The 131,038-nt window shown below is 43.4% G+C and overlaps 2 protein-coding genes across 7 annotated transcripts; one reads left to right on the top strand and one right to left on the bottom strand.

Moving 5' to 3' along the window:
- Positions 1-4,425: 4,425 nt before the first annotated feature.
- Positions 4,426-31,979, bottom strand: MICOS10 (mitochondrial contact site and cristae organizing system subunit 10). Of its 3 annotated transcripts, none has more exons than XM_029579198.1 (5): positions 31,696-31,979; positions 10,226-10,273; positions 7,842-7,951; positions 6,403-6,578; positions 4,426-4,696 (listed from the first exon to the last, which is right to left on the bottom strand). In XM_029579198.1, exons 1-4 carry the CDS (start codon positions 31,787-31,789, stop codon positions 6,528-6,530), a joined length of 303 nt encoding a protein of 100 aa, XP_029435058.1. In that variant the 5' UTR covers positions 31,790-31,979; the 3' UTR covers positions 4,426-4,696; positions 6,403-6,527. The 3 variants fall into 3 exon arrangements, with proteins under 3 accessions (XP_029435058.1, XP_029435057.1, XP_029435059.1); XM_029579197.1 differs by lacking the exon at positions 31,696-31,979 and adding an exon at positions 20,808-20,994; XM_029579199.1 differs by lacking the exons at positions 6,403-6,578; positions 31,696-31,979 and adding an exon at positions 20,808-20,961.
- Positions 31,980-44,857: 12,878 nt separating this feature from the next.
- CAPZB (capping actin protein of muscle Z-line subunit beta) lies at positions 44,858-123,898 on the top strand. 4 transcript variants are annotated; one of them, XM_029579192.1, is made up of 10 exons: positions 44,858-45,012; positions 73,337-73,426; positions 86,418-86,539; positions 91,562-91,675; positions 102,177-102,318; positions 102,824-102,940; positions 112,050-112,115; positions 113,554-113,630; positions 118,346-118,458; positions 123,642-123,898. In XM_029579192.1, the coding sequence occupies exons 1-9, from the start codon at positions 45,010-45,012 to the stop codon at positions 118,446-118,448; spliced, it is 834 nt and encodes a 277-aa protein (XP_029435052.1). In that variant the 5' UTR covers positions 44,858-45,009; the 3' UTR covers positions 118,449-118,458; positions 123,642-123,898. The 4 variants fall into 4 exon arrangements, with proteins under 4 accessions (XP_029435052.1, XP_029435054.1, XP_029435056.1 ...); XM_029579196.1 differs by lacking the exon at positions 44,858-45,012 and adding an exon at positions 45,451-45,513; XM_029579195.1 differs by lacking the exon at positions 44,858-45,012 and adding an exon at positions 45,568-45,590.
- The last annotated feature ends 7,140 nt before the right edge of the window (positions 123,899-131,038 follow it).

Below are 131,038 nucleotides of genomic sequence, written 5' to 3'. Positions count from 1 at the left end.
TGTGTAATTATAGCATGGGTTATTTTTCCGTATATGCATCACCTTGCACTTATCCACATTAAATTTCATCTGCCAGTTGGATGCCCAATTTTCCAGTCTCACAAGGTCTTCCTGCAATTTATCACAATCTGCTTGTGATTTAACTACTCTGAACAATTTTGTGTCATCTGCAAATTTGATTATCTCACTCGTCGTATTTCTTTCCAGATCATTTATAAATATATTGAAAAGTAAGGGTCCCAATACAGATCCCTGAGGCACTCCACTGTCCACTCCCTTCCACTGAGAAAATTGTCCATTTAATCCTACTCTCTGTTTCCTGTCTTTTAGCCAGTTTGCAATCCATGAAAGGACATCGCCACCTATCCCATGACTTTTTACTTTTCCTAGAAGCCTCTCATGAGGAACTTTGTCAAACGCCTTCTGAAAATCCAAGTATACTATATCTACCAGTTCACCTTTATCCACATGTTTATTAACTCCTTCAAAAAAGTGAAGCAGATTTGTGAGTCAAGACTTGCCCTGGGTAAAGCCATGCTGACTTTGTTCCATTAAACCATGTCTTTCTATATGTTCTGTGATTTTGATGTTTAGAACACTTTCCACTATTTTTCCTGGCACTGAAGTCAGGCTAAATGGTCTGTAGTTTCCCGGATCGCCCCTGGAGCCCTTTTTAAATATTGGGTTACATTTGCTATCCTCCAGTCTTCAGGTACAATGGATGATTTTAATGATAGGTTACAAATTTTTACCAATAGATCTGAAATTTCATGTTTTAGTTCCTTCAGAACTCTGGGGTGTATACCATCCGGTCCAGGTGATTTACTACTCTTCAGTTTGTCAATCAGGCCTACCACATCTTTTAGGTTCACCGTGATTTGATTCAGACCATCTGAATCATTACCCATGAAAACCTTCACCCATTACGGGTACCTCCCCAACATCCTCTTCAGTAAACACCGAAGCAAAGAAATCATTTAATCTTTCTGCAATGGCCTTATCTTCTAAGTGCCCCTTTAACCCCTCGATCATCTAACGGTCCAACTGACTCCCTCACAGGCTTTCTGCTTCGGATATATTTAAAAACATTTTTACTGTGAATTTTTGTCTCTACAGCCAACTTCTTTTCAAATTCCCTCCTAGCCTGTCTTATCAATGTCTTACATTTAACTTGCCAACGTTTATGCTTTATCCTATTTTCTTCTGATGGATACTTCTTCCAATTTTTGAATGAAGATCTTTTGACTAAAATAGCTTCTTTCACCTCCCCTTTTAACCATGCCGGTAATCGTTTTGCCTTCTTTCCACCTTTCTTAATGTGTGGAATACATCTGGACTGTGCTTCTAGAATGGTATTTTTTTAACAATGACAACGCCTCTTGGACATTTTTTACTTTTGTAGCTGCTCCTTTCAGTTTTTTTCTAACAATTTTTCTCATTTTATCAAAGTTTCCCTTTTGAAAGTTTAGCACAAGAGCCTTGGATTTGCACTGTTCTTCTTCCAGTTATTAAATCAAATTTGATCATATTATGATCACTATTGCCAACCGGCCCCACCACCGTTACCTCTCTCACCAAGTCCTGTCCTCCACTGAGAATTAGATCTAAAATTGATCCCCCTCTCGTCGGTTCCTAACTTAACCCATTGATTTCTCAAAAATTCACTGTATCATAGAGAAAGAGACTGTGTTCTGTGGAAAGCGCACCATGCCAGAGCATGAATATGGCTTCCTATTTCTTTCCCATCCATTGTACATACACAGCGAGCCAATGAGGATTGGCCATTGAAGTAGAAATCCAAAGGCAGCGGGTTCAATGCAGTTAAAGGAGGCAATTCAAATGAGAATGCTGTCCAGATGTAGCATGTTAAAATATAGCAATTCTGTGTCTTCTAAAAGGAGCAAGATTTTGGTATCTTTTCCCATCCCGAGCTGTGCTGCTATTGTAACAGCTGCCCACTAGGATCCATAGGGGCACTAGGCGGCTACCAGGTACCTGGCATTCAACACAATACCCCATTGGAGGAGAAATCCTTTATTATTGCTGCTGAGAATGGATATTTTGGTGTCATGACCACTCCCCTAAAATCCCATTTTAACTGTTCATATTATCTTCTAGAACCCAAACATTAAAAATATGTGGCAAGCAATTTAGGGATGTACCAGCTTGTCTAGTGTTCTCAGCCTCGCTGCCATATTCCTTTCATTGGCTGAAGAACCTGGTCGTTGCTTCTGCTGGGCTGCCCTTAGAACTACCCATGGTATGTTTTCTGCTTGAGTGCCCAATGGCCTAGCAGCTGGATCTACGGTATTTTGGCTCAGAATATCTAGCTGAATGTTCTCCTGACCTACAACGTGCGGCCTGAATCATGCACACTCTTCTACAGAAAAGAAACCCTCTCAGTCATTGGCATCACAGTGGCCCAGTGGTTAACCTAAAGCTGCCACGCAGGAGATGGAAATGGGAGGGCTCCTGAGTCCTAAGCTAGGACTTAAAGGGGACATGAAGAAAAGTCTCTCAAACTGCTTTAAAGATTGTGAGGGACACAAATATAAAAGTAAGAGAAACTCACGATCAAGGGGGTCATCCTCCAAAGGAACATGAGAAAATACTTTTACACTGAGAGGATAGTGGACATCTGGTGCAGACTTCCGAGGCGAGACACAACCGTGGCAGAATTCAAGCATGGCCGGGGAGTTACAAAGAGGGAGTAGTAGCAGAGGAAGGGAGCCGACCCCTGCTTAAGATCTGTGACAACACAAAAGGGCAGAGCGGGTGGGCCAAGGGGTCCTTTTCTGCTGCTCTCCACGGTGTTTGGACAGTGGCCTCGGCTCTGCTCTCTGTTTAGCATCACAGAAACAGGGCTTGATTTTGTTTCTCTACTGCACATTTCCCATCAGAGGAGAAAGAATGAAAACTAAAACACTGCTGTTTCACCAGGCCATCCCAGACATCGCTTACACTAGGGGGTTTGCATCTTCCACTCTTCCATACAATTTTAAGTGTCTTTTGATTGTAGTTCTGGTCGGAGAACTGCCAACAGCTTTGAACCTAATCCTTTCACTTCGTTCAGGAGAGAGGAACCTGCAAATCTGATTACAGATGACAAGTATGGGCCCATCAAGAGCACGACTGAAGCCTGCTTGATGGAAACTGCTAGACCCCTCCTGTTTTCAGGCTTGGAAGGGTGCAGTGTTTCTCACTGCATGTACAGGAGGGAATGCAAGAAAAGCAGGGATAATATTAGGGATGATTAAAACCATCAGAAAGCAGTAGAATCTTGTGATCCATATCCAATCAGATATTGATCACAAGACCCAGCCACTTAGGTCCATTTCCTTTCCTGTGGCAACGTCGTAGACCTCACTCAATCTCCAGCTTTAAAATTAGCTTTCTTATAATCAACAGTAAAAACAAACAGATACCTTGCAGAAGAGGATACACAGAAGGGAGGGGAAACCCCCTCCAAACAGGCGAGGAATTTTCAGAACCCTTATGACCCAAAACAGCAGCAGCAGTACAACACAGTCAGCTTTCTGAGAGGGCTGGGACCAGAATTAAAACCCAAACTCCACAGCAAGTTTTTTGGGGTTTTTTTTTCTTTATAAGAGCCTCATTAAGCTTGGTAGCTAAGGCGATTATTACAAAGGTTGGTAGAAAGTCATAGGAGGAGGTTTGGGTGTTGGCTTATGTACTGGTCTTGTAAGAATCAAAGTTGAAAAGGGTAAGGCCTACTAGCAGAGGTGGTGGTGGTGGTGACTCAAGATCTGTTTGGACATTTCAAATTAGTTTGCCTGGGACAAGAAACAGTGGGCTCGAGAAGGGTTGGGAGCTCAGGTAAAAGACATGGGGGGAGGGGGTTTGATGTTGTGCATATAAATTCCCATACTCAGCCCATCTACCAAAAGTAGTCTCAATTGCCCAGCCTGAAGGGACCATGTTGGTCTCAATCTCCTGTCATGTATTTTTACTGTATTAATCCCAAGCAATATTCCCAAACTCAACACAGTATCTTTGCAAGCCATAACTACCTTCTACAAGAGAGACGCAAGGGTAGGTGTAACCCCACATCTCAAATATATTTTTGTGCAACAGCTGGCTTGTTTACAGAAAAAAAAAACCCATGCTGGGTTTTAATGGCGCTTTGTTGCACAGCCAGGCTCCCCACCTCGCAAAGATTAAGCCCGGTCTCCAGCAACAGCATCACAACGCAGTGAGCTTTGTGCTGCCAGATGTGACAAGAGTCCCATACACTCAGCATTTCGGCTGAGTGCAGATGAATACAACGCAGCTGCTGTGACAGTTACGGTCCCAGGGCTTCCAAGCAGGTGGTTCCGGCTGCTGGATGTTCACATTTGCCTCCTTCCCTTGAGTGTTTTCCATCTCATACAATAACCCCCCCCCCCAAGAAATAAAACACACGGAGCAAATGCATGTCTCCTGTTTATTACTCTTTCGGTTTTTTGAGAACCCCCTTCCAAACACACACAAAGAAGAGGAAACAAATCCTGCCTTCTAACTTTAGGCCAGCTTGTTATGGTAGAAAGAATTCCTGATAACGTATCAATGGACAGGAATGTGAGCTCACTCCTTAGGCAGCTCAGTATTTAAGAGCAATAAATACAAAAATCCCAATTAATCTTCTCCACCGAGAAAGAAAGTGGGCAGGTGGTGTCTCGTCAGAAGATCATGGGTCCTGAAAGATAGGAATATTCATTGTCAGTATGGGAGAGGAGTGTGACTAACAAATTCATACCAGCCACCCTGAACTATATCTTCCCCTAAAAACCGGTCATTGCCATAGGTTGATTGCACTTCACTTGAACAAATATGCTAAAAAAATAAAATAATTTATATTGCTTGAGAGAACAAGGCTTGCAAAAATTAGGCCACATAAAATAACACCCCAAGAGCACTACTCAACTAATCCACAGAAATGTGCATTCATTCACAAAAACACTTATGATCTTATACTCTTTTTAAGATGCATGGTTTCTCTTGCTCACATTGGTGCATATAAAGCTGATAGATTGTAGGCACCGAAATGGTGAAATGTAGTCTTACCTGTTATTTTCCTTTCCTTGAGTCCTAGCCGACCAGTCTGTACTCATGGGATTCCCTCTTTCACTAGCAGGGGATGGCAGAGAATTTTTTGTTGTCGTCACTATATTATCCTGGGATAGCAGGATCTCTATCTGTAGCCTACTGCCCTAGCCAGAAATAACCTACTTATACACATTTTAGGAGACAAAGCTCCTCCCCCTAGAGTCTCTCTCATGGCTGCGTTTCCATGCTCTCGCCCTCCAGACCCCCTGTCCCTACCGGGGTAGCCTCCCTTGGCAGGTCTGAGTCACACTATTGGAAGAAACAGTCCACTCTGCTGCTCTGGTTGCTGCGGCCGCATTAGGAGCCATTATAAAGACCCGCTCACTCCAGGCTGGAGCCTAGCACCCCCTCGGCATCCCCTTCTAACAAATTGCCCCAACTGAGCTCCCCAGCGCTTTGTGGGGGGAAAGGAAAACCTTGCACCAAGGGCATCGGCACCTGCTCTCTCCTTTTCTCCTGGTTTTGAGGTTTGTTTGTTTGGTTTTTTTTCCGTAATTCTCACTATCCCAGCCGGAGGCAGAGAACCTCTGCCAGAGTCCTGGCTATCCCAGCTTATATAGTGAGGAAAATGAAAAGTTCTCTGCCTGTGAAAGAGAATCCCAGGAGTAGAGACTGAGCTGCAGGACTGCTCCTGTTTTACCTCATGAGTTACAGTCCATCACCCCCTGCAGAGAAATCACCACTAGAACCCCCCCTTTTAAATGTGCCCTTCGGCCAAGATGCGCCCAACAATTCCCTATGGGGCTGTCCCTATGCTTGGAACTCTTCCTCCAGCCATAAGAGAACCAAGGGCCAAGCTTTAGGACCAGCCTTTCGAGATTGGGTTTTGTGTTTCTGTAATTAACATTTTTATTAGGAATAAATTGTACCGTACACACAAACTGTTGGAACATAAGCAAGATGTACAGCATCCCATCTCTCCCCCGGCTCCCACACCGACAGACAAAATAGCACTGAGAGAACAGAGAGCACCGTTTCCCTATGGACCATTACACAGCATGGAAGAAATATGCCAGAAGTATTCAATAAGGAAAAGATGTAAGGATCCCAAATAGAATGAGACGCATTGGGTTTGTGAGGGTTTGATGTGGATCGTTTGTTCATTCTGCAACTTGTGAGCTATTTGTTTTACTTAATCTTTCCATAAACTTCAGGTTATCATCATCTTTATTTTCTCCCTGTATTGCACCTGGAACAACTTGTTTTGAATCAAGTGGACTAGAAGACATTTTAAACAAGCCCCTTCCACTAGCTCTCCCCCATGAAAATGCATTTTAAGAAGGGGGAAAGAAATACCTAGGGGCTCTGGCCTGCACCCAAGCAGGTTCTGGCACTTTGTTCTCGATTTTATAGGGAGGCACATGCAGCAGTTACAATATTCTGATCTACGCAACGGCAAAACAGTCTTCCAGTACGTGGACCTAATCCTGTGCCGTAACGCCTGACCGGCATTTCCGTTTTCCAGGCTCCACCTTTGAAATGTAATACAGAGAGAGAGAGAATTTGTGGAGGCTCAGGGCTTGTTTGGACATTTCTAACTTAGTGTGCCCAGGACAAGAAAAAATATAAATCATAAATGGAGAGGATACGGGGTGAGCTGCTTTCTTTAATAAGCAAGACAGCAAACGGCAAAATGCAAAAATGCACAAGTTAAAAAAAAAAAAAACCCAACCCAAACACTTCCTTCCAATTGATTCCCGCGTTGAACAAAAAAGTGTCTGTGTGAGCTGGCAGTGTCCATAGTGCTTCCTGCCAGACATCAAATAAATAGATTGATAACAAGTCCAGAGTTAAAGCATTTCAACACATTTGGATGCAATTCTGATATTAACCATTCAAATGCTCCACCATACTACTACTGTCCTCATTCATTCCCGTCTCCAGTACTTGTTTTTTTTAGAAATAGGATGGCAGAGAGAGAGAGAGACCATATGGCCCATCTAGTCTGCCCATCCGTCTAATTTATCCAGCCCTAACAATTCCCACCACTCCCTCCGAGATCCCCAGAATTTATACCATGTGTTCTTCAATTCCAATACTGTAAGATTACTGGAAGCCAATGCTGCCCATTCACACTGGTTCACCCAAGAGTTTAGAGGTGAAATGGTCTTCATCCAATCCAGTCAAAATAATTGGCACTGTATTTCAGTATGTTGCTCTGAAAGGTTTCCTCTGCACTTTTTTTTTTTTTTTATATATATGGACAGGGGGCACTTTGCCAAAACCAGCTCTATCCTAAATATCCTAATGCTCGATAATGTATCCCAGCTATCAGACCAAGGCACACATCTAAGGTATCAAGGAAATCACCTCAGGAATTCTCAACTGGGGGAGGGAGCATTTGCTATCAACACAGGAGAGCAGGGCTTTCTTTTATTCAATTTTAAATTCTCCTTCCAAAAATCGGAAGCAATCCCCATAGGGAGATGCACGTCCACCATCTGCTGGAGACGGAGAATACTGGGAGGCTAGGGTCACTGCAGGAGTATATAATCCTGTGATGATGTCAGCTTGCTCCGACTCCATCTGCTGGCAGTAGAGCATAACCCACTGCTCCTGAGTCCATTTGTTCACATGCTAGGAAAATTAGTTTTTAATCCCTGCATTGGGCCTTTGCAAAGCAAGAATGGTGTTTAAACCTGACAAAGGGACTGGATGCCTCTATGCTCTTTATAAATAGTAGATATTCATCACACACACAAATGCTTCTGTGGGAACAAGAGTCCGATGCTTACTTTAACAAATTTTCCATGAAGAATGTAAGGAGACTTGAAATCATTCTGACAGTTGGAATATGCCATGCCCAAGCCCATTCCAGAGGCAAGAGTGATGGGCCATGTCCTCCCTAGGGATAGAAGGGAAAGACAAGCTCACTGTACATGTTTTGGTTCAAGCTATGTAAACAATTCGCCAATAAACCTCTGAACGGCTAATACATACACATCCTCAATATTTACACTCAACAAATTTGGCCTCCGAAGGTAATTTAAGACAGTCAGATGTTTTGCAATGTTTATTCCTGGGGGGGAATTCTGTGCAACTGCACAAGGCAGAATTTGCACAGAATTCCACCTGTGTGCGCGCGCGCAGAATTTGCTCTGCGAGCCAGTGAGAGAAGGAAGTGCCAGAGTTGGCCGCTCATGAAAGGAGAAGCAGCTGCTGCCATCGGTTCTTGCAGGATTGAGATCTTAATGTGAGAAGTGCGAGTCTGAGAACAGCACGGGAGTGAGGGCATCACGCCTCGCTCAAAGCAGCAGAGTGCAGGAGGACAGCGATGCCAGGTCACTGATGGAGGCCGACAGGAACTGCAGGGATGGGGGTCAATGTGAGAGACTGGGGGAGGGGATGAGGAGAGGGAGAGAAGGTTCAGAGGAAATGTGGTCTACTGCCTTACGATTAGGGCGCCTGGATGTCAGGGATTTTCCTTTGGCCATCAATGAAGCCCAAGAGGAGCTGCAGGCAGTGCAAGTCTTTCAACTGCTGCCATTTGTAGCTATAAGTACAATTGTGAAGGAGTGAAAGGTAAGTTAAGGTGATAAGGATGCAACAAAAGGGCAGAGTAAGGAAGCAGAGTCTCGTTCTACTGTTTTGCTGCAAAAGGTTCGCTGTAAGGAAAAAGTCTGCTGGGCATGTACTGATATGGAGATGGCTTAGATTTGTTTGCATTATTTTGGATTGTGATCTTAGCCTGCACGTTGCCTAGTGCTACCGCTTAGGCAATTAATACATTTTAATAAAGATAAGGCCCTGCTTGCAGCTCCAAGCGTCCCTCAGACTGAGGATTACTAATCGGAAGCCCTCTATATGGTGCAGTATTACTGCCCTCCTGGGAGAATTCGGCATCAAAAACTTAACAATTGTGCATATTTGAGCAAGAACCTGGTTCTATTTTGAAGTTTAAACTAATTTACTACTCAAAAGATAGCGACCTCATTTCAATAAATATGAAACATTTAAAAATACTGTATATAGAATTTTAATGTTTTTTACACGGATTTTTTAAATTTTATACGCACAATCTCCCCAGGACTAAATGTTGTAAGGAGACAAAATGCAAGACACATAAGCATGCTGTCTGCATGAACACAATCAGTTGGACATCCCTAGGCTGGCTTCATAGGCTACTAAGCAGTAATATGATAGGAAAGAAATCCTACAGTAAAAGCTGTTACTATACCTTGCAAATCTGACACCATAAACCAGATTTCCTTGTAACTGTTCACCTTCCAACCTAAATAAAGCTCCAGGATGATTGGGACATTTTACACAAATAAACTACACGAGTCTCAAGAAAGAGAAAGTTTTCTTTGAAGCTTGCAATCCACAGGCAAGCAGCTTTTGAAATGCAGTCAGAATGGGGCCCGAGCTCTCTCGCAGTCACTATCACAGGGACTGGTCCGAGCTCTCTCACAACCATGATGTACCGGGAGCAAGCCTGCACCTTTCTCAAGCTCAGCGCACGCCAGAAGAAAGGTTCAGGTCCCTGCTTCCGTGTTATTCGTGCACTGCAAGAGAGTCCCGCTAGTACTGTAACATCCTAAAGCAGTGAAGAAAAGCCCCACTGCCAAGAGAATGGGCTGGTGTTAGGCCGGGGTGGAAATTATCTAAATGACGCGATACATTTATTGGACAGACGTTCTACATTTCTTGACAGAGATTACATTAGAATGGTGGTTTGAATGGGAAGAGGAAGAGAGGGTTGTGATGGGAAGATTTTGAATCCCACCTCCTCACCATTGGGAATCACATATTATATTCCTTGTATGTTCAGGTAATGTCATCGTTCACTTTGACCTAAGGAAGGGAGAGTCAGCACCCAGGGGCAAGTCAAGAAATGTATTAAGTTAGCTCAATAAAAATACCTTATATACATTTTTTGTTGTTGTTGTTGCTGTTGCTTGACCTCCGTGTTCAAGCAATTACAAGGACAAACACAGCAACCACTGCTTTATCCTAGTTGGATCTGGAAAAAAGACCCAAGACCCCAGATGTGCTCAAGAGGCACAGAATGAACCGCTCTCAAAATAAAGTAATCTGATTAAACTAGTAAGGGCAAAGTAACATGCTGAGCATATAACATGGACGATTTCAGAGCTCACGCACCTTGTGCTGTACTTACGTTTAAAGAAAAAAACCGAAAAAACTATTCCCAAGCCAAGCCCGGCACCTGAAAGCAGAGAAAACGAGGAGAATGTTAGAGCACTTTTGGGTCACACATGAAAGCACGACGTCATGCAGAAGCCACAGCTGCCGTACGGGGCACAGAATGAACTTTACCAGAGGAGAAGAGCGCAAGGCTTCACACCTCAGAAAGCACAGGGATGAGCCCACCCGTGAGCGGGAAAGCCATCCGAGCAACTTTCAGGGGAACGCTCCCGGATAAAAGCAGGATGATAGCTTTAGGGTTCCCACACTCTAGAACTGCTAAACTGGGAGTGGATGAGTGGGGGAGGGAAGACCATTACATCTTGGGATTTGTGGCCATCACCTGGTCAAAGCCTTCTGAATATTTACCAGGGTTGCAGAGGCAGGCAAGAAATGCCCCAAATGCTGCTGTTCCCCCTTCTCCCAGAGACCACCGAGTACAGAGCTCATAACCACTGCCCCCCCATTTTCTACAATGGCTCAAGGGTAGATTCTGCGGCAGAACTGCAAATTAAATAAGGTAAAGCTGGATTTTCTAACATTTCTTGTGTGCCTAGTTATTTTATTCTTTTTTGGGAGGCTGGGAAGAGAGAAAGCTGATACAGAATAGGAAAGAAGGGAGGAGGGACATGGAGGCAGGGAAGAGGACTCCCCCCAGATCTACCTCTTTATGCCAGACATTTCACTACCGTATGAATCCAATTCCAACCTTTCGCCTGCTTATCCTACCACCTTAACATGGCCAAGACAAGACTTCACCCCCCCACCCCTTTTTTCTGTCTCTTCCTAGCTCCCTCAGCCCATAATCTTGGGGTCACCTTCGCTTCTTCTCTATGCACATTCAAACCATTGCTAACGCGTGTCGTTTCTTTCCCTAAGACTGCTAAAATCCATGCCTGCCTTCCCGAGCACAGTAGCACTCCTCACCTACCGCTTAGACTATTGCAGTTTGCGTTCATCCTACTGACCCATCTTTCTCTAGTGCACGACGTCTCTTCCTTCAGTGTCCCTATGACCACACAAGTCCTCTTCATGAGTCACTACACTGGCTACTGTACACAGGTCAAGCTTCTCTTACCAGTCTATAAATACATTCTCCCTATTACATTACCTATTACCTTCTCTTCCCCACGAACTCCATTCATCAAGCAAGTGCCTCTTCCTTCCACCACGACTCTGCTCTTTCCACTCAACTACACCACATGCATGGATCCAACTTCCTGAGATGGGGGTATCCTGCTCCCTCACTGGCCGCTATCAAACGCAATCTAAAACTGCACCTTTTTAACCCTAACCATTTCTCTACAATAACACTTCCCATAGGCTTGCTATCATGTATGTTTGCCTTGGCGAGACTAATCTCCAAGGAGGACTATCTTGTGTACCTGCACAGTGCAAGGTGTCTAGCATTGTAGAAGGATTACACGGGGAGAGAGGATGGTTGAGAGGAAGGAGCACAAAAGTCATGAAGGGAGGATAGGGAAAGAGGATTCACTCCCACGCACCCCTTCAACACGGATCCCTTCTCTCACTCACACCTCTGCACATCCCCTCTGATGCCCTCAGTAACTCACATGCCTGTCAAAGCCCTTCCTATCCCCTCTCTGATCCATGTCACCAATGTGGACTTGGTGTTAGGAGGAGAATAAAGTTGGTGCCTCAAGCTGCCTCGTCATGCCCTAGGGTCAGGGCCGAAACGATGCAGTTTGAGTCACGGGGAATACTGTAGTGTCACGCAGCTGCACCAGGTAGGGAGGGGAGAGATGCACAAACTGCCGCCACGTTTTGGGGAGGGAAACGGCAGCCCTTTTGTCAGAGCTTCAAGGGAGACCGGGGCCCTGCTCTTAGTTAAGAACATAAGAACATGCCATACTGGGTCAGACCAAGGGTCCATCAAGCCCAGCATCCTGTTTTCAACAGTGGCCAATCCAGGCCATAAGAACCTGGCAAGTACCCAAAAACTAGCAGTGGTGGAAGCAGAAGTGCTTTCTACCTTTAGGCCTTCTTGTCCAGCTTGCACTGCAGCATTCCCCATGCAAGGGGAGGGAAGACAGAGCCAAAGGGGGGGGGGGGGGGGGGGGGGGGGGAGTACAAAGAAGGATAAGAGAGTGCGCCAAGGGCAAAAGGAGGAAGCGAAAGGGAAGAAAGGAGCCAGGCCCTTCCCACTAAGACTGGGGGCTCACCACAAGGTAGAAAGAAGAGCAGAAGCAGAGCTAAAGCAAGGAAGAGAAAGAAAAATCTAGAAGAGAAGCAGGTTATTCCTCATTTCCTGGAACATATGGCAATGCCAGAAGTGGAGGGATTTTCTGTCCATTGTGAAGACGGAATAGCTTAGTGGCTAAAGAACACAACTGTGAAGTCTGCAGGGAGGATCGAATTTTACCCCGTGTGTATCGCACCAATTTTTCTAAAGTACACTTGGCACTTAGTGACACTTAAATCTAAAATCTCATGCCCCGATTTAACTGCACTAGCCAATATACAGTTTTACACTCTCATTTGCAGCGTATGTGAGGGGGGAGGAGGAAAAGGAGGATTCAATCGGTCTTGTCTGGAAAACATTTGGTTTTATTAACAATATATTTTCACTTATGCCTAGGCACTAAGCAACATATACATAATATTAAAACATACATCATATAACAGACGAGTTGCAATTATACTAAGGAGTGCATGCAAGGCCTCTATCATCTTTAGGGACACTAGCCTTATCTTTTGTTGTCGAGCAAAGATATTAATCAGGATCCCAATGTGTAATGTTTCCGATTGTGCTTTTCTGCTGATGCGCCTCACATATTGGTAGGTAACCACCCAGCAAGGCAAGGCGAAGGGAAACGAGGGGAGACCAATCTCCGTGGCATTATCTGTCTGCACACAAGGCACATCAGCACAAAAACTGCATTATCTCAAGCTGGGCTCAAAATCCTACAGTTGTGCATTTCACTAGAGTTACTGAAACATAACAGGCAAAGCAAACTTGGCACTTGATGTGCATGCAAGCTCACATTTACTATAAAGAGTCTAGGAATCCAGTGAAACCATATTTTTTTGCTTTTTTCTGCATGATTTCACCTCTTTAGCAACAAAGTTATTCCAGGGGAACATTCGAGAGGTAAAAAAAAAACAACCACCTTGTCCAATCCAAGCCAAGCAGTCATTCTACAACTTCCCATGGGTCATCTAACTCTTCAGCATCAGGTCAAGGGTCTGACCTCAAGTCACGGCTTACATCACTAAAGAGAGAGTTCTCCATGAACCGTGTTAAAGCTTTTCTAGACCTTAGTGTGTCTGCGTGTGGGTGTAAAGCGGGCAGGGAAAGAGGAGAGGCTGCAACTACGATGAGGTTCAAACAATGTCAAATAACTGTTGGGGATAAACTTCTCTGAATAATGATGTAGCGTTTCTGCCCATTCAGTGTCCTCCTGTTCTCTCTCAATAGCACATCTCAGTGGAAAGTTTATGCTATCAGGGATAATTGCTATCTGTGAGATTTCATCAAACGGACAAATTGCCTGACCTCTGAACCAGAATTCATTCCAACTTGACTTTCTGCCATGTGCGGCAGGACTGCTTTGTCATTTTGTTTTGATTTGCTCCACTATAAAAACCTGAGCTGCAGTCGATCACTTTAGCAGCAAGCCCGACAGGCCTGGGAGCCTCCAAGGAGTCGCAGACTCTTTGCTGCCAAACCGATGTTAACTCATTCACCTCTTCGGATCAGGTTTGGGTTTTAACGGATGATGTGTCGGAGGGGGGAACTCAGGAGTCTCAGTCAGAGAAGTCCCTTGATGAGAAAGGGGTACTATTGATTTATAATAAACAGTCAACCCAGGGCTGGACTGACCAGTCTGGCAACAGGGCAGTGCCCGAGGGCCCACACTCTCCTTGCCTGGGATGGGTGGTTAAAGACCAATGACCCTTATTGCCCGGATGCTCAGATCATCGTCAAAGTGCCCCTGGATCAAACCTTCACCACTACCAAAAACACATAATCAAATGAAAAATCCTTTGGGGGACGTTTTGAAAAACGTGATCCTAATTTTAAGAGTACACATCTTTTACTCCATTTCTGGAGGGGAAAAAAAAAAAAAAAAGACATTATGCTAAAAAAAAAAGTTCATAACTCGAAAAACAGTTTGCTGCTTGAAAAAAAAAAAAAAATTCACATCCTTAGATTGAGATCTCTTTCAAAAGACCTCAGAGGTCAAATACATTTTTATCATCACACTCAAATCTAAAATTCAGAACTATACAAGAAAAAATAAAAACCCCATCTTGACCAGGTGCATCTCTTCTGCAGACTCACAAATCCCTCTGGAGGGCTATTTCCGACACGTTTACCCCGACAAAGGATCACAGCACACACTGCTCTAATGCTTACACGTTGTACAAGCGCCAACACAACAGATACTGAAATAAGAGCATCCAAAGCAAAACCAGATGGTTTGGAAAGCACTGTACCTTTACATTTCTCAACGAGTGGACCAAGCAGAATATAGCACGCGATGTAAATGTCAAAAGACTACGGCAAAACTTTAAAATAGAAGAAAAAAAAAAAAAAAAGGGTTCCAAGATACCCCTCCCACATGGACAGCAAACAAAGGAACAAAACTAGAGATTAATTTCGCATGTCAATTTTGATCATGGAGTGTGGTTGCTGTTTTTGTCCACTTGAATGCATGGAAACAAAGAAAAAGCAAACAGAACGCGATACCTTTTTCCTGGACTAATATAACAGATTTCAAAGAAAAAAAAAAAAAAAAAAAAGGGCTTTGACCCGATGAAGGGCATTTAACTCCCTAAAGATAATCAAACAATGAATTAAGTTAGAAAGCGATAGCTGTGTTATTGGACCATTTTTTAAACTTCTCCTTTCATTTCATGATCGAATATACAGAAGTTAATAACTAGACCAGCCCAATCTGCAAAACCCCAGGAAAAGTTACAGACTGGGGATGCAAAACATTGTGTTCTGCGCATCTATTCAGCAGACCCGTACCTCAATCCCGACCGGAAGGGACTGTGGTCCGAGGAGGAAAGATATTTAGGGAGCTTAGGCCCCAGTCAGAAGTGCTTAGGCACCAGGGAGATTTCTGTCTCTCTCTCTCTTTTTTTTTTTTGTAATTGCTATTCTGCTTAGCTTTAATATATCTTTTGCCTTTATTTTATGCTTTTCTGACTTTTAGGCAGCCAGAGGCCACGGCTTACTAATTTGTATTTCTGGTTTTCCTTTCCAATGGCTGCGCAACGTGAACTATGACAATTTAGCAAACGTTATTAGTGGCTGTGGTGTGCAAACAGTTTCTCTAGATGCCTTAGCCCTGCAGCATCCTTGTAGGAAGCCTGCCATGTCCTTTTCACAAAAGCAACAAACTCTGCTTCACATATCTAAGATTTTCCCATAAAAAAGAGATAAGGAGCACTCAGTAGGCCGATGGCTTTTCCAGGTTCAAGTTCTCGCATGCTTAAATTTCTTTAAGAGCTAACATGCAGCCTCCCAGGGCCTGCCACTTGATCAGGGCACACTAACCCCCACAGCTGTTTTCACTAAAAGCCGGCACCTCCAGGCCAGGCTTTTACTTTACAAACAATAAAACATGAAAGGTTTATCTTACAACAAAAATAAACCAACATGAAAAAGTAAGAGAGCTTGCTCGGCACTGGATGAGCAAGGCGGGGGGGGGGTGCACATGAAAGAGTTCAAAGCATTTTTCACCTTGCCCGTGACAGCTTTAAGCGTTTAAAGTGGAGAAACAGCCTCTCCGGCGCGTCCTCTATCATTCCGGCTTTAACCGGCCGATTCCCACCATCCTGCATGGCAACTTGACGGTGCCGGAGATCTTACGCAATCCTAACGCCCCCTCCATTGGAAAGTGGGGGCAACAACGGAGGGCGGAAGACTTCAGGGACCCATCCCAGGATTTGGGAATAAACCGAAAAGGAGGAACATCTGTCTAAAGAACGGATTAAGTGAAAACCGCTGAATATCTAATAGGGCCTCCGAACTGACAGATGATGTTCACATTGTACAGAAAGTTAGCAGAGGACAGAGCTTTGCTAAACTCCCCATCTCCCCCCGTGACTGTCCGTGAGCCATTTAAATCCAGGCATTTGATTTTACAATCTAGCAAAATTAAGCAATTTTCCCCCAAGGGCAGCATTTTTGGACCTGGAGAATACAAATCATCTCGCTATTTATTTGCATTGGCGTGTTCAGCTTTTTTTTGTCTTGACAGTCTGAGCAGCATTTGGGGCACTCATCTCCTTTAAGCATTTCACGATCTCCATTCAAAGTGGCGCTCCTTAATATTCCCGCAGTACAGAATTACAGCACGTGATTGTTGTAAGGTTTGAGCAGGTAACATTTTATATTCGAGGAGAAACATTCAGGACTGGGATGCCAGGCGTTCGCTCTTTCACCCGTGCATTACCAGAGCTCCTCTTTTCTCAGTGCATGCGGCCACAATGGACAGCAAACTGGGAACATTTCTCTGATCTTCATCCTGGGCTTTCACCAGACTTCTCCTTCAATGCTCTGGCAGGGGTGTGCAAGTACTGCCCTGCAGAGCAGAACTGAGAGAAAGATTATACAGAGGGTGGGATTGTGAGCAGACATTCTCAGTCCCCCAAGACCCCACCCTCAGTGGATTTCCTTCTTATTAGTTTGAATTGCCCCAACAGCTACAAGCCCTATGTTTTCCATGCTAGGAAGAACGCAGTCAGTCAAAGAGCAGCTTCCAGAGCTCAGACAGCTGTTTCAGTGAGAGAGAGTAATACTCACACACAGAATACACGTGAAATGTAGATAAGATCAGGAAACACATATGTAAAGGCCAAAAGCAATCTTACAATAAACTAGTTTTACAGGACCTGGGCTTCTAAAAGCAGCATGGAAAATCCAAAGTCTTACAGCTTAAGAGAGTTTATTCTGCTGTTGAGCAATTAATATTAATTGATCACTTCCAAACAGAAAACAGGTGAACCCAGCATATTACACAGAGAAGGCACAAGAGAGATAGAGAGCGGGAAGGCATGATGTGTTTTGTTTTTTTTATTGGTCTTTGTACAAAGCAAGGATTTTCAGCAGTAACATTGTAGGACTAGAGGACTGACCTAGTGATTACAGCAATGGGCTAAGAAAGATGGAAACCAGGGCCCCAAACCCACTACTACTCCTTATGACCTTGGGCAAGGTCACATCACCTTCCATTGCTCAGGTGCAAACATACTGTAAGCCCTCTGGGGACAGAGAAACACCTGCAGAATATAACTCACTGTGAGCCAAATATAAATATATTAAAAATGATGGCAGATCAAAACGGCCAATACAGTCTGCCCCGTTGAGACCTATCCACTTTCGGGAGATGTGGATATAAATTCTCATATGCAAACACTAATGCCCCCATCTTGTCTAAGCAGACTGCTCAGCCCTTTTTTCACCATTGCCCTCCACACATGCCCACAATCTGTCATTGTGTAGCCTTCACTACTTCCACTAGTAGGCCATTTCAGGCCTTGCCATCTCCAAATGTGCTGCTTACAAGACCAATACTTATAGCGACATTAATGCCTCTTATGTCCGATTATTCAGTTTACTGAGGCTGGTAGAGGGGGGGGCTACATCCAGCCGCTCCATACTCATTGAAGTTTGCATTTTAACCATGATCTATGTAAGAGAGAGAGGTCTGATTTCCGAGTCTAGGAATTGGATCTTCAGCACAGCAGCCCCTAGTTTATGGAACAAACGCCCTGAGATGCTGAGAACAGAGAGTGATATGCTCTTCTTCAGGAATAGTCTTAAAACTTTTTATTTTGGCCTTCCCTAAAGCTTAGCTCTAGTTTATGGCCTTTATCTTGATTAACTGGGTTCCTTATCTACAAAATGCAGGATGTACTTAGAGTGTAAGTAAGTAGTTTTATGTTGTCAGCGAAATGTGTTTTGATATTATGTATATTTTGTAATCCACTGAGAATGGTGGCTCAGCGGAATATACATTGTTGAAATAAATAGGCAGGGTGCGCCATCATTGGAAGCCCAATGCTGTTACCATTGAATTTAGGGTTGGAACTGCTGCTCTGTGAAGACTAGGCCAGTACTGCAATACCATCCTCCTGCTACTAGGAATCCTTTGTAGCTTAACAAAACATGTGCCCGCAAGATGGTAGCTGCAGGGAATCCACAAATGAGATGCTCTTCCATAACTACCAGGAGTTGCAGCTGATTGACAAGAATCAAGGTGTCACGGTTTGGCAGGCTAGAATTAGGGAGCACCCCAGCAGAAGCAACACAGGACTGGAGATTGTCTTCTGCCTAACCAGCCCCCTCAGGTTCTGGGGGCCAGCAGGACTTTCCTCCTGGACCGAGGCACAGACAGTGGGGGCTGATACTGGCAGGGCTTGGGAAACAGACAAGGGACAGGACTAGGCAAGACAAGGACAGGCCTAGGACACATAACAGTAAGCCAGAAAGCTCAACAGGGCACGAGAGAGCTAGGTAACCCTAACAGGCTCGAAGGACCAGAGCAAGGCAGGGGGCCCAGGTAGGCCACAGGACAACGTATAGCAAGACAAGGCTGGCCAGATCAAGGAGCTGAGGCGACTCCATGAAGAGGCACTACGGGAATGGACGGGCTGGAACGGAGGTGTCATGTGATCAGCAAGGAGGTAGTTTGGGCAGCTGTGAGCGAGGTTTGCTGAGGAACCCTGGTGGAGGAGAGGCTGCATAGCCAGCGGAACTGTAATTCAAGGAAATGCTGATATCAGTTGCAGTGGTAGCAATTTTCTTCTCGTTGGAGCACAGCAGCAGCTCTCTGCTGTGGTCGTTAACTCAATGCCAGCAAAAAAAAAAAAATGGATTGGAAGAACCTCTGCAGGATGAGGCAGAAGAGGAAGTGCTATGATGCAACTTCTGGTTTGAAGCCACCTATTTTAATTCACACTTCTCAAGCAGTAGTACCCAGGTCATGACTACTGGGGAGTGTAAGAAAGTGCAGTCACACCTCAGTCTTTTCCGTTACTGAACATGCCTTTCTTCTTGTCATCTCATGTCTCTACTCGATGAGACATTTGAGACTGGGTAGATATATCCTAAAACACGCATTCCAACAGGATACCAACTAATGCCTTCCCAAAACAGCCGCTGGGACAGTGCCTGGCGAGAATGTACAGTCCCCCCAAACATTCCATGCTTGGGAGGGATATTCCAAGCCCTGCTCACAAGAAAATCATTTCACATGTCAAGCAGAACACACAGGAATGTTAATGGGGCTGGACCTTTTAAAGAGAGCTTAAGATGTGCCTGAAGACAAGGCTGTCTCCTTAGCAATTCTGCAAAGACAGAAGCAGCGGTTTGGGGAAAAAAAAAAAGTGGGCATGGAAGTCTTAAAAAAAAAATAAAAAAACATGCCATACAACATGGCGGGGGGGAAAGAGGCAGGCACATAGGCTGTATTCTTGTTTGATAGGGGTTAACTAGTTACTAAAGAACATGGCTGCCACACCAAACAATCCACTGATGGAGAAACATGAGTCTAGCAGATTAAGCACAATAAAAATACAATTTTAAAAAGCTTGGCTAAAATTAGCTTTTAACATTTGAAATCTTACCTCCTCTTCTCTCCTTTTTCCAACCGTTTCATTATTTAAAGCAGTAGTGCTTCATTCTACCATGAATATGGGAATTTAATAGATTTCTAAGGATTTTTTTTTATAAATATAAAACAATTAGTAAAATTACAAAAGAAGTTTGCAATTGGAGGTCTTTATTCTTCAAAAGCAGCTTCTGTTCTCATATCCCTTATTTGTCAAACACCACATGACAGCTGGCTCAGATGCTAACTGATGGCCCTGATTCAGACCAGGGATTGAGGAAGTGAGAGATGTGGCCTAGCACTGTATAAGACATTCACTCATTGAGAGTTGACAGGGAAAACATAATTTGTTTCCTAGCCCCCTACCCATGACAAAATTAATCATCCAAACAAGGTTTGTATTCTTAGGAGATAAAGCTTACAGTGAGCAGAGTTTATGAAATAGCCAAGTGCACCCTCAACACTATTTACGGTAAGGCAAACTAAAATGAATCCAACAGGTGTTAGTGTACGAACACTACAAACAAGGCTAATGAACTCTACAGAAACACACAAACATTTCTAGAGGTAAGAGCTTATTTACAAGTTTAAAAACGAGCAAATCCAGAAGTCTGTGGCATACATGTTAAAAATGCAGAAAAGTCAAAACATAAAATAGAAGAGTAAAATATAACAAAAACTAGTGTGTAAGCAATAAACACAAAATAACTAGTACATAAAACAAAGCATCAGCATTACTGAGAATTATGCAGCTCTTTCTCGATTTCCAACAAAAAACCAATATGTACATGCCTGGTTCCTTAATATTTACCGTGCACGCCACCAATCTCGGCACAACTAACAAGCCATGGCCCGGACTCTCCATTTACCAAATGTACTCTGTTCCTGCAGCGAATTAGGGCTTCCAAATCTAAACTTTTGTAATACTCTGAGGTCCACACAGCACAAGCCTAAGACCTACACTACCTTTCCTCGTGCAGGTGATTTTAGGGTTGGTGTGGAGCCGGGTGTCCTGAGCCCAGGCATCTCCACTTTTCTGCAGGTCACAGCGGGGTCTGCAGAAAGCCTCTAACATCCAGGCCTTTCCGCTCTCTGACACGCCTTTGCCTTTCCCTCCCTTCTGAATACCTTGCTCCTTTTTTTTCCTCTTCCAGAATGAGCTGCTTTAACAGTTCCCACTAATTTTAAGAAATATTATCCTTGGTTTATCTCAAGTTCAAAATGTCAATATTTGACTTCAAACAGCAGAATGTTGGCTGCCTTTGCCAGCGTGATTAGAAGAGCAGAACTAACCGGTACTTCAGTCTGAAAATGTTCTGTGCATTGGATGCGACTTCTGCTTTCTGAGCCAATAAGTAGAGAAAGAATTCGGCAGTAAAAAAGGAATTAAAGCGGCTGAGCTCTCCCTCCTCTGCGATGGTAAATACCAAGGGAGAATTATTTCCCAAAGCAGCAACTAACAGCACGCCATCAGCTTTTTCAAAAAGTATTTTAATCATCTAACTGTACCACAACCTACACTTTTATTGCTTTGCAAGTCTGCTTCAATATTATGGCGCCTGGCAAAGACGCAGAAAGCTGACAGCTGAAGAGGAGTCTTTCAAACACAAGAGAAACCATCGACGCTCATCGGAGACTTCATGGTTTAACAGGCACAAAATAGCAACCTGATCTTACGACAACCAGCGACGCCAGAGCAACAGCAAAGAAGAGGGGTCAGGAAGGACATCCTGGCGAGCGCCTCTAAGAGAAAGAGGAGGGATAGCCAACCATTCAGGCAACTCGAGATTTGTCATAGAAACTGTAATTGTGATTACAAAAAACTCACCCCAAATACATAGGCAGCAAAAGTTGCTGCCATGCCTGGCTGCTGCTCTCCGGGCCACCTGGGAGGGTGGTGGAGGCAATGTTCACGGCCATCGCTCGAGGGCGACACCAAGTGGCCGTGTTTAGGGTGCATGTATACCAGATTTCGGAGGGAGCAGTACTTTAAGGTGCCTGGTGGAGAGATGCGGCAATGCTTGGGCCGAGTTGGGAGGGGGATTCCAGATAGTTGCAAACGGAGGCTCTTGGTGCCGATTCTGATTGAGACAAAAGTCCAAAACAGCAATAGGAAACTGCTGGGAATGCCCTCCCCCACCACCACCACCAGAATTGCATATCTGGAGTTGTGCGATGGGAGACAGTTTGGACCATGTTAGACGCTCATAAAACAATTCCATTATCTGGATTAGACATAAGGAATATTCTCTTCAGGGTCAAACAAGCATTCAGAGAATATTTCCTGATCGATATTGATCAGCAACTGAAGGCGAAAGCTTTCACAAAGATCGGGATTTTTATTCTTCTTGGAATTCACAAGGGCTGCAAAATAAATAAGCTTTTGGTAGGGTTTTGCCAACAACCTCCTAGAGAGCGTGAGGTATTTGAGAAAGGATTTATAATACTTTGCTGGAAGCAAATTTGTAGCAGAAGCTTGGGTTGGTTAAGGAATTAACAGCTTTATAAAACCTCTTTGAAGCTGAAAGGTGCCTTCAGTACTTAACCCACCCAAATCTGTGGGGGAGGAATCTATTTAACTAGAGCCACAATTTTTTTTCCCTTTGACTAATTTGCTGCACTATTTTTAAATTTCTTTTGTTTCGTTCCCTTTATTTTTGGTTTGTTTTCCTCACTGCCCCCTCCAACCCACCCCCGTCCTCCAGGCTCTCACCTACATGGTCTAACAGTAGGACCCGCTATAACTTGGCATCCACTTCACTCTCCCTGGCCACTGTTTGTTCTTCCTGGGCTGGACCCCACTGGTTTCTCTTCCATTGGGTGCTGGAGCCCAAGTTTTAGGTTCTCAGATGCTTGGGAATTCTCCAGTTCTGCGTACAATCAGAGAGAAGATATTTCTTGTCCTGACCTGTCAAAAATAGCTAATGAGGATGGTCAGTGTGTAACAGCTTTCGCCTTATGTCTGTGCATTTTTACAATGGCACGTTATGATTTTGGAATCTCTGTGCTTGTCTCCCAGGATTGTACGCAAGAGGTCAGCTGAAGCGGGAAGTTATGCTTTAACATGCCTTTATATCTAGCAGTCACAACACAATCTAAGGTGATAGACACAGAAGACAGAAAGGACATAGGCCACAGATTAAGGCCAATTTAGAAAATAGGCTAAAATTCAAAACACTTACATTGAGTGCAGAAAAGAAAACACATTTTTAATGCCTGAAACTTCAGAAAGACTGGGATGAAGATTTGAAAGTATTAAAAATTCTCCTTGACAAATGACGGCTGCATAGAAGGTCCCGCTTCAGGCAGGAGTAAAAATGGGCTCATCCTTGGGAATAAGTGCAAATGGCACAAATACCTGGGAGACCTGCTCAGATTAGGAGAGAGGCTGTTAATACAGTGCATGTGCTAGCTCAGCCTCTTACACAGCACACATTAATGGCTGTTGAAATTTGGGCACACACACACACACACACATTAGCTGGCCTTCACTTTTTCGGGAAATTTGGGACCCTCAAAAGCTTTCTTGCGGAGACAGTCATTGACCACAGCAAAGAAGCATTCAAATCCTGGTGTTTAAAAAACAAAACAAGATAATGCACAGAACCCTTGATCCGTGCATCTCAGCAAAATGAAATAAAGTACTGGTAACCTGCAACAGGGGCTTATCAGCAGCATTACAATATGCATGATCTTCCTCATCCCTTTTTGGATACTAAGTCTTTCCCTTGATGTCACCAACACCGGGACATGAGCAGAGCAAGCCATGGGAGCAGGTTTCTGCCACCACGGCAGCTCAAACTAAGGGCAGTAAGCCAAAACGTCTGCCCACACTTCAGTCACCATAATCCATCGTTTAAACATGCTGCAAGCCAATTTTATTTGATTCACTGAGGATAAAGTCAAATTACAAGAAATACAGAAATCAACCATTTCTCACCAATGTGTTGTCAGTCAGGAAGAAATGAAAGGCAATGCTTTACAAGGAGTTAGGGAAAGGATGCTGAAGTCAGAAAAAAAGGATCTCTTCCACCGTCAGCAGCAATGCACAGCAAAAAGGACCATTTCCCTCACCTGCTTCTGCTTTACATATTCTCCATGCTACCCTTCCTAAGATAGCATCCACTCATATCTGTATTTATTTATTCTCATACTCTGCTCTTCCAAAAGTTGAATAGCATCTATTTTCCTCTGCTTTCATGTACTCAACAAAATTGATCATTAAAGAATAACTAACTCTGTCATGCACTTGTACATCGCACACAAATCTACCTCCCAGATGGAGTCGGTAGGAAATTCATATTTACAGCACTTAGCTGAAATCTGTCATAACTGTCAAAAGTGCAAGGCCCCCTTAAAATCCTCTCCAGTGCCTCCCTTGTATACATATCAGTTTTTTTGTTGCTTGACTGAGCATTAAGATAGCAGCAACTAGGATCCTTAGTCATACTGTGACCTAATGCCAAATCTGACCCCCCCCAATTCCCCTACACACACATTTTAAACTGATGGTCTGGAGGCCACTATCTGAATTCATGTCCAGGAAGACTGGATAATCTCTCTGCCTACATCCAAGAACTTTTCCTTGGAATATTATGGCCAGTATCCCATCTAGGCATGCACATACTGACCATCTTTGAAGAGAGAAGCTTCAGTAAGACATAATTAAGGGACTGATTTTACTCTCATGACCTGAGTTTATTTTTCAGACTGCTATAATTATGCTGCTGGTGCAGGAGACCAGTCAGGGCACCCTGCATTTTTATATCCATAAAGTTACATTGCTTTGCATCTTTCATTACCTGAAAGACATTGTGGCTCAGAATAAATGGACTGAAAGTGACAAAATGCCGTCTACGTTTTAAGTACTCTTTTGAAGGTTACTTGGCTTCCAACATATTTCCCTTTTCAATCAAGCCAAATGTTATGGCTCTAGTTATCATATATACTCAACCTGCTTCGATGTTTGACCGCTGAATGCTGCAATAGCCATTTCTGCAGTTTCCATAAAGCACTCCAAAACCTGGCAAGAGAGGCCACTGCTGAAGTCTAAATATAAAAACGTACTTTTCTAGTTACAGAGGAATTCCGCAAAAGGATCCCCCTTCTATAGCAGTGGTCAGAGCAACTACCATCAGATATTCTATACCCTAGAGAAAAGTACACAAAGTAAAAAGATGCTGGGACTGATAGTTACTTTATCAGACAGAGTCAAAAGCTGACTGAAAGCCAGGGAACCCCAGAAAGTACAAAAATAGATGGCAGGGTTAAAATAATAAATACAGGTTTTCAATTACTTTAAGACCAACATTCTTTCTTCTATCAGACTGGGCTAAGACATTTAATATCTATAACCTGTCAGTGAGCAAAAAAATAAATTAAAAATGTTACTTATAAAAAGACCATAAGACTTCCTATACTGGGTCAGACAAAGGGTCCATCAAGACCAGTATCCTGTTTCCAACGGTGGCCAATCCAGGTTACAAGCTCCTGGCAGGATCCCAAATATTACAGATCTCAAACTACTATTCCTTATTAATAGCAGTTCATGAATTTTTCCTCTGGGAACTTATCCAAACCTTTTTTATACCCAGTTCACTAACTGCCGTAACCACATCCTCTGGCAATGAATCCCAGAGATCTACTTTCAATGCAGGGTAAGAGCTACAAGTTATTGTCAAAAGGTGAGGACCAAACATGACCAATATAGATGGAAAGAGTCACTGGCAATATTAGACATGTGGTAAAATGTAATATAGAATATGTCAGCAGACAACCAGATGCAAAAACTGGACCTCCATTCACACAAAACAAGCCAGGTTTTTGTTTTTAATTATTATTACAGGGTTGGAAGTGTCCTAAAAATTGGTGCCTGGCACTGGCTTAGTTAACCTTGTAGTTGGAGGCTGCTCCCTGAGCACACAGAAGGCTGTGGGGGAAAAGGATACACACAGGTACAAAACCAAATTTAAAAAATAAATAAAACCCCAAAGTGAACAAGTTTTGCCTTAGCTCCTAAAAATGGATGGGGCCCCCCCTGTTTTCTAACTATTTCTCCGCTTCTTTATTATGCCAAGGCGAGAACACATACAACAGGGCATCATTTGGCCACTCCTGAACGAGAGAATCTATGCCCATCATTTTGGGTCCCACCTGCGACTGAAGGCGCGTGGAACTTTCGCGTTGTTGAAATTTGCCAACAAGTCTAGATCCGGTAGGACCCATCAGGAGCTGAAAAGCCTTGTCCAACTCCCATTCTCCTGGGTCCAAGCTTCGCCTGCTGAGGAAATCGGCTCTGATATTGTCCTTTCCGGCAACGTGAGATGCGGATATGCTTAGGAGATGCTGCTTTGTCCATACCATGAGCGCCTCTATCTCCTCCGACACCTGTCAACTCTTGGTTCCACCCCGATGATTAATATAAGCCACTGTTGTCGCACATTAGCCTGACCGCCCAAGCCTACAGTTGCTCGGTGAACTGCAGGCATGCCAACCGAACTGCTCCTACCTCCAGTCTGTTTATGCTCCACTGCATTCCAGCACCCCAGCCCCGAAGGCTTGCATATATCATGAGTAACAACCAATCTAGCGTCATCCGGGAAATTTCCTTCCTGAGATGATCCACAAGTAACCACTGGTCCAACTAGAATTTCACCTCTAACGAAAGGAGCAGCCTCACCACAAGGTTCTGCAAGCGTGGACTCCGTCAGGAGAGCTGGGCGCACTGAAGAGGGTGCATATGTGCCCTTGCCCAGAGAACCACTTCCAAGGTGGCAACCATCAACCTCAGAGACCACACAGTCGGACAGAGTTCCACAGGAATCGGACTAAACATTGAGTGGATCCAAAACTCTGGCATATGAACTCTGCCTTGCCACATATCGAATCAAACCCTGAGATACTCCAAGGTCTAAGACGGCTGCAAATTTGCTCCTTGCCAGATTCACCGCCCAGCCTAGTTCCTGTAGCAAGGAAACCACCCTGCAGGAAACGCGAAGACTCTCTTCCAATGTCTTGGCTCAAGTCAACAAGTCGTCAAGATAGCGATGAACTAGAATGCCCTCCTTGCGAAAGCCACTGCTACCACTACCATGACCATGGAAAAGGTCCTGGGCACTGTGGCTAACTTGAAAGGCAAGGCCTGAAACTTGTAATGATGATCCTGCTGGATGGCAATATGCAGATATGAGACCCAGAGACTTAAGGTATTCTCCTGCATGAACCACCAATATGATAGAGCACACCATTTCCATCCTGAAATGCATGACTTGTAAATGTTGAATGACATTCTTGAGTTCCAGTATGGGCCAAAATGACCCTTCCTTCTTGGGCACAAGAAAATAAAAGGAATATCGGTTTGTATTTCACTGCAATTTGGGAATGGGGATCACTGATTTCAGAATCAGCGGTTGTACTGTCGCTTCCATTTCTACCTTCTTCTGAGGGGAGTTGCATGGAGAGACCGTGAAGGCATCTGGAGGAACGCAAAGAAGTTCTAGGGCATAGTAGTTCTGAACCATTTCAAGCACCCATTGATCCAAAGTAATCTGGGCCCACTTGTGGTAAAACCAGAATAGACTATCACTTACCTCCTGCACCACCAGGTGAGGGGGAGGCCACCTCCACAGAGCCCGTATCCTTTTGAGGGCATCTGGGATTAAAGGACAGAGCTGTAGAAGGGACGTGATCTCTGGGAAGAACCTATAAGGCCAAAAACACCAGTAGTCTCGAGAGCGACCACTCACCCGAGAATCCCGGGAAATGCTTCTTATCCTCCGGCAAATGCAGGACCTGGGCCTCTCCCCATTTACTTGCCATTTTTGCCCATTCACTGCCAAACAAAAGCAAACCTTTGAAAGGCAGCTCAGTCACATTGGACTTTGAAATATCTGCGGACCAGTTGCGCAGCCACAGCCCACATCAGCCAAGGTGGCGGCACCCAATTCTACCATAGGCCCTATATCGGACCCAACAGCACCGGACTCTTGACAAAGCTGCAAGGGAGCCTGAGCTACCAAGGCACAACAAGAAGCAATTTGCAAGTTCACTCTCACTGCCTCAAAGGCTTGATTCAGGATAGCCTCAATCCTGCTACCCTGAGCATCTTCAAGCCACAACGCCCTCTACCAGGATGGTGGTACATTTTGTGACAGACACACCAGGATATCCACCTTAGGGAAATGCAACTGCTCTCTGGCCTGCGGATCCAAGGGGTATAAACCCTTTAATGAACGCTTCTGGCCATTCCATTTCAGATCGATCAACTCCTGGATTGCATCCAAGAGAAGAAAGAAACTAGAAGCCTTGTGCAGTGTGACTAAACTAGGATCCTTCTTCTGTGTCCCCAAGGAGTCAGGCCCAGCCACTACAAGGGTCTTCAGGGTCTGAGATATCAGACCCAGGCCCAGCCACTACAAGGGTCTTCAGGGTCTGAGATATCAGACCCAGCAACTCATCTCTCTGAAAGAAACAAGGAAGAGTTCTATATGGCTCCAAATCCAGGGGAATGCCCCCTTCCTCACCAGGAGAGCCCCCATCATCATTGGTGGTATCATGATCCACCTGCATTACTGCTCTGTCCGACCGCACTGTGCTACAGCGCTTGCCTGTGGAGACAGGAGGAGGAACACTGAGTGCCTGGACCTACCTTAGTAAAAAATCCAGCTTCAGCAGACCGGCTCTGTAAAATTTTCACCCAGGAAAAGGAGGTCAGGTCCATTCCAGGCCCCATAGGTCCTAACCTGTCGTCCTGCGAGCCAGTGTCCCCTGAAGATTCGAGCAGTGGACCAATCAGAGGAAGATACACCCATGAAGTGTCTCCCTCAGTCCCACTCCCCTTGGACTGAGGAGATGAACCTCGGCAAAATCGGAAGGAGTCAAATCTCCCCAACCATCCAGTTAGCATTGATACAGGTTTAAAGAAAGCTCCAGTTGAATGGCTAATGTGGCAGGCATTACAGATAGATGCTTGGGTTTCTTTGCTATGGGCGCCATGCTATAAGTGCACAGCCCAAAGAAGGCTCACACCTAGCTTTCCCATATACATAAGTGCGCCTAATATGGATGCACAAAAAATGTGAATCCAAGTCCACGTGCCTAGGCGCTCGTCGCACTGGACACTCAAACTGGACACCCAGGACCGATGCCTAAACTGGGTGCCCAAGATGTGCATCCGGAAGAACGCCCAAATGCTCACAGACGGCCTGCAGCAAAAAAACACATGAAAGTAATCTACGGCCTAGCGCGCACCAAACAGGAGCAGTCTGGAAGTGGGGCCTAGCCAAACAGCTTCTCAATCCATCCTGCCTGCATGCTCTCCTTACAGAACTCCCCAGATGTGAGCGTGAAGGCTGAATGCTGAGGAAACAGACCCTTCATCTGCTCTCTGTTGCTAACTTTTTAACTAAAAAAAAAACAAACACAAAACTTTTACTTAAGCTCAGTCCTCCCTGGCTGAGAGCAGGAGCAGGTTCTGGCTGCGGGGGAAGAGGGCTAAAGCCTTCACTGTCAAGCCTCTCTCTGACTGCAACCTCTAATTGTAATTTAAGGCCACCCAGAAGGCTACCAGACCAAAGCACTCAGAGGGACAGCACAGTATCACCCCAGGAGGCAAGTGGTGGTATATAGTCAAAAGTTTATGGCAATGAATTATTTTTTTTTTTTTAATTGAAAGAGCTTCTCAAACTCCCCCCCCCCCCCCCCCCCAGAGGCAATCCCCCAAAGGGAATGCATGTCCACCATCTGCTGGAGACAGAGAATGCTTTTCTTGGGTACTATTATTGTTTTCTGTCTTATGGGTGTGATTACATTTACCTCCTCTTTCCTTAGTGTTCAAGCAGGTCAGTTCCACCAAGTGGGTTATGCACCTCTGCCAGCAGATGGAGAAAGAGCAAAAGCTGGCATCACGCTATATAGTCCTGCTGAGACATCAGCCTGCCAGTATTCTCTGTCTCTAGCAGATGGTGGACCTGCATTCCCTTTGGGGGATTGCCTCTGAGGAGGGGGGGGGGGGGGGAGTCTAAGAAGCTCTTTCAATTTAAAAAAAAATTAATTGCTATAAACTTTTGAAGTAGTACTTTATTTTTTATTTTATGATTTTTCAATTTTTTTTTCTGATTCACTGTATTTAAAGTTCAAGGTTCTTATTGAAAATATTGTTTTTTACGTTACGTTATGCTTTACACTCCTTGTTATTTGTAAACCGGGTTGATGTGATGCCTATCATGAAACTCGGTATAACAAAAACAATAAATAAATAAATAAACAATCTTGCCATATGTAATATTATGAAAACATATATAAAGGTAATACATACAATCACCTTTTTTTTAGTAACTGAATAATCTCTCATATGCAAGTCTTTTACCAAAACCGAAGATAAATCTAAATAACCACAATACAGAGCGATTTATATTTAATATACAGAAATCATTTATAACAAAATGTACAATTTACTCCTACTTTACTATCTAACTGGAGTTAATCTACAAGAAAACCCTTAAGATGGTCAGGATCAGTAAAGAGATATTTTTCCCTTTTTAATCTATGGCACACCTGCATGAGTATTTAAATAAGTAGTACTTCAACCGAGATTTATTTATTTGGGAAAATTTATAAAATCACCTTACAGATATGTCTCCCAAAGCAGTGTACATCTCAAAAAACACTAGACATTGAATTAATAGAACTGAACAAAAGTTTGAAAAAAAAAAAGGAACAAGGAAAATAAATATACAAAGCAGATGATTTCTGAGTTGTTCAAGTGCGTTTTAAGCATATGGGGCTAATTTGAACTGTTTAAATTGCCAATATGCTGCCACACATTTTGAATTTATATGCTAATTGGATTGCATTTCAGTAAAATAAAAAAAAAAGTGCATTCACTCCTTCACCATCACATATAGCTTATGAAACTCATTAAGAAAACAAAGGAGAGAACCATGTTCCCCTGCCAAAAAAAGCAGTTAAAAGAAAACTAAAACAGTTCGGTAACAATGAGTGATCCTGCATACGCTTGCCTGCTCATAGGAGCCGAGAAACAAATCAAAGTGACTTCCCTTACAGCTACAGATGTTTTTTTATGCAGTAGTATTTAGATGGTATGTATTCTGGCAGTGATAACTCCCTTACCCCCCAAACCTACCAATAATTTTGTTAATTTTCCAACTTTGTTTTTACTGAATAAAAATGGGGCAGGAGGCACCAATGTTTGAATTAACACTGCTTACGTACAATATATAACTAAAAATTATTTTAAGAACTCAGTCACAGTCTTACAAAAGTTAAAAAAAAAAAAGTGTGTAAGGCATGAGGTAATGAAAATATGGGATTGAAATCGGATGTCTTCATTATCCCATGGCTAAAGCGGCTTAGAGACCGATAATAACGCGACCGAGCTTTTTAGCTCTAGGCCACCGGCTCAAATTCTAGTTAGGGTGTCCGCTGAGAAACTAACACCAACCTACCAAGAAATCTCGCCAGAAATATGGGACGAATGCTCGCCAGGCTTTACAAGCCTATGGCTGCCACATCCCCCAAGTCAATCGGACAGGCCGATCCAGTCCTGGCTTTGCCCCACTGCATGCACAGAGCTTTAGTTTCGATTGTTTCCCATTGACCTCCTAAGACTCCATGCAAGCAAGGGGTGGGGGTGCAAGACCAAGACTGGATCAGTCCGTTCAGGTAACAAAGACGGAGGTGGCTACCTTAGGCCAGGGCCGTGTCACCTTCCTGGAGGCCACTTGCTCCAGAGGTTATTCCGCCTTCCGCAGGGGGCTTCTTCCTCCTCCCTCCCGCGAGAAGACGTGACGGCCGCTAGTCGTCTCCCCCCCACCTTGGAAGAACGCCCAATTACCTAATTTTATGGTCGCATCGGCCATACACCGGTCCCATTTCTTTCCGTGCTCGTTCTCCGACATCTTGCTTTCGCGCACCGACTCCCACCACATCTCGCGAGAGTTCCTGTCGCAAGCTTAGAAAACTTGGTGGTGGGAGGGTGGGGGAACTCACAAGTATCGCGAGAACAGGGGAAGCCGAGCGGGCGTTTCCTGCTCGTAGTCAAGGTAACGTTGAGACCATGTGGTGCCGAGCTTGGCTCTGGTACTTGCTGTTTGCGAGGCTGTAAAATTATGCGTTAGCTTACATGCTTAATACCTGGCACGAGGAGGTCATTATTTTTATGCCAAGTATGTTAAAGATAATAACTTTGCCCACGTGAAATAAGGTCAGGTGACGTCGTCGACGGGACCAGACGTACCCACTTTCTCCCAGGTCAACCGGATATGTAGAGCCAGCCCCAGTCTTCCCTCCGTTGCGTACAAGATTATGTAGTTCTGATTGCTTACGGAAGTTACGGGAAATTCAGCCCCACGCGCAACAGGACAAAACCAGGTCGGGATCAACTTGTTCAGTTGATGCGGGGTAAAGTGGCGGCCCTATTTGTACATCTGCTGTGTTATGAGTAGTTTGCATCCCCCCCAAAAAGCATATTCAGCGGCTAAGAATCCTTCTAATATTGATTCCCAAGCCCTTCGGCTCATGTTTTCAAAAAATAATTGCAATTAGCAAACTCTGCTGCCATAGAAACATAGCAGAAACAACCACGTGCACCACCTAGCCTGCTCATTTGTGCCAGTTTAAGATGCTGTCACAGTGATTTAATGGGGGGGGAGGGGGAGGGGCAGAGAGCAGTCACCCAGAGCCAAAGGCTAGAGGGGGCGGGGTCCACACAGGCTTAGGTTAGACCAGTGGTTCTCAACAGGTATGTCAGGTCACAGAAGTAGTGTCGCAGACCCAGCAGAAGGCTGCTCTTTCCTCATCAGGCTGGACAGGAGTTGGCGGATTTCTCCTTTATTGAGTATGACAGGAAGCTGCTAGTGCTTTCTTTTCTTCCTGGCCTAGTGAGAGGTAGTTCCCTCCTCCACCCAGATCAGAGTGAGATACCACCCACTCCTGTTCATATGGGCCTAGCAGGACACCAATTTTATCTTCCTCTGCCCGGCAGGGAGGCTGCTGATGCTCCCTTTACCCCAGAGGGCTAGTAGTGAAAGCAGGAGCATAAGTGAGAGAGGTGCATGCTCTGTGGATCCACTGCTGACTTCTGCTGCTGCCTCATCTTCCTCTCCTCAATGCTTCTTGCCCTCATCTGCTGCTGGTAAAACTGGAGGGAGTCTCTGGATTGAACGGAAGCTTATGCTGGCAGGGAGCCAGGAGGAGGGGGAAATGTGCTGGGCAGGAAGGCCTTGGGAGGTAGGGAGGCCTTGGGAGGTAGGGAGTCAAGAGTCTGCTGGTTAGGAAGGGGTGGGGGAAAGGAGGTTGAGGTTGCTGGGGAGGGAGAGGTGGAGAAGGGAGGGGCTGCAGGAAGGAAAGATGGAAATGGAGAGAGAGAGATGGAGATGGAGGTGGGGCTGCTGGGTTGGGGGAGAGGGGAGGTCAGGGGATGCTGAGCAAGAAGGGGTGGGAAAGAGGTGGTCAGAGGTATGCTAGGGAGGGAAGGGGAGAGAGAATGCAGGGAGAGTTGAGCAGGGGAGAGAGGGAGCACAGGAAAGAATATGTAGGGATGGGGAGTCACGAATATTGGAGGGGGATATGAGCATAAGAAAGGACAATTGAGTGGTTGGGAGAAGCAATGGCATGGAGGGGATTACAAGCGTCATACTATGCCAGTTTTGAGAATATTCATTTCTTCTCTTTTTGAACTTTGCTTAGTGTAGGAGGAAATATATTTCTCTTTCTAGTTCTCCAGTTTTGTACTGCATGCAGAAGGTCTTGGTGTTTCCATTCCAGTTCGTGTTTCTCATTTGTAATTTGTGGTATTTTATTCTATATTAGGTGAAGGTAGGTCTGTATGTGTTAGACTGAGATGTAGCATGTAGGGATTTGTATCAGTCTTATTTGTATTTTCTCAATATGATTGTGCACTGGTGGTGAACTGCTGCCTTTTCATGGGTAGGGCTATTGCTGTTGTATTTCTTGGAGTTAGTACTGCTTCAGAATGGCAGGTTTGATAAACATGTACAGAGTGGGGCTTGTTTCTTTTGTCCAGGTTTTGTATTATTTTACAGTGCAGCTGGTATTAGAGGGAGTGTGTAATGCTGTTATTGAGATGATACCAGAATCAGAATATCTTTTTTGTATGGTGAGTTGTACAGGAAAATGTCTTAGTTCTGCTCTGCACTCCTTGTTAGGAAGCAGGAAGAGTAAAAGGGTAACTAGAGGGGCAAGGGACAAGGATACCACCTAAGACCATAAATGTCATGCTGGGTCAGACCAACGGCCAGCGAGCCCAGCATTCTATCTCCAACAGGGACCAATTCTGGTCACCTATTGCCCTTAATCTATTCCTGTGAGCTGTCCCAGGTCTCATTTTCTCCACCTTTATGCTATGTATACTTGAATTCTGCTATTGTTCTGACTAGTGTCTTCAGCTAGCCATCACCCTTTCAGGGGAAAAATAGTATCTCACAGCTCTTTTGAGATTTCCTCCCTTCAGCATTCTATAATGACCCCTGATCTTTTTATGGAATGAAAAATGCTACCTTCTAGTACTTTAGGAAAGTGTTTTGTATCTCCCCCTTTCCTTTTTTTTCCCCCCTGAGTATAGTTTTATCTCCTTCAGTCTCAGGCAATGCCCCATTCTCGTGAACCTCCAGTTTTATTTTTAATTACATTTCCTAGCTGAGTATCTGAAATTAAGGATTTTTCTCAGAATTCACTTGTAAGTCTTATTGGATACATTAATAGGTCCAAATCTACAATGTGGGCGTTACTAATTTAATACAGTTATAGATAACCTTAGTTTCTCAATGAGCTACATATAAGAGTGAGTCAAATCTTAGAATTTTAACCATTTTTACTTTAGATCTTCCAGATGCAGTCTGGGTCTTCTCCAGCCTCCCCATCACCTTAATTTTGATTGCAAGATAAGTTTCTCTGTGGGGTAATTAAGGTACAGTTTAAAAGAAGGATTTGTCTGAACATTGCCGTACATGTAGATCTCATTCCAAACATTTTGTCGCCTTTATATCCCTTCTACAACATGCTGTTGCTCAGGGAGCAGGAGGAAGGAGAGCTAGCAAAAGGGGAGCAGAAAGGATGAAGCTCTGCCAGCAGCAGTAGAAGAGGGATACGACAACTACCTTGGCTTCCACTATTTGATGTAGACATGAAAAGAATCCTTAACAATGACTTGTTACACGATAGTGAAGGAGTAGTGAAAGTGAATGGATGGCTTAAACTATAAAAGTAAGTGTGGTTGTGGGTGTTGTAGCAAGGGGCTCTTACTGAGTTGGGTCGTGCGGAGGGGTATATGTGCAAGCTTCATTTAGTGCAGAGTAGTGTAAAGTTAAGAGCAGGAATGGCTAATAGGGATTTGCTGAAGGAGGAAAGATAATGGTATGCAAGTAAGGACAAAGGTAGCCATAAATCCAGCTCTGAAGGACTCTAGAAGTTGGACATAGAAAGTTAAGGTAAAATGGAAGTCATCATGTGACCATTGACTGATCATAGCTGGGGTGTAGTTAAACTATAGATCAAATTAAATGTACTGTGATTCAAAATATTCTGCTTTAGTTCACTCAGAGAGATCATTTATTTATAGATCCCCCTTTTTGAAAATGTATCCTTTTTATCCCCCCCCTGTTGAAATATGTAAACCGTTGTGATGGCATTACCGAGTGACGGTATATAAAACTCAAATAAATAAATCATTCTTTAATGATCGTGGATGCAGGGCACAGGCTACCTGTGGAAGTGGTGGAGATAAGGCCAGAACTGGAATTCAAGAAAACATAGGACAAGTGCAGAGCATATCTGAGGGAGAGGAAGGGACTATAAAGCTGAATGGGAGATGCAGATGGGCCACATGGACTTTAGCTGCCATCATGTTCTACGTTTCAAATAACAAAGGGGAAGAGAGAGAGAGAGAACAGAGGAGGAGAATCTGGGTTGCTTCAGGAAGGAAAAGTTTGGGTCTGGTGCAAAGGAAGAGGAGCATAAGAAGACCATAAGCAGGCATGAGAAGCTACAGTGGGGAAGGAGAAAGGAGAGGGAGAACAAGACAGGAGAAAAATCTAGGAAAGAAAGGGCATTAAGCATGCCAGAAATCATCAGAGACCAGTCTGGTTCATAAGAGATAAAAACTGACCCACAATAACTAGCAGTCTCCCCTCTAGGAACAAAGATTAACACTACAAATTTAAAGCTGATTCTTCACCCAACAGGGAGCCAGCATAAATCCTCCAAGACCAGAGTAATCCGGTCATGACAGCCATGCCTAGAAATGACCTGAACTATTGCATTCTGAATAATCTGTAAAACACAAAACAGGGAACTAGGCAGATCCAAATATAGTGCGTTATAGCAGTCCACCTCAGACAAGACCGATCTAAGATCTGTAAGCTCAAAAAATGGCTTAAATCTAAGCATTAATTATAGCTTATAAAAAGCAGCTATGATTGGAGATTTGAAAGGCAATTCCTCACTTCTTGTGATATTGGGATAGTAACATCTTCCATAAGCAAATAATCCAGAGGCCCAGCCTTCCTAGAATGATGATTAGTCCATCTTCTTGCACTTCAGGGATAATTTATTGTGAGACAGCCACTCATCCACTACCCACGGACACTTAGACAAAACAACGCTTCAGCAAAATTAGGCTGTATCAGTAAAAATAATTCAGTGTCATCTGCATAGATCCTAAAACCAACACAAAACTCCCTTATCACCCAGCCTAAAGGATGCAAATACACATTAAACAAAATTGGAGAGAGAGGGAAGATCCCTGTGGAACCTCCAAATTCAACTGCCTCCACCTGAAAAGCATAATTCACCATAAAGGACTCAAATGAACTAAGTTCTCCCCTCAATCCTAAATCCTTCAACCATGATAACAGGATCTTATGACTCAGAATAGCAAAGGCCCCTGAAATATGCAGCAGCATTCCCCTCCATCCCATCCCCGTCCATTCAGCCTCCGATGAATGTCATCTAGCATGAAGACAACTAGTTTTGATGCCATGGCCTGGAAACTCTACTGGAAAGGATGTAGGATTTTATTGTCCTCAAGGAAATTCTGAAACTGGGAGCCTACTGCCTGCTCAATCATCTTTCCCAAGAAAGATTAAGTTGGAGATCGGTCTAACTATTGACCAACAAAACATCCAGCGAAGGCTTTTTAAGCTACGGCATGCTGTTGCCTTCTTAAGGGGATTGGGAAATATCCCCTCCTCTAAAGAAGAGCTAAAAATAGCAACCAAAGCTAAGCAGACAAGTTGGGCAGGGATCATCACAAAAGAAGTGGATTTGATCTGCCCTAATATTTGAACTACAAGTCACAGTCCACCCCATCAAAAGATTTCCCAAAAAAACAACAGACAAAACTTCTGGCACTTTCTAAGGAATAACAGTCCATGTAAAAGAGGCACAGATAGCCATAACCCTATCTACAAAATGAGAGACTGAGTCACAATCCAAAACAGGACAACCATGCACCTTAGATTTTTTACTACGGTAAATAATTCACATGGCTTATTCAAAGATTCTTGAATCCAATGGAAAACACAGGATTTCCTGGCCTGATAAACCACTGACTTAACTACTCAGCTGCAACAAATACAGATTTTTGTCAATAGATATCTTAGATTTCCCTCCATCTTTGTTCTGACCTCCCCAACACCCACTCAGCCTGAATGATCTGTGAATACCAGGGCACAGATTTTGCAGTTGACCTAGGTCTTTCTTTCAAAAGGGCCACGAAATCCGTCACCTTACTATCACAAAGTCTATTCTCTGTTTTTCTTGTCTGCTCCATACGAGACAAATTTTACAATGACAGGGTGGCTAAGGAAACAGATGTAGTTTTCTACAATGCAGCTCAATCTGGCCACTGGATGCAACTCTGACTCCGGCACTTGACTGAGCATTCCATACCATGACTAACTAAGCGAAACCTTATGTTCCGACTGTCGCTGCCCGACGTCTCCACTCCACCCTCCTTACCTCTCTGGTGACTCCTCCCACGGTTGATGGATGTTTGGCTGCAGCGGCATCTGCCATCCGTCCTTTCCGGCGTCCCCAGTCCGGCTTGGGCGCTGCCGCCCGCCATGCTGTCCAGCTGCCTTAGGGCGCGCGCGGCCCGGCCCTGCTTCAAATACTTTCTTTGGCGCGAACCTCGGGGGCGTCCCCCTGTGATGACGTCACGCTTCCCGGATACAAAAGGCCTACACTACTGCTAGCTAATTGAGTTAGTAACAGGTATTCATACTGGTGAACTCCTTACGGATGGGATTCGCTCTCCGTACCTAGCTACTCTGCTTCTCCATTATTGGACTTACTCTATTGGGGTACCCGCTCCTCGGGGGCCTCTCTTCTTTCAGGTCGCTGTCTGGAACCGGTACTCGCTCAAGGGCCCATGTTCCCGGACTTGCTGCCTGGACGATAACTCACTGATGGTGTAAGCAGCGGTACTATCTACTTCTCTCTCAGAGCTGTTCCCTGGAACCAGGTACTCGCTCCTCAAGGGCCTGCCTCTATTCTAGCTCCTGTGATTCCTACCGAGAGAAGCTGCTGTGTGAGTACTCAACCAACGAGGCTCTATTCCAGAACCCTGAATATACTTCATTGTACTCACTATCTCAGTTTCTCTTCACTACAGCACAGCCATTGTGGGATCGCTGTTCCAGAGCCCTGAGGGACTACAAGCCCAGCCGGGCTTCATCTCTGCTCACTACTGCCACCTCTGGTGGCTCCTCAATACTATTAATAAAAGATCTATGTGTTGTGTGTCCTAAAGCTGAGCCTGACCTGTGGCCCCTCACGGGACTTCTCCCCGTGGGCGTGGTCAGCAGCCAGTGTCCAAGGGTCCACCCAAAACCTTACAAACAATAACACCTTAGAAACACTCTCAACCATGGCCAGCCGTGAAAGCAGAAACTTTGAGAATCAAACCCAAGTGTTCTACCTGGCAATTCAAAGCACTAGCTCATTAGGTTGGCCTATGATTTAATTTTACAGATAATTTCCTTTTAACATACTTCTTATTAGCGTAATGGGGTTAAAAATGTGGAACATTCTCCCTAATGAGGGACAGTTAAATTTGCATCTCTCTTTTTTTTTTAATTTACAATTAAGTTCTGTTCCATTGACTCCTATCCTAGTAGAAACAATTGTTGAGAATGGAAGGATAAGAACTTTTTTTTTCTCTGCTGGATATATTCCTAAACCAAAGCAAACTACAAAACATTTCTATAAATTTCACAATTCAATTCACCATTTATATTTAGTTTATCAGCTCTATCCAGGAATATTTCTACATCAGTCAACATCAGAATCTTCTTTTCCTTTTCTTTCAATCCTAGTACCCTCTTTGCTAATTTATGCAACTGAAGAATTTGCTGTATTTAACAGCCTCACATGTATATAATCCTTTCCTCCCTGACCCTCCCTCTATTTCTCCATCAAATTAAGTTTATTCCTCCCCACTAATCTCTTCCTACAGTTTTCCTCGTTCCTATATTAAGTTGTACTATTATAGCTAATCCCTGTTTTTATTATCTATATAATCTTTTCTGTTACTGCATTTAACTGTTTTAATGTATCCTTTTTTCTTTTGTTAACATACTGTTTTATGTACAACGCAATTGCGTATTTTTCGTTCTCTGTACACAGACGTGATTTCTCTGATGAGCGGCAGTATACATCAAGAAAGCTGGGTGATTTGTCAGCCACATACATTTCCAAATGAATTTGTAAAAAATAGAATTGGTGGAAAGTGATCAAAATCAGCTGGCTTGAGGTGATCTGACACATAACATGAACAGATGTTTTCTGATATTCTGTCAGAATTGAATTATGTTGGTAAGCAGCCACCGATCATAATGTTTTTTAAATAAACAACCTTCCTAAATGTTGATGTAAAAAGTTATTTGGAGATGCTTCATCCGTATGAAGCAGGCACCGATGTGATCAGAATAGTTTTCTGTACAGCATAAAACAGTTGTTTATTCTTGTACAAATCAGTAACATTTGCTTTTTGCTACAAAATAATAACATCCTGTTGTCTTATAGCACTAAATATAAAATGAAAATGTATTTTGACTTACTTTAGTGTCATGCTTGAGCTGTGTTGATACACTGTGAATGGTATTAGCTATCGATACCATTTATTATATAATGGGCTATAGCCTTCTCCTAGTGAGAGTGGGGTGGTTTGGGTCTCAATGCTAGATTTTTACTGTATTGTTTCACTAAGATGTTGTATTTGAAATGGGTGTTTATGTATTATTTTGTATAATGAATTTGTATTTATGAATTGTGTGTATTGAATTGTTGTATTACTTTGCTTTTGTATTTTTAATCCATTTTGTAACATGTATTGAGAATGAGTTTTTCCATTAAAAGGCAAGCCCAAACTGAAAGTAGATTAGACTAGTTACTGAAAAAGCGAGGCATTTATTTGCTCTGAGTTTTTGCTATGAAACTATTCATTCTTAAAGTTAAAGCTGTTGGAGCTTAGTCAGGATTGTTGATCTATTTAGAGTTAGGCCTTAAGGCCCAGTTTAATTTTGTAGAATTATAGTGTGATTTTTTTGTACTCAAAACTGTTTACACCTTTATGTGAAGCTACAAATGACCTGGTTTTATTAGCTAAATTTCTAATTTGCTCTAACTCGCTTTGAGAGAATCTCGTATTCAAAAGGGCAGGAAATAAATCCAAGTAATAAATAAATAAAGTCTCTCTCCATTGAGCATTGGCATGCCTTCCTGCATCATGAGCACTGCACGGGACCCCCTTCAGTTTTTGTTTTTCCTAGGAACCCAGTGGTTGTTGCTCCTCTCTCTCTAAAGATAATTTTTCCAAATTTCATGAGTCTTGTTGCTGTTTAGCTTTATTTTATCCTTCTTAGGTTCCCTAAGTAGATTCTTGGTCATTTTTTAAGTTTTCTTATTTTTTCTCATGTGACTTTTTTTTATTTAGACTTGAGTTGTTTGATTTTGTCTTGCTTATGTTTTGGCTGATATCCCCCAAAAAAAAAGGCCCACTGGCTTCAACAACTACCCTTGGTGCAGTCACATCCTATCACAAATCCCCATAATAGATGTGTGCTCTGCCTGGGCCATGACATCTTGGAATGTTCTACATGTAGGAAAATGATTCCCGGAGAACAGTGTTCCACACTTAGAAATGATGGAAACGCTTTTCGAGAAAAGCAAGTCTGACCCATCAGCACTGGAGGCTAGTGGCATCGAAGCGCCCAGGTACTGCACCAGAGGCTGGTAATGCATCAACATCAAGAAAGCACCAGTCTCTCTCGATATTGTGTTCCCATAGAGGCCAGGGAAACAGACCTTTAACATACCGAGCATTGGACTAAGGCTGATGCATTAGCTTCGGTCCCTGTTGGTGCATGATGTCAGCAGTAGGGAGATTCTTGCCACATCCATAAATCCTCCTGGCTATTCTTCCATTTAAAGGAAGCTTCTACTCACTCAAAGGTATTTCTAGATCAACGGGAAGTATCTCAGATTTGTAACAGGGAAGCACCATCTCCATATTGCATACTGCTGTTTGGCCTAGCATCAGCACTATATATACGCATCAAATGCCTTGCACGCATTTCCCTATCTGGGCAATTTTCTGGTCAAGAGCACATTTCAGGGAGATGCAATAGAATCAATGAGGAAAACCACCTGGGTGTTGGAATTGCTAGAGTTTGTCAAATGTTCCCAAAACCTTATTTGAGCCCATCATCTCAACTGGAGTTCATAGGAGCTCTGCTAGATAATGCTCAGTTGAAAGCCTTGCTTCTGTTGGAAAGTACCATCCACTGATGTCCATAGTGGAAGAAATCAGTCAACAGGTATCAGCATGAGACACGTTGAAGCTGTTGGGCTTCATTATATCAACACCTCGCATCTCTCCCTTGGAGCATCAAGAGCGAGCCCATTGCATCTTATGATTACAGTGGATCTTCGAGACAGCATCCAAATCACCCAGAAGTTAAAGGACTCTGTCCTGGTGGCTGAGTCAATGAAATCTGGCCTGAGGAATCTCCTTCCAAATTTCTCCATCTCCAATGGATCTGTCCAACCGGGGGGAAGGGGGGAGGACTTCACACCCAGGGCCTTTGGTCTATTCAGGAAAAACTCAATTACATAAATTTCCTAGAGCTAAACGTGATACCAAGCATTCCAGAAATCAGTTGGCCAACAAATTGTCCTCATTCAGACAAAAAAATCAGGTAGCAATATTTTGCATGAATAAGCAGGGAGAACAGGCATATGCCTCCTGTGTCAGGAAGCCAGGAGGCTGTTCAGATGTGGGCCCACACCATTTCTCAAGGAATGGTCTTAAGGGCCACATACCTGGCAGACTAGGAGAATGTTCAAGCTGACAGAGTCAAATCCTAGAACCATATAAATGGTCCCAAAAGAGGGGACTAACAAATCAGATATTCCACAAGGAACTCTTGTATATTTCTTTCCATCTCCTCTTTCTGTTAAGGTCCTAAGCTTTTGCTTCAGAAGAGGGACTTGAGACTAACTAGACACTTCTGCCTAGATTAGGGAGAGGGTCTTCTGTATGCTTCTCCAATTCTTCTAGAGGCAAAACCCTTGCTAAAACTCAGAAGAGACCTCAGAAGAGCCCGTATTCGCGAAGACAGATTTGGTTTCCGCTCCTGTAGTTGTCTATCAGGGAACCAGTAAGGTTGGGGAACTCCTCAATTCTCATCACTCAGAACCAGGAAATACTGTGTCATCCCAACATCAGATCCCTAGTACTCAAAGCCTGGATGTTCAGAGGATAGCATTGAATTTCCCTCATATGGTTTTAAATGGAGGAGGGTTGTCTTCTGGTGTGAGGGAAAGGCCCTAGATCCTTTCTCCTGTTGTGCACAAAAGCTGCTTGAATACCTTGTGTATCATTCACTCTAGTCTGAAGACTTAACACCATTAGGGTTCATCTCAGTGCAAATGGTGTTTCTCATCACCATGTAGAAGGTACATCTATCTCTATACAGCCTTTAGTTATTAGATTTATGCAAGGCTTGCATCAGTTGAAGCCTCCCAAGCTTCATACTGTACATTGGGACCTAAACTTGATACTTACTCAGTTGACGAAAGTTCCCTTTGAGCTGCCATACCTGACGTGGAAGGTCATATATTTTGTGGCAGTCACTTCAGCAGGCAGAGTCAGTGAGCTCCAAGCCCTAGTGACTTATCTGCCTTATATTAAGTGCTTTCATAATTGGGTGGTTCTGTGCAGTTCCTAAATACCTAATTAGAGTAGAGTTGCACTTCCACCTAAACAGTCAATCATCCTTCCAATATTTTTTTCCCAGGGCCATGTGTCCACAAAGGTGAACAAGCCTTGCACAATATGGATTGCAAAATAATTTTAGCCTATCTGCACAGGCTGAAGCCCTTAGAAAGTGTGCCCAGCGTTTTGTTTCCTTTGACCTCGACAAACCTGGAATTGCCATTGCCAAGTGCATCCTAACAGAAGATTGCATTTCTTTCTGTTATGCTCAGGCACATCTAACTCTGGATAGGCATGTCAGGGCTCAAAGTGTTAGAGCCATAGCAGCCTCAGGGGTCTACCTGAGATCAACCTCCATGGAAGAGATTAGAAAAGCTGTGATGTGGAGTTCAGTCCACATATTCACATCTCATTTTTGTTTAGATGAAGATGCCCGATGCAAGAGCAGGATTGGTCAATCTATTTGACGTTTAGAATCTAACCATGCCCTCTAAGACCTGTTGTTGTTGTTTCCAGACTGTCTTTAAAAAGAACAGCAGCAAAACAAAGGCTTGCTGACACCAGCACTATTTCTACCCGTTAGCACTATTTTATGGTTATACTTTTTGAAGGTTTTTCATTAGGGGTAGCCCATGTAGCTAGGAATTTCCCACTTTGTGAGGACCTCACATCCTGCTTGTCCTTGGAGAGTGAAAGTCACTTACCTGTAACAGGTGTTTTCCCAAGGATAATAAAATTGAAGTCCTCACAGAACCCACCTACCCTACCTAGTCAGGCTAGTACATTCATTTTGTTAACTTTATTAAGAACTGAAGTGGGCCCCGTAGGATGGCACACACATGCTCAGTGGAGTGTGCCAAAAGCTTTCTAGAAGCTATGAAGTAAACTGGTTGATGTCACCTATTTGTGAGGACTTACATCTTGCTATAAACAACTGTTGCTATCCTGCTTGCTTCTTGGAGTTTTATCATGTATTGTGCTTGCTTTTCCTTTTGGTCCTCTATCTTAAATATACCCTTTTTGCTCCTAATGCCTACCTAGGAGCAAAGAGATATCCTGTTGTTGTACTTTCTCCTATTCCCACTTTTCTTCCCAACCTCTTTTCCCGTTTATTGTTCTTCCTGTTAAATCAGAGCAATATGGGCCAGGATTTGCTCTAATTTTATTCTATAGGGAAAATACCTAATAAATCTTGCCTGCCCTGTGTCCTTCAGAAATTGTAAGCTTCCCCTTCCCCGTCTTTTTGGTCTACATCCTACCAGTTCCCATAAAGCTCTCTAATCATTTCAAGGGCAGGTTCATGCAGCTCTCTCCCCAACCACTAACAGTTGCCCCCTACTAGTTTCTCTCTACCTATGGCACTCTCATTTCATTGCCACTGACAGAAGCCAAAAAGCAAGACTTGATGAACACATACCTATGCTGCAGGTCTGAGAATTGCCGGAACAGACTGTCTCCCAGGGCATGAAAATGTTAACGACTCCAGTAATGTGCAAGGCTGCATGTAACAGGCCAAACTACCTACAGTCCTACACTAACACTGGTTCAAGTCCCACTTCCTTGGCTTTTACTGCACTGAACGTAAATTAAAGCGCGCGCGCACCCCCGCCTCCCATGGCCGCCGCGCCTTCTCGCGCTCCATACTTGGCGATGGCTCGCGAGCCGCGTTCTGATTGGGCGGAGACGGCGCGGGGCCGGGCGAGGCGAGGCTGGCGACGGCGGAGGCGCTGGAAACCACTGACCCGGATGTTCACTCCTAGGCACGGAGGAAGTGGAAGCGCCAGGCCTGCAGAAGGAGGCAAAAGGGAGCCTGGAGACCGAGAACGAGAGAGCGGACCGAGCTAGCCAGCCCCTCCGAGCCGCGCCTCCGCCACACCGCCGCACTGCAGCCAGGCAGCGAGTGCCGGAGCCATGGTGAGAGGCCGCCGTGAAGCGCCGCAGCGGTGAAGGAAGCGAGGGCGGGACGGGAAGCGCTGCCTCATTTGGCTGGGAGGGGGCGGGCAGCCGGACCGAACCGGGCCCACTTTTCTTTAGAGGGAGGAGGTCGGGTCCGATTCGATCTCTGTTCCATTCTCTGTGACAGTCCCCCTCCCCTCTGATTTCCCGGAGCTCCAGGCACAGGGTCGTCCCTTGCTGCCCTGCAGCCGAAGGGGGAAGTTATATTTGGATCGGAATTTCAGAGGCTGGGGGGGGGGGCAGGGAGTGGTCAGACCTTCCCGGGAGAGGAAGCGGCTATCTGTGCCTGGAGGGGGAGTTTTTGTTTCTCATACAGGCCCTTGCACCCCCCTCCCAGAGGTGAGGTCATAAAAAAGCTTTCAGACGTCAGTAACCGACACTGCTGAGATTCTTTAGGGTCGTGGTGAGCAGGGCTGTGACAAGAAGGGACAGCAAGGCATCTCCTGCTTCCCCAATATGGTGAGAAGCTACTGGGGGAGGGGAGGAAGCTCTATGTTTTGAAGTAGGACAACTAATCTGAGGACAAAGTGATCCTTGTGAGTAAGCATTATGATCATCATAATATAGTATGAGGTGAATTTTCAAAACATTTTCATGTGAAAACTTAGTATATATAGGTGTAAGTGGTTTGTACTTGGGCACACACTAAACATATAAAAAATGTGTGTATTTTTGTTCTTGCATGCATAATTATGTGCAAAAAAAGGGGGTGGTCTAGGGGTGTACCAGGACAGGTCCAAGATGTGTGTATGCAAGTTGCTATTATATAAGTGACTTAGATGTTCACGTTTGTCAACTTATTTGTGTAATTTTACACCTACTGATTATCTTGTTTAATTGATATGGGACATATCTATTAGAAACACAGAAATGTGGCAGCAAAAAGACTATAACCTATCTAGTTAGGTCTTGAATGAGTAGATGTGACTCGGTTATTTTCACTTTCGAATAATAGAAGGACTAGGGGGCATTCCATGAAGTTAGCAAGTAGCACATTTAAGACTAATCGGAGAAAATTCTTTTTCACTCAACGCACAATAAAGCTCTGGAATTTGTTGCCAGAGGATGTGGTTAATGCAGTTAGTGTAGCTGGGTTCAAAAAAGGTTTGGATAAGTTCTTGGAGGAGAAGTCCATTAATGGCTATTAATCAATTTTACTTAGGGAATAGCCACTGCTATTAATTGCATCAGTAGCATGGGATCTTCTTAGTGTTTGGGTAATTGCCAGGTTCTTGTGGCCTGGTTTTGGCCTCTGTTGGAAATAGGATGCTGGGCTTGCTGGACCCTTGGTCTGACCCAGCATGGCAATTTCTTATGTTCTAGTTTGCCCATCTGTCTGTCTAATTTAGTTTTACAATTCCAGTCATGCAATTAGAGATCCCTTGTGTTGTCTCATGTTTTCTTGTATTCAGATACTGTTTTGTATCTACAACTTCCGGTGGGAGCCTATTCCATGAATCCACCAGTCTTTCTGTAAAGAGTTGAGTGAAGAACTAAGATTGTCTTGATGACCTGGAGAAGGACTGAGTAAACTTGGAAGTTTTGGCAAACTGGTGATTTTCAATTATGTGCTCACGTTTTAAAAAATAGGCGTTAATGGATAAATAGGGTTTTATGCAAGCAAATCAGATGTTTTTTTTGTGTGCACGTAAAATATATGCACATAATATTCTTAAAGTAGGTAAGAAAAGGCCACATTTTCCATGCATTGCAGATATTAGCACATAAGGAACCATTCACACGTATGTTAGGGGATATTTACTGTAGTAGAACTCCATGTGGCCTTATTCATGCATATATGGTGCTAGATGTTCTCTATTTATAGTGTATTAAGACTAGAAGGGAAATGCATTTTTAATTGGCCTTTAACAGGAACTTTTAATGCAAGGGCTTTGCATGCACTTTTTATTTACTGCTGTGCTACCTGACACTTTTTTCTGTTTTTCATTTGATATTTTGTTATTGGCACTCTACATTTACAGTCTAATTTACCTGTACTGATTGTGGAATATAAAAATATGACACTGTGTGCTCTTTGGGTTTCTGTGGTTAGGTTACTGTACTGTCACTGTGGACATGTGGCCATGATGTCATTGACTGTTGCATAACTCCAGTGACTGAGTGGGAAGTGAGGTTTCCTAGATCTGAATGAAAAGTGGAAGGAAATGCTTTGGAAGAAACTGTAAGGAGAGGGGCTTCTAAAGTTGGCCCTTTTGAAGAATTTTCTTTATTTGTGTTGTCTATACATGATCCATTCTGTGATGTAAACAGTTACAAATATTATGGCACATCATTTATATCAACAAAAAGCAAATGAAATACCAAGCGTTCTTGAATTCTGTTTCTATACCTTTTTCCTCCACGTCCATTCAGGCCGATTCAGTAAACCGTGCGGGAGAGCTGGCGCTTTGAGGCGAGCGCCCGCTCAGGCCACTCTCCTGGGCGCGCGATTCGGTATGCAAATGAGGGCACGCGCTAATAAGGAGGCGCTAGGGGCACTAGTGCATTCCTAGCGCCTCCTTATTAGCGGAAGCGGCGGCTGTCAGCGGGTTTGACAGCTGATGCTTAATTTTACCGGTGTAGGTTGTCGAACCCGCTGACAGCCATGGGTTCGGAACATGACGCTGGCAAAATTGAGCATCTGTTTCTGGGCCGTGGGCAAATATATATATATTTTTTTTTTTGGGGGCCTCTGACTTAATATTGCTATGATATTAAGTCGGAGGGTATACAGAAAAGCAGGCTTTTTTTTTTCTGCTTTTCTGTACACTTTTCTGGTGCTGGCCGAAATTTAACTCCTGCCTTTGGCAGGAGTTAATTTCTGAGAGTAAAATGTGCGGCTTGGCTGCCATTTTACTTTATGTATCGAGCGGGACTAACTAATAAGCTCAACATGCATTTGCTCGGCCTGAGCGCACAGTGCTGAATCGGCCTGATTGGGAGGTGGTTCCACATGTTCATTCCCCTTTTTGGGAAGACATGGAGTTTCCTTTTTTCTGGTCTTGCATGATCACCCATGTTCTGAAATAGGGATTTTAAAACTTTGTTTTAGGCTGGAAAACCCTAAACTTTAAACCTTATCTGTCAAACTTTGTGAATAATTGTACTGTCAGCATATTGGTTATAAAATACTTTATCCTGTTTGTTTTTACACTGTCACTCAGATCTTATGCATATCTAAATATTTGCTGTTAAGTCTCTCTCTCTCTCAGATATATATATATATATATATATAATCTCCCTTTCCTTGTCCTGCAGTGGCAGGCCAATCTCTTTTGTGGTTCCCATACCTGCCTTACTCCACTCTGCAGGCTGCCTTGTGCCTCTGTTACTCTCTCTGCCAGGTCCCCCTAACAGCAGATTGGCCTCTTACTTGGTTTGCCTCCCAGCTACGGTATTATCAATACTGGAATAAACCTTTCTGTGACGTTGCACCCTGCCGTGGTGCTCCAGCCTGAATATAGCGTTATCTAGTTTTTTAAAAAAATTAAAATTTGAGTCCAAAATCACCCAGGACCTGGAGATTTTTGGTTTGTTTTTGGAAAACAGAAAAATATTTTGTATTGCAAGAAGGATGCATGGGAGGGGGGGAAAATGAGGAATGGATGAAAGGGGAGTGGCAGGAGGGAGACATGGTTAGAACAGGGAGCAGAAGCAAATGAAGAGGGAGAAATGTTGGTAGGGGAGTGACTGGCTGTAAGGAGACTGGGTAAGGAGAGAGGGGGAGGAACATTTAAAACCAAAAAGGAGAAATATTCGGCCACTTGCACTGAAAGTGACATACAATTTTTGTGCACATTAAGCCCTATACGTGCAGCTGCGTACAGGTTTGTCACAGAAATGGCCCCAATGTGAGAGATTTTGCTGCAGAATTTTCTAATCCTTGCCAATTTGCCCTTGGGCTGCTACGGGAACTGGGGAGGACAGGCCCTTCTTAATAGCCTATTACTCTGCTGCCTATTTGATAAGGATTTTACTGTACTAATAAATATCTGATGTGAAATTTAGCTGTTTTGCAGAAGAACATCGGTTCTTTACTTTACTTCGGAATTACATTTTGTCAGTTTCAAATGTCAGTGGAGAAATTTATAGGGGACATTTCCCTGTTCTAATTAAATTGGCTTTCTTTCTTATACTTTAATGACTTTTTTTTTTTTCGTGTGTACCCTCTCTGAGTTGATCATAACACGGGATGAATTATTCCATAATCTAAACACATTAACTGCTGTAGCTCAGACATGTTTTCGAGATTGTAGTAAATATTACTACAATCTCATTTGTATATTTACTACTGAAGTATTTTTGAAATAATTGCACCATCAAGATGATGAGCACCCAGCTAAGTACATTTTTAAGACTATATTTTATTTTTTAAGACACTGGATCAGCTTGTAACAATTGTTTGCTAAAAATTGTCATACCTTCTTCCTATACTTTCCTGCTCTGGACAATGACACTAAAATTTGATAGTGCAACATTCCCAGGGCCAGATTGTTCCTGGACATAATTGAATCCTTTGCAGGCTTTTATTTATACCATGATAAGAATTACACAAAGATGGCATTACTTTCAAGATCAAACAGGTTTTGTATTCCTCTGTGAATTTGGATTTAATTACTCACAGCTCCAAACCCAAGCTGAAGGCAAATTATAATTCAGGAGGAGTAGGTAGGACCCTGCCCCAGAGTGCTTATATGTTTGTACCTGAGGCAGTGGAGGTGAAGTGACTTGTCCAAGGTCACAAGGAGAAACTCTGGTTCTCAGCCCACCACTCTGATCTCTGGGCCACATCTCCACGTGGCATTTGCTTTTGCTGATTGAAAACTAGTATTTCAACAGCCACAGTCCCCTTGGGTTCTGTGTCCTTCTTTCCATTATTCTGTTTTTCACATTTGTCTATAGCTTACACTGCATGTAATACTTTCTGGCTGGCATTGGGGAGAAGAACTCTGCACTTCATGCTAATGGATCCATCACCAAGAAATTAAGTATTGAGAATAGACTCCACTTCACAACGCTTGGAAGTCTACAGCCAACATTTTAATCAGTTTGCATCAATTAGCTGCCCTCCATTGAAAGTATCACTACATATGTAGAAAGCGATTGTGTCTTACAAACTTGATGATAGAAGCCATGTTATGCATAATTAGTCACAGCTAATCCAGTCTCCCAGAATTACCTTTAGATGCTAAGCCAATGTTGGTATTTTTGGCAGAAAGTTGAAGACACATGGCCAACTTGAAATCTAGAATTTGGTTAATTGTGAAGATTTTGAGCCCTGGGACTTAAAGTTGTCTTCATTGAGTGCCACAGGGGGGTTCCATAATGCAAGTAGTAATGTGACTGATAATAGACTTAAAAATCTAATAGTTTTTAAACAGCCCTTCTCTTTAGAGAGAAATTCATATACATTCCTTATTTGCAAATTAATTACTCCTTCCTTAGCCTTTCCAGGAAAACAAGAGCAAAATAAGGGAAGAAGAGACCTCCATTCAGTATTTTTTTCTGTATAATCTGAAAATTTTTAAGCATAAATTCCACAGTTGAAAACACAAAGTTAAAGTTGAACTTATTAGTAGTGATTAGATCTTACTTCTTTCTCAGCTCTGTTACCTTCTCTTCTTATTTCTGAATATTATTTTTACTCATTTTGGAATCTGTGTGCACTTTTTTTTTTTTTAATTGCCTTCCCTGAATACATTCTTCAGACATTTTTAGCACGCGGGTGCTTTACTTTGTGGACTATCTTTAAGGATCAGCCCAAGAAAGACTGCCCACCCCTATCCTTTTTCTTACAGTGGTGGGCATGGCTGCGTGGGAAATGTTTTCAAAATCTTTAAAACTAGTATGGAACAAGATGAAGACAATAAGAATGATTTTAACTACCAGCTTAATTTTCTTTAAAAAAAAAAAAACAAACCAAAAAACAATTAGTTGTCAAGATCTTGTTATATTTCATCAAAAGCATTTGTCAATGTAAGCAAGAAACTTTATATAGTTAAAATTCTGATTAAGAAGAGCAAATTTCAGCAGCTTTATTTCACTAGCACTTATCTAGAGGAGGTTTTAAAGTTAATTAATGGGATTGCATCAGACAAAATAAAATACTTTCCTTAGTGTTGGGGTAGATCAGTCCCAACGAGTAGGTTATTTATCTCTGCCAGCAGATGTAGATGGAGCAAATGCTGACATCCCGGCCATATAGTCCTGCCCTGACAGCCTGAGAGTATTCTCCTTCTCCAGCAGATGGTAGACATGCATTTCCCTTCGGGGGATTGCCTATGAGGGAAAAAAAGTCTATGTAGCACCGCTTGCCTCCTGAGGCGATACCATATGGTTCCTCTGTCAGTAGAGTGTCTTCAGTACAGTAGCCTGGACTGGCATGGACCTAAATTCCAATTAGTGGTTGCATGCCGAGAGCTTGCCTGTGAAGGATTTAGCCCTCTCCCCCCATAGCTGGGATCCATCCTTTTACTTCAGGTAAAAGTTTTTAACTTAAAAAAAAAAAAATGAGTCACAGGAAGGCAGCAGGAGAAGGGTCTGTTTCCTCGGCGTTCAGTTGTTCTGCTCGTGTCTCTGGGGAGTTCTGTGAGGAGAGAGTGCAGGCATGGTGGGTTGAGCAGCCATTTGGCTAGGCCCCATTCCTAGTCATCTCCCATTTTGGCATGCGTCAAGCTGTGGGATACCTTTCACATGCTTTTTTGCTGCAGACCGTCTGCGCATGCTTGCACTTTCATGTGTGCACCTATTCTTGTCTGTGAGTGCAATTTGGGCATTCTTCCGTCTGGACACACGTCTTGTGCATCCAGTTTGGGCATCCAGTAGGATAAGCAGCCTAGGCATATGGGCTTGGATGCACATTTTTTTGTGTATCCATGTTAGGTGCACTTGTATGTGCGGGAAAGCTAGGTGTGAACCTTCGTTGGGCTGTGCGCTTATAGTATGGGACCCGTAGCAAACCCAAGTGCCTAACATCATTGTTTTCTTAGATATTTCCGCGGCTTTTGATACTGTTGATCACCAAATTCTCATCTCCATTCTCAAATCTATAGGTATTTCGGGTGCTGTATTACAATGGTTTATTTCATTTTTATCTGATAGCATTCAACAAGTCAATATAAACAATCATTCTTCTGAACCATACTCTATTGCATCGGGTGTTCCACAAGGTTCTTCTCTATTCCCTATTCTCTTCAACATCTATCTACTACCTCTTTGCCGCATCTTAGCCTCACTAAACATACAATTCAAAATCTACGCCGATGACATACAGTTTATGGTACCATACAACACCTCTTGGACTCGCACATTATCCTTAGTATCTTTATACCTCACGACTATTGACACATGGCTCTCTCACAATAGACTAAAACTAAATCCAAAAAAACCAGAAATAGTCCACCTCTCATCAATTACAGATTCATCCATAGGTCCCCCCCCTCAATTAGTATTTAACGGTATCACTATCCCCATCTCCAAATCTGCAAAAAATTTAGGTATAACCATTAATTCAGATCTTTCATTAAAACAACACATATCCATAATTACCAGAAATTCATTTTATAAGCTTCAACTCTTGAAACGGCTTCGTCCTCTACTTTTCTTTCACGATTTTCGGACTATACTTCAATCACTCATCTTTTCTGGGCTTGACTACTGTAATTCTCTTTATATAGGTCTCCCAGATAACACACTTCACTCACTTCAACTGATCCAAAACGCAGCAGCACGTATCTTAACAAACTCTTCCATAAAAAAATCACATCACTCCGATACTTCAATCATTACATTGGTTACCAATTAAATACAGAATACAATTCAAGATCCTGTCCATTATACACTCTCTCATCTACACTCCTAATTCAATTACCTTATGTTCCATTCTCCGGATTTACAAACCCACCAGACATCTAAGATCACTGGACAAAAACCTCTTAGACATCCCATCACCACGACAGGCCCGTCTTGACATCACCAGAAAAAGATCATTCTCTGTCATTGGACCAATCTTATGGAACGCATTACCAGACTCGTTAAGATCCATATCCAACTCCAAACACTTCAAAAAATCCCTAAAAACACATTTATTTCAATCTGCTTTCCATATATCACACACTAAATAACATAACCACTTCTCCATCACACAGGGCACAACATTATTATATATTGATTTATTTTTTATGTAAACTATTCATTGTTTTAGATTTTTATTTTTATTATATATTTTTGTAATTTTGAGCTTTTATAATTTGATAATCTTTATGTTCTTTTAAATTTAAATCTTTATTTACATTTGTTTTTTATTTAGTTATGTAAACTGTTTTGATTAAACACTGTTTGTAAAGACGGTATACAAACACTTTTAAATAAAAATAAATAAACTGTGCTGCCTGCCACATTGGAGCCATTCAGCTGGAGCTTTCTTTAAGCCTGTATCAGTGCTAACTGGATGCTTGGGGAGATTTGACTCCTTCCAGTTTTGCCGACGATGGTCCATCTCAGTCCGAGGGGAGTGGGACCAAGGGAGATACTTCTTGGGTGTATCCTCCTCTGGTCCACTGCTCGAGTCCTCAAGGGACACTTGCTTGCAGGACGTCAGGTTTGGGCCTATGGTGCCTGGAATGGACCCAGCCTTCTTTTTTCCTGGGTGGAATTCTTCCAGGGAATGCAGACACTTCTACATGGCTGGTCTGCTGAAGCAGCAATTACTAGTAAAGTAGGTCCAGGCAACCTGACTGCTCCTCTGCCTGTCTCCACGGTCAAGTACCGTAGCTTAGTACAGTCTGACAGAGCTTGAATGCAAATGTATCAGGATGATGATGGTGGGGGCTCTTCTGGTGTGAGAGGGGATATTCCCCCAGATTTGAAGCCATAGAGAACTCTTCTACGTTTCTTTCAGAGAAATGAGTTGCCGGGTCTGAGAGATCAGACCCTGAAGACCCTCAGAGTGGCTGGGCCTGACTCCTTGGGGATGCAGAAGAAGGATCATATTTTGGTCACACTGCACACGTCGTCTTGATTCTTTCCCTTCTTGGATGCAGTCCAGGAGTTGATTGATCTGGAATGTAATGCGCCGGAAGCATCCTTTTAAAGGAGAACCTGACTAGTGGGTTTATACCCCTTGAATCTGCAGGCCAGAGAGCAGTTGCATTTCCCTAAGATGGATGCCTTGGTGTGTTCTGGCACAAAATATACCACCATCTCGGTGGAGGGAAGTATGACACTGAAAGATGCTCAGGATAGGAGGATTGAGGCTATCCTGAAGCAAGCCTTTGAGGCGGTGACACTGAACTTGCAAACTGCTTCTTGTTGCGCCTTGTTGCTTGGGCTTCCTTGCAGCTTTGTCAAGAGTCTGGTGGTGTTGGATCCGATTTAAGATGTATGGTGGGGGGGGGGGCACCACCTTGGCTGGCTGTAGGCTGTGATTTGGTATGCACAGCTGCCAGAGGAGCTGCTTCAATTATTGCGGCCAGTTGACAGCTGTGACTCTGCATCTGGTCCTCAGATACTATTTCAAAGTCCAATCTGACTAAGGTGCCTTTCAAAGGCTCACTTTTGGCAGTGGCTTGGAAAAAATGGCAAGTAAATGGGGAGAGACCCAGCTCCTGCGTTTGCCGGAGGATAAGAAGCCACTTTCCTGGACGAGTGGTCGCTCTCAAAACTACTGGTGTTTTCAGCCTTATAGGGGAGGTTCTTCACAGAAAGAGCGTCTCTTCCGTAGATCTCAGTCCTCTTGCCCCCGAGGTCCTTGATAGGATATAGACTCCGGAGGCAGAGCCCCTCGGTCTTCCCAAATGAAGGTTTGAGGGCTCACCTGGTGGTGCGGATAGGTGGTAGTCTACCTGTTTTATTACAGGTGGGCCTAGCTTACTTCGGATCAATGGGTTCTTGAAGTGGCTCAGAACTGCTACACTCTAGAATTTCTTTGCATTCCTCTGGATGCCTTCATGGTCTCTCCAATCAACTTCCCTCAGAAAAGGGTAGAAGTGGAAGCGACATTATAATGGTCTCTGAGCTGCAGGCTCTTTCCTGCCGTGAACCTTTCCTCCGTATTACTCCTGGTGCGGTTCAACTTTGAACTGTGCCTTCTTTTTTTGCCCAAAGTGGTTTTGGACTTTAATTTGAATCAGTTCATTTTTCTGCCTGCCTTGGACAGGGATAGAGATGACGCCGAGAACCGCCTTTTGTCTTCCTTGGATGTCAAGCGTCATTTACTGTGGTACTTTGAGAGGACTAAGAACGTTCAGAAGTTTGATCGCCTGTTTGTGCTCCATGGTGGAGATAAGCAGGGAGCACCAGCGACGCAGATAACGATTGCCCACTGGGTTAGAGATCGTTACGGCAACCTACGTGGTTGCTGAGGTTGCCTTACAGAAGCAGATTAGACCGCATTCCACGAGGTCTTCGGCAGTATTGTGGGCGGAGCTTTGTTTGTTCTTGCTGAAATTTGCCGAGCGGTGAAATGGTTATCTTTGCACACCTTCTCCAAGCATTACCGCATGGATGCTGCTTTTGCACAGGTGTCTTTGACTGGGGTGCTGGCAGCCTCCTGCCTTTTTCAGGATTAGCTTTTGTACATCTCACTGGCTGGGATTGATCTACCCGACTGCTAAGGAAGAAGAAATTACCTGATAATTTCCTTTCCTTTAGAGATGGGTAGGTCACTCCCAGACCTGCCCTTGGCTTCTGGATTTGGATTTTGTGGTTAGCCTTCTTAGGGCGAGCTATCCAGAGTATGATTTCTGCTTTTTGTTGATAATTGGTAAGTGCTTCTCTAGCCCTTAGTTTGCTAGATATCTTCCTTCTTTTGGCTGAGCTCAGTGTTCCTATTGGTTGAGAAACACGAATGGCTGCCTGTTGCTAATAATTTTCGAGTTTAATCAGGTTTGTCCACAGTTTGGCTTTTCCAGAGAATACTGACAGGCTGATGTTGTGGCGGGACTATATAGCCTTGATGTCAGCTTTTTGCTCCGTCTCCATGTGCTGGCTGAGGTGCATAACCCACTCATTGGGATTGACCTACCCTTCACTAAAGGAAAGGAAATTATCAGGTAAGTAGGTATTTCTCCATTTTTTTTTTTTTTTAAATCCCTCACATTCTTCTTTGTACACTTACCACTCCCCCGTATTACTTGTTTCTTGGTAATTATACCTCAGCGCTACTCCTTTGGCCAGCAGGCTTTGCTGCAGGTGTTTGTCTGTCTGGCCCAGCAGATCAGTGACCTGCAGCAGAAACCTCCTGTCAGCCATACCGCCCATTCAGTATGATTTTGTAAGATCATCATGCCCACGGCTGAAAAATATGTAGGAAACTTGGGCACCAGCCTACATTTTTTTAGGAATAAGAACAAAAATTTTTCCTTGTCACTTTTTGGCTCTTTTTTTTTTTGTAGCTTTTCACTTTTTTTACATTGGCTATATTTGGGTTCTTTTTTGTTTTTGCTTTTATTTTACATTTCTTTTTGCTTGCTGTTTTCAGATTTGTCTAATTTGTTTTACTTACACTTTTCACATGTCTTCGACATGCCCAAAACTGAGAATCCCTTTTTCATTTTCTTTCCTGTAAAGAAATGGGCCAGTTCAGTTCATCTTGGATAGGTTAGAGCACATTGTGATGTCATCCAACATCTTAAAAGCTGCCCTGCCATTGGACAGTAGTCATACTGTACATGTAAACGTTTTGTACCGGAGGAGAAGTGTAGGTGCATCCTGCTGAACTATAACTCATCTTCTATGATACTATACTACTTTGTAGCATGTGCACAAGGACACCGCTCTTATTCTTCTACAGACCTGCTTACACATAAAAGTAAAAATGTGCACCATGGATAGAAAATGAAGTGTGCCTGTAGGGAATGAAACAATGCTTTGTCAGTGTCTCTGTAGCTTGCACTGCTGTATAGCTACTGTACTGATCTGAGACAAATGGGGATGGGTAGAGAAATACGTAAGTGAAGATATTGGCTTTGGTAGTGTTATTTCTGAGCTGATACCGTGCAACTTTCTATTGAGTTATAGTGATAGACTAGTGTGCAATTCACAATATCAGGTTAGGGCTCATTTTGACCAGATATACAGTCAAAACACAAAATTAAGCTTTTGCAATGGTTAGTACAAAAAACTGTGGACGCTCCCAAATCATCCCCCAATCTCTATAAAATGTAACCATCTCCAGGGCTGTATCTCTCCCTTTAGAACTAGAAGTTGGGGGGTGAAAGAGAGAGGAAAAAAGATGACATTTTTCTTTAAAGATGTTTACACTGTGTGGTAACCTAGATCTAGGTTCTGCCACTCTTCATCTACAGCTCAGCCTTTTCATTTCCTATACAGCGAGAAAATATTTCATCTGCTTTTTCTTGCCTGCTCTGCATGCCAAGGGCACTACTTGGACTGGATCAGTGACAGACTGGGTTTCATTTAGGTATGCAGCCCTGCAGAAATAACTGGGATAGGCAGGTAGCGGGATATCAAGTTTAAACTCAAAACCTCAGCCAGCTAAAAAGAGAGGACTAAGAGATACCAAAAATAATCCAAAAGGCCATTTATAAGGAAGCTACCCACCCCCACATTATGTAGTGTTTTCACAAGATGTACATGTCAAGCAGTAATAATAAAAAGTGAAAAAAATGACTACTTTTAACAGCTGCTCTGCAATTTCTCTCACTTCTAGACTCGGCCACCTTAAGAAGAATTGCACATTACCTTGTATTTATTAGCTCGCTCTGGTTCAGGTCGTCATTAATGGCATCACACACGCACTGCATTAGCCAATCAGATCCCATTCCTTTCATAACACACTTTTCAACATGGCTGCTCACAATATTTCAGGGTAGTTGTGGAACAGTTAAAGAATTTAACGACTAAGCACAAAGTACAGCTTTAACATGGTAAGAATTATCATTCAATGCAATGTTAGAGTTCCCTCAACTCATACAGGATGTGGGTGAACTCCAGACTGCTAATCATACCCAGGCCTGCAGAATGCTCCCCTTTAAAATCCACTGGGCCGGGTTTATTTGGCAAATGTATATGCAAGAATCAATTTGACCCAATTATTTGAAAGCATTCATCAGATTATGCTTTCTAAATTCTATAATATATATTATATTATGACCCACCACACTAAATTGATAAGCCCTCCCAAAAAAAATTCTGAAGCCAATGACCTTACACCATTTATTTATTTTTATTTATTTAACTCTTTTCTATACAGACATTCATGAATCATATCGGTTTACATGGAACAGGGGTATTATAACATTAACATTAAGGAAGAAGATAAGTTACAATAAACAAGGGGTTATGGAAACTTGGGTAACTGAAAGTGCAGATGACAGAGGTTTAACAAAATAAACTTAACAAGGTAAATACTGGTTGAGCCATGGGTCACATATAGAACACTCTATAAATATAGAATTATATACAAAGGAGTAAGTATGGCTACAATGCAATGCAGTGGCAATACTGGAAGGGGAATAACAAATGGATAGGGTTGTGACTTTCCAGGATCAAGGAATTAGGAGGGGGGGGGGTTAAAGGAGGGATCATGAGTTAGGATCAGGTTATGGGAAGGCTTGTTGGAACAGCCAGGTCTTGAGTTTTTTCCTAAATGTCAACAGGCAGGGTTCCTGTGTGAGGTCTGGAGGCATGGTATTCCAGATGGATGGCCCCGCTGTCGAGAAGGCCCGTTCCCTGATAGATTTGGTGGTGGGGGCGTGAAGGGTTCCTTTATAGGCCTCTCTTATAGGTCTAATAGAAGTGTGCAGTCATAACAGGATATGTAGGTCGAGTGAGTGCTGATTGTGTATGGTCTTATGAATAATGGTGAGGGACTTATGCAGGATTCTGAAGCTTATAGGGAGCCAGTGGAGATTCCTGAGAATGGGCGAGATGTGATCTCCTCGGTTGGATGTCAGAATTCTGGCGGCAGCATTCTGAAGCATCTGCAGGGGTTTTGTGGTAGAAGCGGGGAGTCCCAGCAGGAGGGCATTGCAGTAGTCTATCTTCGAAAACAGGGTAGCCTGGAGGACTGTCCTAAAGTTGAGGAAGTGGAGGAGTGGTTTAAGTCTTTTTAGAATTTGTAGTTTGTGGAAGCAGTCCTTGGTTGTGGTGTTGACAAATTTCTTTAAGTTCAGACGGTTGTCTAGAATCACTCGAAGATCTCTTGCTTGGGTCACCATGGTGGTGGAGGGGGGGTCGGCTGTGAAAAGTCGTTGTGATCTGGGGAAATGAGGAGGAGTTCAGTCTTGGCTGAGTTGAGGACTAGATTTAGGCTGGTGAGGAGGAACTTGAGGGTTTTGGGTAGGGATTCTGTTATGGGAATCATAATCTGCACGTCATCAGCGTATAAGAAATGCTTTTAATTTCAGATTTGATAGCAGCTGGCAGAGGGGCAGTAGGTAGATATTAAAGAGGGTGGGGGAGAGAGAAGAGCCATGACTAGAAAGATTCAAGCACAAAAAATGGTTTTTGAACTGAATACTGAAAATGTGTAGTTATGACATCTGACATCACAAACGGATAATCCATAATCTAAGACAACTAGAACAGGATAGGAGACCAAGGTACATGATATGAAAACAGGAAAGTAAAGCTATTTCAGCTTGATGTCTTTCTGCCTTACTAGTATTATACTATTCATTTACAAAAGTATTATAATAGTGAAAAAAGCTAAATAAATGCCAAGTTATGGCAGAGAGTAAACCTCTTTTAAATCTTGCTGTGCTAGTCACATTGAACATGTCCTCTGACAGATTCCCCAGCTTTGAATTTTGTCTCATCTATAAATTGTCATCCCTTTTTCCAGATTATTCAGGAATATATTAAACAGTACAGGTCTCAGTATCAACATCTGTGGAACTCCGAAAACTACTCATTTAGTCCTACCTGTTTCCGATCTCTTTTTTAACCATGTTCCATGTTTTTTTGTTTTGTTTTTTATTTCTCGAAGAGTCTCGCATGTAAATTTACTTTTGATATAAATAATTGTGTGCATCACATTTCTTTGAAATAATAATTTAAGTAAAAATATGTAATGTTTGTATATACCATGTAATATATAGCTAATCAAGTACAATTATTTTCCAGTTTTCCTTTTTCTCCCTGTTTTTTTTTTTTTAAATTCTGGGAAAATTATCATCTCTGTTTGAGGAAGGCTGTGTGCCTTCCTCAAATAAGAGATTTCTATGGGTGAGGTTGGAACCACTTCAGATTTTTCTTTTTCATGTAATCTTCAGACATGTTTGAAGTGATTTGTAGTCTCCAAGAATCTACAAGCTCCCTGTGTCTATGAAGCTGCAGTTTACTCCTCCTCTGCTGTGTTCCTAAGGAAAAAAAACAATCTGACAGTTTGAGTAAGCAACAAAAATAGCTGGTTTTCTAAGTAACATTAATTTTGCTTCTGAGTAAAATGCGCACAGACTTGGCCAGGGTTTGATTTTCTAAGTGGGATGTGGATGTGCAAGCCGAGCATGGAGACTTATTAAAATCTGTTCATAAGCAATAAAATCATATCTCAGAAAAAGGTGATGTTGCCTCTGTGCAGGTCTTTGGTGAAGCCTCACCTGGAGTACTGTGTTCAATTCTGGAGACCGTATCTCAAAATGGATAGAGACAGGATGGAAATAGTCCAGAGAAAGATTCCCAAAATGGTGTGGGTTCTGCACTGGAAGACTTATAAGGTGAGAGTGAAGGACCTGGAGAAGAGGAGGGATGGGGAGATATGATAGACTTTTAAATATCTGAAAGGTATTAATGATGCACAAGGATGAAACCTGTAGAACAGGGGATCATGATATGAAACTCTGAGAAACATCAGGAAATATTTCTTCACTGAAAGGGTGGTGGATGCATGGAATGCCCTCCCAGAAGATGTGGTGAGGACTAGAATGGTAATAGCATTCAAAAGGGCACAGGGATAAACCCAGAGGATCCCTAAAGACTAAAAGATGGAAATGAAGACTGGGGGTAACCCATATGGAGTGTCATGGCATTTACAACCCTTAAGTTGCTGGGCAGACTACATGGACCATGGGGATCTCTCTTTGCCGTTACTTATTATGTTACTATGTAAGAATCAACTATTTATTTCTTCTGAGGCAGCTACAGATGCATTTATTTAAACATAATTTGACCCCTCTTTCATTTCAGATTTTTGTGGTTTGGTGCACAGTACTGGGAATGTCTTTGCTTTGGTACTCTGTTTTGTGAAGTACATGTTTTAATAACAAATGCCCCCTCCCCTTTGTATTTTAGATGTACTAAGCCTAGGAATTGTGATTACAGTAGTGAGTTACATGGGCATCTGATCTTCAGCAAAGCAGAACCGCTTTGGAAAACAGTTTCCTTGTCCTCCTTCCTTTTTGAGTTTCCAGCTTAATCGGAAGCAGAGTTGGGATCTGACGTCATAAACTTTCATTCACAACTACCGCAGCATCCTCAGCCGACTCTGGGATGAACTGGGGACTTTCTGTAGGACCGGAAAGTAATTTTGAGGTGGAGATATCAGAGTTCCAGAATCTGCGGATGCATCACTTTTTTGAAAGCAAGAATCCTGCTTCTCAAACACCAGACACAAATTAGTCATACCCTCTGTGTTCTGTGCAGTCATTCAAAAGGACCAATACTAACTGTAGCAATTAAACCTTTTAAACTCTGGAATTTGTTGCCAGAGGATATGGTTAGAGCAGTTAGTATAGCTGTGTTTAAGAAAGGATTGGATAAGTTCTTGGAGGAGAAGTCTATTACCTGCTATTAATTAAGTTGACTTAGATAATAACCACTGCCATTAGCAATGGTTACATGGAATAGACTTAATTTTTGGGTACTTGCCAGGTTCTTGTGGCCTGGTTTGCCCTCTGTTGGAAACAGGATGCTGGGCTTGCTGGACCCTTGGTCTGGCCCAGAATGGCAAGTCTTATGTTCTTATTGTTTCTGAAGCTATTTACATAGCTCTTTCAATTCACGTATGCCTCTTGGGAGTTGCCATGTTAAGGTGTCACAAATGATATCATCCAGTTGCTTTACATACTGCATAACCCAGATCCCATTTAAATGCGAGGCACTTTGTGCTGTTCTTCCAAACATTGCTACCCCACGTGCTTCAGGTGAACTGTAAAGAAGGAGCACAAAGAATTTCCCAAATGAAGACTTGCCTGTAAAAGCCAGGCATTATAGCCATCTCTGTGCACTTTGAAGAACTGCACATTAAACTGGAAAGGTATAGGCTTGATCTTTGATTTTAAAAGAATATCCTTCCTGCAGTACTAGAGTCCCCTGCCTCATAAGGAAAAGTCTTAACTGTCTGTCTATCTTTCTGGAGTAAAGTGGGAATAATTGACTTCCTGATTTGTCTTTGAGGGTTCAAATTGAAGGAGATAATTGGGCAACATCTCTAGGAGGTCACCTGATACTTTCTCTTTTTATAATATGAAACCTCTAACCAGTGTTTAAGAATCCAAAAGATGTTCTTCATACAGGAAATGAGATCTGTTCATTCTTCCCGTGGAAACTTTGGGTTACAGCAGCGTTTCTCAGCCACTGGTTCATGGACCAGCAGCAGTCCCTAGCAGCGTTTTTGTCGATCTGCAGAGTGGCAGTCATTGCACGAGGAAGCAGAGCTGCCCTGCCCTGCTCCTCCAGACGCGCGAGTGGGACCTTCCTAAGCCGCTGGGTCAGAATGTCCTGGTAGTGGCTTCGCTCCAGGCATGGGTTGCCGCTTCTGGATATGGGGACAATTTGCTGGCACTGAGCAGCTGATCAGGATGGTAGACTAAACATGAACACTGGGCTCAGACTGCCTCCACTCCATCTCTGTAAACAAACAAAACGCTTGCTGGGAGCAGGCCCTGACTGCCACCAGCAGAAGTATTTTTTTTGCCCTGGTTACGTTGTCCTCTGGAATGAGAAGTTTTTTGTTTTTTTTCCCTCCCCTCCTTCTCTGGGTGCAAGAAGGTACAGTTCCTTTCTCCTAATTCTTAAAACAGTAGGAGGTAGCTGGGTCGAGACTGGCGGGGAGTCCTGAAGGGACTTCTCCCTCCACCACACTTCGGCTGTGGAAGGGAACCAATGTTCCCTCCAAGGAGTGACAAGGTGTTTGCAAATTTTTGTTTTCATGTGAGCAACTTGGTTTAAAAAAAAACCCAAAAAACTTTTTGACGCCAGTATTGGCATTGCGTTTCTGTATAAGGAACAAGAAAACTTTGAGTGACCTGTGAGTGGTGCTCCGAAATGTATAAGCATCGCTTCTGCGCTCATCTTAGAGGGAACTTATGGAGGGCTTCCTCCAGACTCTTCAGCCCTCCTCCATCTTCAGGAGCCTTCCCCTAGCTCCACCAGCGGTCTCTGGAGATTGAGCAGCAGTGGTTTATAGTAAATGCAGAGGCTTAAGAAGCCATGGTGCCTGCTCCCAGTGTAGAGTTCTGGAAAGTCACTGACAATTGCAAGTTTTGGTTGAGACTGATTAGAAGAAGTTCTATCCCAGATGGCTCCGATTTGTCAGTGAACTTGAGTTCAGCTGCATCGTAACTCCTAGTAACACTTCACTCTTTTCCTTGCAAATATCTTCATTATGGCAGATGTTAAAATGTGTTTGGAGGTTTATTCATAATAAATCATGTGTATTTGAAATGATGTTAACCACATCCTAATACTGACATGCAAGGCTCATCTTGGTTGTGTCAAACCTGCAGATCTTTGTGTTTTTAGGTAGTTCTGCAAGTGATGGCTATAAATAGAACATTTTTGGAAGGTCGGATTATATGAACATAGTTGCAGCTGTTTCCCACTTGGGTATTAAAAATGAATGTGAACCATAAAGAGAGACTTGAACCTCCTCTTCCAGTATTGTTAACGGTCCAACCAATTTAAATTTGGATCTTCACGAAACCAAAAAAATAGTTTGGCTTCCTATACATTCTTTTCTTCTTTTTGTGTTACTTAGTATGCGGAAATTCATCAATTTATTGCTTTGGCATACATTCGCAGTGATTTGTTATGGAAGAGTTTGGGTTATCGGGTGGGTGGGTATGCGGTTGCTAGTTTTATTATTATTTTTTTTCTCTGTGTAACTGTTGAGGCTTAAACTGCAAATGAAAAACGTATGGCGACTCCAAGGGTCGGCGAGAGGAACCAGATGAGGGAAATGAAGAGGAGAGATATAATGCCATCCTGGAGCAGAGTCAGGAAGATGAAAAACTCCAGGAAGAGCAAATGTGGGTGACCTATCTGTATAAGAATGTTCACTATATAAGAATATCAAAGTTCAGATGAGTCTCTTAAATCAGCAGTAAGATGTGATTAGGTCGGTGATGATCTGCAGATTGTTCTGGGAATTGGAAAGAGCTAGTTGTAAGAGCTTAGAAACCTGGTACGTTTCCATCCTTCAGTTTTGCTCCGTGATCTCATGTCTGTCTTAAGTTTCCAAATATTTTGTGTTTGCACCAGAGAATACTGTTTGCAAAATAAGTTACTTGTTGCCAGTGGCATTTAGTTATAGAAAAAGAAACATGCCTCTGAAGGAAGTGTTCCCTCTAATTATTTTCTACACACTGCAGTGTGGTTTGGTGTGTGGATACATCTTCCAGAACTATGTCGACTTATGTGCAGTGTTATGCATGCCACCTTCAGAACTTTTGAAAGAGAGAGAGAGCTAGTTGTAATCTAACAGCTTGACTCAGTTGTTTTAAGTTACTTAAATTATATAGCCTTGAAATCTTTATCGTATGCATTTTGATTGATTTCTTTTGCCATTTCTTCATTTGGTTTTTCTCTTCGTCTGTTTTTCGTACATGCTGCATTTATTCCTCACCTTTTTTTTCAAAGGGCACTTTGAAAAATCACCGTGTCGGGTCACGTAACCTGTTGCACTCCTACTTGGAAAGAGGTTCTCTACTGTCACTTAGTGGCACGAGAACTTCATGAAAGTCCTAGAGCAGTGGTTCCCAAACCTGCCCTGGAGGACAGTAGCAAATTTAAAACTCACTCAACGCACAATTAAACTCTGGAATTGGTTGCCAGAGGATGTGATTAGTGCAGTTAGTGTAGCTGGGTTTCAAAAAAGGTTTGGATAATTTCATGGAGGAGAAGTCCATTAACTGCTATTAATCAAGTTGTCTTAGAGAATAACCATTGCCTTTACTGGCATCAGTAGCATGGGATTTGCTTAGTTTTTGGGTACTTGCCAGGTACTTGTAACTTGGATTGGTCACTGTTGGAAACAGGATGCCGGACTTGATGGACTCTTGCTCTGACCCAGTATGGCAAGTTCTTATGTTCTTAACCTGTCAGGTTTTCAGAACATCCATAATGAATATGAATGAGATAAATGTGCATGCACTGCCTCCATAGCATGCAAGCAGTATATTTGCATACAAATGAGGCAATGCAAGAAAGTCCTTGTTATGCATGGTCACTGACCGGGTGGGGGAGGAACCTGTGGACAGTTGTCCGAGCCACATGTGGCACAGAGTAAGGTTGTGCTCTGCTCTCCTCTGTCCCTCTTTTCAGCCACAGGATCTGTTTAAACTTTTGGGTTTCTCAGTCTCTAGCTTCTTGGTCTTCCAAAATTTGTTTTTGTTTGTTAGGCCTCTTTCATTGTTTTTGTTTTGATTTGAATTTTTCTGTGCTGACAGCATCACAGTTCTTTGCATCACTGACATTAAACTGGAATGTTTTTTTTAATTTCTTTTGCTTTTTTATATCTTTTCTGGTAAAACATGCATTTTTTGTACCAGTAGGTCAGCATTCAGGCTAGTGCACTGTGGATGTGTGTAATATTCACTTTTAAATTAAACACAATCAGAAATTATATCTGCAAGCCTGTAAGTACTATGGAAACAGTTTTAAAGGTGAAGGCTTTTACCTTCTCCCAGAAATTTGAAACAGATGCTGTAATGAGCTTCACGGGATGTTTTCTATCTGCACTTAAAGACATCTTGAAGAAACCACATCCAGAACTAACATGGAGAGCTAAAAGTAATGTTTAGTGCACTCAGAAGAAGTTGAATACATATTTTAGTCCATTATCAGTCACAAAATATGTCATAGACTAGCAAAATGATAAACTCCATACGAGCAGCCTGACTAGGGGTAGAGAATGCTAGTGCAGGCTTTTGTCCAGTATCTATTAGAACAGAGTAATTTGAAGAAAGGTGGTTATGACCCTTATAAATTCTGCTCATTTTTAAAAGTGGGTCAAAATCTTTGGTAGAAAGAGGGTATGATTGAGAAGTGGAGATCTAACAGTGGAGGGTGATTAAAGGGTGGATAAATGACAGTAAAGCATTTTATCCAGCTCAAAAGTTGGTTTTAAGACTAACCAAACTCTCTTTTATAGTAACATAGTAAATGGCAGAAAAAGAGCCACGTGTCCATCCAGTCTGCCCAGCAATACCACTTTGTGCAGGTTACCCCCAAAACTTCTGTTAGGGGTAGTAACTGTCCCTCTGTGCAGGATTCCCCAGTTAACACAGGTTACCCCTTTTCTTCATTTCCAATCTTTAGGCACTAGGGATCTTCTATGTTTACCCCACACCCTTTTTTTGAACTCCATTCCATGCATCCACCACTCATTCTGTGAAAAAATATTTCCTGGTGTTTTCCCCGGGCCTACCTACTTAGTTTCATATTGTGACCCCCTAGTTCTACAGCTTTTCTTCCACTAGAAAGGTTTGATTCCTGTACAACATTTTTATTTAAAAGTCTGTATTGTATCTCCCCTGTCTGTCATCACCTCCGTAAATCCAACTTTGAAAGGTAGCAGGTTTGATTTGCCCTCCCTTTTTTGAATTTCTGAGAGAGAGTGAGATAGCAGAGCAATCTGGACCCATCTGCATTACAAATCTGAATCAAGTGTGGCAGAATTCTGTTGGAAAATGTTAATAATTTGGCGTTTGATGTATGTAAAACCCACATGCAAAACGAGATTCCAAGGGATTTGATCAGCGGCATTGTACTACAAGACTTGCCAAAGAAAAATACAAATATATGCAACTTATTTAACCACAGCTTGAAAATATAAGTGAAGAGCCTGGGGGTAGTAGAGAGAGAATGCACGCACGGGGCATTATCACATGTCTCTGTTGCCTGGATATTTGTTGATAATAAGTACAGTGTATGATTTCACCATATTTAAATAGTCTGGTTTGTTTAAAAATCATGTTTAAAATTCAGTAATGACCCAAAGCAAGAGATTCTCTGCCAACTAGAGACTCTGAGGAACAAAGTTTTCTGACCATATTAAAGTTGGAAAATAACACATGTAGAGGACATAGAAATGTCAGGTTTTCTTTACTGCTAACAGTATTTTGCTGTGCATCAAGGGATTTTGAGAGCATGCAAAATATAGCACCTGTAATATAATTCCCTTTAAAATAATAACTTCTCAGACAGCATATGTTATAACTGCACCCAAATAGAGGCAAACACTGTGGCTGAGCAGTACAAATTGTATCCAAAACGCCTGCTACCCAAAACACCTTAAATTTCATACAAAGCCAAAATCATCTTGTATGAACATATACCATGAGAGAGAGCATTATGGGGATGCTGTGAAATAAAGCCATCGGTATTTAATGAGGGAAGAATAGTTTAGGGTTTTTTGTAAATATTTAAAGGCTGTTTAGGTTTTGTCTAATGCTTTTCAAAGATGTTTTGGGCGATTTTTGCTTCTTTGCACCTATTAAGTCAGCGTGAAGTTATTGGGACTGAAAAAAAGTTTGAGTTAAAGGCCCCATAGTCAGGAACTCACATTTTTAATTGATTGCAAAATAGATTTTAAACTTGAAACAATAGTGCAACTTACTAAAGACATCTTCAGTGAACACTCCCCCCCCCCCCTTCCTATGGTTTCCTCTTGTTCCTCTGCTCTTCCAGCTCAATCAGAACCAGCTTCCGTTGGGCTACAGCATCCAGCGTCGTCTTTTGCAACTATACAGGATCTCACAAACGATGTCTCTCTAGATAATGGCTGACATGGACCCCCAAGTCCAGTCACAAGGTGTTGCCATTGAGCAATAGAGAGATCCCCCACCCCTTAGGGGGCTATAAATGTTACCCTTTGCAGCATTCCCAGGTGGCCTGGGAATCAAAGCCTGGGTCTTCCACAGAGCTGCCAGGCCGGCCCTCGGTCAGCACTTTTTAGAAAAGAGAGATGGCCTTTGGGTGAGAGGCAGCTCTGTCATGAGGCAGGCTGTGCTTGGCACAAGATCTAAGCAATTTGAGATCAAGTGTAGCTGTCGTCAAACAGCATGATATTATTTTGCTATTACGGGCATCATTTCAATGTTTTCAGTACAAAGGCTTGTGACCTAATAGTTGTCTTCATGGAAATGGATTCACTGTGAGGTGGAGTTTAATATTGAATTCATTTTGGAATGTGGCTTTCTCAGCATGGCACCCTGATTCATCTCAACATTTTATTTTAGCTTTTCAGTTGAATTTGTATATTTCCTAACACGTAGCCAGATGGACTCAAGACCAATGGGTTATGTGCTCCCCTGCTAGCAAATGGAGACTGAGTCAGGTTTCAAAACCGATGTCACCCTAGATACACCCCTGCAGCGACCTCAGCCATTCAGTATCTCTCCGTCTCCTAGCAGATGTGGATGTACTATCCCCACACCAACACTGGTGGTTATCGGGATTGCAGTACTCATTAGAAGAAGGAAAAGTTACCTTTACATTGGAGAAAGATTGAGCCTTGCTCTTCTGCAGTGAAAGTGATAAGAGTTTTCGGATGGTTATTGCCACATTTGTAAGGGTACAGAGAGGTCTTCCTAATCGGTCTTGGGATGAAAGGGAATGACCAGAAACTGCAGCTCAGCTGGATTTGGAGAGGTTGCACTAGTGAGGAAAAGATAAGGACACGTTCAATATATACAAGGTCTTTATTTCTTTTATTCCTTAGAAAGAACTTTCTTAAAGCTTATGTACAGAAAATATGCATTTTTGGGGGGTCAAGTTTTGGATCCTTGAAGATTAGATATTCTAGTCACCATGATTTAGTTTTCCTAATTATTCAAAGGATGGAAATTTCAGTAAATTGGGTTATAGAGCTACTAAATAGTATTTAAAACATGATATGCCATGTTGGTTCACACCAAGTCCATCAAGCACAGCACAGTGACCTGGACAGTGGCCTGTCCAGGTCACAGCATCCCTGGCACTTCTCTTTGCCTGATAGTAGGCATCCATGAACGTGCTCTATAAGACTTGGGCATAGCTCTCAGCAACCATTAAAGTGCTATGGTCCCTTTGGTTTTTTTCATGTTCAAGGATTACATATTTACATCTTTTGCTGCTCATTTATCTAGCTGATGTTTTACTGTTCATGACTTTTTAAAATCTTGGCTGTTCAGTATTGTGAATGAGTTTATTTCGTACCCCGATCATTTAGCTAGAGTGAGAGAACGGACAAACAAATGTATTTTTCATTCCAGAAAACCAACTTTGAACAGACATTTACATTCAGTGAGGGTTTTTTTTCTCTTAATTGTGGACTACTTTATCTTCCAAACTTCTTTCCTTAAGCTCTGTGTTCAGTTGGAAAAGCAAGGCTAACTCCTATATTTGCTTTCCCATGGCCCTTTAGTATTGAACTTGACCTTACAGCCTAGTATTATTTTGTTTTGTGTTTTTTTTTTCTTTGATGCCCAAAAGTGGGAGATAAACCCTTATTTAGATAGATCCCCTGTCAGAGCTGTGCTCCTATAGACTAGCGAAACTCTATCTTCCCCCGGGACTTGCTGTTGGGTTAGGAGGAAAATGTGAATCAATTTCTTTCCTTGCTCCGAAGAACAAGACTAGCCCTTGATGCTTAATAAGCTGCAGTATCTGCCTGCAAAGTCTACTGTGGGACCTGTTTCTTGCAAACTATGGGCCGGATTTACTAAGGCTTTTCTTCCATTCTGTGCTTAGTATATGCCCCCCCCCCCCCCCCCCCCCCCCCCGTGTATGTACAAATGATCAGGCTAATGGTGCTGCTTAGGTTTCTGATAAGGATACTGCTATGTTCTGTTTTGGTAGAAGCTTTTATTGCTTTTTGGAGTTGTAATCCGATCGGTGACAGGCCTGTGCAGGTGCATGAGGCTTTATACACTTAGGCCTCGAGGTCTTGAGAATCTGCTGACTGGTTGGTTTTTCCCTCTCTTAACTTCCTCCTTTCCATCCCAACACTGGGTAAGAGATTGTTTCTAAGTGAATCTCTTGAGGTTTGTAATTCAGTAAGGTCCAAGTTCCTGTCACTTGCCCTGTATCTTTTGATTTTCTTTACAAGGTAATGGAGTTTTTTGTCTTATTATCCAAGCAACAGGGCAACAAAAATATCCTTGGGACATTCACTTGGCAATCAGAACAAACACATGCTCTTTCCCTTCTGATTTTTGTATTTTTACTGGATAGTAGAGAGTGTTGAAAGTTGTTGGAAGCTTACTGCTCAGCAACTCCAGCCATTATATATCTTCGTAAACTGGGGCTTTTTTTTTTACTGAACCACAAACATGAAAGCCATGTGAAGGCATGATTAGAAGAACAAACTCTCTGGAATCCAAGGATGTGGGAAATAGCCCTTATAAAAGGTATATGTATATCTTACTGCAACCTTCCATCCCAACTTAAAAAAAAAAAGTTAAATTCTTTGAGACAAAAATGTTAGGCCTGCATATGAGACCAAAATAAATGAAGTTGGTAGGTAGAAGAAGCTAATTAGTACTGCCGCTTTAATTATTAGTATAGGCAATACAGAAAATCTTATTGCCAAAACTTGTCATGTGCGCCTTCCATGCATAGAAGGCGAGCTTCTTTCAGTGGAAAAGAAGATCTAGAACAAGGGGACATGGAATGAGGTTGAAAGGGGATAGACTCCGGAGTAATCTTAGGAAAGTTTTCTTTACAGATAGGGTAGTGGATGCATGGAACAGCCCCCCCATGGAGGTGGTGGAAGCAAAAATGATATCTGAATTCAAGAAAGCATGGGATAGATACAGGGGATCTCTGAGGGAGTGATGGGAATTGCAAGGGCTAGATAGTTTGGATGGAAGGGCAGACTAGATGGGCCATATGGTCTTTTGTTGCCGTCATGTTTCTATTTGTGGAATCGGGGCAGACAGAGAATGAAGGCAATATTTCACTTGCAAACTTAATTGTTAATTAAGGGGAAATAGTCAATGTAGGGAGATCTGTGGGTACTTTTAACATATGAGGATACACTTTGCTGAGGAGAATTCTCCTGCATCAGTTCATAATGGTGACTTGTGTGACATTTCACTTCTTCCCATGGTAAAAGACTGGACATTTTGTAGAAGATGTGAGGTATAAATATCCCCTGCAATTTAATTTCTAACTTAACAGGACACAATTGATCTTCTGTGGCACTAGGCACAACTTTCAAGTAACTTGCATGTCTTAAGGAAGACTGCATTAAATGTACAGTACTTTTGTTATACATTATTTACTAAAATGTCCCCTAGCTTTTGCCTGCCTTCACTGCCAGATTTTGTTTTAGTAGAGCAGAAGGGTCTTATGCGACTAGTAGTCTGGGCATCTGAATGGAAGATGACATTTAATGTAAGCAAGTGCAAAGTGATGCATATTGGGGAAAAATAATCCTAACTGTAGGTACTTGCTGCTGGGTTCTGTATGAAGGCATCACTTAGGAAAAGGATCCTGGAGTCATTGTGGACAGTAGCGTGAGGTTCTGAGCTCAGTGTGTGGCGGCAGTCAAAAGAAGAAATAGAATGTTGGGAATGCGTCGGAAAGGAATGGAGAATAAAACAGAATATCATAATGCATCTCTGTAGATCTGTGACCACACCTTGAGTATTATGTGCAGTTCTGGTTGTTCCATCTCAAAAAAAATTATAATTGAACTAGAAAAAATATAGAGAAGGGCCAAAAAAGTGATAAAGGGGATGGAACAGCTGCCTTAATGAAGGCTAAACAGGCTCTTCAGCTTGGCTCCCTGTCCGTTTCTGCATACAGTTCAAGTTCCTCATATGTGCCTACAAGAGCCTTCACTCTGCAGTTCCTCACTACCTCTTTCTTCTCTTCCTATCCTCTTCTCGTGAACTGTGCTCATCAGGCAAGTCACTCCTATCTGTGCCCTTGTCCTCTATTGCCATCTCCATGCATTCCACCTGGCTGCACTATATGCTTGGGATAGAGTTTCTGAGTTGGTGCATCATGCTCCCTCTCTTACATTATTCAAATCCAGTCTAAAAACCCACCTTTTTGAAGCTGCTTTTAAATCTTAACCCCTGATTATCCAGTTCGCAGCCTTGTTGATTTTAACTATCTTCTTATGAATGAAATTCTCAAGCTCTTCTGAGAAGGGACTATCTCTTATATGTATGTGTACAGTGCTGCATACATCGAGTAGCACAATAGAAACAATAGTATTAGTAATAATAGTAGTAGCATCTCAATACATAGTGATTATGTGGAATTCATTGCTAGAGGACATGATCAAGGTATCTAGCATAGCTGGGTTTAAAAGGGGTTTAGAAAGTTCCAGGATGAAAAATCCATTTACCATTATTATCCAGGTAGACTTGGAAAAGTCACCACTTATACCTGGGAATGGGCAACAAGAAATGGATCTACTCTTTGGGATCAGCTGAGTACTTGTGTCTCACACTGGATGCTAGGCTCGATGATCCTTTGGTTTGACTCAGCATGGTGGTACTTGTGTTCTTAAATTAGTCTGAATACTTGTATTTTTAATGTAACTCTTTTTAGATTACTGTTTTGCTTGATTTATTTTTGATGTGATGTATTACTTTTCATATGCTAGAGCAAATTTTGAAAGGCAGTTTACAAATGTAATATTTGTTGTGAGAACTCCTGATTAGATATATTTTGATATTTCTATTTCTTCCTTTTACCTAAGCCAGTATAGTAGTCTTTTTATAACAAAGCTTTACCTGTAAAAAGTTGATGTCTAGTAAGTTTTGTGCAGCATGTGTTTTTTCTGACTAGATTTGACAATACAGAGCTCTCTTCCCAGCCTAATTTTTAAGAAGAGAGAACTGTGTAAATCTTTCTTTAAAGAAAGCATGGGATAAACATAGGGGATCTCTGAGGGAGTGATGGGAATTGTAAAGCTGAATTAGTTGGGTGGATGGGCAGACTAGATGGGCCATACAGCTTTTATTTTTTTTTTCTGCTGTTGTGTTTGTTTAAAAAAGAATGAAATATGCAGAGAGGGCAAACGGCTTGCAGATGTACTCTGCAAAACTGATTTTCATTTGCAGTGATATGCTGTTTTTGGTTTTTTTTTCCCCCATAGAGTGACCAGCAGCTGGATTGTGCCTTGGATTTAATGAGGCGTTTGCCTCCCCAGCAAATCGAGAAAAATTTGAGCGACCTCATCGATTTGGTAAGGATCTTTCTAAATTGGTGGCACGAGGTGTGATGTGTGTATGAGGGAAGGATGCATGGGGATGTACGGTACTCTGCATGCATGTACTGGCATCTGTGCTGTGGCGGTTCTTGTATTTTGATAAGCATTTAATATCTGATATACTGTGTGCTCCTTCAGCCATCAGTGTGTTCCTTCAGTTGATATTTGCAGATTAGGATAACTTGACCCTAGTCTCTGCTCCCATCATGTGAAGTGGATGGATGATAGGGAAAAATAGGAGGCTAGTTTATTGGCAAATACTGCATAATACCCATGTGAGAAATCAGTTTGATTCCGAGGCCTACTTTCTTTTCTCTGGTTTGACTTGGGTTGGTGATGCTGCTGAGGCTAGAAGTCCTATCAGAAATGCTGGTACTTGTATAGCCAAGTCCATCTCGCAGACTTTGCAGAGCACCTAGGAGTCTGGATTTATAGACAACAGTCTGGTCTTGTTTAGCTATTTAGGTTATTATTCAGGGGTGCTGAATATGAACTGAGTTGTTGGGGATCTTGTTTGCTTACCAGTGTAAGAGGGTGGACTACAAGAGAGGAACACCACAAAATCTGTCCTGGATTAGGAGCTGTATCTTTTATAAGTGGTCACATTCTGACTGGTTGCTGGGATATATATCTTTGCAGTGTGAATAGGAATATCTGGTCAAACTGGATGGGCCAGTTGGCCTTTTTCATTTGTCAGCTACAGTTTTCGGAGCTATTGCAAGAGGTGGGCAAGCAGGGTGTGACGGTCCTGGATGCCAAACTTGGGGGGGGGGGGGGCAAGAGAGGGGTGGGATGCTGCATTGTCCTTTTGAGTCTCCAATCACGCAAGCGTGAAAGGGAAGTGGGGACTCCGTTAGCCCAGTGACTGCCCTGAGAGGGGGAGGCTCAGCTATTATTCAGTAGTGACACTTGGCATCAAGGCTTAGGATCCCTGTTAGCTGGGCTCTAGAGGGAACTGCAGTTTGTGGCCCTTCGCCAAAAACTGATGCTGCAGTGGCTGAACCAAGTTGGAAGAGGAGTATAAAAATAGGTAGTAAGCCCTGGGTAATTGCGAATGATGGCTCATGGTGCCTGTAGTTTGGGGTAGGGCCAGTTCTGATGGTTGCAAGCTGCAAAGAGCCAGAAGGAAGCTGCTGGATAGGAAAAGGAAAAAATAGGGGGAATGGATGTTGGGGTCTTTTCAATATGGTTTTTGCTCAATAATTTGAGGTAGCCTGAGTGGCGTGTATTGATGTTAACACACATGAATCTGTTGGGGGAGATCCTGGAGGAATAGGAGGCCCTCAAATCCAACACGTGAGAACAAGAATTTTATTGAAAGATGTTTAGAAAAGAAGGTCAATAAACAAGTTATAGGCAACTTGCATGTCATATTGTGCCAACATATTTCTCATTTTTCACCATAAAATTAATCTAATTATAGTTTAGTGCTATGCCCAATTGGTTCCCAACCTTTTTCATATTGAGGCACCTGGCACAGAGTTCACGTCATTGCTGCATACCATCACCTTGCACCCCCCACCCAAAATCTGGCACCATGACCTTCCCTTCTCTTCCCTCAAAAACAGAGGAAAGCCATCAGAGGAGGAAGCAGCAGATGCTCATTGACTCTTGCTATCCCCCCCCCCCCCCCCCCCCCCCAAGCGAAAGGGACATCCCAGGCCAAAAGGTGTTGGGGGAAGATTGAAATGGTGGTGCCGGCTCAGGCCAGCCTCAGCTGCTGTTCAGTTTGGGCTGCGGCCTAGCTGGAGGAAACTTTTGTTGCACACTTGTGCTTCAGCTGTGGCACACAGGTTTGCAAACGTTGCATACACATGGCATTTTGTTCTTTAACCTAGTTTGAAATGCTGGTTTATTTATTACATCATTTATGTACCACGGTACGCCATAAAAATTGTCCAATGCTATTTACAATGAAAACATCAAACAAATATATTAAAAAAAGAGAACACAAATGCATAGCTTAAAAGAAAACACACTAAATGAAAGAAGGTAATAGGGAGGCAGAAATGTCATAGTTTCTGGGACAGGACGGGCCGTTTTCAGTCTGACTTGAGTGTGTTTTGCATCAGATTATTGCCTGATTTCTAACCCTGAGCCTAAGATTTGTTCAGAAGTGAAAGGGGTGCAGCTTTTGGTGGGTCATTGCCCCTCCATAAGCCCGAACACTTTTCATTCATTAGCCGAGCTGTTTTGTGGTTTGCCCTTTCACCACATCTGTTGTTGCTTTCTTTGAGGCTGCAAACCCCGGCAATTACTCTTCTTTAGAAAGCCTGTCTCGCTCCTCTCTAGCAGGCCTGAGTGCAAGGAAGCTTAAAACAGCAGGAGGGAAATGAGAAGGGGAAGCCTATAGTTAGAAAGAGGCTGCTTTATCTTTTAGAGCCTTAATTAGTAACCATTTGTAAATAGATTAAATGCTGGTATTCTTAAGGCACAGGCCACAAATAGTTGTCCGATTCCATTTCCTGTTTTATCATGCAGAGAGTTTTGGGTTGGTTTTTTTTTTCTCTCCGAGGATCAGGCCAATACAGTAAAAATCGTGGGAGAGCAGGCAAGCGCCCGCTCTCCTGTGCGCGCGATTCAGAAAACAAAATTATTCAAATTAGGGCCCGCGGTAAAGAGGCGCTAGGGACACTAGCACGCGTCCCTAGAGCCTCTTTTTGGACAGGAGCGGGGGCCGTCAGCGAGTTTGACAGCTGACGCTCAATTTTGCCGGCGTCTGTTCTCAAACCCGCTGACAGCCACAGGTTCGGAAAACGGACGCCGGCAAAATTGAGTGTCCGGTTTTCAACCCGCGAGACGCGGGCCAATTTTTAAATGTTTTTTTTTTTGTTTTTGTTTTTTAATTTTTGATTATTTTTAACTTTTGGGACCTCCGACTTAATATCGCCATGATATTAAGTCGGAGGGTGCACAGAAAAGCAGTTTTTTTTGCTTTTCTGTATACTTCCCCGGTGTCGGCAGAAATTAACGCCAGTCTTTGGGCAGCACATTTTACTTACTGAATCGCGCGAGAATAACTAATAGGGCCATCAACATGCATTTGCATATTGCGGGCGCTATTAAGTTTCGTGGGGGTTGGACATGCATTTTCGACCCCTTACTGAATAAGGGGGTAAAGCTAGCGCGTCAAACGTGCATCCAAACGCGGATTAACGGTGCACTCCACCTGAGCGCACTGTACTGTATCAGCCTGTATGTTATGGTAAGAATTTTATAGAAGGTGTAGAGAGGTAGGGCTGAAATCTGATGGCCACCCTGCACTGTGGATGTGAGAGGAGGAAGACAGCAAGACAGAGGGCAAGTGGCTTATATTTTCTGCAGCCAAATCCCTTTTTCAGTTAGTCATTTTAAATCTATAAACTCGTACTTTCTCCATAAGAAAACACCTCCAGTCTAGGTCTGAAGAATTCCTGTAGTCGGACAAAAAGCTCTCCAGTCTCAGTATGGTGTGTGTAGTGCACAGGCATCTCACTCACTGTACTTAAAATAAAAAGTCTCGTCTAGCTCAAAAAGTAAATGTTTATAAGTGATAGTAATTTTCTCCTCCTAGTAGACAGATATCATGTGTCAGTGGAAGTGGAGTCCTAGATCTGTCGCAGATCCAAGTGCAGGACGAGCACCTTTTGCAGCTGACTGCTCCTATGTCGGAGCATAGTGGAGAGAGAAATCCTCTGCAAACATTAAATACCACGCATGCTGGAAATAGGAATCTTTTCCAGATACAATTCCCAGGTATTCTGAGCTCTTTCCCTATGCTATTTCAGTTACAGCTGTCTTAGTAGTTCACTGTTACGTAGATACGTGCTTATCCTTTCCAAAGGGAGCAATCTAGCAGGAGGTGGGTCTATAGTAACAGTGAAAGCCAGTGTATGCTCATTCTGGAGCTGTCAGGACCTTCAAAGGCACCAGAGGACTAGCACTCTGTGATCTTCCTGGTGCCCAGCCTGGTGTCCACCCACAACCTGCCATTAATACTGATTGCCTACATTTCAAGCATCTCTGAGCCAATGACCTTTTTCTGCTCTCTTCCTACGGCGAATAGACTGACCAGCTTTCTTCCGTTCTTCTTTGACATGCTAAATATTCCGTTCATGCACATGAATATCTTTAGAGAGACTGAGTATGCAAAACTGTTGATGCTGAGAGAGTGTGTTTTGCAGATTTAATCCTATAGTTATGTTTTGGGTTTTGGTTTTTTAGGATTGGTTACCTGGTCCATGCCTTTCTCTTAGCTCTGCATATGCTTCTGATACTTGTATTAACTCTTTTTGTAGCAGTACGTTATCTGCCTTTCTGTTTCTCAGTTCTGTCTATCTTGTAAGAGAAAAATATTATGGGTTTTTTTTTTGTTTTTTTTAGTGGGGCGATTCCTTGCCCTACTGTTTACCCTTTGATTTTGAGATTGTGGTAGAAGCTGAGGGAACCTGGCTGACCTCTACATTCTTGAAGATACCGAATGTCACCAGAAATCGGAGCTGGCTGGTTGTGCCCACAGTGCTGACATTCCCTCCATTCCAGAGATGCAGAGCAGATGAGAGTTGACGTTACAGGCCTTGCAATAGTCTCTGTAATTAAAGAGCTTCCTAGCCAAGTTCACAGCTCTTCAGCCACAAAGATGTGGCCCAGAAGTCTGTGTTACTCACGGAGCTGTAAGGCCGCTGGTGGAGCATGTTCCTAATGGATGGAGGAAGGGGAGCTTTTTGCTTATTTTATGTTCATTGGAATTTTATCTGCATGAGTAACTTGCAGAAAAATTACTTTCATATTCAAGATGAAAGCCGTGTTTAGAGCAGTCAGAAACATAAAAAAAAGATGTAGCCCAGATAATACATTCTGCAATCCTAACCTACCCATATGGAGGCTTTTGGCTGCCTCCATATTTCTTGCTGGCTGTCTCATCCCCTTGGCTTTATGGTAATTCTGCGATTCGCATTTTAACAGATGAAAGAAGTTCTCCCCGAAGCTGAATGCTGAACACATGTGGCATAGGAGCCTGATGTGTGGAAATAGTTGCTTACTTTTTAACTCAAATTCTGGTAGCCTCACACCATGTTAAGTGCATTGCTTAGGAGTCCTGAAATGTGAATGCTGATTTTAGCTTATATTCCTACAAGGAAATTAGCCTTATAAGCGCATCATGTCTGTCTGTCTCTCTCTCCCCCCCCCCCCAGTCTTCCACAGAATATTTGCTCAGTCTCATTCAAATTTCTGCCATAGGTATTAGAGCGTCCACTAAGCTTTAGAAAAGTTGCCCTGCCGTTGGTTGGTTAGCAGCCATAACTACATAGTTAAACTTTCCTGCTGAAGAAGAAGATGGCGAAGTGTTCACATGCTTCCTTGTTATAGCGCCAGCCTTGCCCTTTCAGTATCATACAAGGCAGGTTGGGCCAGTTTAGTGTGAGACCAAAAGGACTACCAGATAGATAATTCTCTGTCCCCTCGCATCTAACCCCAAACTGTGCCAGATGAAATCTACCAAAGCTGATCCCCCCTCCCATGGAGAAATCTACATTCTAGCCAAACAAACGGCCATATCTGTCAGAAGGGCTGGGCAGTACAGCCACTGCTCAGGGTGCAAACATGTCAGATCACCTCCACCACCAGTTAGCCTGGCAATGGGCTAACAGATGACCACACAGTTTTTATCAAGAGGCGATTTTAAAGAGAAACTGAGAAAAGTAGCTCAAAGGACTAAGTACCTTCAACGTTATATTTAAGCTCCAGGGAGTTAGGGGGCCTTTCAGCCTGCAAGTTCTCTTCCACCCTCATCCCATCCCCAGCCTGGCTGGTTAAACCAGCAGATTTCTATCAGAGTGGAAGAGCTGGCAAATCTGCTCGGCAAGTGATCCTACAGTAGCACAGGGAAGGGCATTTTCTTCCCAGCACACTGACAACTACGCTGGTGATGGCGAGGAAGTGGTTATGCTAGGAAAAGGGAAAGACGGCGAAGCTAAACAAACTTCATCCCAGCAAGTAACCCTGTATTTATCAGATCCAGACTGTTGTGAGATCTAGCAGGAAGGGAGTCTGAGTAAAGTCTCTGCAGTTGACATGAGACTGCCATATAGTATATTATAGAATAAGGAATGGACCTTGCTTGTGACTTTTCACAAGGCCAGGCAGTGGAAGTGAGAACTATGTACACTGGCTATCGAAGGTTTCCACATCATGTTGTGTTGTTCCATCAGCCTCACATGCATTTAAATGAGGCGTTTTTCTTTTTTTGCTGCTATGTGATGAGCTTGTCCCAAATATAACGTTTTGCATTCAGGCCAAAAAGTTCTATTTTAGTTTCATCAGATCACAAAACCTTTTGCCACATGGCTACAGTAAGCTGCATACTTCAAACGGGATTCAAGGTGCACTTTCTTGGGGTAATGGCTTCCTCCTTGTCACCCTGTCATACAGGCTGGATTGTGGAGTACTTGCAATAGTGTGGTCACTTGTACATTTTGAACAGTCTTGGCCATGGAAGCTCTGTAGCTCTTTCACAGTTGCCATTGTTCTCTTGGTTGCCTCACTGATCACTTTCTTGTTTGGAGGGAAGGTCTGATCTAGGGTCAGGTCTTGGTGGTGCCATACGCTTGCCACTTCTTAATTGTGGTGACTGTTCTCAGAGAGATGTTCAGGGACTTTTCTGTTTTTATTTTATTTTTTTAAATCTTTCCACCAGGTTGTCCTGGAGTTCTTTTTGACAGCAACTTGCTGCTCATGGTTCAGTCTTTGCTTTGAAATGCACTACCCAGCAGAGAACACCAACAGGAACTGCTGAATTTATCCCATCATGTGAATCCGTACAAGTTAAGATAAATGGGGCCAAGTCATTTGATTTATGCTTTTTGAAGGCAATTGCTTACATCAGAGCTTTAATATTTAATATTGCTACAAAAGTACAAGGTGGGTGGATTCTTATCCAATCAAGCTATTCCATGGTTTTATTTCGACTTCTTTTTCTCAGGAATTGTGGAATGTGTTTCTTACTTGACAGTTTTGGTGTAGGATGTGTGGGTACATGGAACAAACACCATTTTAATTCATTTAACTTCAAGGCTAAGGAAAGAAAAGGTGAACATTTTGGAAGGGGGTGTAGACTTTCTATAGACACTATACAGTCTATGAAGAAACTGAAAACGAGTGTGTCCTGAGCAGATGTTGCTACAATTATTTAATCACAGCTCACTTTGTGCGTTCTGCAGCGTCCGAGTCACACCCCCAGTCTTTTGTTTCTCTGGGTAATGATCTATATGTGCAAACAATTCCAATAAAATTTTGAACGTGTGGTTTCTTGATGTAGAGTAATGTGTGTTTGCACGGACACATGCCTTTTGTGCAACCTAAGTCCAAAAGTTCAGAGCTCAGTCTTTTTTACATCCACTCAAGCTACAACTAATGCAACTTTAACAAGCCTTTTTGTCAGTTAGCAGTGACCTTGGGTGAAATTTGCCTATATCCTGTATTGTTGTGGAAACCTAGCATAGGAGGCTGGCTGGAAGCAAAAGCGTTTCTGAGCAAAGATTCTTTGTAGAGCTTCCTGTACTTCCACAGTGTGGTGTGAATTTATACAATCCAGCTGCCCCATCAAAGTATATATCTTGTGCATTGAATGCAGTGATGAGATCTTAATGGAGCTGTATGTATTTGAGTTGTTTACCTGCAAGGCATTCAAAATTAACAATTTATCAGGTCACGTTAATCAGTGGGATGATATTAACCATGCAAGGGCAGCACTGGTAACCATTTCCTGCGACTCTGTTTCCATACACAGAATATGCTAGACCATTGCTGGATAACTAAACTGTACATGACCTGGAGAGAGCAATGCCAGATACCTATGCTCTGCACTGCTGGATTCAATTTTGTTATGTACATGCACGATCCTTGAGAATACGCTTACCTTTTAAAACTAACTTGCAATTTTTGTACGCCAGGATGGAAGAATCCCTTCTAGTTAATTTACTAGGGGATTAACATCATGTTCTGTGGTTTTACCATTGATTCCATTGTGTTAAGACATTTGATTCACTTTCCCTATGACCTAGCTAGCCCTGCTGGCTGCTATGAGACGTGTAGAATTTCTGATGGGTAAAAACCAATCCCTATATTTCCGGAGATGGAAATGGTTAAATTTTAATTACGTTCTTTTCCAGGTACCTGACTTACTGACCAGGGTGGGCTCCTGTTACAAGTAGGACAACGGAATCTTTGTTCAGTAGACCTATCCTTAAAATGTGCTGATCTCACTTGCTTCATTCACTTGGTCTTCTCTTTGAACTGCTCCTTCACTGCATACCTGCTTTGAGAAGATACACAAGGACCTTCTCCTCTGAGATTGTTCTTTGTTTATTATTCACTTTTGGGTGGTCTGGTTATAGGAAAAGCATCGTGCTGTCTGTTTAAAAAAAAAAAAAGTAAAGAAACATGAGACAATGAGATTTAATGACTTTGAAGAGGAAGTAAGTGAAGGTTTTTGTTGGCTTGCATAAAGTAGTTAGTTATGTGTAAGGACAGTGTTTTGTAAATGGGAGCAGCTAGATAATGAGGCCATCATACAGCAAAGACAGTCTGAGGATCTCCCAGCGAAAATCCATGATCCTTAACTTATCACAATTACCAGGAGCCTTGGTGCTGCAGTTAGAAAATTATAAAATTAAGTGTAGTCTTGGCGTGGATCAATTGTTATTGCAATGATATATCTTTTGTAGTCTATTCTGAAGAACTGTAGAGACAGCTTGCCACCTGCTGGCTCTTAGTTGCCTCTGCATGTACATTACTGTATAGTGTCCGTGTAGAACTATTGGCTTTCTCAATATTTTTTGAAGATTGTGTCGGCTTGTCCTGTCTAGTAGAACAGTGATTTTTCACATTGAGAGGTCATGGTGGGGGTGGAAGCCAGCATAAATTGGATTCCTGGGATGGCAATACAGCAATGACTGCAGTCAACAGCAGAGCATCAGAACTGGGAACGAATGGAAGAAATTGGATCTGCCGAATCTCATTTTCTTTCCAGGATCCTCTTGCCCTCTAAGATAACATCCAGATTGGTTTAAAGCACAAGACACTTTGAAAGAAACTGAAATCCCATTTATTTCAACAGGCATTTGGTTAAAGACTGGCCTTGAGATTTCTTTGGGGGGGGGGGGGGGGGTTGTGTTAATATATTGGTTTTATAATGTTTTTTACATTTTTAAACTGATTATGGATGTGCTCTTGTAATCTGCTTAGACTGGATGGATCTGATATAGGTGGAAAATGTTATCTTAAATAGTACTAGCTAGATTCCTCAAACTATCACCTTAGCAGTTGCTTCCTCTTAGTTTTATTCCTTGATGATATAGGTTTTGAGGTAGTGTTTTGTGTCGGACGTTTCTGCACCTTTTTGGAATTAATTTTTGGTGTCCTTTTAAAGGAATTAAGATTGTGTGTACGTCGTGCGCTTGGCAGCTCCACTGGAACCGGCCCCGACTTTAAACCTGCCTTTACAGCTACTTAAGGATTTTTCCCCATGTTATTTCCTAACCCCTGCCCTCCAGCTACCAATATGGCAGCTCTCAGAAGAGGGTCCCATGCTGCAGATTCCTTCAAAATCCCGGCCGGAGGAGTTGCTGATGTGCAGTGACTGGGATTGTCTCTGCTTGGCCCTAATGAACAGAAGCCATGCCAGGAATCTAATCCTGATCCATCTCTCATGGCAGTATATGGTACTAATAGTAGGCCATCAGATCAGCCTCAGGGAATGAAATGTCTTAAAGTAATTAGGGGCTAGTGTTTAAAGTCAGTCCAATGATATTTCTTCCTGCTGCAGAGGAACTAGTAGGTTCCTTTATTGTTGATTTATGCGAAATAAATTAGCATCTGCCATGACTCAGATTGGGTTAATCCAAAAATCTGGCCAGCATATTAATGTTGGGGATTGGACCAGGGGAGTTGGCAGTGCTTTTGAGAATGGGTTTGCAGTATAGAGGCTGTAATAGATTTGAGGAACGTGAAAGTGAAGGCAAACTCATTGCATGCACATGCAACATGTTTCTGCTGTATATGAACCAGAAAGGCTACTTTCTTTTGAAGTTCCTTAAATTGTGTTCTGAAATATTGCCAGAAGGAATAGCTTTAATCTCTGCTGCCTATTGACTCTATCCAGTTATAAATCAGGATTCAAATATCAGCAATTGGATCCTTTTTTTTACTTCTCTGTATTTTATTCCTTGTACTATTGGATAATGATCTCAGCATAAACCATGGGTAGCACTTTGGTCTGCAAATTCAAGAGGTTTAATTCTGTTTTGAATTAAATGCTGCCTTTGAACCCCAGGAATGAGGGAAAGGTAAGGCTAATTGATTCTAAATAAAATGTATTCCCTGCCTGACGTATATTCCGAGGCATCCCTTGTAAGCATTCCCTTGGAGCGCACTGTTAGCCAAGGTTTGGACGTGCTAGCTTTACCCCTTATTATACAGTAAGGGGGTAATAGCGCGTTGAAAACGTGCGTCCAACCCCCCCCCCCCCCCCCCCCCCCGAAACTAATAGGGCCATCAACATGCAAATGCATGTTGATGGCCCTATTAGTTATTCCTGCGCGATACAGAAAGTAATATGTGCAGCCAAGCTGCACATATTACTTTTAGAAATTAACGCCTGCCCAAAGGTTGGCGTTAATTTCTGCCGGCGCCGGGAAAGTGCACAGAAAAGCAGTAAAAACTGCTTTTCTGTGCACCCTCCGACTTAATATCATAGCGATATTAAGTCAGAGGCCCCAAAAGTAAAATAAATAAATAAAAAATAAAAAATGTTAAATCAGCCCGCGGCTCGCGGGTTGAAAACCGTATGCTCAATTTTGCCGGCGTCCGGTTTCCGAACCCGTGGCTGTCAATGGGTTTGAGAACTGACGCCGGCAAAATTGAGCGTCGGCTGTCAAACCCGCTGACACCCGCCGTTCCTGTCAAAAAGGAGGCGCTAGGGATGCGCTAGTGTCCCTAGCGCCTCCTTTTACCGCTGGGCCTAATTTGCACAGGCCACCCTCCTGAATCGCGCGTGCCCAGGAGAGTGGCCTGTGCGTGCGCCGGGAGATCGGGCGCTCGCCAGCTCTCCCGCGCATTTTTCTGTATCGGCCTGATTGTCGGTGAACTGGACTTGAGACAAAATCCCTGACAGCTTTCTGCTGGCATTCTCTGTCATGCTTACTTAGAGAAGGCAGCAGAGTGGTTTTTTTGTTTGTTTTTAATGTGAATCTAGTGTGTGCAGTGACCCTTGCTATAGTCTTGGCATGATCAAGGATTATGTGGTGTGAAGCAAGCAATAGTCAAAGACTATCGATTTGGGAGAGCCCACAGGGGATAGTCAATACAGTATGCTGTGCCTGTGGCATATAATAAGTTTGATTTGAAAAGAGGTGACATCTTATCTATGTGCCTACAGGTATATGCTTAGACCAGTGTGTTCACTGATGCGCTGCATCTCAACACTTGTCTCAGATGTCCTGTATTGGCAGTAGAGTCCTAAGCTTAGTTAATCTCTAGATGAAAGAGCCAGAAGTTTGACCATCCAAAGTATTTTTATTAAATGTTAAATATTTTCTTGCTCGCCAGGCAATTATGCTAAAGAAATCCAACTATTGAACCACTCTTGAGTTTCAGTCCATGTAATATTTGTGCTAGAAACTGTTTTTTTGGTTATAAATCTAAGCGAATAACGTGTGCACTGACTTTTTTTTTGCAGTTTTTAATCAGTGCTAAAAGTTCACGATCCCAACTTGTTGGATACTTCAACTTGTAGCCAGTCAGTAACTGGTAGAAAATGACCTCCTTTTGGTCATTATTACATAATTTACTCAAATTCCACTGTATGCTAAACAATAATCTTTCTTGGTGTTCTTCCAGCATTTCTCTGGCATCTAGCCACCCAAATGACAGAATTAGTCCATTGAATGTGTGTGCAAGGGTAGTAAGATCCCGGGACCCCTGGGCACCTAAAAGTTTGGCACTCTAGTGCCTGTGTCCATGCGGAGCTGGGCTGGAGAAGGTGTTATTGGGATCTGGAAAGAGAAGAGAACAGAGCCTAGGCAGGAAAAACTTTTTTTTTTTTTAATTCCTTTCTAAACTGCCCCAGATCTGACATTAGCTGAAGGCGATCAGGAAGCAGTTTCTACAGTCCTGCCCCTGAAAAAGCTCAGTTGCGGGTCTCTGTGAAATGAGCACGCTTAGGAGAAGGAACTTCTAACACACCCTCATTAGCCAACCCGAGTGAATGAAAGGCTTTACAGTATATCTTCAAAACAGAATTATCGGTTTTGTCGCAGGAGTTGGCAGTGAATTTCCTGTGTCATCCTTCCCCATCGTGGTCTCTGTCTCTTCTCAACTTAACCTTGGTCTCTCTTATCTGGGGCTCTGACCTCTCTGCTCCCAGCACTAAAGAAAATTGATGACAGGAAATGCTGATAGAGCAGAAGGTTGCAAATGGAATTTTTATAACTTTTTTCACTATTGATTTATAGCTCTTTTGGGGAACATGATACCTGGTAATTGAACGTTACAAAGTAAAGCACAGTCCAGGATAACAGCATCCAACAATGACCACCTTTCAGTCTGATGCAAAGTTAGGAAATTTTTCTCTTTGCAAAAAAAGTTAATTTGGCCAGCAAACTCATCTGATATGGCATGAAAATCATAGAGCAGATGCACATAGGCAATTTAGCAATCTCATATTTATAACATCTTATAAACCTGCAGATGTTTAAGAACCTGTTGTCTAGTATGAATACTGGCACATAATGGACTAGTTGCTTCTACTCATAATATCGGATTCCTATTAGAGGATATTCAGATACAGTACCAAGATTTTCCTCTGTTGAAACAAATTAATCCTAATTTCATCCAGAAAAGTTCATAAAATAGCCTAACAAGTAATTAGTGACTCTCTAGCAGCTAAAGTTGAACACATTCAAATTTCTCACCTCTGTCGTATTGGCAGGTTCCAAGCCTATGTGAAGATCTTCTGTCCTCCGTTGACCAGCCATTGAAGATTGCCAGAGATAAAGTGGTGGGGAAAGATTACCTATTGTGCGACTACAACAGGGATGGCGACTCGTACAGGTGAGCTCACATAGAGGGAGCAGCAGTGCAAAAGATCCATGCTGCATTGCCTGCCCTCGATGGTGGAAAAAACATTCCTCAGTTTAGAGGTCAATATTGTGACAGATCGTTTCAGGAAGTGTAAATCATGAGAGTTGAGAGGGAAGAGGATTTGGGCCCTATATGTCTCTTATAGATATTGAACCGTATGGCATCTTGTCACAAGGTGTATGGGCTAAACTTTCCCATGCAAAGGTTTGCTGTGTAGAGTCTTGCTGAACTGCAGGATAACAGATGGCACTTGGGGAATTCTGGATAGTATTGTGTGTTCAGTGATCTCACTTATTTAGACATTAAAAGTAAGTTCCTGTTCGTACCCCAGATCAGTCCAGACAAGTGGGTTTATGCATCCCTACCAGCAGACGGAGGCAAAGAACAAAACTTTGAGGCACTGCTACATAACAGAGAGTGCCGCCTGCAGTCCCTCAGTATTTCTGTCTCCAGCAGATGGTAGAATTGAAAACTTGCAGTTCTGATTGAAAGTGTGGAGATAGTGAAAAGAAGTTGCTGTAGCTCCCTGAGGTGTCTGGCTCCTTTGTGGCCCATCCTTCGGGTTGAGCTGGGTGTCCAGGGGGGTTGGAAACTCCTGTCTGTCGTAGCCTGTTGCTTCCAGAGGTTTTGATAGCCAGGGCACTGGTTCCCTCTTACCTCCATCTTCACCCAGCTGCTGCTCAGGAAAGTACCCTTTTTTGGTTTGTTTTTTATTAAGTTTAAAAAAAAAAAGAAAAGACATTTTTAGGAAGTGGAAACTAGAGCAGGATTGTTTGTTCCTGTGAGGCTGAGACATTCATTCTGAAGCCGGTGTCTGGGGTGCTCTGTCGGCGGGAGCTGTTCGGGCCTGCAGGCGGGTGAGCTGAAGGAGTCTGCTGCCATTTGCTTTTTTTTCCCAGCAGGGAAAGCTTGTGGAGCACTCAGTCTGGGGCACGTGTCGCTTTGGCCGCTGAGTCCTGTTACGCATGGCTCGAGTCGATGCGTTTCGCACACTTTCACCGGAGCAGGGCGGCAGCCACATAGTGCGGCCTACTTCAGTGTCTGCTCGCTCTGGCCGCGTTGCGCTTTTGTGCCACATGGATGGCGCCTAAACCACACATGGCAGCTTGCAGAGCCTGCAGGCTCTGGCCGGCTCGTCTTAATTCCTGCTTCCTCTGCACAGGTTGTGCCTCAGGAGCAGAGGGAACCTCTGCGGGCAGCTTCAAGGAGAGGAGAGCCTCCTGATCCTCGGGCTCTATGGGTTCTGCCGTGACCGCAGGGGATCGAGTCCTGGGGTCTTCACCCCGCGCCCCCCCTCTCCTGTGGTGCAGTGGGACGAGGAGAATCAGGAAGGCTCCGATAGCAGTCTTCTCTCACATGGGGCCAAGGAACCGTAGGAAGTTTCTCCTGCTGTGAAACAGAGCCTTCCTGGCGAGAAAGGGTGCAGGAGAGAAGAGGTCCGGGGAGAGACTGACTAGTGCCCCGTCTAAGAGGCTAATTTTGGCAGCGGGAGGTTTAGGAGATCTGCTTGAGCACCTGGGCTTGCGGCATGCTGGCGCAGAGGGTGATCCTGGGGATCTGAATGATCCTGTTGATATGCATGATGATCCTGCCTCCCCTCAGGGAGCGGACTTGGACGTGAACCCAGATGGGGGTCAGGATCCTGATCCAGGCGAGAGGCCCGTGGCAGAAGGTGATGACCCTAGGGTGGTCCATCTGTTTAAAAAGAAGGAGCTCCATACCCTCATGCCTCCAGTGTTGGAGGAGTTGGGGGATGAAGATGACTCAGGAAGAGTCTGACAATAAGGGAGTGAATCCTGTTCTTGATGGGCTGCGTGGCCCTCCTAGTGCCTTCCTGTTGCCTAAGAAGATTCAGAAGCTGATCACCCGGGAGTGGGATTTCCCAGAAGCAGGCTTGAAGGTCTGTAGAGACCTCAGGGTATCCATTACTCTTTGTACGGACCAACTGCACTCTTACTCCGTCTTCACCCGAATCAGCCAATCACCCAGATATGGATGGACCAGGATTCCCTCTCACCATGGATCAGTCCAGAGACCCATGCCCATCTTTCAAAAGACTTCCTTGCTTCTGGATGTTGTTGAGCTGATATGTGATATATTCAGAGTAATGAGAGGTGTGCATAGTTTCAGTTGTGCATTCTGTCAGGTTAAGAGGGCCTAGTTTTTTCAGGGGGCTCCAACCTTTAAGTATCTATTCGCCCCAGGTTTATTGGGGTTTAAGGTAGACATCTTGGCTTGGGTACAGGTCAATACTGAGGAACTACAGGTGGCACTCTTGGTTATGTAGCAGTGCCTCAAAATTTGTTCTCTGCCTCCATCTGCTGGTATGGATGCAGAAACCCACTTGTTTGGACTGATCCGTGGTACTTCAGGAATGTACACAGACACACACACACACGTGAGTGTATGTATATATACCAATGTAAAAAAGGCAAAACAAACTTACTTTTATGTCTAGATAAGTGAGCCACAGGGAATGGGTCTCCCTGCTGGGCATTTCCAAGTGATGCGGTTTGGATGCTGTCAAACAGGGATACTGGGCTTGATGGATCATTGGTCTGACTCGGCATGGCTTCTCTTATGCTCTTAAGAGTTAATTCTTTGTTTGGGGACTTCATCCAATTTATTGAATTTATAGTGTCTGATCATGACAATCTTGACTCTAGCAGCTCCTTGGAATAAAGCTGGGCTTTCTGATTGCAGATTTGATTATTTTGGCTAGCCCTGGTCTGTAGTCTGACAGAAACATTTCTGTTCTCTCAAAATAATGTTCTTTCATGGGTTCACACCATTTACCCTCCTTCCTTTTGAAGAGTTGCACACTTAGTTCTTTCTAGACTTGTATTAACATGGATATTAAAAGAGAAAACTGGCATGAACAGATGATAGCTATGGACTTTCAGCCTGGGAAAAATCTCCTGTGAGGTTTTTCTTAGTTCCCTCAAAGAGAGCGTTCCCGGAGGTGACAATTCCAAGCCACAGGCAAGTGTTCAGCTTCCCAACTACACAAACCAGCCACGCTCTACTGGAGTTCACATGCAGCATTGGCGCTAAAAAATGTTATGGGCTTTATTGAAACAGTAATACTGAAAGTTAGAGCCAACCTCACAGTAGTGGCCAGAACACAGACCCCAGTGGGCAGTATGAGCAAATGGCTCTTTTTCAAGCTGTATATTTTTCTTACTTTTGTACCAAATGTGTTCTACCTTTTAAGCTTCAGTGCTGCATGTGATTTCCAGTAGAGTGTACTTGAAACTGCTCATGCTAGCACAAAATATATTCATTTTGGTTTAATTTCCAGTTTTCAAATCTAACTCAAACCTTGCAGCCAACCAGACTAGATTCTGCCAGGAGTAACCATGTCTGTCTACCATGATCACAGATGCCAACTTTATCATATCCATATCATTTCCACAGGTATAACACCCCCCAGAGTGTTTGCAGTAGGGATGGGGAAGGTCAACACAAGTTGCCTAGTATGGACAGAAAGCTGGAGAATTTTAAGGCCTTCAGCTTTCTCCACATATCTCAATTCTTAACTGGGTTTGATTTTTCTCATAAATAAATCCTGATGGAAGGAAGCCAGAAGCGGCAGCACAGTTTGAAACTTCTTAGCTGTAGCACAAAGCATTCTCTCGCCAACTCTTGCTGGGGGACTCTTGGCAACTTACAGATGTGGCTTTCCAGATCCTGACCCCTTTCTGTCTTTTTTTTTTTTTTTTTTTCCTTCTAAGCTTTTAAATATGTTAGGAGTACCCTTCCAGAAAAAATTCTTTCGGGTGATTTTCAGTATTTGACACAGACATCTTAAAAAAAAACCAACTTATGGGCTGTAGGTTGTATGCTCCTTCTCTTTAAAGCCCCAGCCCTGGAGCCTACAGAACTGTGGCAAACTGCAGAGAAGGGTTCATACCAGGAAAATGTAATTAAAAGCTCTTTTAATAAAGAGAAATCCAGAAGCCTGTAAGAAGATTACCCATTTGAACAATAAAAAAACCCTTCAGATACTTCATGCAGCCTGTTACTGTAATCTTATTAAAGTAAAGCACTTGGGTTGAGGAATTTGGATGACATATTTACCTCTTGATACCTGTAAAGTCAGTTGTACTGGAGATCAAAGGGTGCAAATTTAGACTGATGTGCCTGTGGGGTACGTCAAACTCATATAATGGGAGTCTTAACATAACTGTACAAATTATATCAGATCAGAAGTATCTTTTGTGTTTTTGTAGTCAGGGTAGAAGACAGGTTCTGTAACTTTTTTTTTTTTTTTTTCTGCAGTTTGGGCAAAAGCTTAAACACACAGGTTTTTGTCTATTCCTGCAGAATGGCTGAGGGGGAGGATTGGGACATTTTTCCCTGGTCTATTTTTTTTTTTTCCTGACCCAATGGTTTTCTCCTTCCCTTTCTGCTTCCAATTAGAATCAGTCTCACTCTCTTCGGCAGACTTGTGAGCCTTCTGGTCCTTACCTGCTGTCACCTAATCTGTATCTACCTTCATTTGTTATTGCTAAGGGTTTTCCCCAATTTTTATAATCCACCCATCCCATCTAGCTCAGTTATCGAATGGACATTCCTTGGCCAGCTGTTCCTGACCACTTTTGGAGCCTGTACGTGTGCGCCCCATGTTGACCACTAGGTGTTGCCGTTGCGCAGTAGCAGAGACGTCCTCCACTGGGGCTGTGATTGTAGTTGAGCCCGGGTTTCCTGGACTGGTTTGAGTAGAACTGATCTTGTAATGCTGGTAACAGAGATGACCTGCTTTTGGCAAGCCAAGCCCAGAAAAGGGGGAAATGCCTCGGAGAGGCACACTTGCATTCTGCCCCAAAGGTTGCTCAAACTGTAGAGAATGTGCAGTGTTTTTCCTAGAAAGCTTCAATATTTGGAGCATGTGTGGATATTGCAGGTTAACATTTTGAAGTTCATTGCTCAGCTCCTTATTGATGTGTCCCCTTTTTTTGGGGGGTTGGGGTGGGGAATTGTTTATATTAGGTCACCGTGGAGTAACAAGTATGACCCGCCTCTGGAAGATGGAGCCATGCCATCTGCCCGACTACGGAAGCTGGAAGTCGAAGCCAACAATGCCTTTGATCAGTACCGAGACCTGTAAGTACTGTTTCTCAGTGTCTTTTATAGAGCAAAATGAGAGCGGGAGAATGAAAGGGACCCATGGTGGCTGAGTCAAGAGGCTGCAGAGGGAGTTAATTCTTTCTCTTCTCAGGCCCCTGGGAGATGATCCCTCGAGCCAAGCAGACTTCCTCTTTCCTATCCAACCTTGGGGTGTGATTCTTGGACCCACCCCAATCTTTTTGTCCTGGGGAATGGACCCTCAAGTCCATGTCAGTTCGGGTTTTTTTTTTGTTTTTTCCCTCTGGACCCCAGGGAAGGGAATTCCTAGTTCCACATAAACTACCACCTTCTGGAGCCTAAGGAGGGCCCCCACACTGACCGTGTGATAAAGGAGCCGGACTCCACTGAACAGCAACCATTTTACAGTGCTTGCTGTGACAGCCACCATACAGACTGTTTGTTTGTTTTTTTAACCATGTCATTTAAAACCAAATTATTTTCAGGAAAACTCCATGTTACCATTTTAAACACTACCTGAGCCATGTGTATAGGGTAACAGGAAGTGCTGTAAGAAATCTTCCTCTAGAACTGGCAAGCTCCTTATTGGTATATGGTGTTACCAAATAACCTCAGGATGCATCATTCTGAGACAGGCATACAAAAAGCTGAAGGTTCGCTCTCCTGAAATATGTAACTTTAAAATAATAATATCACCTGTATGGGAGCTCTTTTTCTGTTCTAAAATGGACCTGTTATACTAATTTCTGTTGGTGTGCGGACAAGTGTTTAAAAGACTGCTTTTGGTAGTGGGATTGTGGGTTTAGTGTAAATATGGTGTTATGCCTCTTGCTATACCAATTCATTGTTTTTAAAAATTCAGTGTTTTTATAATTATGCAATACCAACCTAAGCAGGTAGATAATACCCCAGCAGGAAGGGTTGAGGACTTGAGGTGATTGTGTTGGAATATTATCAAATGGTAGATTCCCTTTCAAAAAGATCATGAGGTTGATATTCAAGGCAGTTTTGTCCAGATAACAAACTGCAGAGCCAGGAAAGGCAGCCCACCTGTTGACTGTCCCCTTTATGGTAGCTGCAACTCGTGGGTCACCGTGTGTCTGCATTTAGCACAGCAATGGTCTTTCTAGCCATTACATCCGCACGGGTTATTCCTATTTGAAGAAAATGTCTTAAATGTTCCCGTAATTGTAAGTGTCTGTTTTTCTGGCATATGAAATGTGAAAATATCACTTATAGTTCCTTGCTATGACATTGTGTGTTGTCTACTTGTTAGGGTTCAAAAGGGACACGCCATTTCATTGTTAGGTAGGAACACTGGTCTGATTGTTGTGAATCTTCAGACTAGGGGAGACTGAGGAGAGCAGAGACATTTCCATAAAGAGGTTGTGGTAAACTTGATGGGCAAGGGCTTAGAGGGTTATCTGGGTTATGCTGCAGTGATGCCCATGGTAAATATCACATTCTTTGGACAGCAGTGCAAGCACGAGGGAGTTGTACGACCACCGGACTCTGATCGCCCTCAAATTTAAAAAAAGAAAAGATTGTCTGATGTCCTTTCATTCCTCTGCGCCTTTTATCCTGGTCTGTCGCGTGTTGGGAGAAGAGGAGCAGGTTTTGCAGACATTCCAGGAGGTAGCTTATCTTTTTCATGTCAGCAGTCACCAAAGGTCTGGGAGACATCAAACGCCAACATCCGAGGACAATGCTTTCATACAAGAACCTTCCTGGATTTCTGTAGATTTATTTTTCCTGAAAAATTGCATTAAAATAACATCACGAGATGTAGGGAGCAATAGTGTGTGTGATTGGGTGAGAGATGGGGTAACCTGGGGATTTATGTGGCGGTAGGTTCATTACTAATCAAGAGAGCATTCGGTGCTATTCAGCATTTTAATTTGTGCATTCCTTGTGTCCCTGATTAAGGCTTCTCATTCATTTTAAGATCCGTTTGCTAGATACAGTAAAACAAAACTGAGAGCAGGAAGAACTATAGGAATCCAGGTTGATTTCCAGTGGTCCATGACTCCCAGATTGCTATATTGCATCTCCCTGTACTGCGGGACAAGAATATAATCATATAGGGATTCTCTTCAGCCAGGAAATGGACTGTTTTTGTTTTGTTTTTAAGAAGAAATTAAGCAAAACCTATTAGAATCATTGAAAATGACAGCAATTACCAAATGGTAGGGCAGCCTGTTAGGGGAAAATGACTGCCGTGTGAGAGATTCCTCTGCAGCCCGCTGACGCTTTCCTCCTCTAGGCTTCCAGTTCAGTCAGAGCTGGCTTGTATTGGGTTGTGGCGCCATAGGATTTACTGGGTCTCTGCTTCTTAATCTGAACTGGGATTGAGGGTACCAAGTAGTGTTGTGGCAGTAACATCTAGAGACTTAAGTGGAAGCTGTTGACTGAGCTTTTCTTTCTCAAACATAGGATTTCTGCTGTCTTTGCTTTCATGCTGCTTAAAAAGAGGGAAGTAGAAAAATCATGAGAGCTTCAAAGCTTTGGTCTTCCCCCCCCCCCCCCCCCCCCCAACCCCTTCTTTCACTGCGTCATGGCAGCTGCCACAGGTAATGCGCAGGAATGACTATGGCCTCGGGCGTTGGAAGTAGCGTACGACTTAGGCAGGTAGTTCCTGTTGCGTCTTTGAGGGGAAACATGGAAGGAATAAAGGATAATCCACAATGTTCTGGGCGTCAATAACTCTACCTGTTTTAGAGCCATGGATGATTTCAGGAAGCCAGGAATGGACTCCTGCGGAGCAGCGAAAGTAATAAAATACCAGGAGAATGGTGAATGCTACATAGGGCATGCAGAATAGGAAAGCTCTAGTTTTGAAAGCTGAGCACTTACAAGTGTTTCGGATTCTTGCTGGTGGCTATGTTTTGGTGGTGTTCAGGCTGCTGCTTTTTCACACTCATCAAGCATCTCTCTCTCTGTGTTAGTAAGCCAGTCATAATCCAGGGTAGGGATTGGGGACTGTTCTAGATCAGTGGTTCTCAACCCTGACCCGGAGTCACACCTGACAGATATGGTTTTCAGGATACCATAATGAAGATGCATAGGCTGCAAATCTCTCATTTATTCATGGTGTTTTTGTATCGCCTGTACCAAAGCTTTAGGTGGTGGACATAAAAACATACTTTTAATATGTAATATCAAGGAAACTCAAAGAAATCTGTCAGGGGGAGGGGAAAAAAAGAGATCTTGCACGTATGCCTACCTAAATTGGGATAGCTCTTGCATGTTCATCACCAGGATAGGGTTAAGAGTTACTATTAGACATGCGCCAGTATGTGAAGCCCCCAGAAACGTTTGCAGCAATAGTATTGTACCTGCAGTGCCATGGCAATTAGTGTAATTAAAGTGGACATATTTGCTTTTAGTGTGTCCTTCCCTTACTTGCCTGTTCATTTCACATCTTTGTTGATTTGTGTTTCACAGCATCTGTGTTAACCTCCTGCAGACTTGCCAAAGATTCAAAGATTAAGGAAAGATGCATTTCCTATTGTAAGACAGCTTTCTGGAAGGATTTATTTACCCTTGCCTGCTTTTCTCACCATGAGCTCTCAAAGCAGGTTACAGCAAACCTTGTTTCAGTTTTCACATTCTAAAACAGTAAACCTTCCCTCCCATCTACTCAGTTCCTAACGATACAAAAATATTATGCCCCCTACAACAACACAGACTGTTCTTAACATGTCGTCTGCAGAAAGTAATGACCCAAAGCAACGTAACAGTTCCCCAGCCTCTTCCCTCCCCACCCTACCATTCCTTTATCCTCTTTCCCAGTCAGTCTTCCACCCACCCACCCACCCAGACTGAGCACTCAAGTAGCAGTAGGGACTTTCATTTTCGGTTTTTATTGTATTTTCCTTGGAAATGTCAGTGTTTTATTATAATCAGCCAAATGGCAGAAAATGATTGGAAAACGACTCCTTTTCTTCCCAAAAGTTTTTCTCCTGTTTTTTTTTTTTTTTGGCTGTAATTAACATTGATAAATTACTGGGGAAAACAAAATAAAACCCGAAAACGAAGGTCTCTAAGTGTCGGATAAGAGGTGACCATTGCACTCTACTGTTTATCCATGCCTTTGTAATAAAAATAAAAATCTTCGTGCTCAAACTGTCTACCCAAAAACGTGCACAAATAGCCATTTTTGTGTGGAACAGCAAAAGGCCTGAGGACAGATAAGTCTGAGATCTTTCAAGAGAATCACAATTTTTTTTTTTTTTGCCTTTTTAAACATTTATTTAATGCAACAGCAGAAAATCAGTTTTTTTCTGTGTGAGCACACAGTTATGCCCCAAGAGTTATAGACTTTTTCTTGAGTCACTGAAGGAGAAAGGTGTGGGCTTCATCTAGAAGAGGTTGAATAATACAAGCCCACCCATTTCTTTGAAATAAGATATGTATTTCATACATTAGTTATATGAAGAATCTGAGCCAATGTATTCAACAGAAAAGGTCGTCTAGATTCACTAGAGAAAAGTGGTTGTACTCCTAAGAAGTTGGTTCATCGGGGACGCACAATTATTCCTTGAGCTGGTCACTGAAAGCAGTTTTTCCTTAATTGTGGCCGTTAGCATGCATTGGCAGGATTTTCTTTGTGAGTTTTCTTTTATATGGAATTCCAGAATAAAACCCTTTGAAGCCTCTTATATACCTATTATATCTTGTTGAGCGGCGTTAATCCTTTGATGTCATTTCTGCAAGGTGAATGGCAGGCGCTGATATCTCACAGCTTTCAGTGCATCTCCTTGCTGATTCGCTGCAGTGTGTCTGGCTTGGCTTTTCTCTTTGGTCGTACAATTCGAAGCTCTACTTTCTCTCTAGACTGCAGATTGAAGTCAGATGGCTTTGTGTGGCCAAGTGCAGCACACTGGTCTTGGAAGCAGTACACAGGGTGTGACATCATGGAGATACCGGTGCAGAGCTTACTTCACGCCTACTGATTGATACAGTAATGAAGAGCAATGTAGGATGAGACACTGCCATCACTGGAATCTCCTGCTCATTTGCTGGTAGTTAACTTTTTCCTTGCTTCCCATGCCAAAATCCACAGAAGAAAACCAGACCAGCTTAGACCAGTGGTGCCTAAATCTGGTACTTGAGACTGGTTTTAGGCACGTCCATCATGGACGTATTCATGAAAGAGATTTGCCTACATTGGGTCTGAGATCTAGATTAAATTGCACATTTTGATTTATCCTGAAAACCAGAGCTGCTTATGAGACTCAAGGACTGTTTGGTAACCATTTGGTTTAGGTAATGGTTTGTGGTGCATTGACTTGTCAAAAAAAAAAAAAAAAGACAGGAAAAGGAATACACGTGTCTGCACTCACTTGTTCTCGACTTTTGTCTGCCGTGTAAGTGTGCTGTGGCTGTAAGCTGTTGCTCCTTTTGCTTTGCGTTCAAAGCCCCAGGATCTCATTGACAGTCAGTGTTATGTAACCCTGGAATTTGAGGTTTAGGTGCTGCTGTTATACAAGGGCCTTAGGTAATATTAACAGTACAGAGCGCTGTTAAAGTTACTTCTGATAACCCACCAAATACATTCATTAAGAAATACTCCTGCTTAACTCCTTGTGTGGGGCTTTTGAGTTACTGGAGGGACATATTTGAAGCTGTTTCAAATATGCACAGACTTATCAACCAGTGTCTCCTTGCTGCCAGGCACATAGTTGTGTTGTACTGGAAGGGTGCTCCCAGTATATATCAATGGTATTCTCAAATGGTGGAGATTGCGACCATTGAGAAACTTATTCATTAAGGAAAAAAAAATTGAATAAATACGAGCGCATCTGGAAGACGTTTTGGGATTATTTGCAAAAATAATGCAATGTTGATGGTGGTGGCAGCGAGGTGGGCAGTTATGGAAATGTGAATTGATAGTCTCTTGTCTTCTGTGTCTTTGGGTGGGTTCGGCATTGTTCAGTACATCTCTGGATGTTGTATTTTGAGCTTAAGGAATTATGTTAGCTTCCTTCTGTAATTATTTATGCAGTATATTGTATTCTTTCTGTTAAAATAAAGTTAAAAAAAAAAAGAAGAAATACTGCCTGATAAAAGGTTTGGTTTGCCCAGCAAAGCAAGTGTGAATGTTGGGGATGTCAGATCAATCTATTGCCTTTTATTTCTCTTTGCTTTTGAAATTCATTGAAAGAATCTGGTGTACCCGAGATTATTTCCATATTCTATAAACTTTCCCCCTCCACATACACACTTAGCTCAGACATGACGACGACAGTCCTTGGCCAGGTGCCACTGGCCCGCAGTGTGTGTGTGTGTGTGTGTGTATATCCTCAGTCCAGCCAGTGGAAGCTTGACGGAGACTCCCTACCTCCATTGCTGAAGCACATGCCCCAGGAGTTTTCCCGTCTCCTAGATGCATTCGGTTGTGCTGCAAAGGTATAAGTTAACGTTTAGTCTGTCCTATTTGGAGCAGGGGCAACTGCATAAATGACGTTTTTGTGTGTGTGTTATCCAGTCTTCATGACGGCAAGAAGGTCTAAGGAGGTTTCTCTCCCGCACGGGAGATCAGCCACTGCCGAAGTGTCTTCTGTTGAGCACCATCTTCCTTTGCATTGATTCTTACCTCAGGAAAGCAGCGAGGCAGCCGCTCTCCAGATGTGCTCTTTTAACAGAGACTGGCATTAGAACCGCCCGGACCTAAGCGGATTGGCATGTTTACTCTAGGGATACTTGCACCTGTGAGGACTAGAAAGGATTGCTGCCGGATACTTCCCCGGAGCCCACAGGAAGATTGAGACGTGTTTAATAAACTGTGGTAAAATAAAAAATAAATCGGCATGCAAACTACCCAAACAGTTTTTAGCTTTATAAGTATTTTCATAGCATCCTTGGAAGAGTTTTACACGGTGATTATTGGAATGAGGCATGAAACGTGTTCTTTTTTTTTTTTTTTTAACTTGAGGATGACTTTTATTGGTTTCATGCTTTTAAGATACCTTTTGGAAGCTAGGAAGAAGGAGGAGGGAATGGCTAAAGATAAGGGGGAAAAAACACAGAATAGGTTTATAGTGCTGGAGCCCTAGTAGAGTCGTGACTGAGCTGGAAGGCCAAAAAAATTTGAAACCAAGACAAGTTCTTCTGCATGTTATGATGATGATGGTGCTAAGCTTTCAGGGTCCGTAACACCCTGGGTGAAAATTTGAGACCATTTTAAGTCAAGCTTCAATCTCTGTAATTCTCTGAATTTGAAAATCATCATCATAAGCCATAACGTGAGAGGACTGCCTTCGAGGCAGGAAACGTGAACCCTTCAACCCTGATCTGCATACAGCAGGGCTTGGTTTAACCTCGCTCCCAGCGTGCACCAGGACAAGTGACTGCCCTAATGTGGAAAGATTCAGAAATCCGGGCTGGCAATGGCAGAATAACTTGCAAATAGCATATTGGGATTTGAAACATTATTAGTACTATTTGACTCATTAAATATACAAAGGGTGGTCAGAGTGTTTCCATGTGTATGCTGTTAGTTCTGGCAGAAGCCTCTTTTCTAGGTTTCATGTGGTGTGAAGCGCGCTCTTAAAATGTCCGTAAAAACGTTTATACAAAAGTCCAATGATGTGAGCCACATCAAAATGATCATGATCTCCTTCCCCGTTTGATGATGTTAGGATCCAAAGTCTAGTAAGTAAGAACTTTCCACCTACTTGTCAGTCCTCCTAATTAAGGCTGACATATTCATAAACTGTTTTTGAGCAGCAGGGGACTTTGGGGAGAGGGTGGGGACTGCCAAATGGTTGCAAACCTTGGAAGAGTCTTGTTCTTTCCATCTTCATTCGAGTTGATGTGCTAGAGTTTAAATCTTTGTTTTGGATGTTCAGTGATGCTTTTGACACCCACCCAGTATCCTTTCATCCTTTTGTGGGATAACTCTGCTATGCTGTGAATGTAGCAGTTATAGCCTTAGGTGATTTTACTGCTTTTGGTGGCATAACCTTTACTTTGGAAGAAAAAAATGCTTTGTGTTTAACGCCTCCCAAGAAGCTCTGTTCTTACTGGGCTTTCAGCGTTGTTGCGCTAGGAGGGACTTATTGGTCGTCATCACTTGGAAGATAATTACTCCAGCTGGGTACTCATTTCTGCTAACAAATATCCTGATTTACAAACGAATAAGTGCGGTATTTGTGGGACATAAAATGTTGCTGGGTCTTGGAGCTAAGATTCCAGCCGTGTTCTCAGGAATCTTGTCGTACAGATGCAGTTGGAAAATAGTGATCTCTTCCTTATTTAGCACATTTCTACTGACTGTTGTAAGCAATACAGAAAGTATACAGAAGGGTAAGTGACATGTTTAAGGAAATTTGGAAGAGATTAATGGTCTCTCTTGGGTACTGCAGAAATGTAGGAAATAAAACCTTTCTGGAGGACATTAACAAGTATTAGTCAGGCAGACATAGAGATTGTCATCTCTTATTCTGAGAGTGAGCAATGGGGAAGGGATTTGCTGGGTACTTCAAATGACCCGGATAGCCACAGTTGAGGACAAGATTCTGGGCTCAATGGAACATTGGTGTGACCCAGCATGGCAGTTCTTATAGTACGAAAGCATTCAGGGAAGCATTTTCTAAGAATCTCAACTGAGCTGGAGCTGCTTGAGTAAGGACTGCCAGGCCAGGTCCCAGCAGATGAGATTTGGTGTTGAGGACATGGCAACATTCATTTTCTGCTTGGTGCTTGAGTCATTGCTTGATTTGGCTTTAGGTAAGGTGAGCAACTGTCTATAGGTATGACCAGAGCTTATGTATACGCTCCCGGTCAGCCTTGTAACAACCCTCTGACTTGTGAGGTTGTGAAGAGGTAATGAGTTGGGGAGATCCAACAGCAAGGCACCATATTAAGCAAACTTAAATCATAAGAGTCTGATAAGCATGCGCAGGTCCCGTACCTTGTATTAGGTTATGATTTGGTTCGTATTTAAATTCATTCTGTTCTTTCTCTTACAGGGAAATTTGGTGTTTGATCCCCAATAGCAGTTAAAAAGACAGGGAATGAAGAATAGGAGCCTGCATCTTGTATAGAGCCTGGTGGTTTTATGGGAGGGAGCTTCTTGCATTAAATGTTTTTAGCATTAAATATGTGGGTTTCTGGTTCTTGTCTAATCCTGTGGATATATTGCCAAAGACTAGTGCTGGGAAGCTGGAGGCCAGACTCTAATTCCTGGCACTCTGAACCTAAATATTGCGTCTTGTATGGAATGAGGTGGTGGATGCATGGAACAGCTCCCTCATGGAGCTGGTGCTTGGAGCAAAAAGTGTAATGGAATTCAAGAAGGCGTGAGGGCCAGCCCAGAGAGGATGCTTAGAGGTGGGGAAATTAGGATACGACCAGAGATGAAGTAAGGTCTGTGGTATTGTAGCACGTGGGGAAAATGAACCTGCTGTCTTTGACGCATTTCATGTTTCTAGGAGTTGATTTTCCTTGGTTTTTCTTTCTTTTTCAGTTACTCAAGAGTTCCCAGGGTTGTGGATTTATATAAACCTTTCTCTCTGTTTTCTCTCTTCAATGTCAATCCAAACAACAAAATGAAAATTTAAATGAACTTTTCATTTTAAACCCAACCATGTGTGGGTTCGCAGCAAGAATGGTGTGCTTAGGCTCAGAGGAGAAGATGGCTATTGCTATTGTGCCCCTTGAGCCAACAAGGGATTGCAGGCTGTCTCGGAGGGGAGAAGGAACAGGAGCAAATACTCCCTGAGAGAGTACCAAGCATGTGTAGTTTTAGTTCCTGAACATTTCATAGGAATAGTAAGACTCCATTTCATAGTTAATATATTCAGGGTTTTGTGTGCTTCCCAGTTGAACCTGCGGCCTTGTGCCTCGCAACACACTCAGGACATGCAGCAAAATCTCTTCATACGCTTTGTCATATGTTATTGCTTTCTTAATAAATGTACTCAACATAGTACAGCCACATGAGACATGCAAAGTACGTGTACTTAAATACATATGCCGAACACACATGCTTGCAGTACTCCTAACCTCTACATAATTCAATGCATGTGCAGCGTATCTAGATGCTGCACACGAGCAATGGATGTGCTCAGTGCATGGATAGCATACATGCATGAGGGGAATAGTCTCTGCATTCCCCAAGACACAGGGAGACGCATGTACTGGGTGTTCACATGGACATCCAGCAGTGCCTTTTTAAACATTGCTTAATTAGCTGAGTGTGCTGTGAAAAGTTTCCAAATAGTTCTGGGTCAGTACTGAGAGTACAGCAAAACCTTGACACAAATCTGCCTCTGCCATCTCCCTGTGTTGCTGGCAGCCTCTGTGGCTGCTCGGCTAGCAACTACTGAGCTTAATTAAAATCAGAAGGCGTATTGCTGGGCTTTGTTCCTCACGTGATGGGGAACAGCAACATTTTGTAGATTAGGTGGTGGCGAGTGTTTGCATTTACGAAAAAACAAAGTTTGATAAAATTGTTTTCCCCTTCAGTGGGTCTTGTTTTCGGTCTCTAATACCCATCTTTCCTCTCTTGCAGGTACTTTGAAGGGGGCGTATCCTCTGTCTACCTTTGGGATTTGGATCACGGCTTTGCGGGGGTTATATTGATTAAGAAAGCAGGCGATGGCTCCAAGAAGATTAAGGGCTGCTGGGACTCTATCCATGTTGTGGAAGTCCAGGTAAGGCAGCCGGCAACCCTTGCGGCTGGAGAAACGGCAGAGCCCGTGCCTAGCCCTAAACCCAAGCACAGGTGTTCTCCCAGACAATGCCGCCCAGTGTGTTCAGAAGAAAGCGGTTACAGCTCAAGCTGTTCTTAGCTTGGAAAATGCCCCGGAGCGATTTGGAGAAAGATAAGTCGGAGAGCTGTAATCAAAAGTATGCTCCCAAAGGGACTGAAAGAAAGGCTTCATTCTGAGCCTGCATGTTCTTCATTAAAGAGCCAGCAGACAGTCGGCTAATTACTCATTAAAATGAGTGGGGGTGCAGCAGTGCTTTGAGGAATGTACTTACCCTCCTCTTCTCTTTGTTTCGGAGTAATCCATTACATTCTGGATTCTCGGAGCATGTGTTCTTACACACATTTGCTCTCCATGCTTTGGATGTAGTACCTCTCACACACCCAGCCTTTTGTGTTTTTTTTTTCTTTCTTTTTTGTTACTGGTTGTCCTTTTGTCTCTGTTTCAGGAAAAGTCGAGTGGCCGCACTGCCCATTACAAGCTAACGTCCACAGTGATGCTCTGGCTGCAGACCAATAAGACTGGGTCTGGCACCATGAACCTTGGGGGCAGCCTCACTAGACAGGTACAGAGCCAGCAACATATCGGCAGTGGAGATAAGTTCTGAGCATTAACCCACCCTCAGATGGTGCTCATTGGGGCCCACTAGAGATCAGCAGATGAGTGCAGTGATCGACACACTGCCCCCATGCAGTCCTGTTTCAATGGCTAATGCTGACCAACACTTTTTCACTCGCACCCCTCTAACGTGATACTGTCTCCATTCTTTGATTTAAAAATGGCTTGAAGTTATGGCGCATCCTGTGCCTTTTGAGTGCATAGGTCATAGACCTGTATTTGAAATTGTCTGTTGAGTGAAAGGATGGACTTAGATCTGTGCTTGCTCCATAACTCTTATCACAGTTGCTTCATGTGGTCATAAGCAGTTATTGTAGATTACTAATATAGCTGGTTAAGGAATATGTCACAAGCTGCTTCATATACCACGAAAATTTGTTATAGGCATTGCAGAAGAAAGGACTCCAAATGCCCTCTAGACAGAACCATTGCTATTGGTGACACTACAACAGAGATGGTGTAGAAGTGGATTGGGTTTATTTGTGGCAGAAGCATATAGGCTATAGATGGTATTTTGCACAGTGGGCAGACATCTTCTTGCATTCAACTATAATTGGCACATCTGGATAATACTCTTTACAATCATATGAAGGCATGTCTGGAAGGGATCTCGAGAGATTATGCAGTCCATCCCTTCCAATTCTAAGCAGGCTTCTTCTTAAAATTCCCTTGTTGCAGTTAAAACCTGTTTCTTCTTTGTGCCATCTCCAGTGGAGATGGAAAACTGGTCACTATCTTTATAATCTTTGAGCCCGATATTCAGCCCTATTTAACAGGATAAGTTTCAACATTTTATTATCCAGCTGTGTTCATCAGCCACCACTTAGCCAGATAACTACTTATCCAGGTAAGTGGTAGGCAGGACAGGAACGTAACGGGGAAGAGTATTTATCCAACTAATTTAATCAAATACGCCTTCAGGCGTACCCCTCTCAATCCTTCACGAAGAAATCATAAGACCCTAAAGTCCCTACCCTTGAACCTGTGAGCTACCATGACAATACAAGTCTCCCCACAATATTACTTTCCTCTTAACAAATCCCTCTCGAATGACCATGAACTGCTATACCTTCTGTATTATAGTTATCCTTATCCATTGTTATTGTTTGGTTTGATATGTAACACATTGCTACTTGAATTTAACATTTAACTTGTAGTTCTTTTATTGGTCCTGTTGTCTCCTATAGTTGTCATTGTTCCATGTAAGGGCTCTGCCTAAATATAATTGGCTCTGCTTATATGATCCATGTTGTATGTAAACCGATACGATGTGCAAATGGCTATCGGTATAGAAGAAGCTCCAAATAAATAAACAAATAAGTAGCCATATTTAGACTTACAACTAAGGCCTAGATTCATCATTCTGCAATATTTATATTTCTATAAAGGGGCAGGGGGCAATAGTGTGTGGCAATGCGGTTGGCTGCACACTATCGCCCCAATAGCGCCTCAGGGAAAAGGTGTAAGTTATTTCCCATGGTGCTGCCGGCGATAATGTGAAAAACATTATCGCCTGCAGCACTACCAGGACATAACTCTGCCCAAACCCTGCCCATGTTCCTCCCCTTCCCTTAATTTGAATAGTACCGCCGTGATGCGGCTGGTATCACGTGCTGTAGGGCGTTATCTCACGCAATAAGGCCACATCGCAGCTTGATGACTGACCCGGTAAGTTAGCCAGATTAGATCTGCTATTTAGCAGGTCTAACGTTAGCGGGATAAGTTATCTATTCAGTGGTACGGCTGTGCCACTGAATATCCTGGCTAAGTTGGCTGTATATGTTTATCTGGTTAACTTTCCTAGTCCCCTGTCTTTTGAACAGGGACCATTTTATATACACAGTGGTTTACTGACCCCCTAAAAAGTCAGCAGATTTGTGTGTATTACAAAAGAGACATAGTTTGTTCGAGACAGTAAGTTTATTGTAAACCAGTATGCTCTTAAAGTAAATTTTCAAATTCACAATTCATTTCTCTGCATTTTTTTGAAAATTAAATTAAAAACTAAAAAATGCTGCATGCATATGTATTCAACCCTTGTGCTATAGAAGCTCCAAGTTTACACAATGAAAACTATTGTGCGAACAATTGACTTAAAATTGGCCTCTACCTGTAAATCATTAAAAAAAAAAAAAAAAAAAAAGTCAGCTTTTCCAGCACCTTTGGTCAGACTGTGAATCTGAAGGAAAGCTGAGAAAAGGAAGACCAAAGAGCTTTCTAAGGAAATTAAAGATAAAGTTATAGACATGCACAAGATGGGAAAAGGCTACAAAATAATATCCAAGTGCTTGGATATCCAGTGAGCACTATTGGATCAATTGTGAGAAAATGGAAGTTGCATCATACCAACCAGACTGACTAGTCAAGGCCGTCCCTCAGCCTCAGAGCAAGGAGGAGACTCGTGAGGGAAGCCACCGAGAGGCCAACAATCACTTTGAATGAGCTACAGAATTCTTTGGCTGGGACTAGACTGGAGGTGCACCAGTCCTCCATATCAAGAGCTCTGCATACAACTGGCCTGCATGGGAGGGTGGCTAGAAAAGAGACCATTACTGAAGAAAAACCACATCAAAGCATGTCTGGAGTGTGCCAGAAAGCATCAGTGACCTAGCTAAAATATGGATTAAAGTTGTCTCATCTGACCACAAAAAATGGATCTTTTTGGCCAAAATTCAAAACACTGTGGTGCAAACCTAACACCGCCCATTCCTCAGCAAACTCCATCCCAACAGTAAAGTATGGGAATGGTAGCATCATGTTGTGGAGATGCTTATCCTTAGCGGGGACTGGCATCTTGTTAAAAACTGCAAGATGGATGGATGGTGCAACAAATAGGCAGATACTGCAAGACAACCTGCTTCAGTCTGCTAAAAAAGTAAAACTTGGGAGACAGTGATCCCAAGCACCAAAGCAACAGGAGTGGTTGAACAATAAAAAGGTGAATGTTCTGCAATGGGCCCCGTCAAGATCCAGATCTCAATCCAGTCGAGAATCTGGCAGTCCATAAGCATCATCCAACCAACCCGATCAACTTGGAGCACATCTGCCAGGAAGAATGGGCAAAAATCATTCCCAAACAGTGTGCAAAGCTGGTAGAAACTTACCCCAACAGACTTTAAAGCTGTTATTGCAGCAAAAGGTGGTTCTGCCAAGTACTAGTCTGAGGCGGTTGAATACTTATGCAAGAAGCATTTTTCAGTTTTTTATTTTACAAAAATGCAGAGAAATAATGAATTGCGACTTTGAAAATTTACTTTTAAGAGCATACTGGTTTGCAATAAACACACTGCCTGGAACAATCTGTATAAGTGTCATTTGTAATCCACACATCTGCTGGCTTTTTAGGGGGTCTAATACTTTTGCAAGCCAATGTATATCAAGTCATCTCATCAGTTTTCTCTTTAGTCATTAATATTCTACACATGTGGAAATACAGCTTCGTATAACCAATAATACCATTCACATCTGGACACAGTTCTGCTCATTTCTTCATGGCATTTGTCTTATGCTACTTTAGTTATGCTTGGTTTATAGTGACCAGGACAAATATTTAATCACAAGCTTTTCCTAATGATCCCAATTCCAGCTGTGTAGTGCATGAGTGCCAGAGGTTGACTCTGCCCATGGCCTGGTGCTGCTGCCGCCTGCCAAGTAAAACAATAGCCTTCTGAGAGTGACTGTCCATGCTCCTGGGTCTCAGCCACTCAATTTATATTCACATTCCCCTCTGAGCTCTGAGGTAATTTGAGCTTCTGTCATAATTTTAACAGTAGATCATATTCATACAAGATACATTAAACTGGAGGCTGGCGTCCAACATAAGTATGAAAGCAAATGCAGCTAGGGGAATGATGCACTTGCTTTGCATAAACGAGCCAGATTTCAGTTTGCGCTTACTCTCGGGTACTGCATGATCTCCCCCAATCCTAGCAGAGATGTGTGGGATTTGCAGGAGCTCCAGGTATCCTGGCAGAGAGACATTTTAGGCAGTCCGTGTCCGCTGATGGGACAAAAACAGTACATGGTGGAGGAGCTAGGAGGAAAGCTTCAAGCAGAGAGCTTGCTTTTCTTTCTGGGTACACTGTTGGGATGAGATCCTCTACCACAGGGGTGGTCAACTCCAGTTCTCAAGAAATCCAAACGGGCCTGGTTTTCAGGATATCCCTAATGATCCTGAAAACCAAACCTGACTGTGGCTTTTGGGGACTGGAGTTGGCCACTCCTACCCTACCATATCCAGACTAAAGTGCCAAAATGAGTATGAAATAGGAAGATAGCACTATACATAGAGAGGTTATTTACTTGTCAGCATCTTGTGTTGCTGGGTCAAGAATGGGATCAGCTGCCTGGGACAATTCATAACCAATTCTCTTGCAGTCATCTCCTGGAGGAGATACACAGTATATAAAGTGCAAACAGAACTGAATATTTTATCTGGAACTGTCCTTATGAACTGGAAATCAGGTGCTGAAAAGGAAAGAGTGAACGATTGTGACGTTTTAGCGTCTACTAACAGAATTGTTTGTTTGCATGCACTGTTGAAAAATAGCTTGATCCCCCCTCATTGTACTTATTTTGCAGTCCTGGCTGAAATGGGGAGGGGGGGAAGAAGCTGCAGGCTGGTGTAGCGTCTCATCTAATGCAGGGGAGAATAGTTTATCAGCTCTGGCAGAGAAAAGCAAGCTAGAAAAACTCCTGCTCAAATATAACGGTATTGCAGGCTGAGAGCGAGGAGAATTTTTGAATTATTTGAGAACATGTAGGTAGGAATGGAAATGTTTGCCACAGGAGAGAGGTTCAGCAGTGTCTTCAGCTTTATTAGGGGCAGAAGGCAGGCAGGGAGATGGAAGTCCTAAGAAGGCAATAGACATGCATGCTCATGGAGAGCTGCAGAAAGATGTATAGTCAACCTGGGTGGAGCAACTTCTTTTCTCTGGAAATAGAAAAGGAAGTAGTCCTTTTTCAGCGGAAGGGAGGCTCTAGAATAAGAGGTCATGATATTGGAGACTGAGGGAGTAGTCTCGAGAGCAACCCCCAAGAAATATTTCCATGGAAAAAAGTGGTGGATGCAAGGAACTGCATCCTGGAGCAGATGGTAGCAGCTAAAACAATAATGGGCTTTAAGAGTACGCAACATAAGGTAATGTCATTTCAGTTTGGGACATGCCTTTCTACCAGTAAACCAGTATGGGATAATCACACAGGATTCTTAGTTGCAAAACATGGAAGAGTGCAGAAGCATGACCTAAAGGCTCGTGTTGAAGTGTCTAAAGTGTCCTTGCATGATTCCACTAGTTTTGGGGTTGCCAGAATGAATAGAAGTCCTAGCGAAAACGTGCAGGCTCACATATCCCAGGTCTGGCACTCATGCAGCGAACTTATAAGGCCGGATGCTCAGGCAGCTGTAATGCTGCTGTTGGTAGCTGGTTAGATTAGTACAAAGCTTTAATAGGCACACGAAAGGACAGGTGCTGGGTGTGAATTAAGAGGGGATCTGCTATGGTAGAAGACAACTGTCTCGGATAAGGAGAAATATCTTGCACATGGCCATGCTTGCTTTCTGGCAGCTGGGACATATTTCAGTATGAACAGGTATAACTGGACAGACTGGATGGGTTGGCTGATCTTTATCTACCACCATCTACTATGCTACTAAGAGGGGCTTTTTGAAAATCCAGATAAAGCTATATTGAGCAGCTTGCCTTTATCCACATACTTATTTACACCTTCCAAGATTTCTAATAGAATAGTTCGGTGGTTCTCAACCCAGTCCTTGGGACATCCCTAGCTAGTCAGTTTTTCAGCATATCCACAGTGAATATGCATATGAGAGATTAGCATACACTGTTTCCTGACTGGCTAGGTATGTCTTGAATCGGATTGAGTTGCTTACACTTAAGTTAAATCCATGCTGTCTTCTCTCCATTAAGTCATGTTTATCCATATGCCCAGTAATTCTGTTCTTAAACTATTAGTTCCACCATTTTGCCCTGCACCAAAGTCAGTTCACTGATCTGTAATTTTCAGGATCGCCCCTGGATTCCTTTTTAAAAATTGACATTGGCTACCCTTCAGTCCTCAGGTACAGTGACAACTTTTAATGGTAGTTTAACAGATTGTGAGTTTCTGATGTGCAGTTTCATATTAGAATTCCTTCAGAAGGCTCGAGTGAACATCATGTGGTTCCACTTTAGTTTGTCCGTTTGCTCTAGCACCCGTTCCAGATTCACAATACTTTGCATCAGTTCTTCTAAGTCCTCACTTTCAATCTAACCACCAGCCTCTTCAGTGAAGACCAAAGTAAAGAATCATTGTTCTGCAAGTGCTCCTCTTATCCCCTGGTTGTCTAATAATCCAACAGACTCCCTTGCAGACTTTTTTTATATTTCATTTACTTGAAAAAATATGTATTAATTTTTGCCTCTTTGGTAAGTTTCTCCTCAACTTTTGTTAGCCTGCCATATTAACATGATAGATCTAATTTGCCAGGGCTTATGCTGTTTCCTGTTTTCCTCATTAGGACTTGCTTTCCATTTGGATGGCTTTTTGACTCTGATAGTCTCTCTTTCTCAGTACCATTTAGCCATGCTAGCAGTATTGAGAAGTATAGAACCTGCTGCGTTTCATTTTTTTTTCTCAAAATGCATAAAGTGTCATTGGGAGGACTCTGTTTTTTTTTAGTTATATAAACAAAGATGTGATCTGACATTAAGCCTTGTGGAACCAGGTTTGGACCACGTTCAAGGCAACCAGAGTTGAAGTTATGCAGGCCAGGACGGATGAAGCTTCTCAAAAGACTTAACATCCGCCGTTGGCAGGCCTCTGTAAATAAGGGCAGCCTTCCATGCTTCTGGTGGGGCTCGCTTAGTCCGCCAAGAGTTTGCAGTCTCAGCTCCTCGGAGACTAGAAGTTGAGGTGTTTTCATGACATGATATAAAAAGCTTCAGTTTCTTAGGTCAGAATGTGCAATACAAGTGTAATTCTAGTGATGGAGAGAAAAGGAAGACTTCCTATGGTTTTAGAGAGTAAGGTTAACATTAAAAAAAAAAAAAAAAAAAAATCTTCCACTGTCATGACTGTGTTTTATGGTAGATGTATTACCTAACTTTTCTCTGTTGTGGGCAGGAAGGGTTGGACAGACTTTGCATCATGGGTGGGTAGATTCAAGTAGATGCTTGCTGTGGAGCAGGAAGGGTCAGAGAGAATACTACAAGGGGGAAGGAATGGACAGATAGGTTTTCTACCCTCAGCACAAACCAAGGGGCCTGTTTACTGAAGGTTTTCTCCATTACGTGTCTATGGGAAAAATGGTTAGTAAATGACCCCTGAAGATTTGCAAGTGGGAAGGGCCAAGTAGAGCATATAGAGCAATACTGCATGTGGCATGGATCAAAAATGTGGCAGGTGCCGTGGGTGGGAATGGAACAGCGGCTCTCTTCTGGGAGGGGTGCAGAGGAATGTCACGTGCTAAGTAGATGGTTGAGCTCCGTGTGATGGGAGGTGGGCGGTGCAAGAACTGTGCATAAACCTTGCCTCTGTGATGGAGTTCATAGAAAAAGGAGTCTGCTTACTGACACTGTCTGTCTGGGTCTGGAATTTCACTTTCTAGACACGTTAATCCTGGCTTCCTTTCTGCAGCAAGTGTTCCATTGTTAGGGCCTTGGTGTAAGGGTATGGAGTGAGCCTTTTTGCAGAGGGCAGCATAACTGTGATGTGTACCCCCTATTCTGCTGGCCATAGAGAATGTCTGCCTATGTGCATATACAGACTAGAGTTACATTCCTGGCCACTTCAGGCTTTTAGGGACATGTAATAATAGCATGTACTTAAATTCTTTCTGGATCATCTGACTCTTGATGATTTAGGTGTCTGCCAGGGTTCTCCTCCCTTCCCATGGGCCAAATGCTGGATGAGGTCTGCCAAAATGAATGCACCTTATGAAGATGGCATCGGGACAACTTAAAAGCAAAAACAAAAAAAACCCCATGTTTTTATGAGATTCAGTGCTAAATGTGTGAGTGAGGGGGATGAAACCCCAACTCCAGTTCTGTATTTGCTTTTCTCCTAGGACAAGCAGGATGGTAGTGACATCATCAGATGGAGCCCGGCATGGAACTTTGATCTCAAAGATTCTAGAACTCTCAAACATGCCCTACTGAGCATGTGCAGCTGTATTCTTCACCCTGCCCCCTAGCAGAATCCCTCAGTCTTTTTTTTGTTTTTTTTTCCCCCCTCCCACTGAGCCATATGGTTGCGGAAGCCATGTACTCAAAGAATTCAGCTTTGCTCTCTTCTCACAGTTCTTGTAAGTGACGTTTTCTAGAGCTGCAGCTGTTTTCTTTCCTATTCCTGTAGTTTTATTTCTTCTTTCCAAGTGTTTGCTGGCTGCATGGGGAGCTTCCCTGTGCAGCCTGGAAGAATCTGTTTTGGGTTTTTTTCAAGTAAGAAAAAAAAACTGTTTTGCAGTTTTGTATCTCTCTTCTCCTTGGTCTGTCTGGTTTTTCTCCGGTGCTGACCGGACTGACTTCTGCAGTCCGTTTGTGACTTATGTAGGCTGCTGAACCTGAGGACTCGCCCGAGTTCTACTTGGGCTGGAATTCCATGTTTCATCGATCGATCGGTATCAGTGGATTCAGACACTGGCGAGATCAAGGACCATGCAGTTCCAGGGGGGTGGGGAGGGGGGCGAGAACTCATCCTTCCCACAACAGGTTGTGTTCCACAGCCAGAGGACTGACCTAGGATTGCGTTTCTGGTCTGACCCTGAGGGGAGTAGACATCGGGAGAGTGGTTTGGGATTCCTCTTCTCCCTCGGCAGAGGAATGTCTCTTGACTCTCCCATGTCCAAAGCCACTTTCTTGTGAGCTTGAGGCTCTGTCCCTGGCAAGTTTTTCTCTGAACCGGGGCCTTCATTCTTTGAATCGGAGGCACTATAGTTCAGTCACTGTATTGACCCTGTTTATAGTGTTGTTTGTAATGGACAGGATGGACTGTGATTCACTTCTCTGTCACTGCGTAGCCTCCTGAAAATATTCTCTCCTTTTCTTCTTCCTCAGATGGAGAAGGATGAGACTGTGAGTGATTCTTCCCCACATATAGCCAATATTGGACGACTGGTAGAGGTAAGTGCAGCGGGATCATCGTGACTCCGTCCTTCCCGGACACCTAGCACATGGTGCTCCTCTCGACAACTGTAAACAAGTTTGGAATAAGAGAGGAGATGAACTAAACCATTATTTTAAATAAATCAGCTGCTCAAACTCCATCAGATCCCTCATTTTTCTTTCTGACTCTTCTTGGAGGATGTTGGTGTGTGTAACCTTTATTTTGAAAGCTACTTTTGCCTTGGTCATCGCGAGCCAGAGCAGTGCGGCACTCTACTGTGCTTTAGATCTTCATGGAAAACAAACTCTGCAAAAGAGAACTGTAAAAATAGAGCATGGCTGTACAAATATGAGACTTAAAATGTCTTATGCTGAAAAAGAAGACCTAGGAGTAAGATCAAAAGAGGAAACCTGGGGGGGGGGGGGGGGTTATTTTCATCAATCCAACCAGTGCTGCTGCTTTAAGATGTGCAGAGTCCAGTTACTTCCTGTATCTGACTGAGCATGTGCAGCAGAGACTGTCAAGCTCTGAATAAAGCAGCAGCAGCTATGGTTGGACTACTTCTCTCTCCCCCCCCACAGAGCACACCTCTCCCTGATTACTGCAAGATGAGTCTTCTGCCACAGGACAGCTTGCTGTGTGATTCATTCTTGTAAATAGTTTATCTCCCTGATTACTTGTCCAGCCATTGTTTAGGCAAAAGTATTTTAAACTGATATGCTGGCTTCTACAGCTGCTTACTGGAATGTATAAATGTTGCACATTCTTGAATGCTCTGTGGTTACATGAAAGGTATATGTTCTCAAGTCTTTCACATAAGACGTGCTGGGATAGGTTAGTTAAGTATTAACACACAAGACGTAGCAAGAGAGAGTTTGCTAGATATAAGTTGGATGACTAGTAATTTTTAACAATATGAAAGAAACGAAAGTTTTAAAAAAAATAAAATTGGGATCCCAAGAAAGCGTATCTGGCCCCATTGGAGACCATTAATAGTATTTGATCCACAGCTTGTAATAACCTAGCTGCAGTGGGGTGGAGGGCATTAACGTGTACGTCTTCCCAGTACCTATTGTTGCTAGCAAGATTTTCAGATTCAGGGGACATGATCAGGCACATAATTAAGAATCGCACAGGTTATGATGGTTATTCCATGGTGGCAGCAGCCATTGATGTGGCCAGTGTCGCCTGTAGACAACTCACACATTGTAGAAGCTCAGATTACAGTATAGATGCTGGGAAAGGGCACAGTGTCTCAGTGATGTCTGTCTCTGGCGACATATAAATAGGGATGGAGGGCTTGGTTTGTTTGAATCCATTATAGATGAAATTACAAGGACCCCCCTGTGGTAAGTTCGATGACCGAAAGGTTTCTTCCTCCGTGCTGTGGGATTAACTCTGCAGCAGAGACCCAGCAGCACAGAAACTTACTCATTCCCTTTCCTTCTGTCCCAGGACATGGAGAATAAGATCCGAAGCACACTCAATGAGATCTACTTTGGGAAAACCAAGGACATTGTTAATGGACTGAGGTAATGTGCCTGGCTGTCTGAATCCTCGGCCACCCTTTCCTCACAACCATTTTATAGAAGTCCTGTCTTTATTCTTGCACCTCCCAATTTATCGCTATTACCCATTTTCCTTGACCTGCAATCGTGTGTGCATTATCCATTCCTTACAGTAAAGGTCAGTATCATCTTTCCTCTTGCCTACAGTGGATTCTGGAGTATCAGTTACTCGCTACCATGCATTCAACCCATTCCCCACAATAAGCCCGTATTATCCATACTCCTGTCCTCTATAGTATGGTCTACAGAAACTATCTCTCTTTCCTACAGTAAGGTCTACCAACTCTATTCCCTTCCCCCACTTCCTATGGTAGGATCTGCAGTATCTGTGTACTTTTCCTAAAGGTTGATCTGCCTTGTTGTCTCTCCAATTAAAGATCTGCAGTTTTCCATTTCCCTACAATAGTCTGCTGTGCCTGTCCTCCCTCTGAATATAGCAAAGCCTGCAGTGTCTCCCTGCCCTTATTATAGTAAGGCCTGCAGTGTGTGTATTCTCAGATGCCCCTCAACCTCCACCTCGGCACCTGGTGAGGTACACAGTGTCCACACCCTTCCTCTGTAAACACGTCATGCTCAGTTGATCTATAGTTTACATCCCTTTTCCACTCCTTGCTTTCTTTTGTCAGGAATTGTTTCTGATGGAGCCTTTCCAGTTTCTTATTCATATCGTCCGTGTGTTATAGCTAAATATAGTCTACCTGCCTTTGATAGAGAGGTGCACTCAGAAAACAGCCATTGTTCAGAAATCTTGCTGAAAGCATTTAGCTCAGCTTGTCAATCTTCTCTTCTTTCATGGGCAAATGTATTCTTAGATTGAGACATATTCTGGGTTTGATAGTTTAGAGGATAACGCTAAAGTAATTTGTGCTTTGTACTTAACCTGCGAGTGACAACATGGCAAGCAGAAGCAGAGCCTGTGATTTCCTAGCGTGTAGCCGGATTGACTCGGGACCAATGGGTTATGCTCCCCTGTCAGCAGATGGAGACAAGGTCAGGTTTCAAGGCCAACGTCACCCTAGATACACCCCTGCAGGGACCTCAGCCCTTCAGTATCTCTCAGTCTCCAGCAGATGCGGACATGCTTTCCCTATGGGGATCGCTGTACCTTTTGGAAGAAGAAATTCTACTTTTAAATTGGAGAAAAGATTGAGCCATGCCCTCCTGCAGTGATACCTAAAGGTCCCTCCCCCAGTTGAGAATTCCTGAGGTGATTCCAGAGATCCCTCAGAGGTGTGCCTTGGTCTGGTAGCCTCTTCCCGGCGTGGACGCAGCTGAAAGGCAGCGGGTGCAGGAAGCCTAGCGCGGCGGTGATGGCCAAAGCCCTCTTCCCCCGCCGCCGGAGACTATCTCTGTACTCAGCTGGTAAGCGCTGATCCCAGGTAAGGTAAAGAGAAAAGGACTTCCTCCCACTTCAGAGACGATGGAGGGGTTTCAGTAAGACTTCCTCCGGTCTCCTTGCTTGGTGCGCCATACCGACATCATTCCCGATCCCGTTGGGGTAAGGGGAAGTGGGCTTCCGAGCGGGTTGAGCGGTCACCTGGCCGCTTTAGGCTTGGTTGGCGCACAGATGGTGTGGAGCTATCTTCAAGTCCTAGGTTTGATGGCGGCAACCCTGGAAGTAGAGCTGTGGGCGAGACACACATGTGACCACTTCAGTTCTCCCTGCTGTCACGTTGGAACCCACTGTCTCAAGACTATTTGATTCACCTCCACTTACTGATGGAAATATGTTCTCTGCTCCAGTGGTGGCTGCAGGAAGCTCATCTTGGCAGGGGTGTACCCCTGTCCCCTCCGAACTGGCTGGTCCTCACGAGAGATGCGAGCCTCCGGAGCTGGGGAGCTCACTGTCAGGAACTGACGACCCAGGGGCATTGGAGCAAGGAAGAGGCCCTCTAGAACATCAGCTGCCTGGAAGCCTGGGCAGTCAGATTGGCATGTCTACAATTCAGCCACATACTCCAGGGTCAAGCAGTCCACGTAATGCCTGACAACGCAACAACTGTAGCCTACATCAACCGTTAGGATGGAACCAAAAGCCAGCAAGTGTCACAGGAGATAGATCTCCTTATGGAAAGGGCAGAAATACATCTACAGATGATCTCAGCCTCCCACATAAAGGAAAAGCCAACGTCAGAGCAGACTTTCTAAGCAGGGAGATTCTGGATCCAGGAGAGTGGCATTGTTGGCCAAAGCCTTTTAGCTGGTAGTAGATTGCTGGGGCTTCCTGTTCATCGACCTGATGGCCACATCTCACAATGCAAAGGTTCCCCTATTCTTCAGTCGCAGAAGAGATCAGTTGACCCTGGGAATCAACCCCCTTGTTCAGACCTGGCCAGAAGAGGAGCTGCTTATCCGCCTTCTTTCTGTGACCTCTTCTGGGCAGAGTCATTTGCAGAATCGAGCACCACAGGGGATTAGTCCTACTAGTAGCTCCAGATTGCCCAGGCATCTGTGGTATGCAGACATGCGGAGACTCCTAGTGGAGACTCCCCTGTGCCTCTCGCCGCACAGGGACCTGCTACAGCAGAGACCAGTTCTTCACGAGGATCTGACTTTATTCTGTCTTATGGTCTGGCCCTTGAGAGGGCTTGCCTGATGAAGTGAGGATATTCGGTGGCAGTAATTGCCATCTTACTCCGCATGCGGAAGTTCTCTATGTCCCTAGCGTATGGGCGGGTCTGGAGAGTATTTGAGGCTTGGTGCGAGGAACGCGGTCTTTCCCCTCGGACGGTCAAAATCCCACTAATTCTGGAATTTTTGCAGGATGGCTTGAATAAAGGTTTGACCCTGAACTCCTTGAAGTTCCAGGTAGCGGCTCTCTCCTTTTTTCAGGTGAGGTGAACGGAACCTGCTTGTCATCTCATCCGGACATGACCTGTTTTCTGAAAGGGGTGTGAAGCACCTCCAGCCACCTCTACGGTGGTCAGTTCCCTTGTGGAATCTTAATCTAGTATTGGAGTCTTTGGCAGGGGCCTCTTTTTGGCCACTGTACAGTCTTTCCTTGCGTTTATTAACCCTGAAAACTGTGTTCCTGGCGGGTATATGCTCAGCACTTCCCATCTCTGAACTACAGGCACTGTCATATTGGGAACCGTTCCTCCGGATGATTCCAGGAACGTTACAGCTTCTTTCCGTTCCATCCTTCTTGCCCAAGGTAGTCTCTGAGTTTCATTTGAATCAATCCATTTCATTGCCATCCCTAGATAAGCACAAGAAAGCAGAAGAATGCCGCCTCCTCCGCCATTTGAATGTCAGTAGGCTTTTGGTGCAGTATCTGGAAGTTTCAGAACCGGTCCGAAAGACAGACTGCCTGTTTGTCCTTCACGGTGGAAGGAAGCAGGGCAAACCAGCTTCGCCGGCTACCATAGCTCTCTGGATTAAGGAGGTGGTCATGGCGACGTAATCCTCCTTGCACACCTTCTCCAGATTCTATTGCCTGATAATTTTGTTTTCCTTAAGTGTAGACAAATGGACTCTGCATCCTGCCCATTGCTGCCCAACAATGGTGCTAAGGATTCACCCTTGGAGTGGATATTGATTCCAAGAGATTGAGTAAGCCATCATCCGTTCCCTAGATCAGGGCATCTATAGTCTTATTGGGGTTCAGTATTTGTTTGGTTATCTGTGTTTAATCGTTTTTTCAATAGTATGTCCAGAGTGGGTTTTGAAGAGAATACTGAAGGAGTGAGGTCACTGCAGCGGTGTATCTAGGGTGATGTCAGCTTTGAAACCTGACTGTTTCCATCTGCTGGCAGGGGTGAATAACCCATTGGTCCTGTGTCCATCTGTCAACTGTAATTTCTCCATTCCATGAACAAGGCGGATTATAGGTTAAGGCAGGTGTAATAGCACAACTGGCAGAGCTTTATGTGGAGCCCCATTGCACCTCGGATATGGGCTGTAACAGGAGAAGGGAGGGGGGGGGAATATTAATCCTTCAGCCAGCATGCTTCTTTGACATGGAAGTTTACAGCAAATATAAATTGATTCCTAAACTGAACGTATGCTTTTTTTTCAGAATGTTTTCCTCCCAGTTGTGAGCATTGCCACCACTTATGAGGCAATGATACATTTCTCCTGTGTGAGAACTGATTCTGTCAGTTATTGATAAGACCTGGATTGGGCTCCAGTACATAGCAGTGACTGATATCACAGGATCTTGGCCACTGGTTTAATCCTCTTGATACTCAGAGCTAGGGCCAAGCGATGCAGGGTTGAACAATTGGTGCTTCTACTAACACCATGGAGTGAACACCCACCGTGCTCCCTGGATTCTGCTTTCAGATGCCATTGCGGTGAGAACGGGTGCTGCTAAATTGCAAGGAAAATGGAGGCAGAAAGCAAACTTTTAATCCCTGTGTAATTACTTCTTTCCCTCAGCAAGTCCACTTACTACAGGATCCTTCCCAGCACATCTTCCAACTGTTTGGGGGGATTCACTGCTTGCCTCTCTTCTTTGCCTCATTTGTCTAAACTTTGTTCATTTTTCCTCTCACTTTTTGGAGGTATGCCGGTGTTTTCTTTGCAGTTTTCCAGATTTCCAGTGCCCTTACTGAAGAGGTTTCTTAAGTCCAGCTCCCTTCTCAGAGAATATTTGGGACACCAGAGATCCATCTTTCTGGGCTCGTTTTGTTCTTCTCTCTTCTGTGCTTCTCTCACTTCTAAACTACTCTCTGTAGATCAATTGATGCTATCCCCGACAACCAAAAGTATAAGCAGCTGCAGAGGGAACTTTCTCAAGTCCTGACTCAGCGGCAGATCTACATTCAACCTGATAATTAATCCAGCCAAGGTACCCACTGCCTGAGAGGTGTGAGACCCTGCACTAAACCAGAACTCACCCAGACGGGAGGGGCTGCCTGACTGCTGCATGAAACCATTGGATTTTGCCTTTTGTTTTACCGTTGTGTTTAAACCAGAACTAACTTCTAATGTTCACCGATTTCTGCAAGCACCTTGAGCACAGGGGAAAGGGGGGAGTCTGAACCATTTTACACTGAGAAGGGGCGGGGGAAGAGGTGGTTACATGCATGTGTGTATTAGATGATTGGGTGGCTGACACTTGTGTTTTGTGTGCGCCCATGGGTACTTTTAGTCTAGAGCAGAGAATTGCCCAAATCTGTTCCTACGTGATGCATCGAGCATATTTTATTGAAGTTTTGACTCCTTGCGGAATCTTGCCGGCTATAGTTTGGTTTTCCTTTGGCTCAGATGTGGCTACCCCAGTGTGAGGCTAGCAAGGGAGAGGCGCTTCTGTTGGTTGCATCTTCTTCCTGCCATCTGCTGCTTTCCCATGTTCCTACAGAAAGGAGGATTGCTTGCCTTCAAATGGTGTATAGTGCAAGACAGTTGAATAGCTCTGTGTACAGTGACATAACATTTCCACCTGACTAACCTTTGATGGTTTGTGGTCCCCTATTGAATAATGAAAGCAAAGCACTGGTTGTAATTCTGGGAGCAGAGCTGCTGATCCCTACTCTGTGCATCTTAATGCGGAAGACTGAAACAGAGCATTTATGTGAAACTCTTGACCTTTTGATCTATATTTGTACTTTTGTACCCCCCTCCTACCGTACAGCTCATCATGCCTGCTGGGAGGTGAGGAGGAGGACTCTTGAGGGCCGTTTGCATTCCTTAAAGATGTATGTTAGAGCCACGCACACTCAAGTTGGGAGTGTCTGTCTTTCCAGAGTTATTAGATATGGTTAAAATTGCATGGAAGAGTGCTGTTAACCTACCACTCTGATACTCAATTGGTTACAGATGTCTCTTTAAACATGTTGAGCTAACAGGGAAGAAGTAGCACTGTGGGGGTCTTGTGTAAGAACTATTGCTTTGGCATTCAGCAAATACAAACCCAAAATGTCTCATTTTTTACTAGTGCATAGATTGGCATTTTTGTAAAGATGCAATCAAAATAGCTCTGCCTACTCCACAGCATTCGTTTGTACGTGTGCCTTGCAGTGCCAGGAGCATGCATGCACATATGTAAAAACTTTCTGATGACAATGGGTAAAGGCACTGTGTCGACCAGTCCATCACTACTCCATATTTACGCAGTGGTTCTATAGCAGAACTTTACGCAGCATGTGCCTGAAAGCTTGCGTGATCTTCTAGGTATAATTTGAACTTTATACAGAAGCGGAATCTTGAGTCTCCAAAGGGATTTTGCATGGACCTGCTGCTGGTTTGCCCAGAGACCTTAAGCTTTAGAGATTGAGTTTTAACCAGCAACAAAATACCATTTGTTCATGCAGTGGACTGCTTGACTCTCACGTTTCCAAGAAATGGTTGAATTTGCTCAAACTTGTGAGCCTCAGTGCTAGTTGCCAGCCTTAGCCTCTGAGCATTCCTGAGTAGTGCTATTGCTCATAAGTTTGACTTGTGCTGATTCAGTGGTTTTTCTGTATGTGTTGCCTTATCTCCAGTTATTTGCTCATGAACATTGCTGTGCGCTTCAGCAAGAATTTTATTTCAATTTGATGGCTTACCTTTCCTTGCACACCTCAAGGTGAGTTGCAACATAAAATTTTGACACCATGTATACAATTTAAAATATTAAGTACAAACTCATAGTACAAAATGTGCATAGCAAGAACACAATTAAAATTCAGCCTCTAATCCCAAGCCTTCCTTAATGACCAAACACTTGTGTACATAGCCAGCAGTTGAGTTTTTTGCAACAGTATACAGTTTCCCATCAGACCTCCAAAGTAAAAATGTTCCACCGCAATGGAGCAACACAACCAAAGCCCACTATTATGTAAAAGTAGTCCATCTTAGGTTTGCATCGCATTAAAGTACTTGCCAGAAGCATAGGAGTACCCATGTAAAATCACATGAACACCAATAGAAAGAACCTTAAACTTCAGCCTGTGTTCCAAAGATAACTGGTATAACTCCTTCTAAACTGACGTAAATCTCGGTGCCCGACAAACGTCTAGCTGCTTCAGTATGAAGGAGCTGCAGGCGTTTTCAGGTCTGAGCAGGAAGACCTGATACATGGTTACTGTAATCTACCCGACTCATGGCTAGGGAGTGGGTAATCTAGGCCAGATCTTTTTTTAATGAATGGCCGAAGTTGACTAAATCTTCCGCAGTTGAAAAGATTGCGCTGTGTACCTCCGATGATGATCCTGCATAGAAGGTGATGAATGGAGCTGCAGCCTTGATCTTTAGACCAAGTCTTTCAGGCACAGGATCATTCCTAGCATTTGAAGGGAGTACAGCAAGACTGTATCCTCGCCTCCTGATCTGGAGGTGGGGGCGAAGCTTCAGGTTGAACTTCTCAGGCCACTTCACTACAGCTGTCAAACATTCATTTAGGCTTGATATCTCTGGTATTTGTTTAGGCCACAAGCAGAAAAGAGACAACAATCTGCGTCAAAGCCCTGGATCAAAGAGGCTAGGGTAGAACGGTACAAATTTAAAAAGATAGGTTATCATCCTTGGGGTACCCTACAGACTAATGGTCTCACAAAAGAGCAATGACTTTTGTTCTATTTTTTTTTTAATATGTCTTCAAAATTGCAGCTTGCTGTTAATTATTTTTGTCTTTCTTTGGGGGTGGGGGTTTTTTTTTTGGGGGGGGGGGTTTGCCTTTTTGTTGACAGAATTTTTGGAAGCCAGTTTGAGTGAGGAGCTGCCAGAGGAGCCACCGAGCACCTGAGAAGGAAGTGGTTTGGCTTGCCGTCGGGGTCATTTCAGTTAGATTTTACGCTGCTGTGAAATTTCTATATGCTTTTGCCTGGTGGCGTGTTCGTGAGTGGATTCCTTATAAGATACATCTGCAGGTGTCTGTGGCACTGAATGTTTTCACGGTTTGGTGTCTCGGTGTTATAGGGTAGCTTTAATTCCGTGATGCCTTGTCTTAAAGCTGACTGGTGTCTCTGGGATGTATGTGTACCTTGAAAGTGACCATCTCAGTTGTGCTTTTTGTGAATGAAGGGATCCATGGGGCGATGGTGCTTTGTTGCTGACTCTTGGCAAACCACCAATGACAAAGTCTTATCCTGTTCCTCCGAGGCTGCAAACAACAGTATTCACAGGGAATATTTTTCTGACATATTTAGATACTTTTGAACTTGGATACCTAAGGAAACCAGACCAGAGTTGTGCACATCTTGTCTACCTCAGTCCTTTGGCATCTCATGTCATGGCACTTCATTTTTTTTTAGTCTCAAATGCCAAGGATTTTGCTAAAGTCATAGAAATGTTTTTAGCTTCAGAAAGGCCTTCTGTTGCCACTGGTGCCTCAGTGATTAGTATCCGAGACAGCTTCCTTGATTCAAGTGCCTTGGTAGTTAATAGGAGCCAGATTTCTGCATCTATGTAATCCACTGGGTCCTGAAATCATATATTTGGGCTGAAGGTGTTCTGTCTTGGTAGAGCAGTGAGTGTCCTGAAGGGATTTGTACTTTTAAGATTGCTTAGGAATCGTGGAAGCAAGTAGGCTTTTGGTTGTCATTACTATCCTGGTGCTTTGAGGCTGCTTCGGTATCTTATGGGTGTCTGTCTGCTCAGCATCCCATGAGTCTGTAAATAGCTCCAGAGGGCCTTTGTGCAGCAGCACATCATAGTACTGCTCTTACCTAGAGACTCTTGGAAGTACCTCTGAAGCATCTTGCTATTTTTATGGTGCCCCTGAGTGCCGGTATTTCTAGAATGAGTCCGTTGTGGGTTCCCGTTAACATCTCAAGAAAGCTCCTCTGCCTCCAGAGAATTTGTTTGTAATATGCTGCAGAAAACTGGGAGCCTTTTAACATGTATCGCCCATTGAATGTGTCCTGAACTCTCAGGCTTGCTTCTTTTGTCCCAGTACTTCTTCCTTCCTTCTAGCTCAGTCAGAACCAGTGCTGGATTTATTCCCAACTCTCTGGGGCTTCTCCCACTGTTTCCAGTCTGATCACTGCAGCAACAGTCCTGAGGCAGGGAGCCTTGAACCAGGCTGACTGCCAGAGCCCTAAATCTGGCCACCAGGTGTCGCTCTTGTTGATGATCATGACTCCCTCTACCTGAGAGGTGGTGGATGTTGCCTCCGCAGTTGAACCTAGCTGGGAATTGAACCAGGGTCCTTCCACTTGGAAATGCACAGCACTGCCACTGGGCCGGCCCCTGAACTCTCAAGTACTTTGACATGGTGAGTGTCACTTAACTTGAGATTGCCTTTAAACCCATCATCCTGTCCTTACTCGAGCTTCCCCGGTGCTAAACACACATGGAATGGGATTGCCCATGCAGAATCACAATGGGGGAATACCCACTGACTGCAATTGACACTCGTGCTGCCGCTCATTGAGCAGCCAGGGTGATGCATTTCCTGCATCTAGAATGCTCACAGCACTTCTTCCTGGGTTTTCAAACAGCAGAAAGATTGCTGACCCATGCCCAGGTCATGCAGAAGCACCTTTGTTTCCTATTGCAGTTCCTAAAAGCACAAGAATGCAAGCAGTTTTGGCTGCTTATATATTATCAGGTGCCCACAATTGGTTCTATGGCCACATTCCGCTTTGAGATGCTAAACTGATAAAGAGATGGGTTTTTTATAATTGGAGTAAAACGTTGGTCGGTCGGTGTTGATGATAAGACTTACGTGCACACACCCCTCGGGGGGACACGGGGGATGGCCTGGATTGCATCTTTCTCTCTTGGAATGGGGGTACAAGGTCATAACACATGCATCCTCACGTCTACTTCCAGTGCACACCCTGTCATGTCACTGCTTACACGTTTTTGCTTTAAACATTTTTCTTTTTTTTTTTTTTGCCCGGTATATTTTGCCGTGTAGTAGTGAGGCAGCTAATATCCCTCCCCCGCCCCTTTGTGCCAAGGTGCTGTGTTTGATGCTCTGAATTTCTTTTGCAGTCTCTCCAGCCCGAGGAGAATCTTTTTCTTTAAATACATTCTCTCTAATTGCTGTCATTTTTTTTTCCACCTTTCCTCTCCCCCCCCCCCCCCCCCCCCCCCCCCCCACAGGTCCGTTCAGACGTTTGCAGACAAATCAAAACAAGAAGCTCTTAAAAATGACCTGGTGGAAGCTTTGAAGAGAAAGCAGCAAAGTTAAAACGGTCTCCATGCAAACCCAAGACATGCCATGCACTCAATTTACTTTCTTAGAAGACTTTGTTTCTCTCCACTTCTCAGTTGCATCTTTTTTTTTTTTGTCATGTCGGTCTGCCTCAGATTATCCATCCAATGCCATTCAATCCTATTAATAAAGTTGTAGAAACATTTTTCGGTCTCTGCGGTTGCTTTACGCCATGTCATGGTGGAACATCACATGCTTTCTTTTTACCACCTTCACCTCATTGCCCCCAACATCCCATTCGTGTCATAAACCATGTTAGTTTTGTGTCTGTCTCTCTGCCCGCCTCCTTTTTTTTTTTTTGTTACATTGGTGTAAAAAATGTAAAAGAGAATTATTATTAGTGGGGTGTGAAAGAGAGAAGCGGGGGTGGGATGAGGGGAAAACAGATTTTGCGGACTTGCGGGAGGGGCTGATGGGGTGTAGGTGGGGGGTGGCCCTCAAGAGTTGTATTATACAGATGATCCTTTTCACTGATGATCCGCCTGGCGCTTTGTCCCCCCCCTTCAGCCTTGGCCGCACAGTGCTCTTCTGGAGATTTTTAGAGAATGCAAAGGGGGGGCTTTGGGGGGGAAATTTCTTTTTTTTGTAAAGCTTATACTGAAATCAACATCTACTTGAGCCTCCATTATACTAAAAATAAAATGGTAATAAAAAAAAAAAAGTAATAAAATAAACTGGGACGCAGTGAACCCTGCCTGGTCTGTCCTGTTTTATTTCAACCTATTTTCTTTTCTGGTGTTTGGAAAAGGGTGGGAGTGGTGGAGCGAGAGAGAAAGGAGGGGAGTGGTTGATCTCGAGCTAAGGTCTTGGTGGATCCTTCCCAGGCACACAGACTGTATTGTTTCTGCTTCAGTTTGCTCTCCTTCCATTTATGAGCTACAGTAACACACCCTGCACCACCTGGCTGCTGGCCCACCTCGTGCAAATAAGAGGCCATGCCCAGGCTGCCTGTATCAGCTACAAGACTGTTTACTCAGCCCTGCCACCTGTGTGCACAGCCCTGTTTGACATTTCATTGGTTATAATATCTCTGCTCAAAAGAGCCTGCCATCTGAGTTTTTGCTGATGACTGTGACCTGGGGGGTGGGGGGGGGGTCATCCTTGTATCTAAATTAACTTTAAAACAGCAGATAAATGTGTGATGATTTTATTTTTTAAATAAGCGTCGATTACGAAGATGACTCAAATGTAATCTTTCTAAGGAAGATTTTTGCACCTTGATCCAGCTTTTGAACTTGCTGTTTTAGATTACTGTAATGCATTGCACTGTGGACTTCCTAAGTGGTGACTATTGCACAATGCTGCTGCTACTCGGCTCTTCCCTCACAAGGATCATATTACTCCTCATGTGAGAGCGCTACATTGGTTACCAGTCGATTTAAAGAATGAAATTGAAGAGAAACTCTGGTTTTTAAGATTCTGATAATAGGCCTAAATATCTAGCTGACTTGTTAAATGTAATTGCACAACTGGGCTCAAACTTTTATCTGACTTCTACCTTCATACGGACCTGTAAATGCTCATTTTCTGTAGATGGAATGCTCTTCCTGTTTGTATGTGAGACATTGATAATTATAAACTGTTTAGGAAATGGCATAAATATTTTATTTTCAAGAGTTATTTTAGTTCATTTACGATTCATTCTTTGGAAGATGTTTATCAGTGTTATCTGGTTTTTGTTTTATACATTTGATGTTTTGGTGTAGTCTGCTTATGGACAGAATATAAACATTTTAAAATATATAAAGAAATACCTTAATTTGACTAGCCAGAAAGTATGGGCACCTTTTGTTTGCCCACAGCACCAATGTCTCCCAAGGAAGAAAGGGCATGCCAAGAGGAAGAGAAAAGTGACCCTCCAACCCTAACCTTTCTAATTACTGCAATAAAGGTCAGTAAGCAGCTGGTAAGGTATTTCTTTATATTGTGACTTAGCTTTTGAAAGCTCTACTGACAAGTTCAAGATCTCCCAGTCATTGCTAGGAGGAATAGTGTTTAGTAATTGATCTGTAATAAAATCTCATAATTAGTACATACAGCAGATACAGTACAGAAATAAGAATGAAACTAGAAAATCTTAGTTCACTTTTCTATTTGCATTACAAAATAATCTAGGCAGAGATAACGAGACCCCCATCCACTGTGTGTTATGAAAGTGAACTGAGCCTGCAGAAAGCAGCTTTCCTAAAGTGCATTCCCATTTGTGGATTAAAATCCAGACTTGTTACAGCTAATCCATTTTTGACCAAGTTTTACCACTGAGCAACTGTTTTTATAAAACTGCAATTCCTCTGCTGCTTGCCTCTCTTTCTCTCCCCACAAAGCTGTAACTTTCCTGAGGGCAAAAATGGCATTCTCCCAGCAACTGAGCAGGAGACCTCACCTATTGGTAGGAAGAACTTCCTGCAAATTGATGTTAATTTTCCTGAGAGCAGACACGGAATCGTCTGACCTCTAAAATTCTTAAGTCTTTTGCCCATACTCGGGGCATTCTTTGTATTACTGACCTGGTCTGGAGTAGATTCTCTCATACATGTCATGAACATCTTAAAAAGCCTGGGATTAGTGTGGAGGAAAAAAATACAAAACCACATCTTCTGATCCTCAGATCATAAACCCATCTAATTCTTACAAATATAGGTCAGAATTGTACGCAGTGGGCCGGATTTTCAAAGGGTTACGCAGGTCAGGCCTATTTTTTAAAAGGCCCGGCAATGCATGTAAAGCCCCGGGATGCGTGTAAGTGCCGGGGCTTTACTAAAGGGTTGGGGTCAGAGGCTCCAGGCACGGCAGCAATTTGCTGCTGTGCTAGGGATCGCGCGCCAGCAGTTGACTGGCGCACGCAACTTCAGCTCCAGGGCTGAAGTAAGTTTTGAAACAAAAAAGAGAAAATAGGGGGGGAAGGTAGGGAATGGGGGAAGGCAGCTTGGCGCATGCAAGGTGCACAATTGTGCACCCCCTTGCACGCACGCTGACCCTCTATTTTATAACCTGCGCGTGTAAGTTCTAAAATCGGGCGTACGTGTGGGCGCACATGTGTGCATGCTGGGTGTTGCGCGCACCCTTTTAAAATCTACCCCAGTATTTGCAATATCGAAGTGCTTGAAAGTTTCCTAGCCGTGTTTTGTTGCAGTGTTTTTTGGCCCAATGATTAAAACAATCAGATGGGCAAATGTTATCTTTCCTGGGAATGAGGAGCATACACAAAGGTGTTCTGCATCTAGCTGGCTATCAGAAAGCAATCAAATGAAGTAATCTTGAAAAGGAACAGAGAAAGGGGAGAGCTGAGAGGCTCTCCTTAGTGGGGGGGGGGGGGGGGGGTGTTACCTTTTCCCATATAATTGGGTTCAGATTCCCTAGAGGAGGACTAGTCAGCTGGCTCAGTGACTGCCAGGCAGCAAAGCCCTTGTTCCATCTAGGACGCTGGCCCTCTAGGGCTCTGGCTGCTGCTGAGTCAGTGTTTACATCTCCCACTGGGGAAAAGAGGTGTGGTCATTGCCTAAGGCTGACACCTAGTAGCTGGTCCATATTCAAAAGCCTGTAGTTGGATAACTGATAAGATATCTGGCTAAATGAAAGTATGGGCACTTATCTAACTAGAATTTAGCTGGCTAAGTAACAAGCTAGAATTTAGCCAGATAAGTTAAGGGTGTTCCAGGGGAGGAGTTGAGTTAAACTCTGATATTCGGTTAGCTGGGTGACTTGTGTGGCCTATTCTGGTTGGCCTAAAGACCTGTCCTAAAGCTGACCCGATAAACTTTAAGCTGCCTGGTTATATTTAGTAGAGCAGTTGGGCCGGTGACTAGGCCGCACTAGTTAGCCAGATAAGTTCATCTGCACAGCAGCTGACTGTGGACCTCTTTGCTTGCAGGGTTGTGAAAGGAGCCTTGGTGCATGGCTCCTGGTTCAGAACCTGGTATGCAACGACCAAACTAGGTAGGGTGAGAGAGGAAAGGGTGTTTGAATATCAAATATGGAAAATCCTTGAGCAGTTGGGAATAAAGGCTTCTAGTACCCAGGGTCAGTTCTTCCATTAGATAAACTAGGTTGTCACTTAGGGCTTGAAAAACATTTTTTTTTGTTTTTCTTGAGTGAGGGGTAGCTAAAATCCCTGGAACCCTCCAGGTGTTTCCTACCCACTTTTAAGGCACAAGAGAAAAGGGAATGGAAGCTGGATCAATGTGGGGGATGGAGAGGGTGCTGGGCAGGTAGTGCTGGAAAGGGAATAGTTGCTTTTTGCAAAAAGGTGCCAGGCTGGGGTGCAGAGCAGGGAGAGATGGGGAGAAGAGAAGGAGATGCTTGACAGGAGGATTGGGGAAAGGGATGCTGGGCACTGGATAAGGAGACAGGGAGGAGGATTGATTTATGTAAAATATTTTGCCTTCAACTTCATATGTGGGATTTGGCAAAGGGTGAGAGGTGGATGTTGAGCAGGGCAGCAGCGAGGGGAAGGCTTTGATAGATTAAGGGGTAGGAAGTGAGATTAAAGGTTTGCTTGGGGCATCTAATACCCTTGCAGCAGCCCTGATGGTGCCAGATCCCAGCCCTCGCGGCGACTGATCTGGAAGCCCAAAGGAAACAGCCAAGCACCAAACACTCCCTAAGCTTTCTTAAATCTTTGCCAGCAGCGCTATCTTCGGTGAACACAACCCCCTGGGCAATGGTTACAGTTGGCTGCATGGCTCCTGTGCCACCTGCCCTCCCACTCTGCAGGCTGGGCTTGCTTTTGGGGACTCGGGGGGGGGGCATATCCAGGGATGGGAGGAGGAGCATGGGGTGCAGCTTTCCTCTTTCTCCTCCGCCACCTCGCTGGCATGGCCTTTTGGGCATAGGTATAGATTCAGCATTTAAAAAAAAATCTCCAGTGGATTGAAAAGGTTGGGCCTTTGTCTTGCTTTGAATGATGCGATGGTTCCCGGCAAGATGCTGCTGTGGTGTAGCTTTAAATGTTCATGACCATTCTGTTTATAATCTCCCCTCCCGGCTCTAATGCCAGGTGATAGCAGCACAAGCCTTTTCCTCTTTAATCGTTGTGCACTATAAATATTTACAGCAAGTTGGTCAAAGCAATCTGGCTTTGGCACGCATCCTTTGCTGGGAGTCTCGGCAGGGGAGGGGAGGGGATGTAACCACTAATGGGAAACACTTGTGTTAATCCCAGTCCAAAACAACAAGCTGCATTCCAGAGGCACAGAAACACTGTCTTTATACAGTGCTCTTGTAATTAACACAGTTAACAGAATTGTTGACAGCAAAAAAGAGACCAGTTGGCCCAAGTAGTCTGCCCGGTATTATGGTCCTCACTGCCAGACTGGTGTAAGAAGCTTGACCACTTGTGGGATCTCGTGTCTTATTCGTGTTCGCTTTTTGGTTCTCTGCCATCCTGGGTAGATGAGCATGTAGACTCCTAGACTTAATGCAACATCTAGCATCCTTTTCTCCCTTTATACCAAGCTTTGTAATGTAAACAGCTCTCAAAACTAGGGTGTGCACCAGCTGGGACGTGGTTATTAGCTGGCAGTGTATTAGGCTGAGAAGGAAGGGTAAAGCAAGCCACCATGGGAGAAGATACCCTCTCCATAGTGTATTTGACACTATCCCACCTCTAAGCCTGGGCATGGAGTCTTAGGGCAACAGCCCACACAGTGTGATAAAGAGAACTTTCTCACAGAGCATTTGAAATGTGGCTTTTATGTAGGGCTCAAACCAGAAGGTCCTATGCCATTAATGCAGTATCAAAAACTCACAGATTGGATGCAGATAGAAAGGTTAGATGTTAAGTTTACCAAACAACAAGTACCAGTAGAGTATATGAAGCTTTGGAAATTGATGGATAATCTGTTACCCATGTCATTGGGTGGATGTTATTGGCAAGGGGGCTAGGATGCTCGCTGTATAACTTGAGCTTGAGCAGTGGTTTTTTGGTGGTTGTTTTTTTTTTTTTTTTTAAATGGTTCTGGTTTATCTGTTATGGTGCAGTGTGGAGGTGGAGATGATAATTGAGTTTTGTGTGAATGTTAGTGATGGGAAATCTTAAACTTTTAACACAAGCCTGGGACATTATGGAATTTAATGGTGACCTGGCTTTGGCTACCCATTGCTGCAGTGTTCTTGTTAGCCATGTTATGGCATACCTTTTTGTATTCACTTGCTGTTTTTGTATCCCTTGTGTAAAATGAAGAATAAAGAAAGAAAGAGAAACCCAATAAACTGTAGAACAGAGCAAACTGCCAGGAAGAATGAACAAAGACGAAAGGAAAGAGAAAGATGGGGGTAACCTGCACGGAGCGGCAGTTACTAGCATAAGGAAATTGCTGGGCAGCTGCGAGGGGCCATCTACTCTTTATCTGCCACCATTATTATGTTACTATATAAATTGGAGCAAGAGAGAATTAAAAGACCCCCAAATACGAGAGAGGTCGATGAAGGTAAAGACTTGCTGTGGGACTGGCACGCATGCCTTAGGGGCAAATGCCCCTCACGGCTCTAAGATGTAACCCCTATGTCTTTATGGCCCTGGGGAAACAGCCATTGTTATCCTACAAGGATGACACCCAGTGGCCGCGTTAGCTGGATGTGAAGACTACTGCCATGGCAGGGATATGAGCATGATTTAATTAAAAACCAAGGTGAGACTTTGAGATACATGAGTCTAGGTTTTAAAGCTGGTTTGCAGGATTCAGAAAAATGCATTATTTTGAAATGTATATTAATGGTGTATAAACTCCCCTACACTCCTATCACTAAAGGGCTCAGTCAGGACAGCTCTGATTTCCAAGATCCCTCTCCCCACCCCACCCCCAAAGGATTATTCATCAGGTATATTTGGTGTAAGACCACATCCCTCATAATTTACTTGTATGATTTGGTTATCCTGAGAAATGCCTCCCTGTGGCCCTCCTCCTATTTGATGAGCTCATGGTGCCTTTGGGACAGATTATTTGGGCTGTGGGTTTTCAGGGCTTTCTTGATGCTGACCATGTCCAGCTATTGTATCCCATCAACGCTGACCTCCTCACTGCTTCTGAAGCGGTCACTGCTGGCCTGGGAGAGTGATTGTTGACTAGACATGAACACATTGGTTCTTAATAAGAACAAAACAGAGCGGATGCATGTTTCTGGATCTGTAAATGTCCAGCATAATTTGAAGATTTAAGTAATTGGAGGTGAGAAATGTTGGAGTAGTAATGACTGAGGAACTTACTTTAGAATTACAAATCTCTGATATGCTTAAGAGGTTATATTGCAAGCGCCGTTAATTATGGAAACTGGGGGGGGGGGATGC

Source organism: Rhinatrema bivittatum, chromosome 15, assembly GCF_901001135.1.
Source record: "Rhinatrema bivittatum chromosome 15, aRhiBiv1.1, whole genome shotgun sequence".
Lineage (NCBI taxonomy): Eukaryota > Metazoa > Chordata > Amphibia > Gymnophiona > Rhinatrematidae > Rhinatrema > Rhinatrema bivittatum.
This window is presented reverse-complemented; position numbering and strand designations above follow the sequence as displayed.

Coding starts and splice junctions, on each gene's coding strand:
- MICOS10 (XM_029579197.1), bottom strand. CDS start 20,916: ATGTTAGAGGCTTTCTGCAGACCCCGCTGTGACCTGCAGAAAAGTGGA. Junction 7,952..10,225: donor TTCGGTTTTTTTCTTTAAAC/GTAAGTACAGCA, acceptor TTCTATCCCTAG/GGAGGACATGGCCCATCACT. Junction 6,579..7,841: donor TTCATGGAAAATTTGTTAAA/GTAAGCATCGGA, acceptor TACATTTCAAAG/GTGGAGCCTGGAAAACGGAA.
- CAPZB (XM_029579192.1), top strand. Junction 91,676..102,176: donor TTTGATCAGTACCGAGACCT/GTAAGTACTGTT, acceptor CCTCTCTTGCAG/GTACTTTGAAGGGGGCGTAT. Junction 113,631..118,345: donor GACATTGTTAATGGACTGAG/GTAATGTGCCTG, acceptor TACTCTCTGTAG/ATCAATTGATGCTATCCCCG.